We start from the raw sequence: 117,291 nt of genomic DNA on the forward strand, positions 1-117,291 counted from the left end.
GAATCCCAAGCCTTACGTAGGCGGTGGGGTCGGAGTGAGAAACTGCAGAGTGCAAGACTGCCAAGCCAAAGGCTGCATCGTCTCTGGATTGTTGTACCAGGGCATAATGGGAAGTAAAGATGTACACCGAAGACCATGTAGCTGCTTGACATATCTCCTGAATAGGCATTCGAGCTAAGAAGGCAGCCGACGAGGCCTGGGCCCTGGTCGAATGTGCGGTAATGTGGCCCAGAGAGGCGTGAGCTAAATTGTAGCAAGCCCGGATGCACGCCGTTACCCAGGATGAAATCCTCTAGGAAGAGACAGACTGGCCTTTCATCCGGTCTGCCACCGCAACAAAGAGTTGGGGCATTTTACGGAAGGTCCTCGTACGGTCAATATAGAAGGCAAGCACCCTGTGGACGTCCAGCGAATGCAAATGTTGCTCCCTACGTGATGTATGGGGCTTGGGAAAGAAGAGCAGGAGGAATATGTCCTGGTTGAAATGAAAGGTCAAGACTACTTTGGGGAGGAACGCCGGATGTGGGCGTAGCTGCATCTTGTCCTCGTGGAATATCGTGTATGGTGGATCCACCATCAGAGCCCGAAGTTCAGAGACTCTCCTAGCCGATGTAATGGCTACAAGGAATGCAGTTTTCCACAATAAGTATAGGAGTGAGTAGGTTGCCAATGGCTCGAACGGGGGGGTCGTAAGCCTTGTCAAAACTAAGCTGAGGTCCCAGGAAGGGGCGGGGCGTCGCACCAGGGGAAAAAGACATTCCAGCCCCTTGAGGAACGTCGAGACCATAGGGTGGGAGAAAATGGAGTAAGCGCCTTCTCCGGGGTGGAATGTAGAGATAGCCGCTAGGTGTACTCGCAAAGATGAGATCGCAAGGCCCTGTTGCTTGAGATGCCAGAGGTAATCCAACACAGTGGGGATGGGAACCTCCGTAGGTGCGACATTCTGCGCTTGACACCAGCAAGAAAAACGTTTCCACTTGGCTAAGTAGGTAGACCGAGTGGAAGGTTTCCTGCTGCCCAAGAGTATCTCTTGCACCGGGGCAGAGCAGCGTAACTCCGATTGGGTTAACCAAGCAGGAGCCATGCCGTAAGATGGAGGGATTTCAGGTCTGGGTGGAGAAGCCTGCCGTGGTTCTGCGTTATCAGGTCCTGATGGAGGGGCAGGGGGATCGGTTGGCTATTGAGTGGTCCAGCAACATGGAGTACCAGTGTTGCCGGGGCCACGCAGGGGCGATCAGAATCAGTCGAGCCCTGTCCCTGCGAAGCTTCATGAGAACCTTGTGCACCAATGGGAAGGGTGGGAAGGTGTAAAGCAGGTGGTTTGCCCAAGACATAAGGAAGGCATCCGATATGGAGCCCGGGACGAGACCCTGGAAGGAGCAGAACCTCTGACACTTCTGGTTGTTGCGGGAGGCGAAGAGGTCTATGTGGGGAAAGCCCCACTCCTGGAAGATGGAATGAACTACGTCCGGGCGAAGTGACCACTCGTGGGCGAGAAACAATCTGCTGAGATGGTCTGCCAGCGTGTTCCGGGCTCCTGGGAGGAAAGACGCTACCAGGCCTATAGAGTGGGCTATACAAAATTCCCACAGTTGGATCGCCTCTTGACAAAGGGGGGAAGAACGAGTCCCTCCCTGCTTGTTTATGTAGTGCATTGTAGTAGTATTGTCTGTGAGCACTAGAACACAACGGCCCTGCAGATGATCTTGGAAAGTCTGGCAGGTGAGGCGGACTGCTCTTAGCTCCCGGACGTTTATGTGCAACGCCAGCTCTTGGGCAGACCAGAGGCCTTGCGTGCGACGATGGCCTATGTGTGCCCCCCAGCCAAGAGACGAAGCGTCCGTCGTTAGGGATACGGAGGGCTGTCTTGGATGGAACGGCATGCCTGCACGCACCAGGGAAGGTGTTAGTCACCTGAAGGAGCCTAAGACACTTTGAGGAACCGTGACGACCATATCTATGGAATCCCTGTGTGGGCGGTAAATTGAGGCCAGCCAGACTTGAAGGGGACATAGGAGGAGTTTGGCGTGCTTGGTCACAAAAGTGCATGCAGCCATATGGCCGAGAAGGCTGAGGCAGGCACAGGCTGAGGTCGTCGGGAAAGTTTGAAGGCTTTCTATGGCGGCGACTATTGCCCGAAACCAGGGTAGCGGACGGTAGGCTGTTGCGAGTGTGGAGTCCAGAATGGCTCCAATGAATTCTATTCTTTGAGTGGGCACTAGAGTGGACTTGTCTATATTGATCATCAGGCCCAATCGCTCAAATAGGTCCGTGATGATGGCAACATGCCTGGAGACCTGCGCCTCGGAGGTCCCACGAATAAGCCAGTCGTTGAGATAAGGAAAGACGCGTATGCGCCGACGACGGAGGAAGGCAGCCACTACAGCCATACGCTTTGTGAACACGCGCGGGGCGGTGGAGAGGCCGAACAGAAGGACCGTAAATTGGAAGTGTTGATGATGCACCATAAACCTTAGGTACTGTCTGTGCGGAGGGTAAAGGGAGATGTGAAAGTATGCATCCTTCATGTCGAGAGCAGGTACCAGTCTCCGGGATCCAAGGATGGATGATGGTCCCAGGACACCATGCGGAACTTCAACTTCTTCAGGAAGACGTTGAGACCGCGTAGGTCCAGGATGGGTCGGAGACCTCCTTTTGTCTTGGGATTAGGAAATATCGGGAGTAAAATCCCTTGCCCCTGAACTCCTCCGGTACCTCCTCTATAGCTCCGATTGAGAGGAGCGTACGAATCCTCCTGCCAGAGGATTTGCTCGTGAGAGGGGTCCCTGAAGAGGGACGGGGAGGGCGGTGTGGAGGGAGGGGGCGAAATAAATTGGAGGTGGTATCCAAATTCCACCGTGCGTAGGACCCAACGGTCTGAGGTTAATTGGGCCCACGCAGGGAGGAAGGAGGAAAGACGGTTGGAGAAACTGAAGAGGATCCTGGGAAAGGACTGGTGCTCTGCTCTCGGGCGCACCTTCAAAAGTTCGGCTTTGTCCCGCTGATGGTTTGGTGGACCGTTATTTTGGCCCCCTTGAGAACCGATTGTCGTCTGCGGTTTCCCGCGACCACGCCTCCTGCTAAAGTCTTGTCGTGGGCCTGGAAGGGGGTAAGGGCGCTGAGGCTGGTCCGGAAGGACCTGCATTGGGTCTGCGGAGTATGCATCCCGAGGGAACGCATGATAACGCGATTGTCTTTTTGAGACTCTGAAGTCTAGGGTCCGTTTTCTCCCGAGAAAGGCCCTGGCCCTCAAACGGAAGGTCCTGAATAGTATGTTGCAGTTCAGGGGGTAGACTCGAGACTTGCAACCACGATATTCTCCGCATTGTAATTCCCTGAGGCCACGGTTCTGGCCGCCGAATCAGCAGCGTCGAGGGAGGCCTGCAGGGAAGTCCGTGCTACTTTCCTTCCCTTCCTCCAGAAGGGCTTGGAATTCCGGATGGAGTCCTGTGGGAATCAGTCCAGCGAACTTACCCACTGACTGCCAGGTGTTATAATTATACCTGCTGAGCAGGGCCTGTTGGTTAACCACCCAAGTTTGGAAGGCCCCGGCGGAGTAGACCTTACGCCCAATAGATCCATCCGTCTAGCCTCCCGCGATTTTGGGGCAGGGGCTTGTTGGCCATGGCGCTCTCTCTCATTCACAGATTGAACAACAAGAGAGCGTGGAGGAGGATGGGTATATAGATATTCGTACCCTTTAGAGGGTACCATGTATTTCCTTCCACACCCTCTGGCCGTAGGAGGGATAGATGCCGGAGACTGCCAAATAGTGTCTGCTTTGGCTTGGATAGACCGGATGAATGGCAGAGCCACGCGAGTTGGGGCATCTGCTGATAATATGTCTATGACCGGGTCTTCCACCTCCGGGACCTCCCCCACCTGCAGGTTGATATTTAAAGCAACTCACCGGAGAAGGTCTTGGTGGGCTCGGAGGTCAATCGGGGGCGGGCCCGATGCTGTTGTACCGGCTACTGCCTCGTCTGGTGAAGAGGAGGACGACAGCCCCAGCACGACTGGCTCGTGCAGTGGTTCCTGTTCCAGAGGAGCATCAGGGTCCGGGAGGACCTGAGGGTCCTGCGCCAGAGCCAAAACGTCTGTACCCGCTGGAGGAGGGCGGCTAACAGTGGCCTCCGGTGCATGATGTTCCGACGGAGCAGAATGAGATGTAACCGTGGGTTCGCCCTGGGCCAGGTGATATGCCCAAGGCGTCCAGAAGGACCACTGAGGCGCTTGTTCCGTGCTCTGGGCCTCCTGGAGGACACGGCTCTGTGGGTCCGAATCCCCATACACAGCGCTATCAGCGCGTGAAGACTCCGATGGGTGCTGCGATGGCCATGGCGGAGCAGAGAGTCCGTGAGGAGGAGCCCTGTGCACAGGGTACCGTATGTCGTGCCGCACCGGAGAGTGGTACTGGGAGTCGTACCGGTGCCGAGAGGGAGACCGAGACCTGCGACCAGCGTGGTGCCGGGAGGTCGACCAGGATTGAGAAGCTCGATGGTGAGAGCGGCTATGGCGGGAACAGTGCCAGGAGCTGGACCACCGTCTGGAGTACCAGTCCAAAGATCGAGATCTTGAACGGTGCCACAAGTACGACTGGAACCGAGAAGGGGATCGGCACCGGGACTGCGAGCGGCGCCTGGATCTGGACTGGCAGTGAGATCGGGAACGCTGGCGAGAACTCGATCTCAAACAGTGCTTGCCTGCGGCTTCGACGGAAGGTGGCCTGACCAGGGCAGGTTTCCCCGTTGACAGAACAACCCGCACCAGCGGTGCCAGGGGTTGAGGCAGGGTGGCCTCCATTAGAGCAATAAGTTCCCTCGCCGTCGAAAAGGTCTCTGGAGTACTGGGAACGAGAAGCTCAACCGAGGCTCGTGCCGGGGAGCTGTCGCGCACCAGACTCGACGGCTCTTGCATGGCCGGAATCAATGGTGCCAAGATTGCCGGTGCCACGGCAGTTGTTGGTCCCGGGCGACTCGGCTGTGGTTGATACTCAGACTGCGGTGTAAGCATTGGAGCCGCGGGAGCCTTAACCAGGGCCGTCCTTAGGATTTATGGTGCCCTAGGCGAGATTATTAAACTGGTGCCCCTGTGCCTGTCTTGCTCTTAGAAACACACACATAAGCTTACAGTATTGGAAAACTTGCCATAGGCATGTTACTAAAACCAGTTTAACTTAATTAAGTACACTGTAATGCTGATGAACTAGCACTAAAAAGTAGCATTATAGAAAACATTCTGATTTGACAGAATGATGCAAATAATATAATTTTTTAAATTTGTCAACATTTTATTGGAAATGTATATAAAGAGGTATTGAAACAAGGATTTTTTTAATTAAAAGCAATCTGTCTGGCTTTTTTGCTGCAAAATCAGTAATAAATGTCATCATATGACAAAGACAAAGTGATGGCTTGTTCGACTGTAAGAATAGCAAGACCAGTCAAGTGTTCCTGACTCATTGTAGAGCGGAGATAGTTTTTAATGAGCTTTAGTTTTGAGAAACTCCGTTCTCCTGATGCTACTGTTACAAGAATTGTCAGTAGAATATGAGTGGCAAGTTTGCTGGTATGAATAAACTGTACAATGTCCATCATTGATTTTGCATGTGGCAACAACTCAATTCTTCATACAGTTCAAGTCCATTTAAATCAAAATGATCACCATGCTTCAGGAGGCTCTCTAGGTCAGGGATCCACAATGTGGTGCCCGCGGGCGCCATGGTGCCCACAGGGGCTTCTCAGTGCACCCGCATACTGGCCAGAGGACGAGCATCTGCCGAAATGTCGCCGAAATTCGGCGGCATTTTGGCGCCAGTGCCTCTGGATGACACTGCTTGCCACCGAATTTCGGCAGCATTTCGGGGATGCTCGTCCGCCACCAAGGTTGGGGACCACTGCTCTAGGTTCTTGCACTTTGTCATTAGTTGCTCTCTTGCTTTCCTATTTCATTGAATTTAGTCCCTCTCAGCCTGTTGCCAGCTGAGTGAATGGAACCCCAAGCCGACAGCGGGTTGAGTGGCTCAGCCGGGGTCTCAGCCGCCGGCCTGCTCAGCCTGCTGCCAGCCTGGGGTTCCTTGGGGGTCTCCAGGCCAGCAGCGGGTGCTGAGTGGGGCTGGCTGGGACCCCGAGTGGCAATGGGGCAGCAGCCGGAATCCCAGAGCAGCGGTGGGCTGAGCCATTCAGCCCACCACTGCGTGTCATCAAAAATCAGCTCGCGTGCCACCTTTGGCACGTGTGCCGTAGGTTGCCCCCGACCCCTGCTCTATACACTAGTAAGGAGATGAGCATATTACAGTTGTTGGAGGGCTCTATTTAGCAGTAACAGGCTATAGGAAAGTCAGTCAACATTTTTTGTTTCTCTGATGAAAACTGGCCCACCCTTCCCCATACCAAACTTGTCACAAATAATTGTCAACAGCTTAATTTTCTGTTTTTGGCTAAGATATTGATTTTTTTTAAAAAAAATATATATATATTGAAACTGAATTCAGGATTCTTAGCAAGCATTTTTGGCAAACAAATTTGCTCAATGACAATCAAAATGGCAACACAGTACTGCTTTCATACTTGGCTCACCCCCCCCCAGCCTGCTGGTTCAACAGCTGCAGTAGAGGAGGAGATAGGTGGAAAACTGCAGGACCCCAAAATCCACATCTGGGGTGCAGAGTGGCAACAGCAGCAGCAAACCCTCAGGTCCGATCACACGCCAATGGACACCACCGCCAGCCAGCCCACCGGACCATGGTGAAGTTAGCACAGCATCTGATCTCAGGGACGGGGCACCCATGGAGCCACAGCAGCTCATCCTGCCCTATGCAGCTCCCCCTGGATGAGATGGATCACTGCCAGTTCGGGGGAGAGATGCGCTCCCCAGCTAGGGTGACCAGATCCAGATGTCCTGATTTTATAGGGCCAGTCTCGATATTTGGGGCTTTGTCTTATATAGGCACCAATTACCCCCACCTAGGGTGGCCAGATAGCAAGTTTGAAAAATCAGGACGGGAGGTGGGGGGGCAATAGAAGCCTATATAAGAAAAAGACCCAAAAATTGGGACTGTCCCTATAAAAGTGGACATCTGCTCACCCTACCCCAACCCCCTGTCCTGATTTTTCGCACATGCTATCTGGCTATCCCCAGCCCAGCCGTGTGTGACCATTCCAATCCTGGCTGCCTGCGAGGAAGTGAGTTACTTTCACTGTCATTCCTCAGCAGGTAGGCAGCCAGCCTCACCTCCCCCCAGCACCTCACCCAACACAGCCCTGACAGCCCTCACGCCGGGGGAAAGAGTCACACTCACAGGTGAGCATAGGCGGCAGGTTTGTATAATTTTTGTTGGTGCCCAAAATGGTGGTGTGCCCCCCCCCACCCCCCCCGCTGTCGCCCTGTAAGCCGATATAAAATGAAGCTACAATGCGTCGGCACCACAAGATTACAAGGGTCAATTAAAAGTGGAAAGTCAGAAGCAGCACTTGCCTGCTTCAATATACGGTATTATATATTTTGTTGCACTTGTTATGAAAAAGTGGGAATGTTCTTAATGTTTTCTCTGAATACTGTGTGGGTGCCTCAGTTTCCCTGCAAGGTGCCAATTGAAGGTGCTGGGACAAAGAGATCAGAAGAGATCCAGAAGAGACACAAAGGCTAGAGGAGGGAGTGTCAGTTTGGAGCTGGCTGGGAAATGGGGAGAGGCCCAGAACTTGGGTCTAGGCTCCCCACCTCCAAGATGGACCTGAGGGGTCCTGTTTTCTGTACCTACAAGCTTTGTTTTAGACTGTGAACCTGTCATCTAATAAACCTGTTTTACTGGCTGGCTGAGAGTCACGTCTGACTGCAGAGTTGGCGTGCAGGGACCTCTGGTTGCCCCAGGACCTGCCTGGGCACACTCGCTGCGGAAAGCGCACAGTGTGGAAGGGCATGCTGAATGCTCTGAGGTCAGACCCAGGAAGGTGTAAGCGTCTTGCTCTGGAGACAGTCTGCTCAGAGAGAGGAGGCTCCCCCAGAGTCCTGACTGGCTTTGTATGGAGTAGTTCCAAAGCATCCCAGCATCCCTTCCACACCATGCACTTCCTGGAAGTCCAAACAGGCACTGACACTCACTCCTCTGGCCTTTGTCTCTTTTCCAGGCATTAGGAGGCCACCTGATCTCTTTGTTCTCCAACACCTTCAGTTGGCACCTTGCAGGAGAGTGGCCCAGGCCATCAGTTGCCCGGAGACAGGGTTTCGGCCATTCTCTGTGCAGAGGCATCACACTGGCACTCTAGGGCTCTACAACAATCACACACCCTTATCCCACCATCTAGATCCTTGAAATGCATAGGGGAAACTGAGGCACCCACACAGTAGTCAGAGAAAACATTAAGAACATTCCACTTTGTAACACCTGTATACTTTAAAGCGTGTAAAATAATCAAGTATTGTGCTAACACAATGATACTCCAAACTGACCACCAAATTTAAGTTGCACGTTTTTCCCCTCAAGTGAGGGCTCTGGGATGGGCTGGGGATGAGGGGTTCACACTGCAGCAGGGTGCTCAGGGTTGGGGTGCTGGGGGCGCAGGCTCTGGGTGGGGCAGGGCTGGGGATAAGGAACTTGGGATGCAGACAGGCTGCCCCAGGGCTAGGGCCAGAGAGGACTCTCCCCCCTCCTTACTGGCAGAAGCAAGCTCCAGGGGAGAGGGACCCCTCCTCTCCCCCTCCCACCCCCCCGTGGCACACTCACTCTGAACCACGGTCACTGCACATGCTCCTAGGGACTCTCTCAGGTCCAGAAAGCCCACTCGCCTCCCCTATGATGGGTACCAGGGCAGGGGGTTGCCATCATGTGTGGCCTCCCCACCCCTGCTGCTGCCACCAGGTACTGGGGGGGCGGGGGAGAGAGCTCCCAAGCATGTGTGCCCCTCCTTCCCCCTCCTCTCTCCCTCTTCCCCTCCCCCGGTGCTCCTACCGGCCACTGATCTCTATAGCCTTAGGCAAAAGCAGCACAAACAAAGGGAGAGACAGTGGCTGTTTTCTTTCAGGCAGGGAAGCTCCGAGGAGGGGGCAGGGGAGAAACCCCAGCTTCACATATTGGTGGAGCACAATTGCCAGCTTTGAATATTCCTGGTGCTTGAACACCGGCTCGAGCCCATATAAGCTTCCACCCCTGAAGGTGAGTTCCTTCTCCCAGCCCTTCCCAGCAGCCAATCACCTCCCTCAGACTGTGCTGCATTCAGCTCTCTCTAGGACCCAGCAGCCTTGCTCTTACATGCTCCACTGCTTCCCGTCTGGTGCCCCCAGACCTTTTGGTGCCCTAGGCGGCTGCCTATTTTGCCTATGGCTAAGGACGGCCCTGGCCTTAACCTTCTTGGCATGCGGGGAGAGGGAGCGGTGCCGGGCTGTCTTCTGTGCCGGAGATGGCTGGTGCCGGGCGTCTTGACGGTGCCGGCGCTCTCTGGTGCCGACGAAGCACTTCTCCCCGGCGCGGACTGCGCGGCACTCGGTGCCGAAGCTGGAGGAGTGAGGGCCACCTCCATTAGGAGCTGCTTGAGACGAGAGTCTCGCTCCTTTTTTGTCCACGGCTTAAACGATTTACAAATCCGGCACTTGTCAGTGAGATGGGATTCCCCCAAGCACTTCAGGCAGCAGTCGTGGGGGTCTCCTGTTGGCATCGGCCGGCGGCAGGCCAAGCACGGTTTGAAGACCGGTGAGCCAGGCATGGGCCTGGGCACCGGGAGAAGGGAAGGGGCTAATCCCCAACCCTCTAAAGTATATACACTAACTACGTTAATAAAAGCTAATAAGGTATAAACTACAACTATAACTATAAAACTATATACACAATAAGTACAAGAATGGGTGAAGAGCTAGGGAAGTGGAGATCAGCTAAGCCGCGCTCCACTGTTCCAACGACCGACACGGGTGGTAAGAAGGAACTGAGGAACGGACGGGTCGGCAGGGATATAAATTCAGTGCCATAGCGGTGCCACGCCAGGGGGCGCCCAGCCGATCCGCCGGGTGTTGCTAGGGTAAAAATCTTCCGACGAACGTGCACCCGGCGCACGCACACCTAATTGGAATGGATATGAGCAAGCACTCGAAGAAGAACAAAAGACTATCTATGGAGCCTAATCAGCTCTTTCTTTAAACAGTGGAGAGGGACAGCTTCCCACCCTCTCTCTTGATGTCTTCAAATCATCACAGGCTACAGTTCTACTGCCCTTTACTCATACAATAAGAACAACATTTCATTCCCACCTCCCTCACCCCCCGCATTCAAGTGATTTGTAACCCAACCCCAACCAAAATCTATCACTTGGACAACACAGCTTTGCTGGATACCTAGGCAGAGTAGGTATGTTCATGTAAATAGTCTGATCCTGAAGCCTTTCCCCACAACCCCAGCTCATCACTAGCTGTCAGGGAGAGCTCATTTAGACTTTGCTTACAAATCATCATTTGAAATTATTAGGTTGGCAAACATCACCGAAATGAATGCACTGACATCATAAAAAACAGCTGTATAAGGAAGCAAGGAAGCTAGTCTATGTTCATACTTTTCAAATCTATTATACTTTTTCAGATACACATTTTATCATACACTGTATAAGCTTCTAAAGTGTGTATTAATGTTTCAGTTTAAATTCAGATTTCCAAACAGTCACTAAATTGGTATGTAACTACTCACAAAACTAGGGGGTGTGTTGGGGAAATTCTAAGGGTGTGTAGGGAAATCACTGGTCTGGTCAGTGGTGCTGTTGTGGAACTAAGGCAGGCTAGTCCCTACCTGTCCTGGCTCCGCACTGTGCCCCGGAAGTGGCCAGCAGGTGCGGCTCCTAGGCGGCGGGGGGGAGAGTATGGAGCTCCACATCCTGCCCCCACCATTAGCACTGGCTCTGCAGTCCCAGTGGCTGGGAACCATGGCCAATGGGAACTGCAGGGGTGGTGCCCGCTGGTAAGAGCAGTGTGCAGAGCCACCTGCCATGCCTCTGCCTAGGAGCCAGATCTGCTGGCTGCTTCCAGGGCACAGCATGGAGCCAGGACACGCAGGGGGCCTGCCTTAGCCCTGCCGTGCCACAAACTGGGAGCTGCCCGAGGTAAGCCCATGCCCCAACCCCCTTCCCCAGCCCTGAGCCTCCTCTAACCCAGAGCCTCATCCTGCACCCAAGCCCCTCATCCCTGGCCCCATCTCAGAGCCTGCACCCCCAGATGAAGCCTTCACCCCGCTGCACCCTAACCTCTTGCCCCAGCCCACAGCCCCTTCCCACACCATGAACCCTTCTGCCCACCCCCCAGCCTGAAGCCCCATCCTTCAGCCCAAAGCCCTCATCTCCAGGCCCACCCCACAGCCTGCACCCCCAGATGGATCCCTCACCCCCTGCACTCCATCCCCTTGCTGCAGCCCAGAGCCTCCTCCCGCACCCATAAGCCCTCATTTATGGCCCCACCCTGGAGTCCACACCCCCAAGTGGAGCCCCTCACCCCCCTCACACCTCATCCCCTGCCCCAGCTCAGTGAAAGTGAGTGAGGGTGAGGGAGAGCAAGCCACCAAAGGAGGGGGAATATTGTGAGTGGGGGGCAGGTCTTCAGAGAAGGGGTGGGGCTAGGGTGTTTGGCTCTGAATTAAGATGGCATTCTGCTTGTTCGCTAACCTTTGTTAAAAAAGGAATAATAAACCCCCGTGGGCCTGGGCCTGTCAGTGCATGCTTGGACTTGGGCAGTGGTGGCCACCTGTGACCCATGGTACGAGAAGTGGGATCCCAGCCCACTCCTAGACTACGGGGAAAGATGGAGAAGGTGATCTGCCTGACTCAGGTCCTGCTCATGCAGTTGAAGGAGAATCAACAGAAATAGCAGGGGGCCCATTGGCAAGAAGTCCACTCCAAACAGCAGGTGTGGATACAGAAGCGGTTGGGCCGTGCCCACACCTGGTAATGCAGTTGGTGATCAGACTGGGGGCCAGTTGACTCTGGGCCTGGCAAAGCTCAGACCAGAGGATGACCCTGAGGCTTTCCTGGTGGTAAAGGCAGCAGACTGGGAGGATTCGACTCGGGGTTGGGTGGCCGGCATAGCACCGCTCCTGACAGGCAAGGCACAGGCGGCTTACCAGGTAGTGAGTGATGAGCAGGCAGACTCCTACCCAGTGGTGAAGGCAGCTGTCCTAGACCGGTTAGGGCCGACTCCGAGGGCTTATGGCCTCAGGGTCCGGATAGAACCGTTCCCGCGACGGGCACGGCTGCGGGTAGTGGCCCAGAAACCACAGGACCTCGCAACGTGGGGGCTCTGCCCAGAGACCAGTTCAGTGGAGAAAGTTCTGGATCAGGTTGTCCTGAAACAGTTCCTGAAGGTTCTACCTGGAGGGTGCAAAGCTGAGTGGGGCACTTCCAGCTGGCCTCAGGGGGGGAAGCCATGGAGCAAACTGAAGCCTTCTTTGAGGCCGAAGGAGACAAGCGGCCGGGGCAGTATGGTAAACCAAGGGGAGTTCACCGGGGGTGACCCAGGGAAGTCCTCAAGGGGGAAAGACCCTGAGTGTCCTAAACATGGAGGTAGGGAGTGCACAGCACCTACAAAGGACCCGGGGAGCCCTGTGGTCTACTTGAAATACTAGTAGGAGCAGACCATAGGGCCCTGTGGTTTGCTTCAGGTGTGGTCAGTCTAGGCATATTAAACAAAAATTGCCCGATTATGGAATGTTACTACCTCAACTGTTACTACAGTGGGCCCAAGCAGTGGGCATCCGCTCCAAAAATCAGAGGGCTCTTCTTTGGGTAGTAGCAGTTAGGGTGAGAGGAACTGTAGTTAAGGGACTCGTAGACTCAGGTTGCAGGTGTACGCTGGTTCAGGAAGGCCAGGGGAAGTTGAATAGTCTGGACTGACACCTCCCAGTACATGTCTCCTATATTTATATTGAGATCCACATTTATCCCACTGCAGAAGTTGAGCTGGAGGTGTGGGGTTGGAAAGCTAGACTGCATGTCAGGGTGGCCAAGGGGCTGCCTTGGCCCACAGTTCTGGGGAGAAACTGAATGGATTTCTCAGCCTTCGTGCAAGAGGGGCTAGGACACCAGCCCAGGACCAGGGGGTGGGGGGTCTGGGGCAGACTAAGAATGGAAGTAATGGGGCTGGGAGCCGGAGTAAGGATAACAAAGAGGGACTAAGAGGTAGAATGTGATTTTCCCTGACCAGCCTAGGAAGTGCCAACAGGAGTTGGCCAATGCAAGCCATAAATTTGATGGTCAAAATTTCTGATGATCAAAATCCCTTTCCTAATCCTATCTGGCCAAATCATGGAGTTGCCAGTTATACAGAGTTTCAAGTTATCCCTAGAGAGAGGCTTTGATATGTAGAAGGGGGGTGGTCTTTAAATTTAGTAGTCATTGTACTACAAATATTTTTGGTTGTCACAATAACTGGAAATTGTTCTTTAGGGAATCTGTAGTAATCTGAGTGCAGCGCTTTGGAGAGGGGTAAAGGAGCAACCAATTCTGCATCCAGCTGGATTCAATCCATGGCTCCAGTATGAGGGAACAAGCTACTGTGCTGCGTGGTTAAAAATTATAGCCTGATGGTAAAGTTTGAAGTTGGGAACTTTTAACCCACCTGTATTGACAGAGGGCTGTAATCTTTGTAAGGATGTTGTGGGCTTGTTACCAGCACAACCCCCACCCCCAAGAAAGACCTGAACATGTTGTCGATTTCAGTAAAATAAAAGGGAGGAATGTGGATGAGAAGGGAATTTAGAATACAAAAGATCATGGGAAGGGCATTCATTTTGTTTTTCCTCGAAGGGAGACGGGTAGTGCCTTCCACCTGTTTAAATCATTTTCTGACTGCATGATTAATGGGGCTAGGTTAACCTTGACTAAGTTCTTAATTTCCTTAAGGAACAAGATGCCAAGATAGCTGAGATTTGTCTGTAACCATCTAAATATCCCTATAGGAAAGCCATTGCTTCTGATGTATCACAATTTATCTTGTAGCCAGAGAATTTACCAAAGTTATCCATTGTTGGTAGAATATTCAGAATAGATTGATCTGGTTTTTAATAAATAGGAAGATGTCATCTGCATGTAGAAGGATTTTTGCCTCCCAAGTCCATAATTTGATCCCTTGAATACCTTTGTGTTCTCTAATTAGTCCAAGTGGTTCTAATACTAGACTGAACAGGAACGGGGAGAGGGCATTCCTGTCTAGTTCTACAAAACAGATCAAAGGTGGGAGATATTGTACTATTTGTTAGGATAGGGGAGGTGGGATTGGATGTTAGCACCTGAGTCCATGAAATAAAGGATTTCCTCAACCCAAATTTATCCAGGGTAAGAAACAGATATTGTTAGATAAGGCTTTCTTTGCATTGAGTGAAATTATTGCATGGAAATTTCCAGAATGTTGGTGGACTGCCATAACGTTAATCAACTGATGTGTTTTCTGAACCATGCCTTTCTTTTAATAAATGACACTTGACTGGGGTGAACCATATCACTTGTTACTTTTCCAAGCCTCAGACAATATTTTTGAAAATGTTTTTATATCAGTATTGACTAAAAAGATGAGTCTGTAGCTACTAGACTTTTATGCAACCTTATCCAGTTTAAGTAGCACAGTAATTTAAGGCTTCCCCCATAACTGGAGGCAGCATCCATTTCTTTAAGCATCTTGGTAAATGTAGAACAGTTTAGGGACCAGAATTTCTTTGAGACTTTGATTGAATTCTATCAATAGGCCATCAGGACTCAGGGTCTTGTCTGGACTCATTTTCTCCACAGCTTTGATTATTCCCTCTGATTGCAAGGGAAAGGCCAGACTGGCCTGCTGCTTTTCTGAGATTTGTGGGAGGTTAAGAGTTTTAACAAAGTTATTCAGTTCTTCTGGGTCAGGTGGTAAATTATTGTAAAGAGCCTGGTAGAATTTCAAAAATTGATCATTGATCTCTTTGTGGTGAGTAATAACGTGCCCTTGTTCTAATTTGATTGATACTATTCAGAACCTTTGACCTCTCACTTTTAATCTCCGTGTGAGAATTTTCCCTGCTCTCTCCCCCAATTCGTATGTTTGAGCATAAAAAGAGCAAATTTGGCTTGTGCTGAAGTTAATCTATTTATTTCATGTCTAAGTGTGACTGTGAAGGTAGTCTTATTGCTATATACTTATGGTGGTGTCATAAACAGATTGTTAAGGGTTAAAGTCTCTTTTACCTGTAAAGGGTTAAAGCAGGGAACTGAACACCTGACCAGAAGACCAATCAGGAGACAAGATACTTTTAAATTTGGGTGGAGGGAAATTTTTGTGTGTGTTCTTTGTCCGTTGTTTTTGTGCTTCTCTCGGGGGGTCTGAGAGAGACCAGACATTACTACAGGCTCTCTAAGTTTCTGTTCAAATAGTAAGTATAGGAACAGGGCGATTTTAGTATTTTTGTTTTGTTTTACTCTATTTGCAATTGTGGATCTGGCTGGTTAACTTTTATATGTGTAGTTGCTGGGAAATTTTGATTTGTATATATTTCATCTTGAGTTACAGAGATAATTTCTTTACTTTTCCTTTCTTTTACTTTAAAAGATTTCTTTTTAGAGAACCTGAGTTGATTTTTTTTCTTGTTTCCCTTGTTTTATTGGTCCCAGGGGATTGGGATACTCACCAGGACTTGGTGGGGGTAGGCAGGAGGGGGGAAGAGGGTTAGAATCTCTCTCTGTTTTCCTTGAATCTGTTTGCCTCTTTGTGGAGGAAAAGGACATGCTTGCTCTGTATTGTGATTTTAAAGAAGTTGGTTTCAGTATCGCGTCTCAGAGATGAGCCCATAGGGAGGGGGAAAGAAAAGGGGAATGGTTTATTTCCTTGTGTTTAAGAAGCCTTCCAATGGGGGTTTGGGTTCTTTGGGTCCCCAGAGTGAGATAAGTTGTGGGAGATCAGAGTCCCCCCAAAACTCTGAGTTATATTTTGGGGTGGGTGGCAGTGCTGGCTTATCAGATCTGAAGCTGGTAATTAAGCTTAGACGGAATTCATGGCAGGGGTACCCAATTTTGGACACCAAGGTTCAGATTTGGAATTATACCTTTGACAGGTGGTAACATGTACAGAATTGATGATAACCCCATGGTACGAAATGTAGAGTGTCAGTAAATCCCACATGTGCTGGAGGGATTATTTAATGTTGTGTACTTTTATATTAATATAAAGGCTTGCCTAGTGCGAACTCACATGGGAAAACTGATTTGTACTGTATTCTACTTAACTTGTGAAGTTATTTTTGGAAAATCTGCATGCATTCCTTTGTCTTGCCACTTCAGAAATTTCTTAGGGTCTGTCCCAATATGTTATTTGTTCCCTCTATCACCAGTCTATTTTAGCATAAACCAAAAACTGTAGAAAAAGTTTTCAGAAGTGGGTGTCGTAGAACTAGAAGCAGTTAGGGAATGGTGGAATTACCTGGTTTTATAGTCTTTAATATGATTAAGAAACGATTTTGGGTGACACCATTATCCTTATAGCATATTTTGTTAATTAATTTAGGGGTTAAAGATACTGTGACAAAGTTCCTCTCTCTACCTTGGTGGTCCTGGCTTATTGGTAGATTTGCTTACCTCACAGATTCATCCCTGTAGGTTGGGAAACAAGCCCAGAGACCCCTTCCCCTGGATCTTGGTAGAGCCTAACAGTCCAGGTCAATTCTCCTGTATTTGGATGATAGGGTGAGTCTGGGATGGGTTTGGGCGGGGCGGGGGGAACCCAAGACTAAACCCTCTACTCCAGGTTTCCAGCTCCAGGGCCATTGTGTGACTGCAGCTGCTAGAGCTGCCCTACTGTACAGTTGCACAGGGACAGCTACAACTTCCCTGGCTACTTCCCCATAGGCCTTCCTCTCAACACCTTCTTTATCCTCACCACACGGACCTTCCCTCCTTGATAGGTCTGATAACATTTGTACATCTCAGTCCTCCAGCAGTATCCCTGCTCACTCTCTGCTTCTTTCTTCTCAGAGGCACTTCGGGCTTCTTCTCTGCCTCCCCCTTCTAGGAGGTGGGGGGGTGGCTCCCTCTGGCCTGACTGGAGTGAGCCCTTTTACAACATCAGAGGGGCCTTAATTAGAGTCAGGTGCTTAACAGCCTCACCTGACTCTTAGCAGGTTAATTGGAGTCAGGTGTTCTCATTAGCCTGGAGCAGCCCCTGCTCTGGTCACTCAGGGAACAGAAAACTGCTTCTCCAGTGGCCAGTAGTGTATCTCCCATTGACTCCTCTGCTGTAGAGGGAAGGAGGGAGAGGACTGCTGCTGTTGTTCCTGCTGGGTATTGGGCCCTCACTGCTTCTGCTCTCCTGGCTGGGCTAGACACCATTACCCACCCCCTTTCTCTGCTACCTGCTTGTTGGCTGGCTGGCTGGTGAACCCCCCCTCCCCCCTCGGTTGCTGCTGTTCCTCCAGCTGCAGACCCTTGGGGGTTGGAGGGCGGGGGGGGAGAACTGCTGGCCTGCTCCCCAGAGGAGGGGAGTGAGAGACCCCAGCTCCAGCCCTTATTGTAGAGGATACCACCACCATCTGAGCAGGGTCCCTCCTGCCTGGCCACCAGACCGCTACCTGGAGCAGCTGTGTTTGCTGCTGGAGAGCTGCTGGAGCCCTGAGGAAGAGAAGAAGAGGACCACCTGCTGCTGGGGAATGCACAGAGGCTCTAAAGACCACCGTGGAGGGGGCACTTAAGGACTGAGTATTTTTTGAACTGTACTCTTGTGGTGGGGGTTTGGACTGTGTTTGTGAGGACACTGGGGGTGTGGTGTGAAGCCTGCCCCCGGCCCATCCGTGTCCCCCTTTGCCCCTACCACCATTGTTGCCCCCTCCAACATCTCCGCTGGCTGTTTTCCATCTGCCTCGACCTCCTGCCTCTGGGACTGAGCTGTTCGCCTGGCTTGCCGCACTCACTTCCACCATTTTGGGCCTGCAGCAGTAGCCAGCCTAATATTGACTTTTTGAACGAGTGCTCGTGGGTGCATACACCCCATACCTCCTGGACTGACCCCCTCTCCTTCGCAACAGCCCCCCCCCAACTTTATCCCTTGCTACCTATCCCGTTTGTCCCTGCAGCCTTTGCCCATCCCCAACCTCAGCTCCGGGTTGTTTGTCTGCCCCTCCCATTTCCCTCTGCAGCCTTGACTGTCCTGCCCCAGCCCTGAAGCCAACCCCTTGGTCCCTTCGCCCCATTCCCAACTTGATTCTTTTTCCCCTACCCTGTGGTTCCCCCAGCCCTGATTAGCCCTTCCCCTTGTGCGCCCATGCCCCCTCCCATGCGCTTGTGCCCCTCCCCTGTTTGAGTTTACCCTTGTTCACTGCACTCCCCTATCCCATCATCGCCCCCAATCCCCTAGTGCAGCTAGAGGAGCCAGAATTGCCCTCTGAGTCGGTGACTGACGCCCTCCCGCCCCTAAGTCCTTAATAGCTCCCCACGCCCATTTAGCCCTCCCCTTCTGGCACCCTCCTCCCCTGCCTGCAGCCTAGAAGGGAGGGGTGGTTGCCTCCTCTCCCTCCCCTCCCCTCGCTGTTTGTCCCCCTCCCCGCTCTCGTTATGGTGGGGGACACAGTGGGGGAGACTCCCCACAATGCTCCCAGCGCCCCTCCTCCACCTGTCCCCGCGTCCATTCCCCAAGCCTGCATCGACCGCCGCTGCCGGTCCACCTGCTACTGCCCTCACTGGGGCGCCAGCAGCGCGAGTACTGGGGAGACTTCTGCTGCTGCCACTTCCCTCGCCCCTGGCCAGCAGGAAAGGTCAGGGGAGAAAGAAGGGTAAGGGCCCCACTAAAAATACCGGGCCCTCCATGGCAGGGGCTACCTCTGCTGCCACAGCCCCGCTACCGGCCGTGGCATCCCTGCTGCTGCTCCTCCGACCACCGCTTCCACTACCATCTATAGCGGCCGGGGCCCATTCCCCACCTTGACCAGGAAGCACAGCGTCCGTTGCCTCCTCGTGCCTGCCTTGCCCCACGTGGAGACCTACATGCCGGCGCTGGTGAGGATGGTGGGGCCCACGGCCATCGTGGCGGCCTCTAAAATATACGGAAGGGTGGTCTTCTTCCTAGCATCAGAGGCCGCCGCCCAGGAAGCAGTAGAGACAGGCCTGGTGATGGGGGGCGTGTTCGTCCCCCTGGAGCTGTTGGAAGACCTGGGGGTCTGTTTAATCCTGACCTTCGTCCCTCCCTTCCTGCCCAATGGCGCCCTGCTGCCTGCCCTCTCTATCCTGGGGCGCTCTATCTCTGTCATCAGCCCTCCATCAGGACGTGGGGTACTCTGTGGTTTTCCTGCAGGAGACCCATATGGATCCGGCCGCTGAAGCTAGCTTGCAGCTAGAGTGGGAGGACAGGGTCTACTTTAGCCACCTCTCAGTTCACACAGTTGGAGTGGTGACCCTGTTCTCCCCCGACCTATGGCCCGAGGTGCTGGGGGTCGCCGAGGCAGTGCCGGGCTGCCTGCTGCACCTCTGGGTCCGCATGGAGGGGCTTGTGGTCAATCTCGTCAACGTTTACACCCCGACATCGGGCCCGGAGAGATTGCGTTTTTATCAGCAGGCGTCCACCTTCCTCGGCTCCTTGGATCCTCATGAGTGCCTGGTCCTGGGCAGGGACTTTAATACCATCCTCGAGGAACAAGACCGCTCAGGGACCGAGCAGTGCCCGGCCACTGCGGACGTCCTCTGGGAGATCATTGAACCACACTCCCTGGTGGACGTCTGGCACGACCACCACCCGGATGACATCTCAACGTTCACCTTCGTCCAGGTGGAGGCCCATCGGTTGTGCCACTCCCGGCTGGACCCATTTACCTGTCACATCTCCACCTTTCACAGGCCCACTCCTCCAGCATTCATCCGGCCCCTTTTTCAGATCACCACCTTCCCACCGTGACGGCCTCTCTCTGCGCGGAGAGGCCGGGGCCGGCCTATTGGCACTTAAATAATAGTTTTCTGGAGGATGTGGGTTCGTGGCGTCCTTCTGGGAGTTCTGGCTGGTCTGGCAAGGGCAGAGGCATGCCTTTCCCTCAGCGCGGCAGTGGTGGGATCTGGGGAAGGTGCGCGCCCGGCTCTTCTGCCGTGACTACACCTGGGGCGCCAGCCGACGGAGTGATGCGGCGATAGGGCAGTTGGAACGGGAGGTCTTGGAGCTGGAGAGGTGTCTGTCACCAGCCCCGAGGATCCATCCCTCTGCGGAGCATGCTGGGAGAAGCGGGAGGAGCTCTGGGCCCTTGAGGACCATCGAGCCTGGGGTGCCTTTGTTCGATCCCGCATCTGCCTCCTTTGGGAGATGGATCGTGGCTCCCGCTTCTTCTATGCCCTGGAGAAAAAGAGGGGGGCCAAGAAGCACGTCACTGCCTCCTGGCAGAGGACAGCACCCCCCTCATGGATCTGGCGGAGATGTGCAGGAGGGCCCGGGCCTTCTACTCAACTCTTTTCTCCCCCGTTCCGACTGATCCTAATGCTTGCAGAGTGCTCTGGGATGGACTCCCGATGGTCAGCATGGGCGACCGGGACCAGCTAGAGCTGCCTCTCACTCTGGCCGAGTTCTCTGAAGCCCTCCGTCGCATGCCCACCAATAAATCTCCGGGCAGGGACGGGCTGACCACGGAGTTCTACTGCATGTTCTGGGACCTAGTCACCATCTGGGCCGAGTCTTTGCAGGGCAGAGTCCTCCCTCTTTCGTGTAGGCGAGCCGTGCTCGCCTTATTGCCAAAGAAGGGGGACCTCCACGATTTACAGAATTGGCGTCCTCTCTCTCTCTTCAACACAGACTACAAAATCGTGGGGAAGGCCATCTCGGTGCGGCTAGGGTCTGTGGTGGCGGACATGGTCCACCCAGATCAGATCTACACCATCCCGGGCTGCACAATATTTGATAACCTGTATCTGGTCCAGGACCTCCTGGAACTAAGGTGTAGGGATGGTCTGTCGTTTGCCCTCTTGTCCCTGGATCAGGAGAAGGTGTTCGACAGGATGGACCACCGGTCTCTCCTGAGCACTCTGCGTTTGGCTTCGGACCCTAGTTTGTGGGTTTTCTCCAGGTGTTGTATGCTTCTGCAGAGTGTCTGGTCAGGCTCAACTGGACCCTGACTGAGCCGGTCAACTTCGGGCAGGGAGTGCGGCAGGGGTGTCCCCTCTCTGGTCAGCTGTATGCTCTGGCGATCGAGTCCTTCCTCTGTCTCCTCCTCCGGAGGCTGACAGAGTCGGTGCTTCGAGAGCCGGAGCTGCGACTGGTCCTGTTGGTGTATGCCGATGATGTGTTCCTCATGGTCCAGGACCCGGGCGACTTGGCACGGGTGGAGGCTCTGGCCTGGTGGTCGGGGATGGGTGGCAGGCGAGCTCCCTCCCACTCGCGCTTCAGGCCATCCAGTGGAGCGTGGATCCACTGCTCTATCTCTGCGTTTTCCTTTCTGTCATGCATCCGTCTCCGCCAGAGAACTGGCATGTCTTAGAGGACAGGGTGACGGAGCGGCTCCAGATGTGGACGAGACTACTCCGGTGCCTCTCCCTCCGAGGGAGGGCACTGGTGCTCAATCAACTAGTCCTGTCCATGCTCTGGTACCGGCTCAACACTCTGGTCCCGGCCCCGGGTTTCCTGGCCAACCTCTGGACGGTGATTCTGGAGTTCTTTTGGCCAGGAATGCACCGGAGTCCTCCACCTGCCCCTGGAGGAGGGTGGGCAGGGCCTGAAGTGCCTACACACTCACATCCATGTCTTCCGCCTCCAGGCCCTGCAGAGACTTCTTTATGGTGCAGGTAGTCCAGCGTGGAGCGTACTGGTGCACGCCTTCCTCCGCCGCTTCCGAGGGCTCCGATATGACCGGCAGCTCCTTTATCTCCATCCGAGAGGGGAGACTGGCTGGATCCCCTGACGCTTGCTTGGTGCATGGGGCTCTCCAGACCTCGCACTCCCCAGTGCGTACTTCAGGAGGTGAAGGCCACTTTACCGCCCGCTGCTCTGGCCTACCTCGACCGGATCCTGTGAGAGGTCACACCCCACCTATCCTCCACCCCAGGCCCTGTGGACCCAATCGGCCCCCCCACCCTTTCACTGTGAGCCGACTGCACGACCTGCAGCCGGTTCTGTTCCAAACCGCGCCAAGGAAACATCTGTACACGCTCGTGCTCCACACTCTTCATTTCCTCACCCTCACGTCCTGCCCCGACACAAAGTGGTGGGACCTTCTGCCATCTCTCAAGGGTGAGACGCCCCGAAGGGCTAGCTTGTACTCCACCCTGATTCCAAAGCCCGCTGGGGATATCAGTTACTGGCTCCTTCATGGGGCTGTGAGCACGGGCGTGTACTTGGCGTGGTTTACCCCTCTCCCAAACACCTGCCCCTTTTGCAGCATGAAGGAAACCCTGGCACACATTTATCTAGAATGTGCCAGGTTGCAGCCCCTTTTCTGGCTCCTCTTAAATCTCTTCTTACATTTTTGGTTGCACTTTTCCCCTCACCTGTTCATCTATGCATTCCCCATCCGTGGCCCCACAAAGTCGCAGGATCTCCTTATTAACTTCCTCTTAGCCCTGGCCAAACTAGCCATCTACAAAACCAGGGAGAGGAGGTTGACCGACAGGATTTCCTGCAACTGTGGGGCCTATTTCCATTCCTCCGTCCATTCACGCATCCGGGCAGAGTTCCTCTGGGAAGCGTCCACTGGCTCCCTTGACACCTTCGAGAAGCAGTAGGCGCTGTCCGGGGTTCTCTGCTCAGTGTCCCCATCAGGTTCCCTTCGTTTAGCCCTATAATCTCATTCCCATCCTGTTTTTTTTTTCATTAGTTGTCCCCTGTATTTATTTGGTATCACAGACCTGTGGATCCTCCCCTTAGGGTAGGGGGAGGTCCTGTAGCAGTGGGCGGGCTTCCTGGATACCAACAGGACTCCTCTGTTGTTCCCAACTGGCCTGGGTCTATCATAATACAGTAATAAATATAAAATGCACCTTGTGAATTTTTTGGTGGGTTTTCTTCTGTGATTCTTCTGGGAGAATTATTAGGGCTGCATGATTCTCTTTGTGTAAAGCACTTTGGGTGTAATTCAATCTAGAACTTAACACAAAAAAATGAGGTCCCAATTTTGCATTCTAACCAAGCTCCACTCAGCACAGGGATGAAGGTGGAGGCAAAGGTGGCTTTATGCCAGCTTGTGCCTCCTTTGTTTTGTGGTTGTCTGGGAGCCTGCCTGGCCCCAATATAAATAATAAAAAAAACCCTCGGGATGTCACGCTATAGCCTCCCCAAATATCTGTCACTACCTCCAGTAACAACAAGTAAACATATTAGTCTGATATTTCTGCTAAAACAATCAGCAATTAAATAGTTAACAATATTGACATTTAAATAGTCATCACTAGGTTTTAGAATTAACAGCTTATTTACATGGACTGGAGCCGTTAACATTTCTGAGCTAGAGTTTCATGCTGTTTGCAGACTCAGACATATATCACTAGATCATTTTGCCTTCATTTTTTTTTTTTTTTTTTTGCAATTAACAGTGCAAGAGACTTAACTGTGCTCCAGAATCTAAACTTTCATTTTAAAAAAATCATATGCTATATTTTAAAAATGAGGAATTATGTCACATTACATAAAAGGCCCTGATTAGACTTGCTTAGCACTCCTCTGAGTGACTGTGTCTGTATGTTGTGTAAAAGTCCTTAAGTGGAAGACCACATAGATTCCTAGGCCAGAAGGAACCAGATCATTTATCTGACCTGTATAACATATGACTGAGAACCTCCCCATAGATTTTAATCCCCTCTTGTTTAAAACTATATCTCTAAAAGGGGCATTGATTCCTGGGTGATTGTCTGATGAGGGGCGTGAGGCTTAGATCATCCAGTTCACACAAGAAAATCTATTCACTGAAATTCATCTGAACTGCAGTCCACAAGACGTACACAGCTCCAGTCAGTACCCACTTTGGTAGCTCTCTCAGGCCACGTCTACACTACGGGATAAAATCGAATTTGCTAAAATCAGTTTTATAAAACTGATATTATAATTTCGATTTCTTGCGGCCACACTAGGCACAGTAATTCAGCGTTGTGCGTCCATGCTCCGAGGCTAACGTCGATTTCTGAAGTGTTGCATTGTGGGTAGCACTTCCGTAGCTATCCCATAGTTCCCGCAGTCTCCCCCGCCCCTTGGAATTCAGGGTTGAATCTTAATTGTCGCGGGGGGTTCGGTGGGTAAATGGTGTCAGTCATTCCTTCCTCGGGAAAACATGCACCTGAGCAATCCTTTCGTTGCCGTTTCCCTGGATTGCCCTGCAGACGCCAATAGCACGGCAACCATGAACCCGTCACTTTTTTTTTTCGCACCTTATGTGTACTGGATGAACCGCCGGAGAGAGAGGCGATACCTCCAGCGCTACAACAGCAGCATTCACTGCTTTTGCAATGCATAGCAGGATGGTTACCGGTCGTTCTGTATTGTCTACTGCCGAGTGATAAACTGTAATGAGAGACCGGTTATCTCCCCCTCTCTGTACTGTCCGCTGCATCATGAGTGCCTCCTGCGCTGAAAGATTTTGAAAAGCAAATATTGGATTGACTCACTTGGCATGAGTCAATTCCTCCCTTATGGTTTCTAAAATAGAAGTCCGCCTGCCTAAAGAATAATAGGCAAGTGTAATAGAGATCCAGTGATCAAGAGAGCACAGCTTGCTCCGTGTCGTATTCACAGGGTTGCCCCTGCAAGAACCGCACCCGTTGCTTCCCTTCTCCTCAACCTTCTTGGCTACCGTGGCAGTGCCCTCCCCCATTTGTGTCATGAAGTTGTAAGGAAATACAAGAATAAGAAACAGAGACTTGTTAGTGAGATAAAAATGAGGTGGGGGGGAGGTACTTGGAGGCAGCCTCCCAGGGCTATGACAGTCCAGGCAGACGACTCTATTTTTAGAAACCATAAGGGAGAATTGACTCATTGCCAAGCGAGTCGAATCCCATTTTGCTTTCAAAAATTTTCAGCCCCCAGTTCGATGATGAAGCTGGTTATTAGCCGTTCTGTCCTATCTACTGCGAGGAAAACCAGGAATAATTGCCTCTCGATGTTGAGCAATTATCAGGTATAAGGTTCTCAAGGATGGTGGGCAGTCCTTCTGCACCGTCTACCCCTGGGGAGGGGGAGAGGAGAGGGAGCGGATACTGCTCTTCCACTGCGCTAGCATCCGTCTACCAGCAGCATTCAGTACACATAGGTGACATTAAGGAAGTCAAGGAATGATTTCTTTCCCTTTTTTTTCACGTGTGGTGGGGGGGGGGGAAAGAAAATGAGGAGCTGTTCCCTGAACCACGCCAGATACTGTGTTGAACCTACAGACATTGGGAGCTCAGCCAAGAATGCAAATAATTTCAGAGACTCTGTGGACTGGGGATAGCTGGAGTCCTCAGTACCCCCCCATCCATGAGCATCCATTTGAGTCTCTGGCTTCCCGTTACGCTTGTCACGCAGCGCTGTGTATCCTGGAGTTTTTATCAAACGCTTTGGCATTTCGTGTTCTGTAACGGAGCTGGATACAACAGATTGTCTCCCCATACAGCGATCAGACCAGTATCTCCTGTACGGTCTATGCTGAGCTCTTTTGGATTTGAGACTGCATTGCCAGCCGTGGCTGATCAGAGCTCCACGCGGGCAAGCAGAAATGTAATTCAAAAGTTCACGGGGCTTTTCCTGTTTACCTGCCCGCTGCATCCGAGTTCAGATTGCTGTCCAGAGCGGTCAGTGCTGCACTCTGGGATCGCCCGGAGGCCAATAACATTGATTTCCATCCACACTCACCGTAATCGAACTGTTAATAATCGAATTTAGCGCTACTCCTCTTTGTCAGGGTGGAGTACAGAAATCGATTTAAAGAGCCCTTTATTTAGATATAAAGGGCATTGTAGTGTGGACGGGTACATCATTAAATCGATTTAACGCCATTAAATCGATTTAAACGCGTAGTGTAGACCAGGCCTCAGGCTATGTCTTCACTGCAGAGTCAGCTTCAAGTTACCCACACTCACAGGGCCAGCTTTAGGAAGTTGCGAGGGCGCCAATTCAAACAGTTTGACGGGGCCTGCAGGATGATTTAAAAACCACGTAAAAAAAACACGGAGGGCTTGTACACACGCGGGCCGGTGCTCTGAGTTTCGGCAGCACTTCAGCACGGGTCCTTCACTTGCTCCAGTCTTTGGCGGCACTGAGAACCCACACCGAATGCTGCTGAAGACCCAAAGCGCTGCCAGCTAAGTTAAAAATAAAAAGGTGCTCTAGCCAGGGAAAGGTTCTTCACTGGGCGTGGGGCCCACTCTTTAGGCCATGGGGCCCGATTCAGGGAAGTTGTGGAAGAGGCCTAATGCCCGGCCCTGCGACACGTCAAGTTAGCCTATCTGAGAGAGGCATGGTGCAAAAACAAACACCCGGGCAGCACAGAGATTGACTGAGTCCTACTACATCACTAGTTTGGGTGTCAGGCAACACTTGAGTGCAAATATATCCCCTGCAAGCCAGATAGTTTGGTTTAAAGCACCATGTAACTCAAGCTAGAGAATCGTGTTGTGTGGATGGGAGTCAGGTTAGGGGCAACACATGACTTCTACTTTGAGCTCACCCTTCAGTGAAGACAAGTCCTCACTGTCTGCCATTCATATGAAAGGGGTGCTGCGATCAGAACTGAGGTCCAGTAAAGGAGCCCCAATACATGCATGGGGCCCAGAATGGAAAAGCAGGGTGTGCATTAAACAAGATAGCTAAGGGTTAATGTTTTCTTTTACCTGTAAAGGGTAACAAAAGGGAACCAACACCTGACGAGGACCAATCAGGAAACCGGAGTTTTCACAAGCTTAAGGAGGGAATTTGTGGGTTTTTCTGGGTCCTTCTGGTCTTTGTACTTGTTCTGTGCTTTCTCATGCTAGAGAGTGGTCTATTTCTAGTCCTTGCTATCTTCTGTTTCCCAGTTTTAAGTACAAAGTTAGCAAAAGCGTATACGTCTTTTTAACTTGTTTTGCTGTATTGCATCTGTGTGTGGCTGGTGAGTTCTTTATGTGTATTTGCTATAGTACTTCTTAAATGGTATTGTTTTGGGAGCGCTGTTTAGCCCCCTTTTTCTAATGTTTTCATTTCTATAAGTTGAAAGCTATGTATCTTACCATCTAGATTACAGAGAATGTTATTCTATTTTGTCTTTCTTTTTTATATATATTTTCATTTTAAGACTTGTTGAGTTTTTCTCTCTGGGTAGGCTAAGGAACGAAAGGGGAGGAAATTCTCTGTTAGTTTTGATCTTATGGAGGGTGAATCTCTGCAGCACAGGGAATTTGGGGAGGGGAAGAGAGAGAGATCTTTTCTGTTCCTTGTATTTGGGTTTGTCTCTTTGTGGCAGAGAAGAGACGATGCTTCTTGGTATTGTGATGTAAAGAGGTTGCATCGTAACTCTCAGGTTAGACCAGAGAGGCAAATCTGGTGGGAGAGGGTGGGGGAAGTGGGTTAATTTCCTTTGGTTGTAGACTCAGCGGCATCTGAGTCTTTGGGGGCTTCCCCAGGAAGGTTTTGGGGAGACCAGAGTGAGCCGAAAACCCTGGAAATTCTTGGCTGGTGGCAGCGATATCAAATCTAAGCTGGTAATTAAGCTTAGAGGGGTTCATGCTAGCTTCTCAGGTTATGAACGCTAAAGTTCAAATCTGAGTGGGAAAGCTATGACAAGGGGGTGCTCTAGGAAAGTGTTGAGATGCCTTGGCAGAGCTGTATGCTGGGACTAGGGGGAAGAGTAGACTAGCAGGGGTTATTGCAGGACAGAAGTGAGATGAATTGGTAGTGCTTATCGTGTGGGAGCTTTCAGAAGATCAGCCTCCCCCATTACCTGTTATACAGACCCTTAACGTTTCTCCTTCTTCCTAACCCACCTTGTAAGTGATCCTGGATGCTCTATGATGCTGTTCAGCACTGTCTTATATTCATAGACAGAATCAGCCTCTTGCCCAATGCTTGCAGTGTGAGAATAGAAGTGCACAACGTGTTTCTGGCGTCCCTCACTGGGTCACTGCACTGTGGGCGGAACGCAAGCAGCCTTCACTTTCCTGGAAAGCATGTCTCTTTTTGTTACTGAGAAGTGACCTCTCCTGGAGTGGGAGGGGTGGGGCCAGGCTGCAGCTTCACTGAAAGGGGCCAATGAAATGTGCCAGCGTTTCCTGCAAGAGTAGAACTAATTCAGCCTCAGTTTGCTTGCAGCCACAAAGATTTGTCCTCTTGTTTTCCTGATGCTTCATTCTTTGAACTGTGAACATCTCTCACAGGAGGTTGTGCAAGGCAGCATCAGAGAGGGGCCTGTGTAGGGGAGGGTATCTTACTGGGAAAAGGACCTAAGCTGTCTTCTTCACACTGGGGTTTGTAGTCACACATTCCCTAGTTTGGATAGGCCGAGCTCATTGCATTCATCAGGGGCTCCTTGTATCTCTCCATTCCACCTCCTGCAAGCTGCCTGTGCCACTCTCCCAACCCTATTTCAGTGACTCCCTGCAACTCCTCATTCCCCTCCCCCATGGCAACAGTTCTCTGTGCCCTCCTATTCCTCCATGCCCCCTTCTGCCACATGCCAGAGGCTCTGTGTATTCCCCACATCCCCCTGCACCCATTCCATTATCCTACATTTCCCTTTCTCCATGGCCGGGGCTCTGTGTGCCCCCTATTTCCCCCATTGCTTCCCCATTTCTTCTCCCATGACCCCCAGGTTCCCTTTATTCACCTCTGTGTGCCTCCCCATTCCCCACTTCCACCCCATTTCTCCCTTTACCACACATCAGGGGCTCTGTGTGACCCCCATTCCACCCTTCCCCCACATGCCCAGATCTCTGTGCAACTTGAATGTAGGACCTCACTTTGCTCAGCCAAAAACACAGTGAATTTACAGCTATTGCAATCAGCAGTCTGATTTCAATAAAACCCTTTGGACCTAAGGCTTCTCCTGAGGAGGATATATTTTTCTTGTATTGTATTTTAGAATGTTTCAGGGATAGTGGGAATTAATCCCCCAAACCTGCAGCATGCCATGGAATGGTATAGTCTTGGTCTGGTGTCTCGGAGAAGCTATTTTATTACTGAAAATAAATGATGATGCAGGCCCGAGATTTTGTTGAACTAACCCTTTTGCATTAGCAGTTTTTCATCGCTACCCTGAACGTCCCAGAATACCTTACTCTCAGGACGCATGTGCATTCTCCAAAGGTGCAGTGTTGGGCTGGAGTTAAAAGGGGTCACACATGGCAGTGACAAGGGCCTGTCTGCTTATCTATTTTATTTCCAAGGTGCCTTTCACCTTGGTACCTAAACACTGAAAAGAGTTCTGTAAAAAGCACAAGCCTCGAACATGGTCTCCTGGTTTCAGGGAGTGTTGTTTGGTTAGTGTCCCTCTTTTTCTTTTTTTTAAAGTAAATTATTACTTGGGGAATACTTTAGAAGTGAATCTTAGATTTCAGTCTGGACAGTCAGGCTTGGTCTCAATCAACTCTCCTGTGACAAGAAAGGGGTTCCATAACAGTGGATCCAGTGCTAAGAATGCTCTGTTCCCTACACCTGAGAGTCTTATTCTGGGTCCCTCCAGCTGTAGCATCCCACTGGAGAGCATATAATGAGGTAATCTCTGAGGTACCCAGACTCCAACACATTATGGTCCTTGTAGATTATGGCCAGTTTTTTGAAATGTGTGGAGCAAATGAAGTCAAAACACAGATGTAATACGTCTGATGGGCCTTTATTGCTTATGAGGTAGACTGCTGCAGGGTGTCCCAGAGGCAGCTTTTATGTGGTGGTGAGCTCAGCTCTAGAATGAGTGAGCTAGAGTAGAGGTAAGAAAGTGAGATTCACTGCTAGATGTTGCAAGTAAAGAAATAGAGGAAAACTTAAAGGAAGAATTAGAAGAATCAACATTAACGTTAATGCAGGGTGGCTAGTATAATCTGAGAGATCACGCAGAAATGGCTACAACTATCCACAGAGGAAAAACTCTCCTCTTGACCACTCTTCAATTTTGCATTTGGAAAGCACAGAATACTGTGCCCAACTTGCTGAAGATGTCATCCAAGAATGCAGAGAAAACTATGACAAACAAGTCTTTCCTATTTGCACAGACAAATAAAATTCACATGAAAAAGATGAGAAGTTCTTAGTGTAGTCATCTTAAACTTCTAATGGCTGGTGCTCAGCACACTATTTCAACCTTGCTGAGACAGAAATAACATGTACCTTTTTATTTTTGAGGAATAGACATTTATGAAATGAATCACATGGTATGTTGTTTATGTTTAATGTTATAAAATATTTGTGGGTTTTCTCTGGGTTTTCCCCCCACTCTTTTTAGTGTTTGTTTCTCCCCAGGTGGAAAAAACAAACTTTTTGGAGGGGCTTGCTCTGTCAGTGCACTGTAACGGTTACCTGCAGCACTCACTCTTATAATGGTTTTAGATTCCACACAGCTCTGCTAATGACCTCACTTCAGACCAAGAGGAAATTGTTAGTGCAATGCAATCATAGGACACCACAGTGACTGGCCAAAAGAAGAGCTGAATTTGGAGAAACCCCGAGAAAAAAGAGTGAAACTGCAAGAGCTGTACAAGGTCTGCTTGTGAGTCTTTGGATGGCAGAAGAGCAAATCAGCAATCACCATTAAACTGGCAGCTGTAAATTCGAGCAATTGCTGTCTGTTCCTGTCCTTCTGCCTGATATCAAACTTCCTGAGTGTTCATGCCCAGGTGTCATTATCCTTTCCTACCCATGCATTAAAGTTGCTCAGGATCATGATCCTGTCAGAGTTTCATTGAGGACTGACTGCAGTTGCTAGTAAAAATTAACTGCGGCTGCATCATTGGCCTTGGTGGTACCATGCACTGTGATCATGGTAAGATGGCCATGGCTGGTATAGAATTGGGCACTGATAAGTTGCTCATTAATCACCCACCAACCCTACAATGCCCATGGGGCACTGGGTGAAAGTACAATGGCCACCTCTTGCTGGAGCAATCCATTAGGGAAGTCCAAGAACAAGAATGTACAGGCCTCAATTGTCTTTTCACTGCTTCCTGGAAAGTGCACTTCAGATAAAGCAAAGGTCTCAATGTTCAGGCTTTTCAATCAGCTGACAAGAACAGTTTTAGCTCTTTAGGACAACACTCAAACATTCCAGATTCCAATCCTACAGTTGCCACCAACATGCAGGAGACTGACTCATGTGGATACCAGATGTTCAGGGGTGCAATAAGATTGCCAGTGAAGGACATAAACTGAATAGCCATCCAGACCACCTTAAGGACATAGCTAGAGACCAATGGGGAGAGGGGGATGGCACAGGGGACAAAAAGAGGCCACCTCCCTCTGGGATTTGCCATGATGAAAGAGACAGCCTCTCCTCAAACCCACCATTGTGCCTGGTTTAATTTGCCCTCATTTTCTTTCTGGAAAGGTAACAAGTATCATAGAATATCAGGGATAGAAGGGACCTCATGTAGTCCAACCCCCTGCTCAAAGCAGGACCAATCCCCAGACAGCTTTTTGCCCCAGATCCCTAAATGGCCCCCTCAAGGATTGAACTCACAACCCTGGGTTTAGCAGGCCAAGGCTCAAGTACAGCTGATATTACAGCAGCTCTGTGTGTAGGGGGGGCCACCAATATTTAACTGAAATAACAATGCAAAACAGAGGGCAAAGTTTATTGGCACTACCCCACAGTGTTCTATTCAAAATCATACATCTGTTTCACAACACAGGATTCTTTGCATGGACACTGTTGAGAGGGAGGACAGAGTGTCCTTTGTTGAGTTGGGGTATATCTACACTAAAAGCAATACAGTGGCACAGCTGTAGCGCCGCACTGTAGATGCTTACTACAGTGACAGAGGCAGTTTTTTCATCGCTGTACTAAATCCATCCCTCCACAGGCTGTGGCAGGGCTGATGGAATAATTCTTCCATCGACCTGGCTGCATCTGCAGTGGGGGTTGGATCAACCTAACTACAGTGCTGTGGGTGTAAAATGTTCCACAGCCCTGAACTATGCCGTAGGTCGGCCCAAGTTTTGGGTGTAGAGCAGGCCTGGGAGCAGGATGCCAGGCTACCAAGCACGAGGTGGGCAGGGGTCACCATTCCCTCTGTCTGTGTGCTCCTGAGCCCGCACTGCCTGCAGCCACAAGGGACCCATCGATTGCCCCACGGTTAAATGCTGCAGGCTAGCTGGGTCTGGGTGGGAAGGAGGATGCCTGGATGCTGCTGGCTCCCGGCCACCGCAGGGGGCATCTATTTTGGCCCCCTCCTAGGAGTCTCTGGAGGGGGAATTACTGTCTGCGATCCCAGCAGCGGGGCCAGCGTCTGCCCAGGCTTGGCCTGTGCAGCGAGCCCTGGCTCGCCCCCCTGAGCAGGAAGGGCAGGGGTCAGTCACCTCGGAGCCTCCCCCTCGCTCCTGCCTTTCCCCCGCCGCGGCCGTGCTGCTTGGCGCGGGCGGGCAGCAGAGCGGAGAGGGGCTCCCCTCTCCCCAGCGCAGGGGGGGCTTTTTCGTTTGTCAGCGGGGCTGGCACTTGCCGGCGGTCCCTTAGTGCGCGCGGCCTCCTCGAAACCAAGCAAAGCAAACGGCTGCGAGCGGCGCGCAGCCAGCCAGGCGCGCGACCCAGCTGCCGGTACCCGAGGCAGGCGCGCGTGCGGGGGAGGCTGGCGCCGCGCCGGCCGGCAGCCCGGGGAGGCTGCTGCTGCAGCAGCTGTTGGGAGTCTCGCTCTGCCCCCCGCCCCCGCGCCCTCCAAGCAGGCGGGACGCGCCAAGCAGCGGCAGCAGCAGCCGCCGCCGCCTTCCCGTGACTCAGCCCCGCGTTCCTCGCTCTCTCCCCTCTGCGCTCACAGCAACTTTGCTAGAGGGCTCGGCTCCGAGGTGCTCCTTGGGGGGAGGGGGGGGGTTTCCAGCCGCACTTTTGCACCTGGGCAACTATTTGGGACTTACTTAGGAAACGGGGACGGGAGAGAGGAACACCCCCTCCGCCTCTTGTTCTGGAGAGAGCATCTTCTTCCCTTGTTTGCAAACCTGAGGCGCCCTAGCCCCCATCCCTCCTCCCGGCCCCCTGCACGGGCGAGCCAGCAGGAGGATTTGGCGTGCATCCCTGGCCCAAGTGCACGGGCTGGCCCCCGCCTCCAGTAAGTAACGCAAAGCCTCCTTTCTTACTTTCGAGTGGCTCGAAGGGGGGTTCTCTTCGAGAGGGGGAGGAGGGAGGAGTTTTTTGGGGTGGGCGCTTCATTGAGTTAGCGGTAGATTGTTGGATGAAACCCGGCTGCTTGGGGTGGAGATGCAAACTCTTGGCTGAACTGCAGGGTCCGGTGCTGCTTCTCCGCCTGGAAAGTTGCACCGATTGTCCTAAAATTAAAGCCAGTTAGCAGCCGCTTCCTGCCTTGATCCCCCAGCACACAAAACTCCTTCTCCAGCCTGCAAATCCATGTAGGAGCAGAGCTCCACGCTGCGGCGGACGGTGTCCGAAGTAGCTAGCCCCAAAGAGCGTAGATCGCGGGCAGGTCCTAGCCTCAGGGGCTACTCATCAGAGGTTCGCTCCTTTGAGTCCATGTGGACTGCGGCAACCTGGAAAGTGCAAGGGTTTCCCCCCCCCACACCTCTTCCCCGGGAAAGATGTTCTCTCTGCTGTTATCCCTTCCTGATTCAAGTAGGCTCGAGTCACTGAAGTCGCCAACCTGGCAAAAGATGGATGCCACACAATGGGCTTCCCCCCCAGCTTCTCTGCTGAAACGTTTTAGCGCTAGTTGTTAGATGGGCAGCCCTGGAGAGCAAGTTAGCACAGGCACTGGCAATGCCAGCTACAGCCACTCAACCATTCTGATGCTGCAACTTTGGTCTCAGGGTACCAGCGCAGGTGGAGACACAAGAAACCAATCTGTCATCTTTAACCAGCACTGAATTTTCTTTAAAAAAAAAAAATAAGAAAGGGGAAGATAAAGGCAGCCTCTTAAAAGCTGTTTTATTCTCTTATGTCACCACTTGCTCTGTCCCAAATTCTAGCTGTCAGGTTTGTTAGCTCACCTGGAGAGTCCTCTTGTTTGTTGCTACATGGCTAGAACACAGGTGGTAGGTGCAGCTACTGTTACTGCTACTATAGGTGGCTACTGATTTTGGTTTATTTTCTGTTTCTCAGTAAAGTAGCAGTTGATTTTATTCTAAACTAAAGATATTTAAAATTGGTGTGAATTTGTGGATTGGAACTAGATTTGAAGATTAGAAAATGCTTCAGTTAATGCGTGTTCTTTGCTGTGGGTTTGGTAGAGGACCTGAATAATCAGTATAACAGCATTGCAAACACCAAGCGTTCCAAAAATCATGAGTCAGATCTCTAAAAATAATGAGATTTTTTCAAACAATAATAAATCTTGGGTTCTTCTTCTTTGATTTCTGCTTTTTGAGTATTTTGGGCTCACTCAGGTCACGTTTTAAAGTTTCCCCCCAGAACTACAAGGGCTAGAAATTCAATTAAGAAAACTGAGATAATAATTCAAATGCAGAAGCTGTGGCTATAAGAAAAATATCAAATTTCAGAAGACTCAGAAATAAAATATTGAGAATTGGTTTCTTTCATCCAAAGAATATAAAATATTTTACCAACTTTACAAATTTTAAATAGCAGGATCATTTTTGTTGGCACGGAGGTGCATTCACCTCTGGAATGGTAAGTGTAATATAACAGTACACAATGTAGGGCTTGAATAATTTGCCAGCTGGAAATTCTTTCTATTTAAATGCAGATTGTGATTTTAAATTGGAATTTGCTTAGAACACCAGGGATGATGATGACATCCCTACACTTGCAGAAGGGTGTCATAACCAATACCTTGTTTCTATAATTTATATGAAAAATGGCACTTTTAAGCAATATCGGGTTCTTTACTCTAGTCACCCTCCTTGCACTTTTATTGTGAATTTCACTATATTTATTTTTTACTTAATTAAATGCTTCCAAGAACTCAGACTTGCGAATGTCAGCTTTTATCTAAAAATAAATACATAAATAAAAAAGCCCTGGTTCAAAGAAAAGCTTGAAAACAGGACCTGGATGAACCCTGAAGGCAAATGAAAATAATCCAACATTTATTTTTTATAAATAAAAACTCATGATTTAAAAGCCAGTCTTGTGATTTTTGGAGGGTGTTTGATTTGTGATTTTTTAATTTTTATGGTTGCCAATTCAGCCCACTACCATTCTGGGATTATTAGTTCATTACTAGTTTAAAGGGAACAGCATAATTTTTATTGCATTGCCAGTTTCGCTCCTTGCAGCACTCTAGGGATTTTAAAGGAAAATCCAATCACACATTGACCAGGTCCAACCCTGTTTAGTTCCTGAGATGTGATGAGATCAAATATAACTACAGTTTTCTGATACTTCCCCTTTAATGCCAGTCTGTCAGAAGAGAGGACCCGGTCCTGTCTACATTACCAAAACAATCCTGGTTGTAGCCTGGATCCTGCAAACACTTAGCATGCATGCTTTAAGCATTTTTAATCTTTTTGAGGTGAAAGGGACTATATGTATTGTTTAAAGTTAAGCATGTGTGTTTAATGTTTGTCCCACAAAACATTTAAGTATAAACTTGGTCTGGATTGACCTACGTTCTAATAAGATTTGGCTAGCCATTGTGGATGAAGCCAAACTGTGTTTATCAGCATTTCTGTTTTTGTTAATTGTCTTCATCAGTTGGATATTTGGCTTCAGGAATGATTTTTAAGTATTGTTTTGGCCTTCTCCAGGTCAGTAGGCACTGATTCATTTTTATGCTGCTCGTCACTGTCCGAGTGATATGATTAAATAACCTGGCTCATCCATAACTGACCTTATATATTGTTGATTTGAAATGTATGCAGAGTTTTAATTAAAACACCTGAGGGCATTCTGCACCAAAAAAATTAAAAAGTCTGCGCCTAAAAATTTTGTGCACAGTATTTTAAAATTATGCAAGTTTTATATGTGATTAAATAAATGCAGGGGCTCCAGCATGGCAGTGGGAGCATAGGCCAGTGGCTGCAGAAAGGTGGGAAATCACTCTGAGCCCTCCTCCCCCCAGGCCTGAGACACCCGAGTGAGGCTGCACCCGATCCTGACACAAGGCCTGGACCTGCCCCAGAAACACCGTTGGGCCGCCCTGCCCGCCTGTGCCAGGTGCACCAGGTGTGGGGCAGGCAGGCTCAGCCAGGCAGGATCCAAATTTGGAGGAGCTCAGGGTGGGGGGATCCAGGTGTGGGGTGAGATGATTCTGTGTGGGAAAATCTGGGTGCAGGCAGCTCGGTGGCGGGGGGTGTAGGTGTGGGGGGATCTGGATGCACAGAGGCTTGTTGTGTCCCATTGCCCCTGAACCCCCACTACAGAGGCTTCCAGGTGAAGGTGGTTTGGGCTCAACAGAGAAGTCTGGGCATGGAGTGTCGGGGGGGGTGTCGGTGCTGGGGGAGTGGGGCTTGATAGGGTCGGGGGTCTGGGTGCAGCTAGTTGGGGGTCGGTGTGGGGGTCTAGATGTGGGGATTCAAGGTGGGGCAGAGGGTGGGGCATCAGGGTGGGGGTTTGAGTGCAGGGAGCTCAGTGGGGGGTGATCTGGGTGCAAGGATGGGGGTCCAGGGCAGGGGGCTGAGTGCAGGGGGGATCCAGATGCAGGAGTTGAGGTTCAGTTGGGTGGGATTTGGGTATGGAGAGTTAGGGGGTTTCTAGGTGTATGGGGTGAGGCTTAGCGGGGGTGTCTGAGTATGGGAGGTCCAGATGCATGGGGGTTGGATGAATGGGGAAGCAGCTCCTCATACAATGACCCCTTGCCCCACAGCTGAGGAGCAATGGGGGCAGAAAGCATGGGAGGATGCTGAACTTCCTGGGGGAGGTTTCTGTGGGTGAGTCTGACACAGCCCCAGCTATTCCTTGCAGGGGAAGAGGAAGTCCCATGCTCTCCTGCCTCCAGCCCAGCCACGACTAGCAGTTGATCCCAGCTCAGGGTAGGAGCCATTGGCTGGGGTGTCCCCAGCCCCATGGTGATTTACCTCTCCGCCGGCTGCTCCAGGTGGCTGAAATGATGTACCTGCGCTGCTAGGGAGTAGTGTATGACTGCTCTTGCAGCTTCCCTGTCAAAAAGTTGTTTTTCTGCTGGGAAGCAAAGAAATCTGTGGGAGACGTGAATTCTGCACACATGCAGTGGTGCAGAATTCCCCCAGGAGTAATTTTAGGCTGTTCTAGAAGCAATGTATAAACTGCAGTCTTCTCCCAAGGCACAGGAGTCTATGTTACAACTATTGAACCTTTGTGTCTTGAAAAGCAGACATGAAAGAACAACAGTGCCTCTGTCCCCACCAAAAAAAAAGTTGATCTCATGCAAACCTCCAAATATACATATCTCTGCTTCTGTAACAGTGTTATAAAACTCATTTTTGGAGAGGGCCAAATTCTATTTCTAAATTATGGATTGGAGTCAACATGTTGGAGTATGTACCATCCTTAATCCACTAGGAATTTCTTGCAGGTGTCAATGGGATATTTGCACAAAGATCTAAGGTAGAATATAGCTTGTAACTGAAATGTTAGTTATCTTATTGATACTGAATGTGGCTTCAATATTACTCACAGAAAATATTCCAACCTTTATGCCACTATTTCTGCCCTATGTTTCTCTCCTTTTTAATTTTTCTTTCTCTGTTTGTCTCCATCTTTCTTCTATCCGCATTTCTTTCCCACCAGTAACTCCCAGTCCCCCCCACTACCACACACTCCCTCTTTCACCCATTCTTTTCTCTCACCCATTCCTATCTCATCTTGGTTAGCAATAAAATAGATATTGCTGATATTAAATGTAATAATTAGACTCCAAGATCATCACCTCAGTTGGATTAATTAAGGAGGTCACATTTTGTCAACCATTACTTCCGGAGCTCTGCAGACTTAACAGACAGCTTTTCTTCAGTTACACTTGGTTAGTGTTTGTAAACCATGAGGGCTGGAAATGTATTTTTTTAAATGAAAGCTTAGATTTTGTGGAATCTGAATATGTCATGCGGGCCACATAAATATCAGATGTTCGACACTTCTGCTGTATAAGAAGTACTTTTATAAATGAATATTTACTTCCAAGACTGTGCAGAAATTATATATTCATTTGATACGTGAATGCATGTGACTAAAGGCATAAGTTAAAGCTAGAATATTGTTTCTTACTACCAATCTGCCCGTGTACGTCACTGCTGACATGCAGCATCTCTACTATTGCTAATACTACTAAGGAGTAAAGGAGAACTGGCAGTGTCTCAAGGAGGCAATATTAAAGGCACTACAGCAAATTATCTCAATGCAAAGGAAAGACGGGAAGAATGGTAAGAAGCCAATATGGCTTCATCAGGAACTCCTTAATTGCCTGGAAATCAAAAATGTATCCAACGAGAAATAGACACACGGGCAGATTGCTACGATGAGTTCAAAAGAATAACACAAGCATGTTGAGACAAAATCAGAAAGACTGAGGCCATGTCTACACTACAAAATTATGTCGACTTAACTTACATCAGCATACACCCACCACAGTTATTAAATCGCTTGTGTATGTGCACACTTGGCTCCTTCTGTCAGCAGTGTGTGTCCTCACCAGGAGCGCTTGTTCTGCTTGTGCTGATTGTATTGTCAGTGTGGGGTATTGTGGGATAGCTCCTGAAAGCCAATAACAGTTGATGTAAGCAACACCGTGTCTACACTGACACAGCATTGACCTAATTACATCTACCATGACTCTACGCCACTTGGGAAGATGGTGTTACTAAATCAGCATAGAGAAGTGGGAGCCAAATTTATGTGAAGATATTTCCACAGCTAGGTTGATGCAAGGCAACTTATGTCAACCTAACCCTGTAGTGTAGACAGGGGCGGCTCTAGCTTTTGTGTTGCCCCAAGCACGGCAGACAGGCAGCGGCTTCGGCATACCTGCCGCTGAATCCATGGGACTGGCGGACCTCCCACAGGCAAGCCGGTGAAGGCTGCCTGACTGTCACCCTCGCAGGGACCGGCAGGGTGCCCCCCGCGGCTTACCGCCCCAGGCATATGCTTGGAGCACTGGTGCCTGAAGCCGCTGCTGAGTGTAGACCAGACCTAAGGAACAAACTGAGTTACACCTAGCAAGGGACATAAAGGACATTCAGAAGAGGGTCTACAAATACATTAGGAGTGAAAGAAAGACAAAGGAAAGGGTAAGGCCAGGTCTACACTACACACTTTAGTATAACTATGTTGCTCAGGGATGTGAAAAATCCACATCCCGAGTGATGGGTATACTAACCTTAACCCTCCCATGTAGACAGCGCTGTGTCAGTGGGAGAAGCTGTATTTAGGCTTCTAAATCAGATAGGTGTTGCAATGCCTAAATGTCTTAAAAAAATCTGAGCCTTAGAAGATAGTAGGGTGATACATAATAGCCAATAGTCAAGAACAAATCACATCAAACCAACCTCATTTCCTCCTTTGATGGAGTTATTGGCCTAGTGGATAGGGAAGAAGCAGTAGACATGATGTATTTTGATTTTAGTAAGGCTTTTGACACAGTCCCACATGAAATTGCCCTCATTTGCTTATGAGAATGTGGTCTAGATGAAAGGACTATAAGGTGGCTACACAAATGGTTGAAAGAACATACTCGAATAGTAGTTATCAGTGGTTCACGGTTGAACTGGGAGGGCATATTTAGTGTGGTCCCATGGGAGTCAGTCTTGGGTCTGGTACTTTTCAGTGTTTTCATTAATGACTTGGATAATGGAATGGACAGTATGCTTATAAAATTTGCAGATGACACCAAGCACTTCGGAGGACAGATTAGAATTCAAAATGACTGTGACAAATTAGAGCAGGGGTTATCAAATTTCATTGCACCGCAAGTCCCTTCTGACAACAACAATTACTACATGACTCCAGGAGGGAGGACCAAAGCCTGAGCCCACCCAAGCCCCACTGCCACAGAGGGGGCCAAATCCAAATCCCAAGGGCTTTAGCCCTGGGCAAGAGGCCTGTAACCTGAGCCTTGCTGCCCAAGGCTGAAGCCCTTGAGCTTCAGCCTTGGCCCCACACGGTGGAGTTCAGGCTTCAGTCCTAGGCCCCAGCAAGTCTAAGCCAGCCCTGATGACCCCATTAAAACAGGGACCTGACCCATAGTATGAGAACTGCTGAATTAGAGAATTGGTCTGAAATTAACAAGTGGAAGGTACCATGCTTAGACAGAAAAAATAAAATACACAACTGCAAAATGGGGAATAACTGGCTAGGTGGTAGTAATGCTGCAAAGGCCTGGGGGTTATAGTGGATCACAAATTGAACATGATCCACAGTGTGGTGCAGGTGCAAAAAAGGCTAATATGATTCTAGGGTGTATTAACAGAAGTGTCATATGTAAGATATGGGTGGTAATTGTTCTGCTTTATTCAGCACCGATGAGGTCACAGGTGGAGTGTGCGTCCAGTTTTGGTCACGATCCTTTAAGAAAGATGTGGACAAACTGGAAAGAGTCCAGAGGAGAGCAACAAAAATGATAAAAGATTTAGAAAACCTGACCTCTGAGGAAAGATTAAAAAAAAGTCAGCATGTTTGGTCTTGAGAAAGAAGACCCCGGGGGGACCTGATAACAGCCCTTAATGTGGTTGCAGAGTTTTGTTGAGGATGGTGGTCAATTGTTCTTCATGTCCATGAAAGGTAGGCTAAGAACTAATCTGCTTCATTTGCAGCAAAAGAAATTTAGAATAGATGTTAGGGAAAAACTTGCTTAACTATCCTTATTGTTAGAACTGGAACCAAGGGAGGATGTGGAATCCCTGTCATTGATGGTATTTAAGCACAGATTAGACAAACAGCTGTCAGGGTTAGACTAGCACGGTTTACTTGGCATGGGAGCTGGACTAGATTATCTCTTGAGCTCCCTTCCAGCCTACATTTGTACAATTCTGCCTTATTTCTGATCAGACCCATCTATTAATTCAGTTTTGGGCCTTTCTTAAAGCAAAGATGTCTGGCACAACTGGTCCCTGTTTATTTTGTATTGTGAACAAGTGTCCAAAAATGACCAAGATGAGACCTTTCAAACTCATTTACATCCATGACCAAACTCAGGATTTGAACCCAAGTCTCCAGAAGGGAAAGGTTTAAGACGGTATACTCAATACTACTTTGAATCGTAGGTTATATCCAGTTTTTCTGTATCAGAATCATAATAGTTCAGTTCTTGTAAACTAGCTTAAATGAGCACAAGATGTCAATTTTTGTGTGTTATTTAATGGCAAAATTTGTTTGCATTTCATTTAATGGCAACATTTGCTGTGTTGCCTTTGGAGAGTGCACAGCAGTCCCTTTAAAGCATGTTCATTTTCCTTTTCTTTGGTGGAGAGATGAAAAAGTCAGTGTGCACTTCACAGGAAATGAAGTCTGATACAAATTTGCAGACTGCACATTTCCAAGAACTACTCTCAAGGTATTTTGGTAACACTCATTTTCTGTGTTCCCCTTCCTGCCCTCCCCCGAACAGTTCTCTTATGCTCTCTCATACTCATAAACATATGTAATGTACTATACAGGGGATCAACTTTCCATAGTTAAGGTTGCAACCAGGTTCCTTTAGCTTTGTATTAGCTCCCCTAGAATTTTTGTTAGCAAAATTGGGCTAGATCAAAAATTACTCTGAAGCCTTTTCTGCAAACCTGATCTCAAATTTTGACTTGTCCAACACTTTGTGATTCTCTAGCTCAAAAATAGCTGTCATACTTTCCACATAATTAAATTATATTGAAAACTTATGTCCCACCTATAGTCAAAGAAAATAGATTATAATTAAGCAAATATACTCAAATTATGTTTAATTGTAATTGTTGTAGGCCCCTGTTCGTGCAGTTTGAACTGCATAAGGGGAAGCTTCCACGTGCATGGAGTCTCACTGAAGTCAGTGGGGTTGAACATGGGTGCATGGATCTGCCCTTGAGGATCCAGTTGCAGGACTGGGGCCATAGTGTGTGTGTGTGCTCTTACACGTTTGGAGAGAACACTAATGGTTCTCTTATTCATCAGTGTAACAGAGATTTTTCCCTTATTCTCAAATGGTAGAAGTCTGTGTTTTTGGCACTAAAGGAACAGTGTTCTAGCTCCAGCTTTGGACTAAGTCACTTATCTAGTAATTTTGTGCATATTTCTCAGCCTTCCAAGGCCCACATACAGGAGACAATGTGTGACCAGGAACCGAAGTGAGGAGGACATAAATATATGAATGCAAGAAACTGAAAGTACTGTGGGATTTATCCCTTTAATGTAAATGACTTTCAATAACATCAGCATCATGATTATTTTTGTTGTAAGCAACTTTTGAAAGTAAGTGATGGGACACAAGATTTGTGTGGAATGTAATGTACAAGAAGACCAAAGTGCTGCCCCTCAAAATGTTGGAGAGGTATGATTGTGTTTTTGTTTGTAATAATTGATTCACTGTAGAATGGTACATAACTTTTCTTTTGCGATAGTATGAAGAAAAGTAGTCTAAGTTATTGATATAGAGCTATTCAGTAGCAGCTCCGTAATTGAGATTGACATAAGAGCTCCTTTATAAGACCTTTATTCACATTCTTAACTTTGCAGAGGAAAAGTATGTTTGTGATGATTATCAGAGCACAATGGAATTCTTATGGGAAGTTTGAATGTTTAAGTGATGGTTGCTTAAAAGTGATATTTTAAAATGACTCACTGTGGAGTCTCTAGTCCGCTCTACTTTAAAATCACTTGATTTAAAAAATTCTGCACTTACAGCTAAATACTTTTAAACCAGGACATAAACTCACCAATAAAAAATTTGTTACCCAAACAAAGGCACAAATATTGGCCTTATGGATTGGTATAGTGAGGTGTGCTTTATGAAGTCTTCACAGGCTGATGGGTATTTAATAGAGTTTGTGCAGGACAAGCAATGAAGAAATGAGAATGTTGGGGACTGCACCAAAAATAAAGTATGCATGGGGAGAGCAGTTCTTCTGTCAATTTTAAGTTTACCTTTCAACTTCATTGACTGTCCTCTTCTTGTTGTATTACGAGAGCACAGAGAGAGAACTGCTGGGTTGACTTTATACATTTAATGTCTTGATATTTCCTTCATGCCCTTCTCACCTGTCTCTTCCAAACAGTACTAGTCTTTTCTGTCCCTCTTCATATGGAATTTTTTCTGTGCCTCTTCATCCCCGGTCTCTGAACCCCCCTCTCTCTTCTGTATCCATTTTTTTTTTTTTTTTTTTTTACCAGAACTGAACATAGCATTCCAGGTGAGGGCATATTATTGACTTTCTTAATGTCATTACGTCCTCATTTTTATTTTCCATTCTATTTATTATGCATCCTAGCATTTTTGTTTGCTTTTCTGACTGCCTCTGCACGTCAAGCAGACACTTTTTTCATTGAGCTGTCTACAGCAGGGGTGGGCAAACTACAGCCCAGGGGTCCCATCCAGCCCTTCAGACATTTTAATCCAGACCTTAGGCTCCCACCGGGGAGCGAGGTCGGGGGCTTGCACTGCTCCGCATGTGCTGGGGCTCCCAGAAGCAGCGGCATATCACCTCTCTGGCTTCTATGTGTTGGGGCAGCCAGGGGGCTCTGCATGCTGTCCCCACCTCAAGTGCCACCCCTTCAGCTCCTATTGGCCGGGAACCACAGCCAATGGGAGCTGCAGGGGTGGTGCCTGCAGACAGGGCAGTGCACAGAGCTGCCTGTCCAGAGCCTGCACCTCTGATCCCCTCCAGCACCCCAACCCCCTGCCCCAGCACTGATTCTCCCTCCTGCCCTCTGAACCCCTTGGTCCCAGCCCAGAGCACTTTCCTGCACCCTCAACACCTCATCCCCAGCCCCATCCACAGCCGGAGCTCTCACCCTCCCACCCCTCCACCCCAACCCCCTGCCCCACCCCAGAGCCTCCTCCCACACCCTAAACTCCTCATTTCTGGACTCACCGCAGAGCCCACACCCCCAGCTGGAGCCTTCATCCCCTCCTGCACCACAACCCCCAATTTTATGAGCATTCGTGACCCACCACACAATTTCCATACCCAGATGTGGCCTTCAGGCCAAAAAGTTTCCCCATCCCATGTCTACAGTGTTGTCCAGATCTTTCCTGAGTTAGTACAATTAATTTAGAATCTTGTAAGTTGTATGAGTAGTTCAAATTGCATTACCTTGTATTTATCAACACTGAATTTAATCTGACCTTGTGTCGCCAATTTACCTAGATTTGCTTGACCCTTCTGAAGTTCCTCTCTTCAGTGGTTTTAACTAACCTAAATAATTTGGTCATCTGCACTGTTTCCCACCTCACTGTTCACCTGCTTTTCCAGATAATTAATAAATATATTAAACAGTATGGAACCTTGTGGCCTGAGGCTAACTGCTGTTAACCTTTTTCCCATATTGCAAATTGACCACTTATTCCTACTCTTTGTTTTCTGTCTTGGCCTGTCTGTTATCGGTGATGATATACTTTAATGCTCACCCCATGACTGCTTTATTTTCTCCAGTAGCCTCTGGTGAGGGACTTCAACCAAAACTTTGTAAAAGTTAAAATAAATTATGTCAACTGGTTCTCATTTATCCACTATCTTGTTGACATAGAATTGCAATAGATTTCTCAATAAATTTATCTGATACTGAGATGAGGCTTACTCTTCTGTAGTAGTGCCTTTTAAAAAAGATAATATTTGCTATCTTCCAATCCTTTGATAGAATAGCTGATTTTAATGAGATTGCCGGTTTTTGTTTGCAGCCGGTGCCTCGACTAGCTCCTTCAGAATCCTTGGGTGTAGACCATCTGGTCCTCATGACTTGTTTTTTTTTCATCAGTTTGTCTCAGCATCTCCTCTCTTGATACCTTAAAGTCTGATAGTGCCTAACCTTAATAACTGGAAAATAATAGATCTGGGGGAGATATCTCTTTTAAATCCTTGATATTGAAGACTGACGCATTTAGCTTTTCAGCAATGTCCTTATTCTCCTTAATTGTGCCTTTTACTTACTAGTAGTCTAGTAGACCTGATTATTTTCTCACAAGTTTCCTGATCTATGGAAAAACACTTTAGTTTTTATATATATATCTTTGCTCTTTGCTGACCCAATCTCATCATAGCCACCCTAACCTCAATGTACTTATTGCCTTCTGTAGTTTATTGGCTTCACTAGGGTTAGATGCCATCTTCTTAAAGATTACTTCCATTGTGAGCACATTCTGGTAGGAGCCATCTTTTTGTTGCATGTTTAGTACATTGCCTAGCCTTGTGGGGTCCTGATCAGTGACTGGGGCTCTTAGGTGCTACCACAATACAAATAATACCTGTTTGGCTTGAATGGCCTCTTGAACCTTGCCTTTTAGCCATTTTGGTTCCCTTCTTGCTTCCTTGTTTTCATACTTTTGTGACTGTATTAGGGTTGCTTAAGTAACCTCTGTGGTGACTTTGACTTTCAGGGCTTTTTTTTTTCTAGCTTCCTTTTCATGGAGAGGGCAGGTGGGCAGGAATCCCCCTTTCTAATGCTTAGTGTGTCAATGCAATTTTTTTTATAGGATCCCTCCTTTGAGGATATTGACCTTAATTATATTGTGATCACTGTTACTTAGGGGCCTGACTATTGTTTCTTCTTCAATCAACTCCTGTGGGTTACTTAGGACTAAGTTAAGGATATCCTCTCTTCCTGTGTGCTTGTAGGACTAACTGTTCCAAGAAGCAACCATTTAGGTGTCAAGAAATTTTCTCGAAACTTTTCCCATTGTAACACTTGACCAGTTTTGTACCCGGGTAGTTGAAACTATCCATTATGACTGGTTACCTCTTAGATCTCCCTCAGTACCATTCACTCAATGTCCTTTTTCTGATCAATGGGCCAGTCGTCTCACCACGCTGAAACCACTGACAGCCTGTTACTTCTGGAGAAGTTATTTCTGTGGTCTCAACCTGGGGCACAGCAGCAACTGAGCCTCAGTGAGATGGGGATGGTGCCTGTGTGGGGCTGAAGTAAAGAGGATTGAGCTGCATCAGGGAAAATGGAAGGAGAAGGGGTTGAGGAGAGTCTGGCAGTCAGAAGGCAGGTGAATGGACATAAATGATGTTATTCATAGAAGTACTGCACTAGGGATGGGATGAGACCAAGGAAAAATGCACTGCTGAACATGCCTCAGTCTGAGTGTGTTGTCTGTTAGTGTTCTGATCTGGTCTGTGGTGGCTGTAAATATGACACAGACAGACACACAACTGGCAACTCTTCCAGATTTATAAAATGGTTTTGGGCCCTGCTATGAGAGGTCTACTGTAAACCCTGTACCAGGAGGCAGCCAGCTTCTCCCCAAAATGTTAATTAATTCTGTGCCTTCCCACCCCGCATCTGTCCATCCTTCAGTCCATCAGTTAATAACAAACCACCCCTGTCCCACATCTGCCCCTTACCCCTCAGCGCACCTCTGCTTCTCCTGCATCTCCAGTGGCTCTTCACCCCCTCTATCAGGATGGGGGTGGGGGGCGAGTAGGAGGCAGATCCAGGGCTCTCCCCCCCCCCCGCCGCTCCACCTTCCCAGGCTTGATGTTGCAGAGGGAAATGGGAAGAGGAAGAAGCTGACACATTTTCAATGGAGTGGGGGAGCCAAGCCACCCTGAGCTGGGTTGTTTCTGCTTCCTCCTCCTCTCTTGCGAGAATGGTGTCAGCTGCTCCCTCTCCCCCCCATCCTCCACCCAAAAAAACGTCCCTGTGCTCCCAAGGGAAGGGGGAAGAGCTATTCCTGCAGCAGCTCTATCAGCTGCGCTTCCCCAGGAGGTGGGGAAGACCACAAGTCAGGGGTTTTCCTCCAGGCAGGGCTGAGATTTGTGTGAAGGTTGGAACTTCTTGCATCACAAGATAAAATCATGATTTTGACAACACTGCAGCTGGCCAGCAACCACCAAAGGCAGACATGTTAGCCAGAAAGGCAAGCAACAATTCAGTTTTTTAGTCAGGCTCGAGTAGGCTAAATAGCAGCTGTTAAAGTCTCCTAAACTTAGCATCAGTCAATATGGCTGCTGCAAAACAGTTTGACTTTTTAAGAGGGAGAAAAATAATTCCAAGCTGTAGGCCAGAGTTCAGTAGTAGTTATTTTTGCCAGAAAGGCACGTGATAATTAAATTAGAGAACCAAACCAGAGCAGGTTTGTAGTAACTAAACTGCAACTGGTTACTTACAGCTCTTGCAAAACATGTTTTGGCTTTTAGAAGAGCAATGGCCTCTCTGATATTTTGCAGTTGCAGGGCTGTAATGAACCTGGCTGTTGCTGCTAGAGCCAAGCAGCTTAATGAAAAGCTTTCTGATAAGAACAATCCTTTTGCAAGCCTGTAGAACTGATTCCTTCCCTGTACATGATTGTTCTGCTGCTGATATACAATGCATGGAAGCAGGAAATGTCACTCTCTCTACATGTGGCTTCTGTTACTAGATTGCAGTATAAAGAGAGCTATACATTTGCTTCCTTGCTGAACACTGGTTTGTACAGTCAGTAGATGCAATTTCAGTTTTGAGTTTTTCCAAATACCCTGTAACTTGCCAATCATAATGGGCTTAATCAACAAACAATAAATAAATGGCCTCATTCTTGAATCAACCTATGTTTATATCCACAAAGTGAAGGATAGAGAAGGAACAGGCCTAAGACTTTGCAACTATCTTAAAGAAATGAATGGCAGTTGACACTGTTAGCATAACAGTAACACCTTCATCTACAGGCAAGCCTCTCTGGGTACTATTCAGCCTAGGTTTGTTTGTTGGTTCCCCCCTAGAACCAACCTTGATTGAGACTCAGTTGTGTTAGTGCTGGTGTGGACAAAGGAGATACTACAGTATTCCGGTAACAGCTTAAATAAGGTTAGCATTAATGTGGATGGAGCATGTGGTAACCATTAAAGTATACAGATAGGACTCCCTTCCAGCTTCACTCTTGGGCTCTCTATTGGAACGCTCCTCACCCTCTCACTGCCGCCACCTTGCATGATTCATGATACACTTTTATGGGATCCAATTATAACCTTTGCTGCTGATACAAAAGTGCAAGCTCAGCATTCTGACTAGACTCCAGATTGCATGAAATTCTTTGTAATATGTTGCTGTGCTCCAGGCAGGGCCAGCGCTTGCATTGAGGCAGCCTAGGCAATCGCCTCGGGCGCCAGGATAATTGGTGGGTGGTGTTTTGCTGGAGGGGGCGGTGTCTGCGGAGGGTCCGCTGGTCCGCGGGCTTCGGTGGAGCTGCTGCAGGCATTCCTGCGGACAGTCGGCTGCTCACGTGGCTCCGGGGGACCTCCTGCAGGCACGACTGTGGCAGCTCCACCGGAGCCGCGGGAGCAGCCAACCATCCGCAGACAGGACGGCGGCAGCTCCACCAGAGCTGCGGACCACCGCGCAGGACGGTGAAATTGCCGTGCGCCTAGGGCGCTCAAACCCCTAGCGCTAGTCCTGGCTCCAGGGGACTTATGGGATACCTCATGGGAAGCAGAGAATTTCCCCAGTGAGTTGTGGGAGTGTGACCCCTCCTCCCACGAATATATTGAAGTCTTTCAGAATTGCCCAGAGTTCAGCCTGGAGCTGCTCTGAGAGCTCTGGAATAGATACCCAGAAAGCACTGCAGCTACACTGATTTTGTGGACATGTGGCAGAACTACAAATCAGCTAAATACACCTCCCTTGTATGGGTGCACATCATGGCGTGGAATATAAACATTGCAAAGCAGTCCAGTTAAATAGAAATAATGAAACTCTGTAGCGTAGACGAGGTCTTAGGGAAGTGCCCCCGAAATATGTATAGAAAGCTAGGTTTATTGTTCTGCCTATTGGTGAATCCACTAACCGGTCTGTAGCTGAACAAGTCGTTGTACATTGTATTTTTGGGACGTGTGCTCTCTGTGCTGACATAGCAGCCTTGGTAACTGGGCCAGCAGAAGGAATAAAAGGCAGCTGTAGAGGTTGTTGGAATCAAGGCAGAAGAGCTCAAATCAAAATTGATTGGGGCTGCATTCAGATGGGTCAGTGGTGAATATGGGCTGTTCAAATGACACACAGAACAAATGTAGACGAGATGCTTCTCATGTTAGGCACTGTGCCAGTCACCACCTTGAGCTTGTTGTGGGAAGCATAATCTTTGAGATCCTGATCAGTTTTTAAAATTAGTTTGAAGACATTTTCAGTTTTCACTGTTTAAATTCCAAAAGACAATGACAATTTCAAAGTTCTTTCTGATGCCTCTGAGACGACTGAGAGCTGTTTTTGAGGTATCCACCATGTACACTGGGTTGCTAGTCAGGCCAGAGCATTGAAGGCCGTGATAATAAAGCTATCCTTTGACTGTCGCCAAGTGACATACCCAGGGTACAATCCAGACTAATGAGTAGTTGTGTCACCCCTGCCTTCTAACCTGGGGTACCCTTTACAGTGCCTGGCTGCTGGACTGCTCACAAACACTCTCCAGCAGGCAAGTCACTCCCAGCTGTGTCTGTGTGTGCTGCAGCCAGCCAGCCAGCCACATCTGGGCTCTTGCCAGCCTTGGTTATGCAGGGTGACCCTAACCCAATCCACTGCAGGTCCCAGACTTCCACCCAAAAATTTATGTCCTGTACTGTCTAGCCGCCTGCTGGACAATCCAAATTATATAAAGTCAATTATTCCTTTAATAGAAATAATGTGCACATAGCTTGCCACCCCAAATGGAGTTTCCCAGACACTTGAGTTCAAACACACTGGATTAGATAAAACAATAAAACAAGTTAATTAACTACAAAGAGATTTTAAGTGAGTACAAGCAATAGTCAGAAAGAGTTGCAAGAAAAATAAAAATAAAATGCAACCGGTGCCTAACTTAACAAACTATGTTAAATTCAAAGCATTTCCAGCTGGGAGCACGGTGGCAGGCAGTCTGTGGGGAAGGGAACTTCATATTGTTTCTTTGCCAAGATGTAGCTGTAGATGCCCTTTTTTCCTGCCAAAGGGCATGGCTACACTTGCAGACATAGAGCGCTTTGAGTTAAACCAGCCTTTGTAGAGCACAGTAGTGAAAACGCTGCAGTCTGTCCACACTGACAGCTGCAAGTGCACTGCCGTGGCCACATTAGCAGTTCTTGCAACAGTCACAGAGAGCAGTGCATTGTGGTAGCTATCTCAGCATGCAAGTGGCTGCAACATGCTTTTCAAATGGGGGGTGGGGTGGGCGGAGTGTGACAGGGAGTGTGTTGTGTGTATGTGGGGGGGAAGAGGATGGGTTTTGGGGGGACTGAGAGCATGTCAGCATGCTGTGTTGTAAGTTCAGACAGCAACAGACCCCCCTCTCCTCCCCGCCTCTCTCTCTCTCACACAGCATTCCACAGTGATGGTTGCTTGTGTCAAAGCAGATAAGCAGCCGGCTGTTAGAAAGGGAGCTTTCAAAGGACATATCTGCATTCCTGCAATGATTACAAAGCAATGACAAGAGTGGCCACTTGACTTAAGGGGATTATGGGATGTTTCCAGAGGCTACAATGTAATGCAACATTTCGTCCACACTGGTGCCGCGGCACCCCAGTGGGGGTGGAGCAAACATTATTCCACTCACTGAGTGCCGCGGAGTCGAAGCGGTCTACGTGCCTTGCCAGTGTGGATAAATAGTGAGCTAGGGAACCCGGGGCTCCTTTATTGCGCTGTAGTTCGCAAGTGTAGCCAAGCCCAAAGAATGGCCACTTCATGGGTAATGGTCCATCAGCCTTGTTCACACCTGGCTGAGGCATCAGCTTGCCCTTTGCCTCTGAGGAACTGGTTTGGCCATTCCCAAGTCTTCTCTGGAAAATATACTTTTAGAATATGTTTACACCAGACACCTGTACCAAGGCAACTGCACCTCTGTAAGATCTCCTGTCTAGCTGCTCTATGCCAATGGGAGAGAGCTCTCCCGTTGACATAATTAAACTACCCCCAACAAGCAACAGTAGCTATGTTGTCAGGAGAGTCTCTCCCGCCACATAACGATGTCAGCACTGGAGCTTCTGTAAGTGTAATTTATGTCACTGAGAGGGGTGTTGTTTTTTTCATACCCCTGAGTGACATAAGTTATACTGACAAAAGTGCTAGTGTAGTCACAGTCTTAGGGTATGTCTACACTGCCTGCCAGATCGGCAGGCAGCAGTTGATCCAGCAGGGATCAATTTATTGCGATAAATTGACACACACCCCCCGGAGCGCTCTCCCGTCGACTCCTGTACTCCAGCTTGGCGAGAGGCGCAGGCAGAGTCAACGGGGGAGTGGCAGCAGTCGACTCACTGCAATGAAGACACCACGGTAAGTCGATCTAAGTACGTCGACTTCAGCTACGTTATTCATGTAGCTGAAGTTGCGTAACTTAGATCGATTTCTCCCCCCTCACCCCAGTGTAGACCAGGCCTAAGTAATGGTCTCAGCTTATGTTTATAACTTTGCACGTAACAGTGTTATATTGTTTTGCCATGATGTTATTTATCAGAAAATTGAGTTTTTAAATGATATCTCACAAGGTATACTTTGTACAAAGATTATTACAATTGTGTGTAAGGTGTGGACATGGGTACATTCCATCACACACCATCTGAAATGTACTGCAGAGCAAATGAGTCTGGGCTGATATAGATCAAGATGGGCAAACTTGGGGCCCACTATATTTCACTTATGGACTTGCTTACCAGTTTAACTGATGTCTCTCTTACTTTTCAAGGTGAGAAGCTATTCTTGCTTGGGGCTTTGCAAAAGTTAGGAAGTGCTGTGCTGGAACTCTTGGAAATGGATATTCCTGGGCCTTATGTCCAAAAGCTTATCCCAATGGATGGCAAATTGAAAGAGGTAAGCCTTTTGGGGAGTTTGGATGCAAAGGTGCAGAAAAATCAGATCTATATGCCTGAAGCTGCAATTTTCTTTGCTTTACAACCTATACCCTTGAGGTCACATGTCATAGCTGAGCTGACTTGGCTAAACTGCTATTTGGACATCTTGATTTGGCCAAAAGGGACCCAACTGAAAGAAGTGAGGTTTTGGACTTGCCTCCTCAACTCAGTGCTGTAGCTACATCCTGGGAAGCAAATAGTGGCAGTAATATATTTCTATAGTACCTTTGATCTCAAAGCACTTTACAGACTGGGTATATCCATTTAAGTGTAAGTGTGTGTGTTTACTTTGTCTCATCTGAGGTGGTGAGTTCTGTGATAAATTGCGTTTATAATGCAATTTCGACTATTACTTGCTTTCTGCCCATTGAGCAATCTCCCCTGGGATTTATTCTGACATTCCAAATCTCCGGAGCAGCTTCCAACAGCTGGCTTTATTTAATAAATAAATGAAACTCAACCTGCCAGTGGCTGACTTCTCCTTATCCTCCCAGTGATGGGTTAAAGGTTCTGTATTTCACAAGCTTTCAGGACTAGAAAGTGAAGCTTTCTGCCACTGTAAAAGTTTCCCAATGAGAGCTCAGATGGTATAGTCACAGTTCTGTGTCTAGAAAAGTTCCCTTTGTTAGTGCCACTGGTGGTGCTGCTGCTGTGTCATTATTAACCACAGTGAGAAACATTAGTGGGGGAAAAGGCTAGCAAAGATGGGGCCTTAGTTGACCAGTGTCCACATCTCCAAAATCACCCTGACAACTGGCCTTAGTCCTTTGTTGATAGATTCAGCAGAAGGACAATGGATGATAGAGACTGAACTCCTGTACCTTTCTCCAAAGCCCACTCTTAGGTAAGGGGTAACACCTATTAGCAGGGCCACGTGAAAGAAGCTTGGCTCCCTCTGCCTGTGTTATACCTTCCCCACCATTGGAGGACTTCAGGCTACAGAGCAGTCAATCTGGTGCAAGTACCAAACTAAATAAATTAAAGGAAGCTTCAAAATAATGAGCAAATCGAGTGATGTGATTAGCTAAGCTCTAGAACAGTGACTGCTGTAGCAGACTTCACAGGGGTTCTGTTGGGGTTTGGCTTGCCTGACCAGTCTGAGGGAATGAAAAATTGCTGTCTTTTGACTGAAGGAACGTGGACATTGGTTTTTGTTGCTGTAGTACTGTGGTATGCTTGAGATGAGCTATGAAGTTTCCCAAGGTGAAGTAAGAGGAAACTGAAGCATGTCTCTTCCCCAGTCTATAGGCTGCTTGGGGGAAGTTCAGTCTGCTCGCATGCTTGCCTTCTCCCCCTCATGTTCTGTCAGAAAAAGAGAGAGTGACTGGGTTAATGGAGCATGTCAGAGGATTGAGGGCAAGGTTTTGGCGGTGAGTTACTGACTCGTACACCGGGGAAGTGGTATGTAACAGCTCAGGCTTCTCATACAGAAGAAGCCTCTGGCTCGGGCTGTGGTTTTTATGTTTATATATGTGTATGTGTGTATATATATAAATTGTAATAACTTAGATGGATTGATGTCTGCAGCAGCGGGTCTGGGTGCAGGAATCAACACTGCTAAATATAGGGAACCTTGTAGGAACACAGAAACAGAGAAAGAGACCGTGACAGTGAGAAAGAGGAGTATTCTTATTCCAGCTTGTGAACAGAGGCAGGAGGAGTAACAGGCAGACAATTAACAATAGATTGTCAGGATATAACTTGTTAGGGAAGAAGCATATGGTCTGGAATTATTCAACAGGATTCATGGAGCACAGGAGAGAGATACCGAGGACGCTGTGATACAGGAGACTCTCAGTGGTAAGGGGCCGAGGTTAAGGAGAAGATCACTACTTGGACTTCAACAGTACCTAGCTGTATAAATGGGATTAAAATCTAACTCATGGTGATTCTGACCCACATGCTCAGGGTTAAACAGATCATCAGATATGAGAGAGATTGTTGGGGACTGGGGCAGAGAGCTTCACCTTCTTCTGTTGCATTGAGGAGAGCTATTCTATAATTGAATCACTGATTACAGGAGCTTGTGGGTATTGGTGGGAATTAGTCCTTCCCAGCATCTGTTTCTTCATAGCCATATTTGTCCTTAAAGAAGAGAGTGGAGGCAGATATGAGAAATCCTTTGATCAGTCATTAAATGATAATGAACAAGATTTCCTGGCAAGGAAAGATCCCATCTTATTCTCTAACTTGTGGGAATGTGTTGGGGAAATTCCCAGCAGTGTGCTTTATTAGATTAAGATAGTCTGCCGAAGGATGTGGTGAAAGCCCCTTTGCTGGAGTCATTTAAGATTAGAGTAAGCAGACCATTACAAGGAATAATCCTGCAGAGGTGAGAGCCAGGGTGGAGAGAATATGAGCTACTGAACAATTTTTTTGTCACTGATTTCTGCAGCTCTATAAATTCTGTGTACCTTTTCCTCCTGGTAGTGTCCTTGACCCCCAGCTTTCTTCGTTTATCCAATTAGAAAGATACTAAAACTCCTATCTGCCTGCCTCACTTTCATTCTCTTCCCCAGGCTGGATGCAAAGAAGAAAGTGTATTAAAGATAACATCTTTCTGGGATCCATGGGCCTTTTGAGAGATGATCAGAGGGAGGCCGGATGATCTACTGAACGCACACAATAACCTTTTTCTTCCACAAAGGCAGCAACGGAGAACTCCCCATGCTCCAGTTCCATCCAGTTTACCCACTCATTACCGGGCCTTCCGCAGCTGTGAGTGGGAGGTAGTGGAGCGATCGCTTAATATCCTGCAGGCCAGTGGCTTCTACTGGGGTCCCTTATCTGTGAGTGAAGCACACGCCAAGCTACAGCAGGAGCCGGTGGGGACCTATCTGGTGCGGGACAGCTCTCAAAGGAACTGCCTCTTCAGTGTGAGTGTTCGGATGCCAGCGGGCCCAGTCAGCCTCCGGATCTCCTTCCGGGAGGGCTACTTCTGGCTGAAGGACTGGTTCTCGGACTGTGTGGTTAGGCTGCTGGAGATGGTGGTGGCAGGAACCCAGGCCAACCCCATCCACTGTGATGAAATGGGGGGAACCCCCTTGGTGTTCTCTGAACCCCTCTGCAGGAACCACGGGGTTGTGCCCATGTTGTAGGAACTTTGCATCAAAGCCTGGGAGCTTACAATGGGACAAGGGAGGAAGGTCAGAGATTGGAAGAGGTACATGGGAGCGGCAGTTACTTTTCAGTGTGGAAAGGAACAAGGCATAATATCACTTGGAATCCACTGCCTATACAGAGAAGGAGACAGCTGCATACATGTGGCAGGCAAAACTGAGTGAGTGTGACATGCTAACTGAATGTGCCACTGCCGTTAGGTTGTACTTCTCCTTGGGGTAGGGGTGGGGGGATAACTTAAACCTGCTGACTAGGGGAGCCATGTCCTCCTGAGGTAAAGGTGCGTAGTTTCTCCTTGTGGCAGAGTAGAACTGCCCCAATCCAGCACTTTTTATTCCAGTTGTGATGCATAAGCTTCAGAAACATGGGCATTGCCTGTCCTCCCAGCACACTCCTCTTCTCCCTGTATTCCAAAGTGCCTAAGCTATTTCTTGCTGAAAAATCTCTCCTTGTGAAAAGGTCCAGTTGAATTTCAAAGACTTTGACAAGCTCCGATTCAGTGTCATCAGGAATTGTACACTGTTCTCTGATACCAAAGGTGTTGGGTGGGCAGGTGTGTGTGTGTGTGTGTGTTGAGAGAGAGAAAGATTTCACTACCAGCAACCTTCACTTCCCTGTACCATGGAAATACATAACATGCCACTTCAGAAATACAAGAAATGACACTCTAATATTTGCACTGGAGGAAACAGTGGCAGGCATGTTTAACAATACAGTTCCACCAGCTTCTGCATTGCTTTTATTGGAAGCTGGACTGCATAGCTTCATTTTTTTATGGGCAGCTGGGCCATACTGTAATGGGATAATATAATATTTCAGCCAACCAAGTCTTGGTTTGGAGAGTCAATTCTGTTATTGATTGTATCAGCGGACCATCATGTACGGTCATCTGGCAGTATGCTGCTGCCCCCTGCAGATCATCATTAAAGGAACACTCTAAAAAGTTAGGTTTTTGTATAAAAGGGACGGAGAAGTGCATTAGAAAAGTTACTACTAATAAAAATGTTTTCAAAAGGAGCTTTCAAAAAAAGTAATAATTGTCCTGTAGTGCTGGAAAAACAAACTAACTGGCATTGGGCCAGTACATGTAAATCAAAGGTTCACTGGCCATGCTGAGTGAAGTGAAAAACGAAAAAAGGATTAGTTAGGAACAGTAAATTTCATTTTTTTTTTTAGTGTATTAATCTAAAAATATAGGTACCACAAGGGGGACTCTGTCTTAGTATATAAGGTCTAAATTTCAAATATTGTATTTGTATTGCATTGAATAGTATGCTAGGTGCCTCAAAGAACAGCTAGTTATACAAGGTCCTGATGCAAAGAATACACATTTTAGATGTCACAGCTAGTGAGGGTGGGAACGGACATGGGGATTAGACAGAATTATGAAAATAAGGTCCTATAAAGATTGGGTTCATCTGACTGACATCACTATTTAAGCAGTGTCCCTAAAAATGTCCTATAAAAACAGATGTTTCTGTGCAAAGGTGGCATTGTGAGTGTGTAACTTCAGAGCAAATGTTTGAAAATTTGGTCCATAACTTTTAAAAGAGGAACCAACTTAAGTTGCCTCATTAGCACAGGTACAAAGTTAAATAACCAAGTTTGTGCAGACAAGCAGACTATATGTTCTTGGTACCTTTTCAGGCACATCTCTTTTCTTTTTAATGTCTCAGGCAGCGGAGAGGCAAGGTGTTCCTCTGATTAATAGCTTGCAATTTTTTTTTCTTGCACTAGCTCTAAATAGTGAGAGTCCTGGGCTGCTGCCCACTTCAAAGTGAAAAGAGGAAATAGGCCTTGCCCCAGACCCTACAAGGATTTTTTTTTAAAAGAAATTTATTCAATGAAATTGGCATGACAAGCTCCTCAACAGCACAACCAAAGTACTCTGTCATACCGCCTAGGAGGGACTGACGGCAAAGTAGATGGAGAGGCAGGTGGCTCAACAGGAGGCAGTCAGTGACAGCAATATTTTGTGCAGTTTTGAACTTCATCAGTGTTTCCAGCCTGTAGGCAAAGCCTCAGACACTCTTTATTTCTGTGCATTGCTGCAAAACCACTGTCCCTGAGCTCCTTCCTCAACCATGAATGCTACCTGCCTGCTTCACTCTGTGCTGTGCACTCCCTTACTCATCCCATCTCTGGAAGATAGGTGGGACATAGTCCTCCCTACCTACATGGCATTTCACTCCCTCCCACCCTTGCCCCACTGCAGATGCAACACTTGAAGTATGCTCGCTACATTCCTCTATTTACTCCATGCAATAGCAAAAGGAACTGACTTATTTCTTAAAGGTTCACAGCTGTGCTCAGGAATGGCTCTGTTTTATGATGGTTGTGTAACACACAGAGGGAAGAGCCATCTCATTCCATTGCTTTGACCCAGCTGTGAACTGTTCTTATCTGATTATTTGGCCTAAAAGTAAGCACCTTGGGTTGTGTAGCTAACAGCTCTTGAATCATTCCATTGTTAATGGTCACGACTGCTCTCTTTGAAAATTATGATAAGGATAAATAAAATACTCTAGCTCCTAACAGAGGGATCTTTTAGTTAGTTTTAATGTTCGTGCTCTATACCTAAACCACACAGCACATGCTTAACATGCTGTATTATAAATAGCTTAATTGGTGCGCACTCCATAGGAAATTGGTTTGAGCACTAAAGAATGACAACTAATATATAAGTGCTAAGTATTGTTTTATTAATTTCTAAAACAAAGATGATATGCATGTTTGTCCCAATTAATACAAAGACAAAGGTCTCTCAGAACACAGGGTGGGACAAAGAAACCAATTTTGGGAGAACTATGGTGTGGAAAAGTATTGTGGCAATTTGGATGTAAAGGGTTTTGGAGATGGTGCTTTCCCTCCCCCCGCCTGCCCAGGATTATGGAAAAACTTTTTAAAACTTCTGGAAAAATATGGACTAAGTAAAACAATAATTGTTAGCTTGTGGGAGTGTTTAAATCTCTCTCTCTCTCTCTCTCTCTCTCTCTCTCTCTCTCTGTAAAGTATGTTCTGTTAAGAAGGATTTTGCTGCTGACACTCAATGGGAGATATTTCTGTAAGACACCTTGAATGTAGATTTGTCCATCCCCACCCCAAGAAGGAGAAAACATCTCCTGACATGTACCCTAGTGCCTCTTTGGATGTCTGCAGGTCTGTAATTTCTTTATAGCATTCTTATCATCTACTGCCCTCAACACCCTGTTCAGGGAATAGGAAAAGAGGTTGGTTCAGGTCTCTAAGTGGCACACCTCAATTTGCTGAGGAAATTATACAAGTGCACATATGGATTTTTAATGTATTCTTGCTAATAGTAAAAGTTAAAAGTTGATTGGACTCATAAGAGGTTCTGTATATCAAGTCTTAAAGAGCTCGAGTTTTAATCCCAATAAGCAACAAGTGCAGCATAAGAAACTGGAAGTTCCTAACAGATGGGATTACTGACCTGACTCTCACCAGCTCTCTTCATAATGCTCTTGTGTCTTAACCAGTCATGTTGTATTTTTCCCAGAGTCCTTGGCTGAAATTTGTTAGTTGCTTCTCAGTGTGCACATGTGCAGTGGGGGCCCCCAGCTGATGGCTTTTATGTTATCACTACCTCTGAGAAAAGGGTCTGTGTTCATTATGGACCTGCTTCACCAGATCACACTCTAGGTGGAGCTTGCACAAACTTCCACATCTCATATATTGCATAGTATTAGGGCATGATGAATGTTTGGATTTCTGAATGGCCCCTCTGCTTTATCAGAATTCCAAATATAATTTTCCCTCTACATGCAATAATGTCTCAGATTTGACCTCTGATGATGTTACCAAAACTATGTTTGCATCAGTATTGCCTTATAATTTGCTAGAATTGATAATTTACCAGGATAAACTCAGGTACTAGACTATACCAAATATACCAATTCCTTTGATGTATAAGCCCATGAGTGTTGTATATTTGTATATGTAGACTGATGGAATCTTCTAGTTGTATTATGTAATTGCCTTACAGGAAGAGGGGACAGATTAGGGAGGATGTGGAAAGGAGAGAATAGGTGTCATAAAGAAAGACAAAAACGGGAGCCAAGAGAGCCATTCTGAGTCACGATTCCTTTCTGGAGAGTTGTCTGAGCTTTTGGGCCACTACACCTAGTAGCACTATTGTCAGAAAAATCTAATTTTGATTCAAGCTAAATAGTTTAATGCCATATGTGACTTCCCTTGAATTTGTTCAGATGGGAAGGAACTGGATAGCACAAAAGAATTGCAGATGTGACTCCTAGCCCTTTCCCTCTGTCACTGATTGAATTGATTCCAGTTCCAGGTCCACAGTGACTAAAAGTTGTTACCAGCTGCTTTTCTGAATTGAGATGTGGGGGTTTCAGTCTAGTTCCTAGTAGACAAGCATGGACCTAGGCTGGGGAAAAATCATATTGCCTGGGACAGACAGAGTCAAGCTTCCTATCTGTTAGACCAGGACAACAAGGGAGGCTGGTGGCAGGCTGAGTAACTTCAGGAGCAGCAGCTTTGATCTGTGCCAGTCAGAGGGGAGAAGAATTGGCCTAATTAATGTCAACCACAGTAAGGGCAGGGGACTGGACTCGATAACCTCTTGAGGTCCCTTCCAGTCCTAGAGTCTATGAAAAAAGCTCGACGGCTTTACAAAAGTGTGGAGGAGAAGTGGTTTGCTCTCAAAAAGTGCTAATGCATCAGATCCAGAATAAATGACAGCACATGCATGTTTTAACAAAGCTTTTAACTGCCTGCCTTTCAGGATATTGTTCTTGGTGGCAATACTTTAGATTTTGGCTTGATTCAGGTCTCATTGAAATCAATGGAAGGACTATCGCTGATTTCAATGATCTTTGGATCAGGCGCACTTCGCAATAAGACAGTGGTGGTAGAAAGTGGGTTTTCCATCATACATTTAATCAGAACAAGCCCACACTCGCACTGTTATGAATAACAAATTGCACTTGTGGAATTGATGGATTTATACATGAACAGGTCTCATGTAGATGCTTTCAGATCCCCTCGGGCTATTCTCTTCTGGCTTTAAGGGTAGGAGAGGACCCGGAGCAAAACATGGACATGGTAACATTTTCATACATGCCCAAGTGACTTAGGCTCTGAAGTCCATTGGGATATGCCTTTCCCAAGGAAAATGTAGGCTCTAAAAGCTAGAGAATAGAAGTCGGAAACCTGGGCATAATATTCCAAAACAGAACAAGTGCAATACAGAGAAAAGCCTTTAGCCAATCACAGCCGGACCAGTATTTCAACATAACTTACTCAAGAGAACGAGCCCACAACTTGGAAACTGGACAACCCCATTTTCTAGTCAGGCAACCAGCTTTTGAAATCTTATCTGCCTGTAGCCAAGTGAACAGATTTTTTTCCCCAGCCTATGTACATATCAGGCAACTCATAATCACAGACGGCAGTTAACGACCCCACTCTTGATAGTCCAGTAGAGCAACCAAGGATTGAATGGGCCACTGAAACTTAGCTTCCCTAGAGGTGGCTGTTTACATCAGTGGTGAGGCATGGTGGTGCGGGGATACAGTGTGGGGGAGGGGAGGGGTTAGAACAGCCACTGAACTATACCTGGTTGGGCACAGAGAAGACTCCTGCACCAATTCACTTAAAAGATAAGACCACTCTCTCTATATTTTGTACGGATTAAATCTGAAAGAACACTTTCCTGTGATTTAAGCTAATGAATGTGATGATATGAACTCTGGGCTGAAAACAGTTCAGTTTGTATAAACTATATTTTGTATATTTTTAAAATTAATAAAAATCCTCTTTCATTTAAAAAAAAAAACACTCAGTGTTTGCATTTGTCTCTTAAATTTCATGAGAATAAGTCAGAACTGAATCCACCTCATTATGGTTCTGATTCAATAGGTACATAAGCATACAAGGAATTCCATTCAAATCAATGATGCCATTGACTTTAATAAAACTCCCCATATATTTAAGTATTTTCCTGAATTGGGACCTATCGCAGGAACAAGCCAACCTAACACTCTCAGATGAGAAATACATCTAAAATGATTCCTGTTTCATCCAGAAGGATCCACACACACCAGATCCCTCATCTCTTTCTTTGAGTCCTGTTTTATACCTCTGAAATGATTAGTGCTGAATGCATCTGCTGGAGCTTACCTACCAGCTGGGGATAGGCTAAGATGTTCTTGAATTAACTTCATTTTCAGCTTTCACTTTCTGTGCTGCTATGTTGGTTACTTCTTTACAGTAAGTGCAGCATATGAACCTGTCTGTACAAGTCAGTCTCTTTAAAGTTCCTTCTGCAGATTCTCAAGGCAGAAGGTTTCCCAACAAATGTGATGATGCACACACTTATTTCTAAATGGACAAGATGGTTCACTTTTAACTTCTACATTTAGATCAAAGAATGTATCCACCTAGAAAGGTGGTAGCTGTTTTGACAGCAGACTGTGAACCGTAATGTTATACAACAGCTTAGTACTAGGGATGTGTCCCATCTCTGCTTAGATCTGTACATAAATCCAGTCGTATTGTAAGTATCTGGATTCTTGGACTCCCAAGCAAAAATAAATAATAGATCTGTGTGCTGGGGGGGGGGGGGGGGCATCATCCCTGCAGGCTCAGGATCATGCATGAGGAAGGGATGAACTGGAGACAGGGAAGTAAGGAAGCCCAGATGTTTTCCCACCACCACTGAACCTTGCAAGGAATATGCCAAAAATAAATGCAGCCTCTGACTTGTATGTTGATATAGTTACCTTCCTTAAAAATAAGCCACACAGACAAATCATTCATATGTTATCCATTAGGGCCAAAGCTAATAATAGCAGTAATGTGCTTTAAAATCCTGAGGCGAGGTGCTATAGATGCACTAAGTATAACTGCAGTGCGTTATTGTTACTGTCTCTTCTCTTTCTCTATAACATTTTTCCAGTAGCAAGAAAAACTTCTTACCAGAGTTTTCTAATGTGTTTTCTGGGTATTCTGTCACTCACACTTCCTAGGCTGTATGAGCTGTGCCTTGTCAACGGTGTTAATAACTATCATCTGTGAGTGCATCATATTTCACACTGTATCCTCTTAGTCTCTCCTTGGTCTTCACTACAATAGACCTTTTCCCCTAAAATTTGCTATTGCTGCTACCACTAGTTCAACTCCACCAGTGGGAGTACTAGTGTAAATACAGTGCTGCTGCTGTGTTACTTCTGTGTTTCTAACCCTGCTCACAGGAGAGCTACACAACCCTGTGCTTTAAGTGCAAGTGGCTGCTCTCTTGTGTATGCTAGTATTCCCCCAACATTGCTACCACTGATGGGGTTGAAAAGGTGAGAGAATTCAGGAAATATTTCCTATCCTAGGCAAGGTCATAGACCCAGAGATGTGAAACCTCAGCTGTCCTTTACGGTTTCCAGAGGTGAAAGTCCTGAAAAAACACACAGTATTGAGAAGTTTAGCAACTGCACATTCAAGTCTAGGGTCATATATATCTGGGTATCATCCTTGCTGCTGAAACGTGCACATCCATTCTACTCCGAGTGAGCCTATTCCATGCAGGGAAGTTAAAGGGTCTCCCACGTTTGTTTCAGTAATAATGATTTTTGATCACTGCTAATTGTTGCTGTGTCATGCTATAAGGATGCAGACATTGCAATGTAGATGTACAATTACTTTGGTGTTTTTAGGACAAACACGGCTACTTGCTACCTCTATAACTAAAGGCGGGTTTCCCATAGAGGGGTTTTGTCACAGCAAGGAAAGTCCAGGGCTCTTTTCTACCCCACTTCTCTGGACATGGCCACTGACTAACTTAACATGATGAAAGACATCACTGGGTACATGGGTTAATATATTAAGCACTGTGGGAGGTACTCTGCAAGTGCATCTCAGTCCTTTTCTGCAGCACCTGCCATGTTCTATAATCATTCTGGCCTTGGAAGTTAGGTGCTTAAATACTTTCCAGGATCTGGGCCTCTCTCTGACCCTGATGCAGAAAAGTACATAAGTCACTCCTTGTTCAGAAAAGTGCTTAAGTGCTATGCTGAATCTGAGCCTCTGTCTCAAGTTTCACATCTCAAAAGCATTTTGTTCTATTCACATAAGGTCCAAAGCAGGACAGCAGGAAAGGGCTATGTGGTTTGAACAAATGCAGTTGTATTTCTCGAAGTGGGTTTCTTCTCTATCTCTCCTCCCTCCCCCACCCCTAGAACAGAGCATTTTCATCTTAAGTCAATGAAAGTAGGGCAGAGCCTAACCACACTTTGAGTTGACTGTGTTTTTGTATTCTGGGTAATTGTGATCATTATCTGTACCTAGAAAAGATTTAAACAATTTATAAACCACAGCTGGGCAGAGTTAATGAAGGACATACTGATGGGGGTGCGGGGTGAGGAGGGATGTCCCCAGAGAGCTAGGAGCTGACAGGTGGGTTTTCGTGGGGCTGTAGAAGGATGAGATGAGATGGGAGGAGGATCTGAATATGGGGCTGTGAGGCTGGGGGAGAAAGGTTAGTGAAAGCAAACTCTTACCAAAGTTTGGTATGCATAAAAATATTGTGGCAGGGGTTTGAATCCTGGTAAGGAACAATCCCTCCATGCACCCTTTCTTGATGAGGCTATTTCTCTGTATGAAAAAGCACTCTGCCTCACCCACTACAACACTTATTTGCTATTTCAAATACTATTGGATTTTATATCTAACAATAGCAGCCATTTAAAATTCAGGAGACTCATTTGATTGGATAAGGTCAGACATATTTGTTCACTGTATTCTGATACTTTTTTACTCCTAGACACCCAAAGATGCTAAAAGCCAAAATCCCCTTTGCTAGCCTGATCTGCTTGCCTAGTGGTTAGTGCTCTGCACTGCCTTCTGGAAAACCTGGCTTCCATTCCCAGCCCTTGTCTCTTGCTTCCTGAGATGGGCACTCAGAGCCCAAAGTCCCACAGCTGGAGGACAGAGCCAGAGGATGAAGCCTGAAGCCAATGGGCTGGATCCTGGGGCTTGCTGCCAGGCAGCCAGTGCCCAGGGCTAAAGGCTGAAGTCCTGCAGCCAGAGCCTGCTGCCCTGACACCCTGAGCTGAAGCCCAAAGTCTGCGCCCTATCACCCCTGGGAAGATGGGGAACTCACCGGCTGCCTGCTCCTACAGTGTTGTGCCCGCCCCCAAGTGACTCCAGAGGGTGGCCCCAGCAACCAACACCAAGGCCGTGCATCCAGAAGCACCAGGGAGGGGGAAGAGGCACTACTTTGCCCTCCACACCCCTTCTACTCGCAGCCCAGGAGGCTGTAATGGCCTCAAGTAAAGCCCCTGGTGGCTGCATGTGGCCACAGTGGCCACATTTGAGAAATACTGATTTAGAGACATAGCCCAGCTATGAGGGCACAGAGAGAGCTCTGAGTCAATGATGCCCAAGTTATGGACCTAAGTGAATGGTAGAGTTCCCGAGTTTGGTTGGAGGTATTCCTGAAGCTTTCATCAGATTACATAACCTTCAATTAAAGATTAATCTGTTATTCCTGGAGACTCCCGGACAATCCTGGAGGGTTGGCAACCCTAGTGACAGGCAAGATGATGGTATTGTCCACGATAATTGAGAAAGGAGGTAGTGGCTGGGGTGGGAGGTGCTTAGGGGGCTTTTTTTTAGCCATGTTGAGGTTGAGCTGATGGCTAGACATCCATGAGGAGATGTCAGAGAGAGAGGCTTAGATTTTACTTTGGACAGAAGGAGACAGGTGTGGAGTACAAAGCTACATCAGTGAGTTGTCAGCAGGTAGTTGAATTTGTGTTTTGCGGATGAGATTAACCAGAGATAAGTGATTTAGGGCTCTTCCAGATGAGAAATTTGCACCATTTTAATTTAAGGTGTTGTTTTATATTGATTTAGTTAAGCAAAAGTCTAGAGGGAGGTGGAATTTTAGTTCCATTTAGTTTAAATCAGGTATCTGTTTAAGCTAAACCAAAATGTGTGTTTACACAGGGCTTTGCAGCAGTTTAACTAAATTGGTTGAAAACATGATTTGTTAAATCAGTTCAACTTTCTTGTGTAGATGAGATACAGAGCTGGACTGTTAGTAATGTAGAATTGGGATCTCTGGCTCCCTTGCATCCTTTTGACAACTTGTGTTTATACATGCAACTCTGTCTGCCCTCTTCAGGATCAACACCCAGCACGCCCCCACAGCACTGCCCTGCCACATACACAGCTTCTACCAGGAGACCATACAGCCATTCACTCAGGGCCAGATTCTCAAAGGTAATAGTAACCTAAAGATGTAGATAGGTGCTCCCTGGGCTTCAATGGGAATTTGGTGTCCAGGTGCTTTTGAAAATCCCACTAGACGTTTATATGTATATCTAGGAACCCCATTACCTTTAAAAATCCAGCTCACAGTAGTATGTCCTCTCTTCCTGCCCAGTATCACCCCACTGGCCTCTCAGCCAGTAATGTGAGAACACTAAATCACTAAATTAAGTTAAATACAATCAAGGTAACTATCCAGTGAAGACTAGGCCTCAGTTTATCAGTTAAGGAAATAGGTTGTTTGCACAGTGCTATTGGGTAACTTCCTTTCTTAATTCCAGAATATGGTGTTGGCTTTGGGAGTAATAAGGAATGTTTAATCAGCTTTTACCATCAATTCCTTCTTCAAGTAAACATATCAGTAAAGCAGATCTTCTAATTTTCCCTTGCCTGCCATGCCTGGATAACAACCAGGGGAATTTGTGACTAGGGCCTCCTCTACACTAAAAAGCTTTGTCAGTATAAAAATGTCATACAAATCATATCCCTAACTAATACTGCTATATTTCTAGCACAGAAATTTCTAGCACAGACCTGACCTGGAATGAGTGAGAAAAGTGTTTTTCCTCTTCTATTTCCCATGTTTTGTGTAATGTGTGAACCATTGCAGTAACATCTACAGCTTGAGAAGTACAAATTTTTGTTCTTTAAATTGTTGATTACAGTTCATTAGCATTATTTTTTGCCTTAAGCATATTCTAGTTGTGCTTTTTTTCTCTGGGGTTATAGCTCTGGTGCTGGTAAGTGGAAGAGCTGTTCAATTCACATAGAACTTTGACTGTAGAATACAAAATACAGATGTCACATCTTACATCCTGGGTTATATAATTCTGCCAAAACAAGATGGGAGCTGGGGGAGGAGGGGAAGGGAGAGGGAAATCAGCATAGCCTATACTTTATAAAAGCTTTTTTCTCCCACTTGACCTGTGTGAGTTTGGTGTTTTACCTTGCATGAAATCCAGATACTGTGCAAGGTACAAAGCTTTTTATTGTATTAATAGAAAATGCTTTCGTGTGTGAGAGTAGAAGCTTAATGTTAATCTGTCCTGAGGTGAAAAAAATTCTATTCTATTTACTACATAGGATATAAATTGTTTATAATATTAAAAGAACCAAAGAGGCAAAATTTAAAAGCCAATAGAAAGTGCTATTTCATTTGCAGAGGGAGGTCTCATAAAACACCAGAGAACCTACACAGTGAAGGCACTCAGCGCAATAAATACCAGATACTAATTGGCATTTCTGCTCCTCTTTCTCTACAGTGCGTGTGCTGCACGCAGGTTAAATGGAGTTTCTCTGGTTTTAGTGCGGTCTTCATAAGACCTTCCTGTTTTTCTCTTGCTGTTTACGATATTTCCAACCCAAAATATTAAAAAAAAAAAAAATCATGAATTAAAAAACATAACAAACAAAAAACTCTCATGATTTTTAAGGCAATGTGCTTTCTCACTTGTCTTCTGGTTTCTGAGCCTTTAATGTGCAAGTTCTGGATCACATTTATAATCTTCCTGCAACTGTGAAAGCTAAAAACATCCTTTTTTTATAAATGAAAACTGACCTTCTCATGTAATCACTTGTCTCCAGGAGCCATGGGCTGGGCTGTAAGAACAATACCACAAAGTGTTTGACTGTAACTCTGCTGTTTGTCTTTTCAGAGAAAGATGGTTGAATAGCCTTGGAAAGGGATATGTGTGTGTGTGTGTGTGTCATCTCATCTCATCCACCCCTCCCTTAGCCCTGACATTAGCAGAACAAAAAGACCAGAGGCAGAATTATCCTCGCAAAGAATAATTCCCCCAAGATTCATTATAACATGAGGAAAGAGAAGGGCAACTGTAGTTTTTTTCCCCAGGTCCGAAGGTGGGCTGGGTGAGGAATCTTTGCTGTTTGGTAAACAAACAAAGGATAGAGTGTGTATGTGTAACATCATCTCCCTGCAGTAGGGTGACCAGATAGCTAGAGTGAAAAACTGGGACAGGGGTGAGGGAGTAATAGGAGACGATATAAAAAAAAGCCCCAAATACCAGGACTGTCCCCATAAAATTGGGACATCTGATCACCCTACCCTGCAGTGGCCTGGCTAGGCCTCACTTTCTATAATGCCACATAGTGTAATTTCATATTTTGTTCATGTAACCGTACTGAGGCTTAAAGAAAAGGGACCACTGACTAAACGAACCATGTTTTTGCAGAGGTGACTAAGATAGGAAGGGAGAAGGTGGTAGATTTATACAGTTCTCTCCACCCCCAAAACTAACAGATGCACAAAGGAAAAAGTACACATTCTGTAATGGGGCACCACCTGGTGGTTCAATGTGCACCACTCAGAGAGATGCAAAAAGCCTCGTCTGGTCTCTGCCATGCAAGATTGTTCTCTCTAGTTCATTTCCGCCTTTCCCTCCTGTTGTTTGTTACTCACTGCATCTTGTTCCAAATAGTACTGTAACCTCTTTGGGGCAGGGATTGTGCATGCGTGTTTATACAGGGCTCTGAACAACGGGGTCCTTATCTGATTTGGGGCCTTAGGGTAAATGATGATGATAATAAGAGCAGTGTTTTATCCAGGTCTGTTTTAAACATCCCATGCCTTGAGGTTTCCATCACTTCCTTATGGTCACAACTGACATTAAGCTGATCAAGCGCTCTGCATTTGATTACATTGTGGACAATGTAATTTTTACATGGAAGTTCCTAAATTGTCTTCCTAGAACTGATCACTGTTCATCTAGTCCAGCATCCAGCAAAGGCTCTACCTAATGCTTCAGAGGAAGGGGAAGGAAAAATCCATAATACAGCTGGCTAATTTATGCAATGCTTTCCAACACAGGAGGGGAAACCTTTCCTTCCTGATCTCCCTGCAGAGCAGTTAATGCCCTGAAGCATAAGGTTTGATCACACTCTGTTCAAACTGGTCATGTTCCAGATCAGAGGGAATGAGCTGTCAAACCATTTTTTTAAGAGAAGAGTACCTAATTAGGGCAAGCAAACAGAGGGGCAAGAATAAAAACATTAAACACATGGACCATATTCAGCCTCACACTAATGCTCTGTATAATTTGTTTCCTGTAGATCATTCTAGGGCAGCTACGGAAGTAGTGTCAAGGTACCTTCCTCCTGCATCAGTATAACAAAGCTCACCAACCTTCTCTGTTTTCCATTATCCTTGTGGATTCTGGGGCTAATGCCGACAGAACCATCCCTGGAAGATGTCCGCCTGTGAAGTGAGAGAAGTAATGCTCAGTTCTCCATTTGGCGCACACAGGCTACACCAGGAAGATTCTTAGGGAAGCTCCAGGAGGAATGATGTGAGAATGACAGATGGTAGCAAGGGTGGTGAAAAGGAACCCCTGAGGCTACATGATGATGATTCACGCGCCAGGAGCCTTTTCAGTGGATCAAAACAGAAGGAACCAGTGTGGGAAATTTCTGAGAGACTCGTTTTGCTAGCTAAGGAGATTACAGAACTGCATCCTCCCTTTTGTAGACGGTGTCTGCTGCTTTTTGACTTTACATTTTCCATTGTTGCTGGTGGTAGTACTTCTGTAGACAGGACACTGGTGTTTTTACAGTCATCGCACCCTGCCCAGAGCCGATCTAGATAACGTGGTGGTAAAAATGCCAGCAGTAGCCTGGACCATGTCTATACTGGCACGTCCACCATGGCTGCCACCATTGGAAAGCTTTAAGCAATAAAGTCTAGTGTAGAAAAGGTCTACAATAATCTGAATGCACTGAGATGCGGGCATGGTCTCGGGCCCAGGTTTAGAGGGATGGGGAATTAGCTAGTTTCCGAAATTACAGTAAAGCTAGGCTGTGGCTGTTTTGGAAAGCCCTCTGAAATGTTATCAGCCAGAATCTGTAATCAAGCTTGTTGAGCTGTTCTCTATCCTCTCTACACCAATAGTTGCTTCAGTTCATTGTGGTGTTAAATGCGACTGCAATAAAGAGACTTTGTTGTGGTCTCTGCAGAGCTGCTTTTGCTAACGTTCAACTGATCACTTGAATAAAAGACTTCACCTGGAAAGGTGTGTATGTACTTGCTGGTGCATGTACATCAGATTCAGCTAGGAACAAGCAGTTCTAAGGGGCTCAGATCTTGCACAGAGAAGGTGTTGTCTTTGATCTGCAATACAACATGCTTTTCTGCTAATGCTTTTTTACTGTGGGGACAGCAGGCCCCTGTCATTCCAACAATCCTGGACCCATTAGAGCTATGCACAGAAACAGCGCCATATCAGTCTGGACCATTGGGCCAGTCCTGGTTTGTGTTTCAGGAAGTGGCTGATACCCAATGCTTCAGAGGAAAAACAAACCTATAATGTAGCTGGCCAATCTGTAATGCTGTACTACAGGGGCTGGGGAAGAGTGGTTGCTTCCTAATCACACTACAGCTGGCCAGCTCACACTCTGAAGGGTATCTTACCTACAGAAAAAAAGAACAGGAGTACTTGTGGCACCTTAGAGACTAACAGATTTATTGGGGCATAAGCTTTCGTGGGCTACAGCTCACTTCATCAGATGCATGCGGTGGAAAATACAGTAGGAAGATATATATATACACAGAGAACATGAAACAATGGGTGTTGCCATACACACTATAACGAGAGTGATCAGTTAAGGTGAGCTATTACCAGCAGGAAATTTGTTAGTCTCTAAGGTGCCACAAGTACTCCTGTTCTTTTTGCAGATACAGACTAACACGGCTGCTGCTCTGTTACCTACAGAGCTTCACGTATTATTGATGCTAACAACATTACTCAGCACTTAGAAGTTTTGGATTGTGCTGTCTGGGTACAATCTTCTGTTAGCAGAGCCCTCCTAAGCAGGCTGCACAGGAGGTTTAGGGGGAACCATACTGAATAACCTCACACCCACCACTGGCCTGATACAAAAACACAAGAATCCCCTATTCCCCCCCCCACACATTTAAATTTCCAGAGCTACAGCCTAGTCCAGTATCATAGGAGTAGCCATGTTAGTCTGGATCTGTAAAAGCAGCGATGAGTCCTGTGGCACCTTATAGACTAACAGACATATTGGAGCATGAGCTTTCATGGGTGAATACCCACACGCATCCGACGAAGTAGGTATTTACCCACAAAAGCTCATGCTCCAATATGTTTGTTAGCGTATAAGGTGCCACAGGACTCATTGCTGCTTTTACAGCCTAGTCCAAAATTCCAGGAGCAAATTGAACTTGTGTATAACATTCAAAGGTTCAGGCTCCTCTGGTGCTCGAAGGAATAGAGTGTTACCTTGCAGTTATTAGCTGCTGGTAGTTATTTCAAAGCCATTTGTTTTCAGAAAGCTGTACCATAGCAAATTGCAGCAAGGAATTTATTTCTGGCTCGGAGTGCCTCTAAATCCCCCAGATAATTCTCATGTGCAAGCTCTTTTGAAATGGCAGATATAAATATATATATTTCAAAATTCCATATAGTGATATTTCTAGGACTGCACATTTAGGGTGCCAAAGAACTTATTTGTAGACGGGTGTGTGTGAAAGGATGTTGTCCTAGCCACCCTACAAACCCACTCTACTTAATTTACTCGTCACTCTGAATTCCTGAAATCCATAAATGCTGATCAAAGTTAAAACACATCATAGAAGCAGCATACACTGTCCTCCAGAAACACATCGACACTGGAATACGCAAAAGTACGTGGGGTATCATGAGGATAAAGATAACAGAAAGCCACTGCTATTCAGTTGGGGCAGCAAAGTCTTCCATGAGGAGGTGTCACACTCCCTCCCCAACCAACAGTCTCAGGACTTGCTTCAGGCGGGACAGATGCTGTCAAGTGTCGCTCTGACCCCACATCTGCACAGGGCTGGTGCTGCCCAATCCATGCCTCCATATCAATAATACCAAATGGGCCCCAAGTGCCTTGTTACCACTCTTGATTGTCCTTGCTGCTCAGCTGTAAGACCTCTAAAGAGTGATTTCCAGCTGAGACCAGCCCAGTGCAGCTCCTTTCAGCTCATGGGGTAGGGGGAAAGGGGCCTTCGTTCTGGCAAATCTCCCCTGGAGGAGTGCAGCTGCTGCACCAGCCTTGAAGAGTATGTTAAGTCATTGCTTCCCCCTTCCCCATCTGTCAAGGGCTCTAAGTGCTACCCAGGAGAAATCTTTGCACTCGGGGGAGTGCAATGATTGCTACTGGGTCTGCTCCCTGTATGGGTGCTCAACTCAGGAGGGAGACTCTTTCCTTTTTTGCACCTGTGCAGGGTTGGGCACAGTATGTTTCTAAAATAAAGGGTCTTAAGAGCAAATCTCACTAACGCAACCCCTCAAAATCAATAACATGACCTGTAAAGACAATACATTGTACATCCGCAGTGACATCTGCCTTCCTATGTATTGCCAGTGCCCCATCCAGCATACAAAGCACACTCTGCTTCCCCATCACCTGCTCCAGCCAACACACAATCCTAGCCAGCAGAGGGCTATATATAGTGTGACTATCAATTGACTGATGTAACACCAGCCTAGCAGTTAACAACAACCCCAGAGGCAGGGAGGAGTCCAGCCGAAAAGCAGAAGGCAGCTGTGTCTACCAGGAACAGCCTGCCTGTTGCATTGTGTTTCCCACCCCGCTGCCTCCCCGCCTCTTCCCTTGCAAAAGAGAAGAGAGAAACGACATCTCAGTTGTGGAGATACCTGACCAAAACCATCTGTCATCCGTTGGCTTGTCAGATCTGGTTGTTTTCTTACAGCCTTTGACCCTATCATGGCTTCCAGTCTCAACGCCATCTTCCTTCTTCTCTGGCTCCTTCAGCGTGGAGGTAAAAAGCGCTTTTTGTTCCTTTTGTTTATGCTCTCATTTGGTCCATTACGGCATTTTTTCAGCTGGTGTCTTTTGCTAATGTCCAGAGAGCCCCCTCTAGGAACTTGCACATTCCTGCTATTTCTGTCTTCTAAACATTCTGTCTTTTAAGAACTCATAAAGAAAATCCAGAAGGGAGGGGGAGTATGGAAGTAGTGCTGTGTAACCTACATTAAATGGTTCAGGTCCTCTGTGGCAAGTTCTTCTCAAGCTAATGGCTCCAGGGATTAACAGGAGAATAGGTATTGGTGTCGGCTCTGCATTGTGACCGTGGTACTTTGTAAAGGCTTATGTGAAAGCCAGGGTAATGTAAACCTTGGCATTGTTATACAGGGTGAACTGAAGATGAGGATGATGAATGATCATGCCCTAGACTCGAGAGTGGGGCCAGAGACCACTCAGATCATTGGTCCACCCATACCACCACTGCATTTTGGATGATCCCTCAGTACATCCCTTTTTTATGGTTAAAAACTGTTCCCAGTGCTGTAACCTAAACTTTTCAGCTTATCACTCCTTGTTATGTTGTGTGCAGAGGCCTTTCTTTCATTGGCATGATTACCTTGAAGTTGTTTGTAGACCATGACCATGTTCTCCCTCTGTCACCCCACCCCAGAACTCTTCTCAACAGTTTGTATTTAGCTCCTTTCATTTTGGGTTGTCACTTCTGAAATGTGGTTGTTAGGTAAGTGTGATGTTTGTGTCACAATACGGTGTCATAACATGATGTCACACTAAGCTCAGATTACATTATGGGGCTCTTTTAGTGTTCCACAGTGACCGTGTTTGTAGAATGCAAGATTTCAGAGAATCCCATCAAAACCAGGAAAGATGACCACGCCACCTTTCTCTTTATATCTCTGGCCTTCAATTCATGTATCACCGAAAGAATCAAAATTCCTGTTGTATAGAGAGACTTGTCCATAAGGTTCTGACTCACTGTCCTAATGAGGGAAGAGCACTGAGGTATGGGATTCACAGCGCCTCTTCTCTTTCTAGGCCAGTAAAGGTCAGGTAGTTTGAAAGATGATGTAATTTGTCTGTAGAAGAAAGGGCAGCAGCTGTCCTGAATCTTGAGGGGCCAATTTCAAGTTGATCTATCCATAGAGTCCAAGTACAGTGGTGACTGAGGTCTCTCCTGCCCCTGCACTTATCATGGGAACAATGACAGAAAATTAGCTCCACTGGCAAATGGAAAGAAAAAACAGTCGGCTGGAGTTGCTCTGATGATTTTCTGATAACTTTTAAAATGCTTTTGCTACTCCTCCGCTCCTATTGTTCTTTATTCATTATTATGTCAGGTGCTTTGAGATGGGAATTGCACGTGCTAACATAAAAAGATCAAAGGTTGTCTAGGGTTTAGAACATGACTCGTGATGTCAAAGGGATGGGGGCATACACCCTGTGAAATGGGCTTTCTATCAGCATTTTCACAATATACAGTGTTCTCCTTGCGCTTTTTTGTTCTTTATGCTAAACAAAAAAGGGAACAAGCCTACAGGCAGCATCTCCTCTTTGCTTCTGCAGCCTCTGTTGTAACTTCCTATACATCACCACTTGGTGAATTGCAGAAGCAGATATCTGTCCAATTGCCTGACAACAATCACGGGAACTATTTCGCCTCTCTCTTAAAGAGATATTATCATGCATGGCTACTTAGGTCTTCACAGTTCAGCCAATAGTTCCTGTACCTTACGTGCTGACTCGCCCTTTGCTTTGCTGTTTAGCGTGACAAAAGTTTTGAGTGGTGAAGCTGCATCCTCTTAATATTTTTCACGGTCTCAATACTGGCATGCACAGTGTGTGCAATTTTCTTCCTCACTCTCACACCCCATGTACCCAAATACACAGTTACACTGACACATTTGCACACTGACACAGAGGCATGGGATTTTAGAGGAGGTACTATACAAAACATCAAACCAGAGTTAATTACTGCTTTTGTCAGCCATAACATATTCTCACACACTGAGTAATCAGTCCACTTCCTCCCTTCATCCCCCTTTCAGCATGCTAGAGTTTTAGAGAAGAACTCACAAAGAAAAAGCAGAAGCCTGGGATTGCAAGTGTATCTAAAACCACAAAATATTTATCTAATGGACTCTATAGACCACACAGGAGTTGCCTTGCCAAAACATACGAGTGGTCCATGTAGTCCAGTATCATCCTGTCTCTGACAATAGCCAATCCTGGATGCTGCAAAACTGGGTGCAACCCCCATGATAATGCATCTAATTGTGTGTGTGTGAGAAAGAGCAAGTGTGTGTTTGGGGCTGTTGTTATATAAATGCTAAAGATTATCTCCTATTGTCTAGGACGGCAGGTTGGTGGACAGAAAGTCTCAGTAAAACAAACCCCCCTGATCCAGGTCGCTTTTGCCAATGAAAAAGTATCTATGAAGTGCCTGGTCAGCTACCCCTACATGAATGACTACACCACCTTCACAATCGATTATTACAGGGTGAACTCAGAAGGCAAGATAATCACCATCAGCAATTATGACGTATCTGAAAAAATCCCCACTGGCCAGACGAACCAGACAACAGAGAAGGATTACCCACATGTAGTTGGGACACCAGAAAACCCCCCTGCTACTGGCACCTACTACTGCAAAGCCAACTGGAGAAGCAAAACAGAAACAGGAAATGGGGTATTCATCCTTGTTAGAGGTAAGCTCCCACTGCGCGTCACCTAGCCAATGAGAGATCAGAAGAAGAGGTTTGAAAGGCAAAATCTGACTGGAGTTTCCCCATAAAGGGGTGATTTTTTGGGGGCCCTTTTTTTCTTTACCTCAAAACAAGGTAGAAACGAGTAATACCTAGCACTTGGGTAGCACTTTTCATCCACACATGTTAAAGTGTTTTACAAAGGAGGTAAATTAGCATTATCCCCATCTTACAGATGGAGAAATGGAGACACAGAGAGGCTAAGGCCTGGTTTACACTACAAAGTGTTGCCAGCATAGCTATGTCGGCTAGGAGTGCCACCTTACTCTAATCCGTACAAAATGCAACTGCAAATATCATCTTCTTTGCCTGCTGTTCTGATCACATAACCTCCTCTTTGGATCTCTCCACTGGCTCCCTGTCTTATACCATATCAAACTCATTCTTTTAGCCCTCACTTTCAAGGCCCTTTCCTGGCTTTGCCACGCCCTGCTTATCCGCATCTGTCGTATGTCCCTGTTTCCTGCGCTCCATCGTACCACCCATGTCTTCCCCACTCTACTTCTCCCACAGAGTCTTGTACTGAATGTGTGTGTGTGGAGGAGATGGGGATGGGTTCAGGACTGGAGCAGCAGAACGAGGTGTCAGGTGCGAGGTACAGTGGCAAAGTTGGAGGCGCTGGGAAAGCTTGCAAGGACCTACTTGTACCTGGTTCTGTCCATCACTATCAGTCTTTGTTTTGAGACCTTTCACATTCACCCAGGATGTGATTTAAAAGAAAACATATATTAAAAGATATGTTCTTCAGCTCTGCTTGTGAGTTTTAGCCCTCTGACAGCTATTGAATGGAAAACTTGGGGGTAAAAATGAACAGTGGGTTCTCGTCTCCACTCATGCCATGAATCGTTTGCCTTCCTCCTCACAGACACAGGGTACAGAGAGCCCTCCCCGGGCATGTGGAAATTTCTCATCGCTCTTACCAGTATCCTCACTATACTGAGCATCACTGAAACAGCTCTGCTGCTATGGAAGAGAAAGGCAAGTCCTAAGATAAGTATTACAGGGGGAGCTGGTAGCGATGCCTGTAGCTAAGGTTTCTTGACACTTCCCATTATAAGACCCTGTTTTCAGTAGTTAGTAACTTTACCAAACTTTAAGTGTTTGGACTGAAATTTTCCATGCTGAAAGTCTACCTCAGACTGTTGGGGTTTTTTAAGTTTCAGCAAAAATGGTTCAGCCATATCAGAGAACAAGATAAAGGGTAAATATATTGTTTTGTTCATATTAAAAGCTCCTTGTATCAACCAGATTGTGTGTGCACTATCCCCAAAGAGCAACCGAGCGTGCTGTATCCCAGGGCTGCCTGCCCCTGCAATCGCTTCTCACAGCAGCTGAGGGTGGCTGTGTCACCAAGCGCAGGAACTCAGAGCCAAAAGCTCTCTCTTCTGTGGTCCCAATGCTCCCTCACTGCTGGTGCCCAGGCAGTGTGGTGGAGAAGCAGCCAGTCTGGAATGCAGAAAGGCAGGAGCAAGACCCCTGGGGAAGGTGTGCAGTAGAGGAAACAGAATGGACAAGGGACATTGTGGGGCAGGGGGTGGGATACAGGAACTAGCTGGGCAAGGAAACTGCGGCAAAGAGAATGAGGGGAGACTGAGATGAGAAGCCTAGGGAAGGAGACTGGGACTGCCAGCTAAGGTCAGGGAAGAGTGGAATTTCAAGGAGAAGACTGGGACTAGGATGAAGAACTGGGAACAGGAGGAAACTGGGATGTGGAGCAAGGGGAAAGGAGGAGTCAGGGCCGGGACAGGAACAGACTAGTGGGGTCAGGGCAGAAGGGATCAGGTCTAGGGGAAGCAGGGGCATAAGAGTCTGTGCTCGTTGAAGCACATTACTCTCCAGAACCTAGAATGGAACCTAGGGTTCCTGAATCTCAACAGTCCTCTGCTGCCAGCAAATATCTATGTAATCCACTGGCAAAGTGTATGTTTCATCCACCTCCGGTGGCTAGTCTATATAGGGACGGCAATCTACTACTGCATTCAGTGCCACTGCTAACTCAAGCAGCAAAGATCTGTGCTGTGGACTTACTATTTCCAGTTTTTCTGATAAACCGTGTGGGTATAAATTTCTGGTTTTCCACTTTGCTATTTTTAAAAACCTGGGATGTTACATACAAAAACCTATTAGTAAAATCATTACTAATGTTGCAAAGTCAAGCAATTAAAACTTAGGAAATGCCAGAATTAAGTGCCTACGCATCCTTGAGTTGGGCCACTTATGTGTGTGCCTTATGATAGCATCTTTAATTACATGATTACACACTATTTTTTCCATTGGACCTCTGTCTCATCTCAGCACAGGATTGACAGTACTTACTTAATGATCAACTATTGAATATTTTGGTTTCTCTGCATTGTTCAAGGTGTGGCCCTAGGCCTTATTTACTGCCACCACTCAAACACTGCTCTGCAGATGAATTATTAATTTCCTTATGGACTTTTCTGTGGCATTTATAACTATAGTGTCATGACCCAAGTCCTGAACCAGGTCTACAGGGAGGTCATCACTCTCCAGCCTTCCATTTCTCAGCTTGCTGGGATTAGCTAGACCAGGCTGTCCTTGAAGCCCAGCTCATCTAGGAGGCTGCACTTTGAGCCCCAATTGGTAGAACGCTGGGCCTCCTAATTGGCCTACTCTCCCTACTTAAACCAGAAGGAGGAACAGGAACTTGCTGGTACAACTGGTCTCCACCCTGCTTTGAGTGCCTCCCCCTGTACTACCTGCTCTTGTCTCCTGGTCCTGACCTCCTGGTTTCCTGACACAGCATGATTCCTGGCATAGGCACCAACTCTGTGAATGCTCCAGTTTACAGGGCTTAGGCGAAGGGGTGGAGTGGGGGCAGGGCCTGAGGTGGAGTGGGGGCAGGAAAAAGCAGGATGGGGTGGGGGTGGGGTTTGGGTAAAGGGGTGGAGATGGGGCAGGACCTGAGGTGAAGTGGGGGCAGGAAGAGGCAGGGTGGGGCAGGGGTGGGGTTTGGGTGAAGAGGTGGAGATGGGGCAGGACCTGGGGTGGAGTGGGGGTTGAATGCCCCCGGGGAAACTTGGAAGCCGGCACCTGCGTTTCCTGGTATATGACCCTTGGCTCTTAACCTTCTGGACCCTGGCTCTGAATGTTGGTTGGTTGAGGACCCTGCCCTCCTGCCCCACATTAATTATTAGGCATGCCCTTCTCTGATATTCACCCAAGAGTTCTGAAGGAACTCAAGAAATTGCTGAACTACTAATGTGGTATGTAACCTATCACTTAAATCAGCTTCTGTACCAATAGCTAATGTGGAGGATAGCTAATGTGATGCCAATTTTTAAACAGAATCCAGAGGTGATCTTGGCAATTGCAGGCCAGTAAGTCTAACTTCAGTACGAGGCCAACTGGTTGAAACAATAGTAAAGAACAGAATTGTCAGACACATAGATGAACATGATTTGCTGGGGAAGAGTCAACATGGCTTTTGCAATCTATTATAAACTTTGAGGGGGTGGACAAAGATGATTTAGTGGGTGTAGTGTACTTGGACGTTCAGAAAGACTTTGACAATTTCCCTCACCAAAGGCTCTTAAATAGGCAGTCATGAGATAAGAGGGAAGGTTCTCTGCTGGATCAGTAACTGGTTAGAAGACGGGAAACAAAGGGTAGGAATAAACGGTTGGTTTTCAGAATGGAGAGAGGTAAACAGCAGTGTCCCCCAGGGATCGGTACTGGGACCAGTGCTGTTCAGTGTATTTATAAATGATCTGGAAAAAGGGTAAATGATGAGGTGGCAAAATTTGCAGATGATACAAAATTACTCAAGATGGTTAAATCCAAAGCAGACTATGAAGAGTTACAAAGGGATCACACTAAACTGGGTGACTGAGCAACAAACAGGAAGCTGCAATTCAATGTTCATAATGCAAAGTAATGCATATTGGAAAGCATAATCCAAATTATATATACAAAATGATGGGGTCTAAACTAGCTGTTACCACTCAAGCAAGAGATCTTGGAGACATTGTGTATAGTTCTCTGAAAACATCCACTCAATGTGCAGCCGGAGTCAAAAAAGCAAACAGAATGTTAGGAACCATTAGATATGGGGTAGATAATAAGACAGCAAATATTATAATGCCCTTATATAAATCCATTGTACACTGACACCCGGAATACTGCATATAGTTCTGGTCGCCCCATCTTAAAAGAGATTTGTTAGAAATGGAAAAGGTACAGAGAAGATCAACAAAAATTATTAGAGGTATGGAACAGCTTCCATATGAGACAAGATTAAAAAGACTGGGACTTTTCAACTTGGAAAAGAGACGACTGAAGGGGGAATAAGATAGAGATCTATAAAATTGTGACTGGTGTGGAGAAAGTGTTATTTACTCCTTCACATAACACAAGAATCAGGGATCACCCAATGAAGTTAATAGGTGGCAGGTTTAAAACAAACAAAAGGAAGAACTTTTTCACATAACACAGTCAACCTGTAGAACTTGTTGCCTGGGGATGTTGTGAAGGCCAAAACTATAGCTCGGTTCAAAAAATAATTAGATCCATTCATGGAGGATAGATCCATCAACAGCTATTAGCCAAGATGGTCAAGGATGCAACCCCTGCTCTGGGTGTCCTAGTCTCTGACCACGGGAACCTGAGAATGGGCGACAGGGGATGGATCACTTGATTATTGGCCTGTTTTGTTCATTCTCTCTGAAGCACCTGCCATTGGCCATTGTCGGAAGACAGGACACTGAGCTAGATGGACCATTGGTCTGATGCAGTGTGACCGTTCTTATGTTCTTATTCATAAGCTCTTATGAACATGGCATCAAATAAATTACAGGAGGAATGAAGAGCTGGCCAAGACAGGCTGCCAAGGCAACAGCTCTTGAATCCTGGAGCACCACTCTTGTCACAATGCAGTCAGAGACAGATTATTTTTCTGATTTTAAAAAATTACAATTATTAGACATTAATAGGAGAGAGAAATCAGAGTGAGAACCTCTCTCCTTCTTTAGCCCAGTAAAGGGACTGGAGTGACTAAAGGAGTTACAGTCAGGGCAAGATTTCCCCAGGGCAGGAAATGCAGAAGACAGCTACACATGTCGTCCTAGGACACTCATGCTGGCATGGGGTTGGTAGAGGGCAGGGCATGGCAGAGGCAGGACTGTAGCATGCAGCTTTGCATAGCATTCAGGAGGTGACAGGCAGCTTTCCAGGAGGCCCCCAGCCTCTCCAGTCCCCAGAGCATTGGGAAGGCTGAGAGTTCTGTGCTGTGCCTTTTAAAGTTTGTCTACACTTGAAAATTAATCTGGAATAAGGTAAAATATGACTCCAAAATGGATTAAGCTAATTAGGAGTAAGACACTCATTCTGGAATAAGAGCATCCACACATGGTGTTAATCAGGAATAGCTATTCTGGAATAACTCCCCTGTAGGCAAGCATCACAGACTCCAAGTCAGTGCAGGAGGGAGCTCAGGGATCAGCATTCAGGAAAATTGTCAGGCTTTTCATTTTCCATCGTACGCAAGTATGTTTGAGCCCTCTTTATCTTGTGGGGCTGCTCCTCTGCCTCAGGACTCTGCAGCACTACCTACCTCAAATGTTCAAACATCATGAGATACCTCCTTCCCCCTCAAAAAATCATGGGTTTGAGATGGGAAAAAATAGATTAATATTTTTTATTTGTCTTCTGATTATTCCTGTGTTGCTAATTCACAGATTTTATTGTGAATCTTGCAATATGCGGTGCTTTGCTTAAAACCTCCACTCCTGGTGTTATGTGATTACAAGAGAATCTCAGCTTTCACTTTTTTTTTTTTTAAAGTAAATTTCTAGGCCTCAAAGGTTGTGGTGTTTGAAAATGTGGAAACCAAAAGAACCAACATTTTTATTATTTTTAATCTCATGATTTTTAAACCAGTCTCATCTTTCTGAGCACTTGGGGTTGGCAATGTGGTTTAAGCTTTAGATAAGCTGCCTGGTGACAGTCCATACATGAGATCATTTCAAGTTGAAAATTCAATCTAGAATGCAACTCACACACACACGGTTGCCAATTTTGGTTGGAGATGTTCCTGGAAGTTCCATTGCATGTCTTGATATTCAATTAAAGATTAATCTTTAATTCCTGGAGACTCCAGGCCAATCCTGGAAGGTTGGCCACTCACCCTCTTCCCTTCTAAGAAGGAGATTTCACTTTCTCTCCTATCTTGGGGTGGGAGAGATGTCATTCTTTCCTACTTCTGTTCTCCTCAGCACTCATTACTTACTTTTCTCTGGTCACAATTTCCTAATCCGAGTATTGCCTGCCCCAAAACAGTCAAATATAATGAGTCAGGCCCCCCCAAGTGAGATTGGCTTAGATAATGAGATTTCTAAAAATGATAAAGCTGGGACTCTTTTTTATTTGTCTTCTATCTTTTGTGCCATTTGTATTCACGCTTCTGAGTTTTTCTCTACATCTGTGAGGGCTAGACACGTACGTTGGTTTTTTTTGTTTGTTTGTTTGCCTTTTTTTTTTTTTTAATGAAAGCTGAGATTGTGGTGTATTCGCATGACTTCAGTAGCTGGGGCTTTTGGAAAAACTCCAAACAGCATGAGACTTGCAATAAAATGGCAACACTGCATCCATCCCTCCAGTCACCTCCCCAATCTTTCCAATTCCTACCCTACCATTTTATCTCAGGTTCCTTCCTGCTCTCTGCTTCTCCCACAGTCTCCTTTACTTTCCCCTCAGTCCCTCTGCTGCTACCACTCTCCCTCCTTAGCTCTCTGGATTGCCCTGTCCTCCTATATTCACCTACTCCACCTCCACCCCACCCGCCAGTGTCCTTCCCTGTGTCCCGTAATCACCTCTTTGCATGGCCCCTCCGTGCCTCCAGACAGCACACACCTTTGCTAAAATGTAGCCTGACTTTAAGTCTCCTTGGAGACACTGGAAGGTGGTGGCCCTCTTTTCTAGGGGCAACCCGACTGCCACCTGCACAGGCTGTAGGGAAATGATAGCCATCTTAATTAAGAGCAGCCTGGCATCAGGCCCACTAATGGGGCATGGGAAATGGTAGCCATTTTGGGAAAGGGCAAAACTTGGCAAAGTTGCTCCTGTTCATCCCTACGTCACTAGATGCTTCAAGTCAAAATACCCAACATGAGTCTCACAACAAAAACGTGATTGCTGGCAACTCTCTAAAGTCACAATCTCTCCCCCCACCTACCCACCCCACCGTGTCATGTGGGACCTGAAGCTGGGGAGCAGCCTGTGTGAGACTACAGCCTTGCACCCTGTGCCTTGGCAGGGTGCTCACCTAGTTCAGGCCTATATGATATCTCTGTCGCTCTTGCCTACCATGTGCTGTGAGGCTGCCAATTTGTTCCAGGCCCCTGTGAAATCACTGCCTTTCACCCTGTGTCCTCTGGGTCTGCGGCCCTGACTCCAGTCTGATTAATCACTCTCTCTCCCACACACCTGCCAAACTACAGGCCTTTGGCCTGAACTTCAGGCCCTTGGGAGATTGTTCAGGCACTCAGGACTTTTGGTACAGCCACAACTATCAATCTTGTGAATGCCGGATAGTAGTGGGCATGGAAGCTTATCACCTTTATAGTGTGTATGGAGAAGGAGCTAACCTGCTTTTTAAAAAATAAACCCCAATACGTATCAAAGCAGTGCTGATGTTGTGTTTTTCAATCATAATTTGTTCTGTGCCTTATGAGAACTAAATGAGGCGTTTTGTGTATATTTGTAGGTATTTGATTGGCAACTTGCAAATTATTGTAGAATTTCAAATAAATAGTGGGTAGGCTTTTTTCTCCTTTTGCTTTGGCTTCTCTTTGACTAAAATGCCATGACTTGGGTGATTCCAGACCTCTCATTCAGATCTATATTGACTCCCTGCTTTAGTTTGTCTAGTTACAGGCCTGCTGACCCTTCCTTACCCTGGGACCTCACCTCATAAGCTATGTCTATACTGCAAATAAACACCATCGGCTGGCCCGTGTCAGCTGTCTCAGGCTCACAGGGCTCGGGCTACAGAGCTGTTTAATTGTGGTGCAGACGTTTGGGCTTGGACTGGAGCCCAGAGGGTCTCAGAGCCCAGGGTCCAGCTTGAACCCAAATGTCTTCACCACAGTTAAACAGCCCCGTAGCCTGAGCCCTGCGAGCCCAAGTCAGCTGACACGGGCCAGCTGAGGGTGTTTAATTGCATTGTGGACACATACCCATAGAGGCAGTGACTGTGAATTGATGTGAAATGCAGACAGTGCCCCTCCTCCTTAGCAGGAAAAATGCTGTGTCCACATCAAAACCAAAATAGTTAACCAAATGGAGGGAAAATAAGCACAGGTTGCACTAGCACCAAGGCTGAGGACAAGCCCCTTCCCCTTACTCCAGAGAGTTTAGCCAGATATCTTCGGGGGAGGGGCGGGGAGGGGAGAATTTCAAGACTGGCTGATATCTCCAGATTTTGAGTTGACCCACAGATATTTTTTTTTAATACCATAAAATTTTTTAACGCAAGTTATCTAGGCTTGAAGATTTAAATGTTTATCCCTAATTACTAATGGATTGGAAAGTAGTAGTTCATCATCCTCATGTGATATGAGACTGATGTCATCCTGCTTCTTTTCAAATACAGGACAGAAATACCTTTCAAATACTTCTGCGTTTTCTGCATTGTTATTACCAATTTTCCTCAGCCAGAAGAGTGCTTGTGGTGGTACTGGTTTCCCTCTTCCATGTTGTTAGAATGATGCTCTCCTTCACAAAAGGAAAACCCCTCCACAAAGTCATGAATCAAGTGAATTAATATTGCCTTGTTTTATGCTGCACCTTACATTTTTGTCCTTTGTATACACAACCTGGGAGGGGGGGATGACGTTGTCAGATCTCACAAGCTAAGCAGGGTTAGATTTGATCTGTAGTTGAATGGGAGAGCTCTACAGAAAACTCATTTGCTGAAGGAAATGGTGTTGGTGATTCCAGAAGAGGTCATCTTCCTTCAAGTCAGTATTGGACCAATGCCTCAGTGTATTACTGACCAATAAAAGGTCTCTTGGTACTCCTCTCAAGGATTGTGATGTTAGCACCAGTTTCCTGGCCAAGTCCCATTTTGAGTAATTGCATTCTGCACTGCTAACATTCCCCCAGAGTTGCAGCTGGATAGGGCTGTCTTTATTTCTTGTGCTACAGCATTGCTATGTGCTGTTAAATAGGTGCAAGCTCCTCCTCAGAGATGTCTGTATTGTAGAAGTCATTTTTGTGTAAATACAGAGTCTGGTTCACACAGTTTTACACCAACTTTAACCCAGCTGTTTTCACTGGTTTACACTGGTGTGAGAGGAGGGTCGAGACCACTGTTTTCAAAGTGGTCTTTTGTGATGAAAGTGCTATAGAAATGTGATTCACTAGTTATCACTGATCATGTGTTAAGTACAAGATGCATACAAACATTTATTTCACATTTTGGAATGTTGTGTGTTTACAACAGATCTGTCATTTAGTGTCTTGTCCTAAGTTGGTGGTGTGTCCTGGGAGATACCCAGATGTCCTCCAGAGATGCTCAGACCTAAGCACAGGAGCCCAAGCCCCTTCAGGAAGCTCAGAACCATCTGGCTCCATCTACACTGTGAGTACCACCAGAACTACTCTCATCCCCAGTGTGGCCTACTGCTGGACCTCCATGTGTACACCAGCATGGCACCATGTAAAAACAGGGTGATCTAGGGGGTGGAGAAAAGAGACAATGTAGTCCATTCCTTCAGAATAAGGAAGGATTTGATTCCAAAGAGTGGGTTGGCGAGGAGGTGAGGCATCTGCTTATGCCATCTCCTCTCTATAACTTTTGCCTTCTGTTCAGAATAAAACTGACATCCTTTTACCACTCCTGCCCCTGGCCCAGGGCAGCTGTTTCCATTCCCCTAGCCTGGTGGTGGCAATGCCTCTGTTTATCCAAGGAGGGGGAGGAATTGCTGAAGATGGGCAGCAGGGCAAATGTGGAAGGGAGTAAAAGGGTGAAAGCAGAGAAGAATTTTGGCTGAATATCAGGAAACCTTTTCTGAGCATGAGCTCTATAATGGAGTGGAAAAGTCTCACAAGGGGAGAGATGGAAGCTCAGTTGCATGAATCATTTGTGACTGGACAAAGATCTGGAGAATGTACTGTAGGGAATGCCAATGCACTGCTGAGAGAGGTGGGATGCTGATGTGGACAGGAGGATGGACTAGGTCTTTTCTAGCTCAAACTTCATAGGTTCTTATGAGGCCAGTAGGGTTTGGTTTGGTTTGGTTTTTTAATTTTTGGAACTGAGGTTTTTAAAAAAAGCAGCTGGAAATACCATAGTAATAATTTGGAGGAGGGGAATTAATTTGATAAATCTTTTACTTTCAGAAATTTCTTTTTTATTCAACTTTTTAGTAAACATGGAGAGTTTTTCTGTAAAAGTGGATGATTTCTGCAAGGAGGTTAAAAAAAATTCCAATCCAGTTGTCGCTCAGTCAGTGTTGCCATGCGTCCTCAGCTTCATCTTAATTACATGTTCTGTCATGTTGCCTTGTTTGAGGTGTCTACCTGAAGTTTAAAATAACAATGTTTTAAACCCTGGGCCAGCTTTGTGAAAGGGCCCCTGGCAAGTGCCCTGGTGGACTTGATGGTGCAACCCCCCTACACTGCTCTTTCTCCATTAGGGGCTAGGAACCGGCTGGGGTGGTCCCCAAAATATAGGTGGTATTATCTTAGAATGTGGCATGGCTAATTTCCCTGAGGGATGCACTCATTTAGTGTCTCTTGGAAAACGTTAGCTGCTGAGGTTCCTAGGGAACCCTGGCAAGAAAGTAAAGGCGCCATTCGCTGGGATGAAAGCCTTCTCCAGCCTAGTTACCCAAGAGTGCAGATTGCACTCCTGTTCCCCGGTGCCTGTGGGTGTGAATCTAGATGATCTAACAGGACAGGGTAAAAAGGAATGTTGTGGGGCCTGAAGTCCCTCCTTTGGTCCCATCTACACTATGAGACGGTAGTGTGGTGCTGGAGCCGGTTACCGTACTGTAGCACACACAGCCTGATTTCTCTGTTGGATTAGGGGTTTGTGGGGCCCTGGGCCAGAGTAAGTGGGGGCCTCTCTCCACCTTTTCTGCCTGCAGTCTCCCCATTGTCCTTCCCCCTGACAGGGTGCTGGGTCAGGGCTTGAGGGCTTCCCGTGCCTGCCAGGTGCTCCTGCTGGGGACATGGGGTTGGGGTACAGGGGCTTGCCCTGCCCCGCCAGCCCGGGACCTCTGCCAGGGAGCGAGGGCTTCCCCTACTTCCCCACAGGAGCACTGGGCTGGTAGAACAGGTTGGAGTGCCCCCGAATTGGCTATGGCCCCTGGGCATGGGCACCGTTGGTCCAATGGCTAATCCACCACTACGTTGTTGCTGGGAGAAAAATGCACAGGGTAAGAGACTCTATGTGACCAGCAGCAGGAAAGGAACGGAGAGCAAGGAAGATGAGAGGAGAGTTCTGTGTGCGTGCTGTGTGGGCTGTGTTCCGAATGAGCGGCCAGATGAAATAACTGTTAATGTTTGCCTCTTTTAAGGGGTGAGTGGGGTAGGAACCACATGATGCTCTACTCATTTTGGCTGCCCCGTCTGTCTCAAGGCCCCTAGGCAGGCTGTTCCTCCCCCTCCAGTCCCAACACGTTCTGCTCTTCTTTAAATCATGATCACTTTGAGCCGGAACACTTGTAATTCCCAGGGAAACGAATGGGGTGATAGATGCTCAGCACCTCCCAGGATCAAACGCAGTCACTTGTTTTTGATCTTGCTATATTAGGAGACATGACAGTCTCATTCACTTTGCAATCCCTCCCTAAGAGCATCTGCCCCTCCTGCCTGCCTAAGCTCCTCCCATCTTCTTGTTGCCAGAGAAACAGCCACCTTGGCAACCTGCTGTCATCCTTGAAATACACATAGAAAAGTCCTCCTGATTGTTTTATTAGATCCTCTGGGCAGATCTGGAGCATCATTCAATCTGACATGCATCTCTAGTGACATGATTATCAGCATTATTATATATATATATTAGCATATATATATATATATACCTGCCCCTGGAAATTTCCACTACATGCGTCTGACGAAGTGGGTATTCACCCACGAAAGCTCATGCTCCAAAACGTCTGTTAGTCTATAAGGTGCCACAGGATTCTCTGATGATTATCTGAGGGACAAGGAGATGCTCACATGTGTAGGATGTGAGTGTGTGTTTCTGTATGTACCTGTGTGTGAGCATTCAGGGCAGAGCTTAAATTCTTACAGCAGCAAAGAGTCCTGTGGCACCTTATAGATTAACAGACGTTTTGGAGCATGAGCTTTTGTGGGTGAATACTATATGCATCTGACGAAGTGGGTATTCACCCACGAAAGCTCATGCTCCAAAACGTCTGTTAGTCTATAAGGTGCCACAGGATTCTCTGTTGCTTTTACATATCCAGACTAACACAGCTACCCCTCTGATACAATTCTTATAGCGAATTTCCTGGAGGCCCCCCGACCTCCCTCCATTCAGGTCTCCAGCTTCAGCTGCGGGGCAGGGAGTTTCAGGGCTTTAGCCTCAGGGGGTGGGGGCAGCGCCCTAGGGCTCAGGGCTTCTGTCCCATGGGACGCCCTAGGGCTCAGGGCTTCTGCCCTACGGGGCACCCAGGGCTCAGGGCTTCTGCCCTGTGGGTCATCTGTGTTGGGGCTTGGGCTCCAGGCTTCAGCTACAGAGCCAGCTTGCAGCCCCTCAGAGGTTTGAAAATATTTACCGGAACTCCACTCTGGACAGCTCTGGCTGAATTTAAGCCCTGAGTCAGGGAGAGTGTGTGGGTGTATATATGTAAGTGTGATTTAGAGTATATGTGTGATTTAGAGTATATGTGTGAGCTAGACTGTGTGTGTATGTGTGTGTGTGAGAGAGAGAGAGAGAGAGAGGGAGAGAGAGAGAGAGAGAGTTCCTACATTTCTGCATTCTAAGGAGGAAAAATAGTTCCTGGTTTAAAAAAGAAATGCAAATTGTCCCTGTTATAAGTGACTATGAAGTTCCCACCTTTTGCTGTGCCGTTGGGCATCAGGACATCAGCTCAGCCACTCTTTCCATTCCCAAATGCCCAGCGTGATTGTGATTGGAACCTGGGAGTGATGTGCACACTAGTGCCAAATTGTACCATTCAGAGCTCATCTTGCTTGCAGGTTCACCTCCTGTCCCACTGAGCAGTGAATGTCCCCTATGGAGGAGGGTCTTATTCTGCACTGTGTGAAGAATTTGGAGTAGATGGAGGCAGGTAGGAGGGGCCCTGCTTTCTTAGATTTATATCCTAGGGAGAAAAAAATCTCCTCATGTCTCCATGATTCAAAATCATGACAAGGACGGGGCTGTCCTGTGCAGTTAGGGCAGGAAGCAGTTTCCAGGACTTTTGCAGACTTTGGGGACGCAGGCTTTAGGCTCATCAGAACTCAGATTTAGGATGGATGGCAGTCCCTGACCACAGCAGGCAACTGCATTTTTTCACCTCTACACACTGCGTGTTTGTGATGTGACACAAGCCCTATTTCCTCTCTCTGCTCTAGTGTCTAGAATCCCACCAAGCTGAGGTCTATTCTGTCCTTGAGGATAACACGAACAGCTTGTCGCTTGAGAAGAATCCCACTGCTACAGTAAGTCTCCTCTCAAGTAATCCTGACCCTGTCCTGCTGGGGGTTCCCTTTGAAATTGGGCCTGGCATTGAAACCACCACAGAGCTGCTATGCCTGTACAAAGGCAGTAAATCTAACTGATGCTTCCACTCCTCCCACCCAGAAAAGGAAAGGCTGGATTCCTCCCGCCCCTAGGCTGGGCTTATGCATGTTGAATCTTTCTTCTCTCTGGTTAAACAGTTGTTTTGTCAAACATTATTAGTTCGGGGAGGTCTGGTTGGTGCTGTGATGTGAGATTTGCTCTGAGGCATGGTGGGAGATTTGAGATCATTTCTGGCAGTGGAAACCTCCATGTGTTCAGACCAGACTAGGGCTTCTTGGAATATAGGCTGGTCCTGGCCTCCAATATGGTCCTTTTGGACTGCTCAGGCAGTGCAAAGATCAGGCAGCTGAAGAGTCGTCCAGCATGGAGAGGTCCTTGAATATGGGCATGGCTGGGACACTGCTGAACTCAGCCATCCCCAGCTGGCATAACAGCTCCCTCAGGGCCATTACCATGGGCCAAAAGTTTAAAGCAGCTCTGAGAATGCTCTAATTTCTGCCAGGGTTGATGCAATCCCTGACAGCTGCGGGGATCAGGGAAAGGGAATGTATAGCCATGTTTAGCCTCCTCTGCATTCTGGTCCTACACCGAGTTCTGGTCAGCCAGCCTTGGAAACTGGGCTTGGGGTGTTCTGAGCCCTATATATATTTTGTGTTTTCCCCCTCCTGTCAAGATGAAAACCATATTGAGTGAAATGCTTCTGGAGCAACTGTTCAAGAGATCAACAAGAGTCAGCTGCTTAACAGAAGTGATGGGCTACTAAAAGCAGAGCAGAATTGTGCCCTATATGGTAGGGGACATTTTGGAGCACTCTCAGAGTAAGAGTGTGCCTCTCTTAGGTGGACTCTGTGCAGGTTTCCCTGTACTCTGTGGGTTTGTTCGGTTTTGTTATTTTGGGGTGGGGGGATGACAAACACTTTGGATTCAATGACTTTTCCCAGTTGTTGCTGTTTATTATTGTGAGTGGGGTGGGACCCCTGCCTAGTGGTTAGAATCTCTGGTGGCAGCCTTGCCTAGTGGTTAGGGGTAGGTGAACTCAGGCCCTCCCACTTCACCAGGTTCTGACCTAGGACGCTCTTGGGCACCACAGGGAAGGCAGTCACATTGTGTGGTCCAATTAATACCCCTCCCTGGGTCTCTTCCTACCACTTTGTCCCTCCTTGGGGTGTCATGGCTTGCAGTTATCTCTGTAACTTGGTCTGTGGGCCTTTGCAAGCTAAGGAGTCACAGCTTCATGCAACCACTCTCCTCCTGAGATACCTTCCTGGCACAGTCTCTCCACAGTGGCTGCACGTATCTCTCTCCACCCACCAGCCTGTTGTGCTGAAGAGACTCTCCCTTAAGGCCCTCCTCCAATCGGAGCATGCCCAGCAGGCCTGCTGGGGTGGGGCTTCCTGGGCCCAGAGTTATTCCTGCACCCCTATCTCTCTCCAACGTGAGGTTTGTCCACCCCATCACAATTACCTTTTGCTCTCAATTTGGAGAGTAAAACAAGGTTTGGTGAGTTTTGCCTCATTTCCAGCTGGTTTCACTTTCTGCTTCTTGTGAATATCATGTGTCCAGGATCCAATAAGTAAATAATGTCTCACATTACCTACAATAGTAGAACAACAAGGACAAGGACAGAAAGGAACAACAAAAATAAATCATGTTAGCACAGTGAAAGGGCTCTTGTTGACAAACTACCTCCAGCCTGATCCATTTCTAACTTCAGAATCCAGTTAACGCCAATTGTTTTCCACTGCCAAACTCTTTGGAACTCGATGTCCAGAATCTGCTGGGCATTCCAGGTGCTGTGTCCACACACACCTTCACCACGGTTCTTAAACTTGGCACTGGTCTGTTTGGGTTGCAAAGATAGGAGGGAAAGTTTTTGGTTATAAAAAACAACATCCCCCTGACTCCTTAATGTTATTAAAATTATTATTGTGACAGAAGCATTTCTATTCATATTCTGTTGTCTTACTAAACCTTTAGGCTTGAACCTTCTTGGCAAGCTGAAAAGTGTAGTGCGGACAGTGCCTAGGAGCTGAATCCACTGCCAGCATAAGCGAATGCAACTCTGAGTGTTTCAGAATAGCAGCCATGTTAGTTATATGAACAAAAAGAAGAGGAGTACTTGTGGTACCTTAGAGAGTAACAAATTTATTTGAGCATAAGCTTTTATGGGCTACAGCCCACTTCATCAGATGCATAGAATAGAACATACAGTAAGAAGAAATTTATTCATATAGAGAACATGAAAAGGTGGAAGTACTCATGCCAATTGCAAGAGGCTAATTAATTAAAAAGAAGCTATTATCAGCAGGGGAGAAAAACTTTAGAAGTGATAATCAAGATGGTCCATTTCGGACAGTTTGACACGAAAGTGCGAGGATACTTTAACATGGGGAAATAGATTCAATTAGTATAATGACTGAGCCATTCTCAGTCTCTGTTCAAACCTAAGTTAATGGTACGTAGTTTGCATATTAATTCAAGTTCAGCAGCTTCTCTGAGTGTGGCCCTCCAACTGCATATTGTCTTTAGAACATGGCATAACAAGAGTTACTATACTGGATCAGACCAATAGTCAGTATCTTATCTCCAATGAGCAGCAGCAGCAGCTTCAGAGGAAGAAACCCTGAAGTAGGAAGTTATGGGAAAGTTTCCTCCTATCCCTAGATAGTTAGAGATCGACATATGTCCCAAAGCCTGAGTGGTCACATATCATAAGCATCTTTCCCAAATCTGGACCTTAGCGTCCAGAAATCTGGGTGCCTGCATGAAACCCTCTAAGCTTAATTACCAGCTTAGATCTGATCTCGCTGCCACCATCCAAAAATTCCAGGGTTTTGGCTCCCTCTGGTCTCCCCAAACCCTTCCCTGGGGAACCCCAAGACTCAGAAGCCTAAAAGCAGAGCAGAATTGTGCCCTATATGGTAGGGGACATTTTGGAGCACTCTCAGAGTAAGAGTGTGCCTCTCTTAGGTGGACTCTGTGCAGGTTTCCCTGTACTCTGTGGGTTTGTTCGGTTTTGTTATTTTGGGGTGGGGGGATGACAAACACTTTGGATTCAATGACTTTTCCCAGTTGTTGCTGTTTATTATTGTGAGTGGGGTGGGACCCCTGCCTAGTGGTTAGAATCTCTGGTGGCAGCCTTGCCTAGTGGTTAGGGGTAGGTGAACTCAGGCCCTCCCACTTCACCAGGTTCTGACCTAGGACGCTCTTGGGCACCACAGGGAAGGCAGTCACATTGTGTGGTCCAATTAATACCCCTCCCTGGGTCTCTTCCTACCACTTTGTCCCTCCTTGGGGTGTCATGGCTTGCAGTTATCTCTGTAACTTGGTCTGTGGGCCTTTGCAAGCTAAGGAGTCACAGCTTCATGCAACCACTCTCCTCCTGAGATACCTTCCTGGCACAGTCTCTCCACAGTGGCTGCTTTTTTTTCTACCTTTGTACTTACACACTTTGAAAACTGAAGATTAGAAGCTTGAAGATAGAAAAATCCCTCTCATAGCTGAGAGCCAAGACAAAAGACACAGATCCGCAAACATATCCTTTCCCTCAGCAGCTTTGAAAAATCCAGTTTCCTGATTGGTCCTCTGGTCAGGTGTTTGGTTCCCTTTGTTAACCCTTAACAGGTGAAAGAAACATTAACCCTTAGCTATCTGTTTATGACATCACATCCCTTCCAAAACTCTTGTTTACTTTAAAATATATTACTATTATAACATTGAATAGTCCGGTTATCCATAGAAATGTCTGGTACTTTTTGGAATCATGCCAAGCTCTTAGCCTCGGTGATATCTTGTGGCAGTGAGCTCCACAGACCAATTGTGCACTGTGTGAAAAAGTATCTCCTTTTATCACTTTTACATTTTTACCACCTTTCAGTTTTATTGGAGGCCCCTTGTTCTTGTGTTCGGAGATCAGAAACACAGGAGATTCCAACTGGCCTTTTATCCCATTCATTCTTTGTTAGACTTTAATCATGACCATTCTTCTTTGGGCAATCTGAGCAATTCAACTGGTGAGCTGAGACGCTGTGTACACATGATGTTGCTCTTCACTAAATATGGAGCACTCAGCACGTTATCAGAACCCTGGTACTGCCACATGCAAGCCAGTTCATTTGGAGGTTAGAGTGTTTGGAGAGTTGATGCTAGGGCAAAGTGACCTGTTACTGAGTGATGTGGGTACGTCTCTTGTAGCCTCAAGACATGAACATCTTGCAGCCAGACGGGGTTGAAGATAGAAATGAAGACTGTGGGAAAACAGGGAAGAAGAAAAAGAAGAAAGAAATGGTAAGAGCCTTCTACAACCCTGCCATAAAAAGCAGCCTCATACCTTGTGTTCAGCTGATCACATCATTCAGAAAGTAAAGAACTGAGCTTTGTAGTGATGTTTAAAATCTCACTCTCACTTACCACGTGTCCCGTGCCCAGACTCAGCTCTGTGAAGGGACAGGGATGGAGGGGAGGTTCTCTAGCAGGTGCAGTGTTAGTAATGGAATGGGAAGGTTTGCATTAGGCAGCTCCCATGCCAGCCTCTGTCTGCAGTGAACACAGAGTGATTGAAAACAGGAATGTCATGATAAACATGGTGGGCCAGATTAATCTGTGGTGTAATTCCATCAAAGTCAGTGAGGATAAATTTGGCCCAAAAGGTCCATGGCCTTCCCTGTGCTAGAGAATTTTGATGTGCTGCCTGACACTGCAGTCCTTAGCTCACCTGTAACACATCACATGCCCACACATAAAATTACAATCAATACCCCACAAGTATTCGCGCTACTATTAGAATGGGACTTGCTTTGAGGAAGGCTGGCCACTGTTGCTGCATAGACACTGAGGATTCTTAGATTCACCCACCATGGCACTAGCACTGGTGCCGTTTCACCGATGCTAGTAGCAGTGAGAAGGCTTGTAGAGAGTAGGTGCCAGTGATTTTTGCCACCCTTTCCGGTAATTCTGCTCACAGTAGTCCTAGGCAACCTGATGATAAAATGCCAGTGATTGATTTAGACCAGTGCTTTCACAGTTGCTACCCCCAGCACAGTGGCTGTGTTTGCAAGGGATGCAGGGCATGAATGCACCCATAACTGGAAGGCTGGTGTGGGTGCACTGCACCACTGCAATATCCACTAGTTCACCTAGTAATGAATAGGTCTCTGCTGTACATGTGCCCTTTGGAGAGTCCACAATTGGCTTTTTTTGTAAAATGTTTCCTTCTGATGCCATGGAGGAATTGTTAGTATAGACAGGGCTTCATGCAGCCACTGGCATTTCAACTACTCAGTTGTCTAACCTTGCTCACAGCAACAGCAGGAGTATGTGACCCAGTGCTTAAAGTGTCCATGTCTGTTGGTGCCTTGTCTCTGCAAGATACAGTGGTACAGAAAAGATTCAGCTATTGAAGAAACAGAATTGGGAAGGTCAGGGAATTCCTCTTTCACAGAATCCAGACTGATTTATTTTTTACTTTTGGAATAACCAAGATCAATCCCCTTCCCAGGTGGATTGCTTTTTTGGAGCAGTGGAAAATAGGAAGCACCTTTATGCCTGGAGCAGGGTTATTAATGTTCATCTCCGGGAGAGCAGCGTTCCTCTGGCTGAGTTAATTCCATTCTGTGGATCACTAGTGGGCACTGCCAGTGGAAAGAGTTGCAGAGAATACTTCTTAAGAATCAATCTGACTTTTTGAATAATTTCCCTCCATTTCTTTTTTTCTTTTTACCATTTTGTAGAAATCTCAGCAAGAAACTCTGGAAGAACCCTTTGATACCCTCTATGAGAATATCTAAGGGGAAAGACTGATCGTGCTTGGACTACACATCTCTGAGTCTGAGGCAACTGCCCCTCACATCTTTAGTATCCATCTGAATTCTCCAGAGACTCATGGCACACTGATGGCAGAGCCCCACCCTGGTTTCTTTCTAACCTGTTCTTTATGGACCTCAGAATTCCTCTGTTCTGCTCTCAGGGTGGCCCAGGCTGCATGGGCGCGCCTGCAGAGGATATTGCTTTCAGTTATTTATAAATCTGACTTTTAGCGATTGTTTTAGTCAGGATCTGTGCAAGTTTCCCTCATCCAGCTCTGGCGATGCATTTGAGTCTTGATCTCTAGCACTTGTTGTACAATACAGGGACCCCACTACTTTATTTGACAGTGCACCTCAATCCTGACCTGCAGCCCATGCTATCCCACTCCTAGCTCTCTCCTGTCATGCCAATATGAACTTGATATATGTCTATTGAGGACCTGATTGGGAGCCAAGGACCCCTGTCGCCGCCTTCCCTTTCTCAACAACTTCAGGCTGAAACATGCTGATGCATAAAGCAAACTGACCTGCTAGCCCTGTACTGTAACTGCAGATATACAGTACAGCCCTGTGCTGCTCTGAAACAGTGTGTCGGATTCAGCTCTGCAGGGCGAATATTTTCCTTAGAATGCAACCAGTGGAATATGGTGGGGAGAGGCAGCAAGAAAAGAGATACAGAAAATGAAGCAGGAGTCTTCCCTGCCTGTGGACATGTCTCATTGGTGATGTTCCTCCCATGATAAACTATTTGAAGACAGGGCTTGTGAAAGCAGCTGCCCTGCTGGACTCTGTCCTGTTTATAACCCTATCCCAGGCTGATGTCCCTTCCAGGAAGGGTGTTTAGAGGGAACATTAACATTCTTCTTTTTACTAGGTATTGTTATACAGTGTGATTGGTTTTTTTAAGCTCTGGCGTGGGCAGATGTAATATCTTGGGGAGAAATTTTCACCCCATTGAAGTCAGTAGAGGTTTTGCCATTTATTTCAGTGGGGCCAGGATATCACTCCTGGTGTTTAGAGTGCTATTTTAAAAAGTGCAGCTATACCAGTTTATCAGACTCACAATATATGGAGTAGAGGCCCTGTTTGTGAATTTTCCATCCAAGCTCTTATCCTTGCCATCACATGGATCTAGCCCAGGGGTGGCAACCCTGAGCCTGAGAAGGAGCCAGAATTTACCAATGTACATTGCCGAAGAGCCACAGTAATATTTCAGTAGCCCCCCATCAACTCCCCCAACTCCAGCGCCTAGCGCCTCCCCCTCCACCCCATGCCTCCCACCTGCTGTGATCAGCTGTTTTGCATGTGCAGGAGGCTATGGGAGGTAGGGAGGAGGAGGGAGGCACAGCACATTCAGGGGAAGGGGCAAGGGTGTTGGGGGAAGGGGTGGAGTGGGGGCAGAGCCTGGGGCAGAGCAGGGGGTTGAGCAGTGAGCAACCCCCAGCACACTGAAAAGTTGGTGTCTGTAGCTCCAGCCCCAGAGTCAGTGCCTATGGGAGCCACATATTAACCTCTGAAGAGCTACATGTGACTCCAGAGCCACAGGTTAGCCACCCCTGATCTAGCCTATCAGCTGAACTTACACTCATTGTAGTTCTGATAGGAAAGGAGTGACATTAACTATATTGTAGAACTTGATCAAAACAATGGATCAAAGAGCTGAAGATGTTGTACCTCAGCTTTTCTAAAAACAAAACAAGAATCTGTAGAATAAGCTGAAAGGAATCATGCAAATCTCTCTAAAGAAGAAAATCAAATTAAAACTGATCTGAAGGTCATAGGATCCTCTCCAGTTGTAGGTAATGTTGCTATACGTCAAAGATGGGAGGCTATGGAAAGTGTTTCCAGGGCCTCCAGGTCTTCCTATACTATGTTTTAAGAGATAATCTTCTTATTGCTTTGATCATTTATTAGAAGAAATTTCAAATGTGGAATCTGTACTTTCCTTAATGATAACTACTTTTCTCTTACCAATGTCTAGAAATTCATTGATGCAAGGACCCAGTAAAATTGTTTTTCCATTTGTAAACTCTTGTAATCATTCTGAGATAGAATTTTAAAACAAATGTTTTTGGGATCACCAGGTTTTAATGTTTCCTGAGTTGACATGGGAAACATGAGTTAGGAAAAAAAAGGTTCAGACTTAAAGAATTTGCAAAATTGGTGCAATTACAGTAAAAAAAAAAAAATTCCTTACCAAGTTTTGAGTAATGTTGGTGATAAATGATATATTTTAATTGATTACAATGTGGCTAGAAAATATTTAGAACAAGCTGATAGATTAGATGGAGTTAACATTTACCAAAATAAAACACATCTGTAATTTTGTTTTAAAGATGGCATTTTATAAGTGCTAAATGCTTTATGTACAACTAGAAATTTCTTGAAAAGACTCTCTAATGCAGTGTTGATAACTGCCCTCTGGTCAGCCTCTTGTTCGTCATTTTCTTTTATGCCTTTTTCCCTCTAATTCACTGTATTTATATCTGACCAACTATATATATTATATACTTGGGGTTATCAAAAATTATAAAGTAATTGAAAGAAAGGGCTGTAGGAAAGCGTAATTCCCTCGTTCTGTACTGTAGTGGGAAGATGGTAGGCAACAGGTTAGAGGCACAATGACAGATTCTGACTAGTTAAGAAAGACAGTCTGAATCCCAGAGAAAAGATGGAAGGTCTGTGCAGTTTAAGCCTCATCCAAAACCCACTGAAGTCAATCGGAGTCCTTCCTTTGATTTCATTGTGTTGTGGATTGGCCCACTGAGAGCAGAGGATTGTGCAAAAAAGGAGAGATCATTATAAAGATGTGTAGCTGCAAGCCAGAAATACTCCTTTAGCATCACCCACTGTCAAGAGAATGAGACACCCCATGGAATCAGAGTGTCAGAGGGAAGGATGGATAAGGAGGAGAGTGTGTGGGGTAAGTAGTGTTTAAGACACAGACATTTACCAGGGAGACCTGTAAAGAAAGGCCTCCCACCAAGGGAAAGAAAGGTTATTAAAGAGCATTTAAATAGCATTGGTGTGATGAATGTGGTGCAGAGAAAATCAGTAATTATTTGGTTTTGTATTTGTACTTAACTGTCTGGCCCAGGCAGTGGGTGCAGGGGATTAATACTATTTGCCTGTATTCCACAGGAGGAAATAAGTTCGTTTTTAGTAACTGTCAGACAGCTAAAACAAATGAAATAAAGAAACAGAGCTGTCAGCCTCCCAGAATCTGGTTTTATTGCTTATTGTGCTTCTTCCACACACATTTTTGCTCTAAATTAAATGATTGTTTTCCCTTCCAAAACATGTCTCTAGGCCAGGGATTGTTGGTGAGAGCTGTGATCTTTTCCGTAGCCATAACAGTAATATGCATCTGCATTTAGCTTATGACAAGCATGTGCACTTTGGTTCCCCAGTACTAGGAACACTTGAGGGTAAGGCTCTGTTTGCGGCTGGGGAATTGCAGAGAGAGGGTGGGGAAATCTCATGTCAAACTGAGTACTAGATTCAGTAGAAGCTGCACTCCCTGCCTTCTTCATAAAGGAAGAATGACTGCCCTGTATGAGCTCTAGTCATATTGGAGGTAATATTGCCCTTCCCCCACCCTCACGAGTGGACCATCAGCAAATGGTCACCTTATGTCCTGAAGCATGTGCTTTGATTGCCTTTATATCATTGTCTTAGCCTGCATAGCTACGCATATTGTTAATGGTGCTAAAATTATCTACCCCCTGTTTAAAAATCCTGCCACAACCCCTTTCAGTGACCTTCTGCAACAAATTCCAGTTTGACAATGCAGAAACTGGATATATTTTTGGTATTACTTTTTTCTTTTTCTGCAGTGTACAAATCTTTTTACTGTACCATCTTGTAACAAGCTCTACAGTAATATGTTTTTACTTTGCCCTTTACCTGTAATCAATAAACACAAGTCATGACAAATAACTATGATAAAATGGATGGTCTAAGGAGTAGGGTTTTTTTTCCCCTTTTCTCCTCTTCTTCTTTGACAACACCCATATTACCATAGCACCTAGATGCCTCAGTCAGGATTGAGGCTGTTCTGTGGTATATGCTCTGTCAAACAATATCCCAAAGAAACAAATAGATTTTACTGTTAGGCACGTTTAGCCCCACTCCCTCAAGATACTGGGCACCCTCTATGAGAAGCTTGCAGGCTGAGGGCCGTTGATGGGAAACTGTATTCTCTTGTGGGTGATGGTTGAGTACAGTGATTCATGGCTTTGTGACCTCCAGGCTGAAGGCCATCAACAGGTTGCACCCAGTGCAGTGTCTATGGCAGTATAAATCCGTGTGTTTTCCCCCAACAAGACAATGACCCCTGCCCGCCATGAGTTGCACTAGCTGCCTATTGTTTGCTGAATGAGATTCAGGCTTAGAATTTAAAGGCGTATGTATGATAGGATCTGTCAGCCTTTGAGACCTTCTGTGTCTCTCTATTCCTTTTAGCCCAGTGCAATGAGCGACTTGAATATGCTGACCATCCCTACATCCAGTCTGAAGAGAGCAAAGGCAGGCTGTGTGGTCTGGACTGCTTTTCCCATCTGTATTTATTGGCGCATATCTTGCTACCCACCTGGGCTGTGGTCGAGACTCTCTTATCCCCTTTTGGTTTGCATGTTTAACAGGCACATTTTTTTTTCCAGACTTTCACTGACCCTCACAGAAAAGGGGATTTAGGAATGGCTATACCACAAGCTACCGGATGGTCCCCTTGGCCCTCAATGCATCTCCTGTCCATCCCCTTTATCTTTCTTTACCCTCCCATGGCCCCGCTTCACTATCTCCAGTAGTAAAATTATGTTTTTGGGCAACCAGGAAACTGAGTCAACTTCTGTGGTTGGAATTTCATTACCAGAAATAACAATCACAGTGAGGACAGTAATAGGAGGTTAACCAAACTCCATGCTTCAAACTGCAGAATAACAAACGAATGCAGGGTCAGAAAGGAATTCCCACCACCCACCCATACCATGGATAGCATTGTACATTTGTCTGGGTGCTGGGTGTGTGTAAGCTAGCAGGGGGGCAGGACTACACAGGTTCACCTTCTTCAGAACCATCCCGTACCAGCAACATCATCATCAGCCACAGGCCAACTGCACCTTGGCACTGCATTGTCTGTCCTATGAAAGTGGGGTAAGTGCTGGGGGGTGGGGAGATTTCTTACTGATAGCATCATTATGACAAACTGGCGATTGAAATGCAAAACCAGTGGGGCACGAAAGTCCAAAGAGAGCTGCAGCCAGATCCCTTCACTGGTCTTAGGATCATGGCTGGTGAGTGCAGGGGAGAGGAAGGGATGTCTTGTCCTAGGCTTGGAACCATTGTTGTGAGGCAGGATATCGGAACAGAAAATGTCCTCTGTGTGTCTGCTGTACAGACTACAAGGAAAGTCCTTTCCAATCTGAGTGGTTTTTCTGCTTGGGCCTAGCCAGAAAACCCAGTTATTGAGATCTCCGTCCTCTGTGGTTGTTTGACGGCCAAGATTGGCCCTTCTTGCAGGGTCTTCACTGAGCTAACATGCACTGAATAAAAAGGGGGGCATGCAAAATAAAAAGCAACAGCAAGGACCCTGTGCCCTGCTGTCCACCTAGAAGAGAAGGGTCTGAACCTGAATTCTCCCATGAGCAATGTTCTTCCTTTTCCAGATGTTGATATTAAAACATACCTGGGACTGGGGCAAACAAATCCCTACTTACTGTCAGAAAGAGAATGAGTCATTGCTGCTTTTTTTTAGAGATGAAATACTAACGCAGATTGTCATTAATGACTAACGTTCCTATAGTAAGAAGCAACAAAGAGTCCTGTGGCACCTTATAGACTAACAGATGTATTGGAGCATGAGTGAATACCCACTTCGTCAGACGCATCCCACGTTTCTATAGCGTCTTTCATGATTCCAAAGTGCCAGGCAGACATTACAAATGATATATGGCAGGGCTTGTATCACCTGCCACTAAAATGCAGAAGCCACCTCTGGGGTGGAGCATGATTGCTGTTTAACAGTGCACAGCACTGCCACATTAGAGTTTACAACAGGAAGTGAAGAAGAAATACAAGTTGTTGGGCTATATGAAGGTGGCCTTTATTATGTGGGAGGGTTGTCAGACTAGATTATCAAATGGTCCTTCTGGCCTTCAAATCTGAGAATATCATAGGTAATTGAAATGCTGGGGGAAACTTTAGGGAGTCATAATGTAATTGCCCAAACAGGAATATGGCCAGCAAAGTAGCGCTAACGCCACTACTTTGGAAAAAGTTGGATCTTTGAATGACCAAGAAGTGTCAGGGCCTCAGTTTTATATTCCATCAGTATAGCTAGGATTTTTTACCACCCTCAACACCATGGTCTCTGAGCTGGCATCTCTAACACAGTATTAGGGCCTTAGTTCAGTAATACTGTTTGGTACTTTACAGACGCAACACGTTTCATCCAAGCTGTTCTACAAAATTGGGTAGGTGTTATTTCAGTTTCATAGCTGTGGAAACTGAATCACAAGGCGGTGAAATGTTCCCAGAATTGTACACTGGGAACAGAACTGAGAGACAGAGTGGGGAACAGAACCCAGGTTGTCTGACCCTCATTCCTCTGTGCTAATAAATAGACTATGCTGCCTCCTACTGGCTTAGAAGGAGGTATTTTTCCCTGCTGAATCGCCCATGTCAGTCCTTACAAAACTTTGCTTTCCCTTTTTGGTTTCTAATTAAAATATTGATTGGGATCAATTCTGCTTATCTTAGATTTGTAAGGATCACCTGCTGAGGTAGTGTAGCTGCAGGTAAAGAGACAGATTTCCTCTGCTGGAGGATTTGGTGTCTTGGCCTTGAGGAAAAGAGCCAAAATTTCCACGGAGGTTCAAATACGCATGGTGTAATTCCCCAAATAAATACACATGGGTTTGGAGAGAACAAGATGAATTCTAGTACGCATCCCCCACAAATCCCCTTGATTGGGAGGCAGTCCCCTAACATGCAAAGAGTGTTAGTCAAAGAAAATGTCTACAGTAATTGTAAACAAATGTCTGCTTTTCAGTCACACTTTCACCATCTGCTCATTTAAAGGGAACACTGTCAAGTACACCTCTACCCCAATATAACGCTGTCCTCGGGAGCCAAAAAATCTTACGCATTATAGGTGAAACTGCTTTATAATGAACTTGCTTTGATCTGCAGGAATGTGCAGCGCCACCTAGAGCACTGCTTTACTGCATTATATCTGAATTCGTGTTATATCAGGTCACGTTTTATTGGGGTAGAGGTGTCTTTTTAATTCCAAATTTAGATTCTTAAAAAAAAAAAGGGAAAGGAGGTGTTTTACAGATCTAATGGGTGTGGAAATGTTTATTACATTTTTTAAAGTAACACATAAAGGAAACCACAATTTCAAGGTGCAGTAAATCCTTCTCTGCCAGGTTGGTTACCCAAACACAATAGCACTAAGCTAGTGGATGAAAAATAGAAGGTAAATCTTTTCAGTCTGGTTTCACTCTCTTACCTGAGTAAAATGAAAAAAGCAAACACTAGATTTCAAAATGAAATCCATTTTAACAGAGGGAGCTATAACCCCACTAAAAATAACTTTAAATAGCTTTTCTGTCCACTGAAATCACAATCCCAAGGTCAGCTATCTTGGACTCATCCAGGCCTAGAATGAATGTCGTCGGTGGCTATCCCTGGATACGAGGATGATGTCTGCCAGGGGAAAAAAAGTCACTGATGAGACATGATGGCTGAGGAGTTCAATCCATGCTCTACAGATTTTTCCACATATATGACAGATGGTTTCTTGCAAGGGTGCTAGAATAATTGTTATGGGAGGTGAGGGTGGAGGGGTGCTGACAGCCATTGAACCAAACTGTAAACCCTGTCTATAATGGAAACAACTTCAAGCCTAGGGTTCCTGCACCACCCTCAGTTACAGCACCTTTGGTTGCTTGGAGAGAGCACAACTGCTGGCTGGGAGGCTGTACACTTTCCTTCCTCCTCTGCCATTTCTCAGCCTCTTGAGCAAGGCGATTCTCTTCAAAATGGGGTGAGACTTGATGTATGATATGATGCCTTTGCAGTCTAATGCCAGCTAGCTCTTAACAATTTATCGGGTCAATGCCTCCCTTCTTGAGATATACTATCAGAATGTCCTTGTAGTGTTTCCTCTGTCTCCCACAATTCCGCTTACCATGACTATGCTGAGAAAAGAGGACTTGCTTCATAAAATGAGTATCAACTACCCACACACAATGACCAGCCCAGAAAAGTTGATGTTTCATAATCTTCACCTCAACACTGGTGATGTTAGCTGCAAAGAGAATGCTGGTATGGGTGCGACAATCTTCCCATCTGATACAGAGAATCTTCCTAAGGCAACATGTTGGTACCACTCCGGATGTTCTCCTTGGCCTGTTATCTTGTTGTTATGGAGAGGCTTGTATAGCCGAATGACCCTCAAAACTGTGTTGTTTGGAGTCTTAAACTACTGGGAGGGCCACCCTTGGTGAACAGTTCTGAGGTGAGGTTCCAGATGAAGAGTGGTCCAAACTTCTCAAGACTCCCATGGCAGAACGGGCGTATGAGAAGAATAAATATAGAATCTCCCTGGAAAGGGGGTTATATCCCTGTTCCAATGATATAAATCTCCCATTTCTAGTTACAGTGGGTCACAAGAGATCAGCCCTTGAATGTGTGACTAGTCTTGAACTTCCAGACCTGAATACGTCCCATTCTAGTACTCAGACTAGAGATGGGAAGAGGTCACATTCACGAGCAAGAAAGAAACCTTTTTATAGCAGATTGATTATTTTATTAAATAAAGGCACCTGTTTGAGATTGCTGACGAGCTTGGAATGTTAGTAGTCTGTGGAAGATGAACAAGTGGGCAGAGTGCATATGAGGTAGCCAAAGGTGCATGATAAATTGTGGAATCATGTGATAGGTTAAATATATTGCATGGCCCTGTAATTTATCATTTGGCCATCTCTGTTCCATATGTTGGCATGCTTATATAGGTAGAGGGTAGTGAGAGCCATATGATACATATAAATCAATAAATCAGCCCCTGGAAGAGTTTAAGATATCAGTCCTTAAAATTATGACTTTTATGTATAGAAAAGCTATTTTAGGGATAGTTATGCCTCCACCTAAACCCTATGTGGTTAGACTAATGATAACCAATGCAACTGACTTTGAAGCAGATCTCTCTATATAAATATATATATCTCAATAAAAATAAACTTTTAAAATCTCTGTAGAATACATTTGTAGAATATTTTTTCTTCAGTGTGTGGCATGCATAGAGCAACCATTGATGTGATGTGGTGTGGTGTGTTTTTTGCAGCACACGATGGATACCCCACAGCATCATGTATTTTCCTGCATGTATTATATACAAGTAAGAATATATAGTGGTGTGGTGAGGTATAAACGGGCTATCGGTATGAGTTCAGGGTGGCTTTATTACTTACAGAAGTATTTTTTTAAAAAAGACATCTTTATATTATAGCTTTAACTAGAGAATATTAGTGGACATAGTGTGCTTATATTTCCAGAAAGCCTTTGACAAGGTCCCTCACCAAAGGCTCTTACGTGGATGCAATGAATTGTTTGTCAGAGGTGAGTGAAGTCCAAATATTATCCTAGGATTTGTGTTTCATGGTCTGTGGATTCAGAGTGAGCATCACAGCAACAAAAGGTTGTCCATTCCATTATTGCTACTCATGCTAGGGGGAGGGTTGGTGACCTCAAAGGGGAACGTTGGCAATAAAAGGTTAAGGCCAGCATCTGATCACAAGCTACATAGAATCTGGCTACCGGTGAAAATTAAAAACAACAGCAGCATTCACTGAGCTTTCTTCTGCATATGATACTGTATGACGCAAAGTTCTCCTGCTGAAGATATCATTTGCTTTCTCATGCCAGTCACCCACCAGATTCATCACCAAGATGTTGAGTAACAGAAGATTCACCATACACGTTGGCAAATCTGCCAGTAAAACATGGAGACTGAACAATGGCCTCCCCTAGGGATCCATTTTAGCGTCCTCACTGTTCATTCTCTAAACCAGCGACATTCTGATCACATCATGCTGTAAATTCATCTATGCAGATGACATTGTGCTAGCAATGCAAGCTTCCTCTCTGAAGATCACAGAAAAGTTCATGAACAATGACCTCAGCACACTTGAGACGTATTTCAAAACTTGGCAACTGAAATCCAACACTTCAAAAACACTTGTCTCTGCCTTCCACTTGAATAACCATGAGGCCAAAGCACAGCTGAAAGTGGACTTGTGTGATCTGACTTTCATAGGACCATAATCCACGGTGCATTGGAGTTACCCTCAATCAGATGCTGAGCTATCACCAACACCTTGACAATACCAAAAAGAAGATAAAGACAAAGGTTAACATCATCCAGAAACTCACTGGCACATCCTGGAAATATGATGCACCCACATGTCAAGCATTAGCTCAAATCCTGGTCTTGCCAACAGCGGAGTATTGCGCATCAGGTTGGTCCAACAGCTCCCACACCAATCTCATTGACACTGAAATTAATGCCATGCTCAGGACTGTTAGCAGGTATCTCAAATCAACACGAATACCTTGGCTTCCAGTTTTGGTGAGCATCACGCAACCTCAGGCAAGATGCTGCTGTGGGCATCATGCAACATCATGCAAGATGCTGCTGTAGTCCGGGAGTATAACAATATCCTGTCCACTCTGGACCTGCTGACACACCAAGACTTCAATTCACTGCCACTCTGCTGACTCAAATCCAGGAAGCCTTTTTGGATCCACGCATCAATGCTACAGGCCAATGGAAAGGACATCACCACTTGCTGGCTCGAATCATGGGCTCCTTGTGATGTCCCAAACAAAGATCGGCTTGAAGATCTAATGAAAGAAGTCCAAGGATTCTGCCTCCCTCATAGGCAGTGAACTGCACCCAGCTGTGTTCGGACAACACAAAGAAGGTGTGGCTCTCTCTTACAGAAATGGAAAAATCAGAGAATCACCAAATTGTGACTGTGGTGAAGTACAAACCATATGACGCATCATGGACAATTGCCCCATTCATGCTGACCATGTGGTGACACAAGGGGGATCCATCAGCTACCCCAGAAGCATAAGAATGGCTTTCAAATCTTAAGATTTAATTATAATTCCAGCCAGTTGCTTTTCAAATTCCATACGAAAGAAGAGGGAAAAATGGTGAAAGAGGTTTTTGGCATACTTTGTGGTTACAGCTTTCTGCCTCCTAAGCATTGGGTACTTTACTTTGTCCATGTCTGACAGTTTACATAAGCATAGTGTGTAGTCCAATTACCTTGTGCTTTGTGTAGGCATTCTGTATGCCCTGCGTGGTTATTTTGGGTACTCACCCTGACTAGTGACATACAGTAGTATCTTGAGGTTTGTATAGGACTGAGGTATATAGCTCCTTAAGCATTCCATTTGGCAAGAGGAAGAATGGTCACCTGAATCAGTCAGAGATGGGAACACAGAGAAATGATACAATTTGGTGTGATCCATTCTCCGCATTTCCCCCTGATCCTTGGCATCTCCTGGCTGACCCTTCATGACCCTCTCATTCACTGGTGAGAACAGAATGTCATCTTCCTGTCTGAACTCTGCCAACAGCATGGCCAGGGACCAGCCAACATTGCACCCAGACCCAAAAGGGCTCAAGTAGGGGTAGTTTCTGCAATATACACCTACTGGGGGAACTGTGGCACTTCCCCCCAAGTAATATGACTACACTGATATCTTTGAGAAGAAGAATTCAGAAAACCTCCCCCCTCCCACATCAGGACTACTACTGTCCTACAGAACTTCAGCCAGGTGCAAAGATACCATCTGAGTGGATATATGCAATGTTGGAGTCTGACTGGTGGCATTATGAGAATATCTCCAAGAGAACTTGGCCTATGGGTTCATCCACAAATCAACTTCAACAGCTGGTGCCCCACTCCTCTGCGTAAAAAGGGATGTCAGTCTCTACCTCTGTTGATTATTGAGCCCTAAATCAGATAACAATCTGGAACTCTTATCTGCTACCTCTGATTCCTGAGCTGTTGGACCATGTGGGGTCTGCCTGTATATTCATGAAACTGGATCCCTGGGGAGCTTACAATCTCATCTATATCCAAGAAGGTGACAAATGGGAGATGGTCTTTCAGACCCACTACAGCCACTTTGAATATTTAGTTATGTCATTCATACTGAATAAGGCTCCAGCAACATTCCAGCATTTCATTAATGATGTGCTACAAGATCTAGTGGACTAGTTTGTGGTAGCGTACTTAGATGACCTATTGATATACTTGGATGGTCTGAACCACACCACTCACATCTGCACAGTCCTGAAGAGACTACGACAATGCAGTTTCTACACTAAGATAGAGAAGTATGTATTTGATCCAAACTCAACAGGTTTCTGGGTTTCATCCTGTACCCAGAAGGCATCAAGATGGATCTGCACAAGTTCCAGGCTGTCTGTGACTAGGCAGTCCCCTGCAATGTGCATGACCTATAACACTTTTTAGGCTTTGTGAACTGCTACTGGAGGTGCATTTTGGATTTTCTGAAACAAGCCAAGCCCCTCACTGCCCTACTCCAAAAAAATGTCAAGTTCCACTGATCATCTGAGGCCCAGCATGCATTTGAGCAACTGAAGCTTGCCTTCACCACCGCTCCAGTATTGGCTCACCCTGTCTTGGAACAAACTTTTGTTGTGGAAGCCAACACCTCTGATACAGTGATCAAGACAGTCCTCTCCTGACCAAATACAGCATCCTATTGCCTACTACTCAAGGAAAGTCACACCTGCTGAGCAAAACTATGAGATCCTGGGTGAGGAGCTCCTGGCAATTAAGACTGCCTTTGAAGAGTAGCAACATTACTTGGAAGGGGCCTATCATCCAGTCCAATTGTTTATGGACCACAAGAACCTGGAGTACCTGCCTATGGCCAAGGCCCTGATGGACCCTATTCTTCTCTCAATTCAACTTTACCCTGACTTACCACCCTGGAACCAGGAACGGCAAGACCGATGCCGTGTTTCGAAGATACGGCTCTGACCCACAAGGCCCCAGTCTGGAACCAGCCCACATTTTCAAATCCCATAACTTTCTTAATGCAACTCACTGCAATCACCAGAAAGCCATCCAAGTTGGCCATTGTCAACCCATGCATGACAGCTGTGGGTGGGGAGGGGGAATTATGTCTGTGAAGGACCACATTTATGTTCCCCCCAGACCTGTGATGGTGGCGGTTCTTCAACTCTGCCATGACTCCAACTTAGCAAGACACTTAGGGTGATATAAAACCCAACAATGAATGTCTGGTTTCTTCTGGTGGCCCTGAATGCACTCCAAGATCTTCATAGCTTCCTGCCAGGTGTGTTCCTCACCGAGCTCCCTTGACAGAAACTTTGCAGTTTCCTCCAACCTCTGGACACCCCATATTGGCCTGGGAAGTCATTCCCTTGGACTTTGTGATGGAACTACCAGAATCCAGTGGTTCTGTTACCATCCTGACAGTGGTAGATTGCTTTTTTAAATGGCTCACTCTTTATTCCCTGCACAGGTTTACCTTCTGAGAAGGAAAGTGCCTGGGTCTGGATAAACAATGTAGTCTGTCTTCATGGCCTCCCGCATCATATCACCTCCGACTGGGGAGAGGAAGCTTCCTAACAGTGGGGGGCCACTGGCGCCCAAACCATGCACCCCATGCCACCCCTTCCCCCCTAAGATCCTATCCTTGTGCTATCCCTTCCCTCGAGGCTCTGCCCTCACACTGCCTCTTCCCCCCAAGACCCTTCCCCCATCATTCATCCTTATGGCTGGTAAAAAGTGGAGGGGCTATGATCCTCTGGCCCCCCTATTCTGGTGCCCCTGACTGGGGACCACAGTTTACTGCCCTCTTCTGGCACAAGGCCCTATGTTTATTAGGAGTCATGTACACCTGTCATGTACATTAGGGGTCATGTACACCATCAACAGAAGCAATCAGATCCTTGAACAATCATTATGATGCTATGTCAACTATCACCAGGATGACTGGTCTTCACTGTTACCATATACAGAGTTCTCATACAATAATGCGGACCACACATCCACAGGCCACAGCCCCTTCTTTATCAACTATAGGTAGCACCCTAGATTCCACCCACAACTACCCATATCCTCCCCTGATCCATCTGCCTCGGACCTAGTAGAACACATCCATCACATCCAAGAGGAGGTGAAGAGACACCTTGAAAAGGCAAAGGAAGACTTCTAAATACATGAGGACAAACACAGACAACTGGGACCCGCCTGCTCAGTACAACAAAAGGTGTAGCTTTCAACAGAATACATCTGCATGGACAAGACCCTCCTGGAAACTAGGCTTGTGTACCTGGGACCAATGAAGCCCAGCCCCAGTTTGAGACTCTGCTGCTGCAGTCCTATTGGTGGAGTCCCAGAGCAGCTGATTGACCTGCTGGCCCTTCTTCAGCCAGAAGCAGGAACAGAAAGTTGTTTGAACAACTTGGTTCTACTCTGTTCTGGACTGTGTGCCTCCCGCTCCCTTGGCTTAATTTCCTGGCATCCTGAACTGGTGACTCCTGTTATCTGATTTGTAGTTCTGACCTCCAGTTTGTCTCCTGTTTCTAACCTCCTGGTATCCTGACCCAGCTGATTCCTGTCTTGTGACTGTAGACTCTGGCTCTGACTACTGAGTCTGGCCACCCATGATTGAGCTGTCACAGTGTGATTGTTTTTTAATCATTTTCTCCAGTGCTTTGCTCAATCCAATTTTAGATGAGTCAAGTGATGGAGCTTCCACCACTTCCTTAGGGATGCTATTTTACAGCCCAGTAGACTGTTTCCTTTGCTTGGTTTCACCCTATACAACTCTTCCTGATGCTTTTGCACCCTTGAAATATTTATCCACAGTTATCCTGCTGCTTCTTAGTTCTCATTTGGCCAACCTGTACATACCCAGGCTTTCTGCATAAATTAATCCTTTCCAGCCTTTTTATCCTTGTATGTTGCTCTTCTTTTCATTCCCTCCAACTTGTCAACATCTTAGTGGTACTGAGCTGTGTGTCCTGAACTGAACACATCCTCAAACTGTGGTCTCAACAGTGTTGTAAAAACCTGGACTATTTCCTATGTCTCTGAGAAGAGGCCTCTGCATTTACAGCCTCAAATTAAATTAGCTGGATAGTTTTTGCTGCTGTATCAAATTGCAAAAATATATTAAATTCACTGTCTCCCTTAGGTCCTTTGGTTTTACCGCTTCTGCTACTGGAGTCCAAACTATTCCTTCCCATTCCCCTGCCCCTCTCTTTAATGGCTCATATGTTGCATCTACCATCCTTTCAGTCAAATTGGATTGGCTAGGTCTCCCCTTTGGGGGTCCATCAGTGCCACTTTATATATATGAGCCAACTCTCCCCCCCCTTTTTTTTTAACAAAATATCTTTTTTTCCACTCTGTCCCTCCAAGCTTTCCTACTCCACTGAGGTTCAGTACTATTAAAAAGTTTATTTCTATGTCCCCAGACGTTCAAACACTGGCCCATATGTTCTTAGTCTGTAACAGGAGGTTTTAAGCCTCACATAGCAAGGCTGAGGGTGTTGAAACTCTCTTTCTGGAGAATGGAAAGGGTGAATATTTCCTCACAAATGTTTTATCTCAGTTGTCAGGAATGCAGACAAGTTCCTCCAAGTTGAAAATGACGGGTGGGTGCCACAAAGAAAAACTTGTTTGTGCTTTCTCAGGGTCCAGCCCAAGACTGTGAAATTAACTCCTCCAGCAACTAAGGACCATCACAGACCTAAAAATTTTATTAAAATAAATGTTTGAAATGAAATATACACAGGTTGAGAGGGAAGGTACTATACATCTGGGGTCAGGCTTGGGTTATGGGGGGTTACAGATATCGTTTGCAAGGATGGAAAAAATACATACATATCGCATAACTGGCATAGACTCAGATTGGGGAGCAAGAGTTTTTAAAGTGTCAGTGAATAAGTAGGCTCGGGTTCACCACCCATTGAATGAATAAGGAGTCCAAGTCAGTATCGGTGGAGCAGATAGGTACATGGGTGGGGTGTGTCCCTTGGTCGCTCAGGGAAGGAAGTGGGTTATTTCCCTGGTCAGCTGTCTCAATTACTCAGTGTGGTATTGGCGGTGTCCAGTGATGTGTTCGATATAAATGTCCCTGGACCACCTGCTTCAAGCACAAGGTGCATTGCTTCCACCAAACCTGCTCTAACCTAAACACAAATCTGCATGTACATTTGGATGAAAACCCACACCTTTACCAAAACAAAACACACCACTCTACACACAGTTCTCCCTCTGGGGAGAGGATGAGAAAGAAAATGAACCACATGTGACATATGTTAGTGTAAGTGGGGGATTGATCCCACTATCAATTGTGAGGAACTTACCTGGCTTATACACTACCCTAGTGGAATTGGCTAATGAAAGGATCTGAGTCCTCGCTCCCCCTTCCTTCCTTTACTCAGAGGCCTGCCTGACCTCGAGGACTCCCCTGCCATTCTCCTGTGTGGTAGAGTCTCTGTCACTTCAACAAGGTTGGGCCCAGGATTCCTGGAGGCTTTACCCCCAGTCTTGTCCTAGTCTCTTAGAACAGGGGCTAGGGTGTCCCCACTCCAGAGCGTCTGGACGCTAATCTACTGATCATTACATACAGTTAAAAGCAAATACAATTTATTAAACAGGAATCAATTTAAAAAATAAGAAAAAATGGGAAAGGTTAAAGGAAAAAACATAACCCTGCTCTGTGGCACGGGGACATCACAACCAGTGTTTCTGGAATGTAAGGGAAGTTCACGGTCTGTTCCTCACACCCAGGCCTCCTGCCCAGGACCTTGCTGTGCTGCAGGGGTGCTGCAGGTCGGACACTTGCTCTGGTGGTGGCCACACGCCTTCAGGCTCTAGGTGGCAGGACCCTTCTTCTCAGTGTCAGTCTCCTGCCCCCTCGTCAGGGTTATGATCCCTTCTCCAAGTCTGGCCTGCAAGGCCTCTTGGCTGAAGGTGTTGCCCTGCACTGGGCCCTGCCCAGGGTTCCCTTTGCTCTCCCCAGCTGCTCACTGCATGTAGCTCCAGAGTGCTTCAGCCCCAGCCCCAATCCCAGCACTGCTGCTGCTTTGCTTCCAGGGCTGGCTCCAGGCACCAGCTAAGGAAGCAGGTGCTTGGAACGGCCAATACAAAGTGGCGGCACTCCGTCCGCTATTGGGACTGCACATCCAGGTCTTCGGTGGGAATTCGGTGGCGGGTCCATCAGTCCCTCTCTTCTTCTTTGAGCTGCTGCCGAAGAGGAAGAGAGGGAGCAAAGGACCCGCCGCCTAACTGCTGCCGAAGAATGGAGCGGTGTGATTGTGCTACTGCTGAAGTGCTGCCGCTCTGCTTTTTTTTCCCGCTTGGGGCAGCAGAAAACCTGGAGCTGGTGCTGTCTGCTTCCATCTTCCTGGGCTGCTTTTCTGGCCTCTATGGTTCTGGTTGCTGCAGCTCTCCTCCCAGCACAGGTCTGCTCCCTGGGCTGCTTCTCTGGCTCTTGCTGATGCTCTCCCTAGCTCAGGCGGCTTCTCTGGTTTTGTCTGGCTCCAGTTGCCACAGATTTGCTCCTCAGCTGAGGCTCCTGCTCTCTCTTTAGCTCACCCCACTCTGTCCCAGGCAGTTCCAGCTCACATGGAGGACAGGACTCCCCTGGTCTCCTGACCCCCTCATTAGCCTGCCCACCCTGTCAATCAAGCTTACCTGGAGCACTGGACTCTCCCCTTTGCCCCTGGGGACTGTCAGGCTACGGCTTCACTACCCAGCGTATGGGCAGATAGCAATCGATTGCTCGGGGATCGATATATCACATCTCATCTAGACGTGATATATCGATCCCCAAACCCGCTTATATCAATTCCGGAACTCCACCAACCCGAACGGAGTTGCGGAATTGACAGGGGGAGCCTCGGACATCGATCCCGTGCCGTGAGGACGGTGAGTAATTCGATCTTAGATACTTCGACTTCAGCTACGTTATTCACGTAGCTGAAATTGCATATCTAAGATTGATTTTCCCCCGTAGTGTAAACCAGCCCTCAGTCTCAGGGTTCCGATTGCCCATTGACCTTTCCCTTTTGTACTGGGAGCTAGTCAACCAAACCCCCCCTAAGTTTTAGACCTGGTCTACACTGGGAGGGAGGGGGAGGATCAATCTAAGATATGCAACTTCAGCTATGAGAATAACGTAGCTGAAGCTGACATATCTTAGATCGACTTAGATTGACTTACTTTGCGTCCTTACGGCATGGGATCGATGGCTGTTGCTCCCCCATTAACTCTGCTTCTGCCTCTTACCCTCATGGAGTTCCGGAGTCGACGAGGAGTGTGGTTGGGGATCGATGTATCGCATCTAGACAAGACACGATACATTGACCCCTGATAGATCGATCATTACCCACTGATCCGGAGGGTAGTGTAGACGTATCCTTAGTAAGGGACCAATAGTCCCCTTACATTAGTCAGTATGCAGTGTTGTTGTAGCCATATTGGTCCCGGGATATTAGAGACACAGGGTGGGTGAGATAATATCTTTTATTGGACTAACTTCTGTTGGTGAGAGAGACAAATTTTCAAGCTTAAATAGAGCTCTTCTTCTGTTAGTCATATCACTTAATGCACTACTGAAAGTTTCTCAGATACAGTGGAATGAGGGCGCTGTAAAAATCTTTATAGACTAGAACAGAATTCCATTCCATAGCTGAGGGAATCTGGCAGGATCAGTTAAAATGGCCAAATCATTAAAGGGCAGAAGAAAGTGTTTTCTTTCTCTCCCATTTAGGTTTCACTGTGCTCAGTTATGATGGTGTTTGAAAGAAATTTTTTTTTTTTACCATTCCCCATTGGAAGATGTAATTGTGCTTTATTTACATTATAGTGGTATTTGGTTTTATGGTCTCTGGCAGAGTCCAGGCCCATGAAGCAGGACTGAAGCACAGCAGCACTCTTATGTAAAGCAGCAGGGAAACCCTCTTCAAGGGTTTCAGGTTTCTCTGGTGCAACCAAAATAAAGACAGACTAGCAAAGTCTCTGCTCACACTCCCTTCATGCTGCCGACCAGTGTTAAAACACCATGCCAATACAAAATCAGCAGCAGCAATATGTCTAAAACAGGGGTCGGCAACCTTTCAGAAGCGGTGTGCCGAGTCTTCATTTATTCACTTTAAGGTTTTGCGTGCCGGTAATATATTTTAGTTCCTTTTAGAAGGTCTCTCTCTATAAGTCTAGATATTATATAACTAAACTATTGTTGTATTGTAAAGTAAACAAGCTTTTCAAAATGTTTAAAAAGCTTAATTTATAATTAAATTAAAATGTTGATCTTGCGCCGCTGGCCCACTCAGCCTGCTACTGGTCTGGGGTTCTGTTCACCTAGGCTGGCAGTGGTCTGAGTGGGGCCTGCACCTGGGACCCGCTGGCAAGGGTCCAGCAGCCAGAACACCAGACTGGCAGAGGGCTGTGTGGGGCCGGCGGCCAGGACCCCAGACCAGCAGCAGGTTGAATGGCCATAGGTTGCCGACCCCTGGTCTAAAAAGTTCTGCTCTTTCTTTTAGGCCAGCAGCCTATTGAAAGCTCCACTCTTTGTAGACACTGGTCACAACTAGACTCAGGTGCAGGTAGGAGGCTTTCGGTTTCCGTGAATTACCCTCAGCTCAGATGAGACCCTGAGAAACATAGCCACTGACCCTAGTGGGCTTTCACCCCCCCAAAACCTACATTCTGTTTTGGCTCAGTGCTGCCCCCACTGAGGAGTACAGAGCCTATCATATCTGTGAAGGCGACTGTGACAAAAGAATGAAAAGACATTTAAAACCTGGGCACTTTTTCAGAGGAGGGTTTCAGATTAGTTCACTTTAGCTGAATCACTAAGAAGTTTGTATTCACAGAGATCTTTGCCACTCTTTGAAATCTGGTCACTTTCCCTAGGATTTGAAAAACCAAGGGCCCTCGGGAGGCTTAGCAGAACTGCGGGAAGTGACTCCAGTGGTGAGGCTGGGGAAAATCTGATTCAGCCTGCGGTGTTCATACTACAGGTTTCAGCTGTGTGGAAGAGAACTAGATCTCAGCTGCTTATGAGGAGCCTGCCAGGGTCCCCCTGCAAAGCAGAGACCTCCTCCTTCTGGTCCCAGGATGGGAAGGAAGCAGGAGAGAGGGCCTGAGAAGGGGAGGAGGTGAAAAGAGAGAATGCAAAGAAAAAGAAATCAGACAAAACACTCTCCTCCTACTCCTCAAGGCATCACTATGAGATGTCAGAACCCTAATCAACACCAGCTCCAGGCCCCATCCTCCCAGCCCCAGCTGCCATGAAAGCCAGGCCCTGCCAGCAGCACCTCCTCCTCCTCTCTGTCATCAGCCAGTCTGGCCTGACACATTGAGCCCAGGCTGCTGAGTATTGTCCTAAAAGCAAAAAGAGAGAGAGAGGAAAGGGGAGGAAAAAAAAAAAAAAGAAGAGAGAGAGAGAAAAAATCACTCACTCAATCACATGACCTGACAGGATTTGTAACCATTTCTTTTTGTGCCACAAAGAATGTTAAATACATATACTAAAGCCCCACAAAAGGAAAGGAGCTAAAATGGGACAATAAGGAAGCCTTGCAAGGTAAGAGCCTTTTCAAAGAAAGGCTGTGACTTTCTAGGGTAGGGGGAGGTGTTCATTTCAGGCTCCACCACTCTGCCGGGGGGACTTGTTTAATTTCACATGGCTGCTGCTTTGCCAAGGGTCATCAGCAGAGGAAAAGTGACTAACGTAGGAAGGAGATTGCTCTGGCGCTTCTCCAATTCTTTATTTTCTAAATTCTGCTTGTCCTGATTTTTCTCTCCCCCATGGCGCTACTGAGGACATGTTAGTGTGTGTATGTTCCTAACCGTTTGGAGAGGTAGATGTGCAACCTTCATATTTTTTAGGAATATACTACAACCCTTGCCCCAAATATATTGCCTTTGATGTTGTACTGGAGGAAATGGGAGCTATTAAAAGCTAGTTTCTAGGGGAAAACATCAGTTGGGGGTGGGGTGGAGGGTAGGTTAAGCTGGAAATAGTTAAAACAACTAAAGCTCTTTAGATATGGAAGATTTTTTTTTGTCAGATTTTTAACAGCTTGGAGGAAGGGGAAACTGCATTAATTTGTGTGTGTTTGTTTGAAATAAAGGGCTTGTAAAAGGAAACAGCAGGTCTGGCTTTTTTTTTTCTTTGAATTTTCGTTGTGTGGTGTTTATGGTGGTTTTAAAAAAAATCCCAAATGTAACCTGAGCTTTTCACCTCCTCCCCCTGAGAAAGGGGTTTGAAAAATGACTGTTTGCTGAAATGTATTATTGAAGGCAGGAGAAGGGATGTGGTGATGGGGGAATCTGTAGCTCTCACATTTCACATTCTTTAGCAACCTTCTCTTTTCTTAAGTGTGTACGGATACATATGCACACAAACCACAGAGGTTTTTAGAAAAGCAGGCCCCAGTACAGTTAACCCTTGGGAATTAATCTTTCTTCTTCTTACCGTTTGGTTTTTAAAAAAGTCAGAATCCTGCTCCCCAACAGAGAAAGAGAAGGGGAGGAATGGAGGGTCGGGGGAGACAATGCTATCTGTTTTATAAGTGGTATAGGGAGAGAAACTTTGAATCAGGGCAGTTTCTATACAGTAAGAGGGAAAACTGGCTGCTGAAAGCTATGCAAAGAGCTGGATGACATTTTTTTCCTTCCCTTGATATTTTCCATATGGTTCCACTTCTCTTGCATGGATTCCTGTCAGTCATGTGGCTACTGGGTGTCTGCATTCAACAGCCTTTAACCTCCATTTGTTACTTAAAATTTTGTAATGATCAACAAACAGTTAAAACTTAATATTAATATTTAGTACCTAGCTCTTATATCTTTGTGTTGTGATTTGCCTTTTTATTTTTGCTGCACCCAAAAGGCTTTTACAAACCAAAATTTCATGCTTTTCTGAATTTTGCAAAGGATTACTTGGCAATTCTCTCTTCTTTTTAAAGCTTAGTCCAGATTAAAAACTGTCTCTTTGAGGCCTGATCAACACCTACAATTTTGAGGTGCACCTAGCTGTGTCATTCAGGGCTGTGAAAAATCTTGTGCCCTTAGTGCTGTAGTTAGGTCAACCTAACCCCCTGGTATAAAAGCAGCTAGGTTGACAGCAGGATTGTTCTATCAACCTAGAATAGATCTGCCTCTTGGAGAGGTGGTTACCTAAATTGGTGGTTTTCAACCTGTGGTCCACAGACCTCTGCGGGGTCTACAGACTATGTCTAATTTCTAAAGGTGTCCACATATGAAAAAAGCTTTAAAACCACTGACCTAAATCAAAGGGAAAAACCCTTCTTGCTGCAGTAGGAAGCATTTCCACTCTGGTGCTACAGCTGCAGCACCATAGCTGTGCCACAGTAGCGTAGACATACCCAGAGCCACATTGCTGCTGGCTGTAGGCTGCCCTCCCTTTGCCCACTGTGATTTTGAAGTTGACAGACAAGTGGTGGGTGTGCATGTGTGACACATTCCCTGGGCTCAGCTTAATCCTATGTTGAAGGTTTATGACTGGACCCCTGCTGCAGATGGGGATAGCAGGGTGGTCTGACCCACGGTGGTCTGAAAATATCTCAGCAGAACTTGCTCAGGAAATTTTGTGAGAGCTTGTGGGGTGTGGTGAAGAGGGTTATGTGGAGTTTGTGGGTAGGAAGAGGCCTATCCTCACCAGCCTGTAGGGAGGCAGGCTGGTGAGGATGGGCCTTTGGGCAATTTGTGATTGCCAGTAAAGAAAAAGGGCAGAGTTTGGAGCAGAGGTTACAGAGCTTTATGGAAGTAAGGTGTGTGTGTGGGGTGGTGGG

General features: G+C 46.6%; 2 protein-coding genes across 2 annotated transcripts; both read left to right on the forward strand.

Moving 5' to 3' along the window:
* Window positions 1-32,792: 32,792 nt before the first annotated feature.
* On the forward strand, window positions 32,793-56,528 carry LOC116838139 (suppressor of cytokine signaling 1-like). Its single transcript, XM_032803156.1, has 3 exons — window positions 32,793-33,116; window positions 51,702-51,826; window positions 54,387-56,528. Exon 3 carries the CDS (start codon window positions 54,453-54,455, stop codon window positions 54,963-54,965), a length of 513 nt encoding a protein of 170 aa, XP_032659047.1. The 5' UTR covers window positions 32,793-33,116; window positions 51,702-51,826; window positions 54,387-54,452; the 3' UTR covers window positions 54,966-56,528.
* Window positions 56,529-71,827: 15,299 nt separating this feature from the next.
* NFAM1 (NFAT activating protein with ITAM motif 1) lies at window positions 71,828-98,285 on the forward strand. Its single transcript, XM_032803155.2, has 7 exons — window positions 71,828-72,076; window positions 74,433-74,786; window positions 75,709-75,821; window positions 84,307-84,444; window positions 88,398-88,484; window positions 92,761-92,853; window positions 94,296-98,285. Exons 1-7 carry the CDS (start codon window positions 72,022-72,024, stop codon window positions 94,350-94,352), a joined length of 897 nt encoding a protein of 298 aa, XP_032659046.1. The 5' UTR covers window positions 71,828-72,021; the 3' UTR covers window positions 94,353-98,285.
* The last annotated feature ends 19,006 nt before the right edge of the window (window positions 98,286-117,291 follow it).

Source organism: Chelonoidis abingdonii, chromosome 1 (assembly GCF_003597395.2).
Source record: "Chelonoidis abingdonii isolate Lonesome George chromosome 1, CheloAbing_2.0, whole genome shotgun sequence".
Classification (NCBI taxonomy): Eukaryota; Metazoa; Chordata; order Testudines; family Testudinidae; genus Chelonoidis; species Chelonoidis abingdonii.

Coding starts and splice junctions, on each gene's coding strand:
- LOC116838139 (XM_032803156.1), top strand. CDS start 54,453: ATGATCAGAGGGAGGCCGGATGATCTACTGAACGCACACAATAACCTT.
- NFAM1 (XM_032803155.2), top strand. CDS start 72,022: ATGGCTTCCAGTCTCAACGCCATCTTCCTTCTTCTCTGGCTCCTTCAG. Junction 74,787..75,708: donor GGTATTCATCCTTGTTAGAG/GTAAGCTCCCAC, acceptor TCCTCCTCACAG/ACACAGGGTACAGAGAGCCC. Junction 92,854..94,295: donor AGAAAAAGAAGAAAGAAATG/GTAAGAGCCTTC, acceptor ACCATTTTGTAG/AAATCTCAGCAAGAAACTCT.